The sequence below is a fragment of the Argiope bruennichi genome, chromosome X1 (assembly GCF_947563725.1).
Source record: "Argiope bruennichi chromosome X1, qqArgBrue1.1, whole genome shotgun sequence".
Classification (NCBI taxonomy): Eukaryota; Metazoa; Arthropoda; class Arachnida; order Araneae; family Araneidae; genus Argiope; species Argiope bruennichi.
Genome location: NC_079162.1, coordinates 82,765,209 through 82,897,637, shown reverse-complemented (window position 1 = coordinate 82,897,637; position 132,429 = coordinate 82,765,209). Strand labels below are relative to the sequence as shown.

The 132,429-nt window shown below is 29.5% G+C and overlaps 4 protein-coding genes and 1 long non-coding RNA gene across 14 annotated transcripts in view; 2 read left to right on the top strand and 3 right to left on the bottom strand.

Annotated features, from left to right (window-relative positions):
* Positions 1–17,740: 17,740 nt before the first annotated feature.
* LOC129958664 (uncharacterized) lies at positions 17,741–27,876 on the bottom strand. Of its 2 annotated transcripts, none has more exons than XM_056071290.1 (4): positions 27,792–27,876; positions 24,750–25,560; positions 23,527–23,552; positions 17,741–20,936 (listed from the first exon to the last, which is right to left on the bottom strand). In XM_056071290.1, the coding sequence occupies exons 1-4, from the start codon at positions 27,792–27,794 to the stop codon at positions 20,286–20,288; spliced, it is 1,491 nt and encodes a 496-aa protein (XP_055927265.1). In that variant the 5' UTR covers positions 27,795–27,876; the 3' UTR covers positions 17,741–20,285. The 2 variants fall into 2 exon arrangements, with proteins under 2 accessions (XP_055927265.1, XP_055927266.1); XM_056071291.1 differs by lacking the exon at positions 27,792–27,876 and adding an exon at positions 27,632–27,740.
* Positions 27,877–50,343: 22,467 nt separating this feature from the next.
* Positions 50,344–85,511, bottom strand: LOC129958799 (uncharacterized). 8 transcript variants are annotated; one of them, XM_056071483.1, is made up of 5 exons: positions 56,751–56,792; positions 53,595–53,730; positions 53,161–53,354; positions 52,976–53,049; positions 51,894–52,682 (listed from the first exon to the last, which is right to left on the bottom strand). In XM_056071483.1, the coding sequence occupies exons 1-4, from the start codon at positions 56,759–56,761 to the stop codon at positions 53,004–53,006; spliced, it is 387 nt and encodes a 128-aa protein (XP_055927458.1). In that variant the 5' UTR covers positions 56,762–56,792; the 3' UTR covers positions 51,894–52,682; positions 52,976–53,003. The 8 variants fall into 8 exon arrangements, with proteins under 8 accessions (XP_055927452.1, XP_055927456.1, XP_055927454.1 ...); XM_056071484.1 differs by lacking the exon at positions 56,751–56,792 and adding an exon at positions 85,201–85,511 and having other exon boundaries at positions 51,894–53,049; XM_056071482.1 differs by having other exon boundaries at positions 51,894–53,049.
* LOC129958798 (uncharacterized) lies at positions 63,975–79,529 on the top strand. Its single transcript, XM_056071476.1, has 2 exons — positions 63,975–64,081; positions 77,105–79,529. Exon 2 carries the CDS (start codon positions 77,163–77,165, stop codon positions 79,299–79,301), a length of 2,139 nt encoding a protein of 712 aa, XP_055927451.1. The 5' UTR covers positions 63,975–64,081; positions 77,105–77,162; the 3' UTR covers positions 79,302–79,529.
* A 9,183-nt stretch (positions 85,512–94,694) lies between the features above and the next one.
* LOC129958192 (uncharacterized) lies at positions 94,695–112,426 on the top strand. The gene is made up of 3 exons (XR_008783175.1): positions 94,695–95,215; positions 98,364–98,431; positions 112,330–112,426. It is a non-coding gene; the product is annotated as an uncharacterized LOC129958192 (long non-coding RNA).
* Positions 112,427–123,887: 11,461 nt separating this feature from the next.
* Positions 123,888–132,429, bottom strand: part of LOC129958190 (mitochondrial pyruvate carrier 1-like) — a 13,725-nt gene continuing 5,183 nt past the window's right edge. For both annotated transcript variants that reach the window (XM_056070464.1, XM_056070463.1), the window contains exons 4-6: positions 132,294–132,374; positions 125,838–125,970; positions 123,888–124,748 (exon numbers count right to left, since the gene is read on the bottom strand). In XM_056070464.1, coding sequence (XP_055926439.1) covers positions 124,736–124,748; positions 125,838–125,970; positions 132,294–132,374 — 227 coding nt within the window. In that variant the 3' untranslated portion in view covers positions 123,888–124,735. The remainder of the gene's footprint in view (positions 124,749–125,837; positions 125,971–132,293; positions 132,375–132,429) is intronic.

The window sequence follows — 132,429 nt, the reverse complement described above, 5'->3', positions numbered from 1 at the left end:
AATGTATCCCTGCACTGCAATCATAGTGGAATATGAAAATTAATTGAAAGTTAGTAAATTTCTAAAGGATTGCTGAAATTATGAATTTAGTTCTTTTAAATCCTGGATATTGCAATGTGAACTCCATTTTATTTATATATATATATTATTAGCAAATCTATCTTTTGTAAACAAGGCAAAGATTTATTTATAATATTTTCAGCTCAAACTAAAAGCTGGTTTGTCCCTTGATTTCATTCTCGATGTAAATGCAAATGAAGACATTTTAATATAAAATGCCATGAGGACGGAGTTTTACAATTACAAATTCAAACAATGTAAAATTCACACATAGGAATTTTAACTGTTTGAAATGCAACATGCTAGTTGAATGGCGCCAACGTGCAATTATATATTAAATATATGTTTACAAATTTTTTTACATACATATGCATTAACAGCCCACACACACATATATGTTACGGTTAATGTGAATAATCGTTTATTATTAATACTAATCGGCCATTATTGTTCAAATTTTCTACAAATCTTAAATGTATTTTCAAAAGGCACCACTTAGGTTTTGAGTCAGTGATAAGCAAATAAAAACTGCCCGAAATTTTGATTCTATGTAATTAATGAGAGGGGAAATCTTTCCATTTAGAAAAGCAGAAGCTAAATGAAAATGTCCGTTGGTACATATTATAAAGTATAGATTTCAAGCTTGAAGCTTGTGCGATAAAGTTATAATGGTGTTAAATCTGTCAAGTGAAATAAAATGTTATTATTCATTCTTCTGTCTGAAAGTTTCCAGTTTGAAATATATGGACATTTACTTTAAATATTCTTTTTAGAGTCATTTAATGCGTGTGAAAGATTCAAGGAAACATCAATGGAAATTTTTAGAATGTAATGGTATTATATAATAAACAACATGGTCAATTATATTATCAATATCAGACAGAAAATAGATTGCAGTTTTCTAGCAACTAAAAAAAAATCATATTATCCATTCAAATGCCTCTGCAGCATATTATTTTTTAAAAAGTTTTATTTTCTCTTTTGCATAAAATATTATAATTTCCAGCGATATTGTATTTTTAACTTTATTTTTTTACATTCAATTAATCAATTAATTAAAAAAAATTCTATTTTAAGCACATTTTAAATTTCATTCAACAATAATTTTGTTTAAAATATTGCTTTAAAAAAACAGCATCTCAATAATGTAGCAGAGGACTTATGAATCAAATATTTTCGTAAGTGGTTTTGAAGAGGGTTTTTGTAAAAAATTACAGCTTTAAATTTTCTTGAACAGTAAAAAAGTATTTTATTATTATTTTTTAATTTAAAACAAAAACGTGAAAATATGTAAGCGGTGAATACAAATTAAAACTTCAAAATCTGATAGAGAGTACTATAGAAAAAAACGTATTAAGACCCTCCATATGTGTTTAGTAACTACCTCGTTTAAATGAAAGAGACTCACCCTCCTTTCCAGATAGATATACTACCCAAAAGTCGAATAATGAAAAATGGAAAAGCGAAGATTTTCAGATCAGGTAGAAAATGGTCTTCTCCGCTGATTCTCCAAATTATATTTTCCCTAATCGATGTGCACACGCGACGATTTCTACAAAAACGCATTTGGAGAACGAAGCTTTATTTCAAATTTAAAACCATTCGGAAAATCAAGGAAAGTACCTGGATGAAACTTGATTTAGTAACACTTTTCTAATGCTTTGATACTTTAAATCTTTATTCTTCTAGAAAAGTCAATATGTTTTGAAGAAAATTAATTATAAAAAATTTCTACTTTATGAAAGAAAGATTCAATTCTCTGTATTGAAATTTATTAAAATCAAAAAAAAAAAAATAGTTTCCTCTAAAAGATTTCGTCTCGAAACAATTATTTGGTACTAGAATGTTTAAACTCGTAATAATAAGCTAAGAATTTAACAGGCATATATAGAAAGAAATATTCTTCACCTCTCGAGTCACGTTGAGACATCACGATTCCCATTCCGATATTCCGAAGCATCGGTCTGAAGGATAACTCCCAATTTATAGTCAGAAGCGTACCATAATGGCTTTTCGATCAGTTTGCGCTTTAACTCTTGAAAAGCTCATCACATTCGTTTGTCCAAGTAATTTTTTCTCTTTTAAACTATGCCTTTAAAACATGTGCTAGGGGGGCTGCAATTACAGAAAAATCCTTTAAATAGTGAGTGTAATATCCCGCTAAATCCAGAAAAACTCCAATTTGCTTTTTTGCAATGGGAGTGGAAAAATCTGACTGCAATGATTTTGGCTTCCGCGGGTGTTCGTACTTCCCCTACCTACGATATGACCCAGATATTTAGTGTGGTTTGAGGAAAATTTGCACTTGGACGGCTTTACAGTTAAATTTGTGTCGCCTACACATTTTAAGCTTTCTTCATGTGTTTCAAATGATTCTTTCAATTTTGCGAACAGATCCCAATGTCATCTAAATACTGGGTGGAGAAGCTTTTAGTTTTCTAACACCTGCGACATGAGCTTACTAAAGAAATACGGAGCATTGACCGACCCGAAAGGCATTCTTAATGGAACACAGTCTCCGAAACTTGTTATAAACGCGGTATAAAGTTTTTCCTGTTTACTAAGGGGAATATGCCAGCACCCCTTTGCTAAGAGAATTACCGTAATCAACCGAGGCCGTGCGCGAAAAAGATAAACAGAAGTAGCTATGCAGGAGGCCGAAAGGTTGAATTCGTGACGTCACAGTCGAAAGCCTCTGCTTAGCTCTGTTGGTGATGTACGAAACGCTATTCCTATGCAGAAACTAACTATTTCGTCTTTCGATAGAAATTTTTCTATCTTTTTTTACGGATTCAAACTGACCTCGGAATGAATAGCCAATAAAAACTAAGAATTCATAAAACCTCTTTAATTAAACATTTATTTTCTTGCGGATTAAGAAGACCTTTTGAAATGAATAGAGGATTTGTATCTTTAAATCCATAAGTTTCTTTTCAAATCAAATCGCATTTACAGAAACACAACAGAAGTACAAAGTTTTTGGCATTTACTTATTACTGAATGAATTTTTAACATCGACGATTAATTAAAATAAATATTTGAAAAAAAATAGTACAAGTAAAATAAAAAACTTTTAAAGAGGCTTTGACACAAATTTCATTTGCAAGAAATGAATTTTGATAGAAGATCACCCATTGTTTAGAGAAAAAGTACCAGAAACCAAAAAACGTTTTTTTTCATATTCATAAAATAGCATATGCAAAAAACTGATATTTCATTAAAAAATCAATTTTAAAAAGATTAATTCAAAGCAGGAAATTCTGATGTTGGATAATCCAGTGTTTTGAGAAAAAATATACAAAAACGATAAATTATTTAATTTTATTTACATAAATTTCTAATTAAATTGTTAGAAACAGCTTTCCACATCACCCTGGGGGTACTGTTTCTAGACTACCCCTTTTCAGAAATATTAAGCGAAGGTGGGTTCCCCAGTAGGTCTATTTCCTTCGTTTGCTAAAAGATTAATATCCTAAAGTTTATCCTACTAAGAAAAAGTTGACAGTTTTCTTTTCAAATTTTTAGCTCTAAGCTGGTCATTCTTAATAATGGGGCACAGGTTCTACAAAAAATGTAAGATTAAAGCTAACTAAAATTTAAAAAGCTAAATTAGCATTATGTTCAAGGATCTCGACAAATTTAAATTATTACCTGTAATAAAAATAATATAGGAAATATTTCATTACACTATTTCAAATTAAAATTCGTCATTCTGTATGTTTAAAAAATAACTGCGTTTCTGAATAATTTTCTAGCGATTTCCTCCAAAAACCTATTATTTTCTTTTGTCCACAATTGAATTAAAAAAATTATGTATACTTTACATAAAGAGAAAAAGTCCGTTAATTTTCAGCCGAACAATTTCGTTTTGCTTGGCCCGCACAAGCGAGTTGATTTTTTCCGTACTTTAGGCTTAGCCGATCTCGGAGAGTAACATTAATTTCTAACCATTATGAAATGCTTACATTTAAAAGAAGCTATTGAAATTTCTAAGCTTTAGAAGAACCTAAGAAATGCTTAAATTACATAATTAAATAAACGATAATGTAGAGGTAATATAATCAACAATTAAAGCATCAAATTAGACTTGTCACCACGTGAGTAAATACAAGAACAACTTTATATCTAAAAATATTGCAATCAAAGTTAACTCTAAAATATAACTAGATTATATTTTTGTATGGAACTAACATAAATTTAAAAAACTTACTTTAGAATGAGTTAATCCAAGAATACACCGGAATTTCGATATGTATTTCTTTAAATCACGCGCGCATTCCAATCGCAAGCACTCAAACGAAGGCTTTACGCTGTGACGTCACAGCAGCTAAATTTCTCATGTTAATGGCCTCCTCTAGGTAGTGCTCTTGTCTTTTTCGCGCACGGCCTCGAATCAACTTTGTGGAGGATACTCTTTAGACACGGTCTTCGATATTCGGTAAAGAGAAATATTGCGTTTCCACAACAAAGTTCAAACGTTTGTAATCTATACAGGGACGAGGATCTTTTCCCGGAGCTTCCACTAAGATCATCAATGAAGTGTAACAAATCCCTCTTCAAAATTTGGGGAACCCTTAAATTTCTCGCATATATTTATCACTCTATCAGCAGGGGCAATTTTGATCCCTAATTCCTGAGCTAACAATGTCATATCTACCTTCTTAAATTTCGCTAAGAAAGCCATCTCCCCCTTTTTATTTTAAAATAAAATGGTAATTCAGCAATAGTCTTCGAAACAATATCTATGCTCACAATTTCAAAACAGAAAAATACAACTAAAATATCACTAAATCTTAATTTTTTACATTAATTTTTCATATATATATATTGCATACTTAAATTTACATTCTTATTCAAAAATACACAGCAGAATTTAAAAAAAATTAATTGCTATTAATTTTCCGCTAATTTTCATGAAAATATTCTACTATTTTAATTTCAATTCAGTTAAACGCAATAAATAATTTCTCAATAGATCAATAAATACAATAAATGGTTTCCGTTCGGGAATATTAACATTATTCTGTTTGCGGTTATTCCTGACGGATTTGTATTGATCTATTTTTCCTGCTAAAAGTGAAAAAAGCTGCGACATTCATTCTGTTTCCTCAAGTTCTGCCTTTGAATCTGGGCGGTTAAATAAAGCTAAATATAAAGAAACGTCGCGGACTTGAGATCAAACTTTTGCATAAGATTTTTTAGACCGGCGTATTTTACTATTTCGCTTCAGTTCGAAGCTACACCAACTGTTTCCGCGGCACTGCTTATTTTTAATTTCTCTAATTCGTGCGCCCGTTCTCTCTAAATTTAGCTGTAGTATTTTCTTCATTTTCAGCTTCTCTAGCCCTAGCCCTAGCCCTTTCTTCAGCGGCTTCAGCTTCAGCGGTTTTGAGTTCCTGATCGATAACTTCCAACTGATTTTTAACAAATTCCTCTTCAAAATTTGGGGAACCCTTAATCTTCCCGTAAAAGTTTATCACTCTCTCAACAGGGGTAATTTCAATTCCTAATTCCTAAGCTAACATAGTCAAATCAACATTCCTAAATTTCGCTGAGAAAGGCATCCCCCACCTACCTTTTTTAAAATGAAATAGGAAATTCAACAATTATCTATGGAACTAAAACTATACTCACAATTTCGAAACAAAAACATACAACTAAAATATCATTCAATTCGAATTTTTTACATTAATTTTCCACATATATTGCATACTTAATGTTACTTTCTCATTCAAAAATAATTCCCTAATTTTCAAGAAACTCTTCTACTATTTTAATTTCAATTCAGTTAAACGCAATAAATAATTTCTCAATAAGTTTTGCTTAAGCTCAATACTGCTATCACCGAAACAAAATTACACTTAGCTTCATGAACTTTTGAACCTAGTACTTCAATCCCCACTACAATCAAGCAGTTCGCAAAGCTCAGTAATGACCAATAAATACACAATTAATCCATAAATCCAAATTTAGATATTGAATTTAATTACACATCAGTGTATATAAATTTCTTAAATTTTTAGAAATAATTTTTCACGATATTTTTTTTCTAAAACCTGATAATTGCTTCTCAAAGCAGAAATTTAACAAGTTTGCAATTTTGTAGATTGCTGGGCGTCTTACTGCCTTCCAGAGGCGGCGTAAGCAGGGGGCAAGTGCCCCCCTGTCGGCAACCGCTTGCCCCCCCCCCCCCTGTCGGCGAGAGATTGATAGTTTCGTCGGTAAAATTTTTCACCGCTTCAAAATGGTCGTGGAAACGCACACATTTTCGAATATGAAAATTTTAAAACCACCTTAAAGTTAATACTATGTTGTAAACAATCAAAATATCTAAGTAGCTGTTAAAGCGGTTTGACTATGTTTGGTAAAATAATCAATAGGGTAGCAGTTCAATAAAATGTCGCATTTTGCGAACGATTTTTGATCGTCTGACTATGAACGCAATTTGATAGAAGTTAAATTTACAGATTTTCAGGCTTTTGATTGAAATGTCGTTCATCAATCTTCTAATTAGTATTACTTTTGGCAATATATCCGACAGGGTGAATAAGTTATCTCATTCTGTATACAATTTTTGGATGTCCGACTATGAACTGAATACGATGAAAGTACGCTAATTTTCAGACATCTTATATAAATGTCTTTCATTCGGCTAATAATTCGCATTACTTTTGGTAGAATAACCAACAACGTGTCAAGTGAATAAAGAAGTCACATTTTTGCCGATTTATCTTTGTCTTTCGGCTAAGATGTTATCATAAGTTATGATAAAAAATTATTTTTATCCATTACTTCGATTACATTCAAGTGGAATTATTAGGGAAAAATACTTTTATATTTTACAAGAACAGGGCGATAGATTTGTTTTCTCTAATTCGGAATTCAATGAATCATTTTATGAGATTTTAGATTATAAAATGAATAATTTTATTCATCTAATTGTTACTTCTTCGGTGATGAATTGGTAATTTTATTTTATTTACTTCACTATGAGAATTCTCTGACTAAAATCTAGTTTATGGTTAAACTAAATTTAATAAAACACTCTTTTCTCTCGATACTCTTGGTTTTATGCATGCTAAGAAGAGTTAAGTTGCTGTAGCCAGGTTATGTGAATTCATTATAAATGCCTGGAATAAGTAAATGGTATTATAGTAAATTATTTAACAGTAAAATGTTCTTTTTATGCAATCTAATTTACTGGCTGCAATTATTATACTAAAGCAATATTACCGACTAAAATGACGAATATATATATATATATATATATATATATGTTATGGTAGCTTTTTAGCTACGCTAAAAGCTTATCCAAATATGTACAAAATTTGTTAAATAAATTACTACCTAAATTCTTAAGATTCTGCATTCAATATTATAACTATGTAATCGGGAAAAGTATTTTTAAAAAACTTCTTTTTAATTTTTTTTTTCTTTTAAATACTCTTTACAGTTAAATAAATATAATTTCTGGTGCTTTTAAATTTTTAATAGACTTTAGATAAAGATGTCTTGATAAAATGATAATGTCTTGATTTAAATATTTATTCAGAGAATATTCATATATGATATATTAATACCTTGACAAACGAATTTACTTAACTGTCTAATTAGATGGTACATCTTATTAAGGACAATTATTATTATTTTAATTACTTAAATAATATAAAGTCATTTGAAGCACTGATGAGTTTTCAAGTGATTAGTGATTTTTGCATTTTAAATTACTCAATACTTAAGAATTTAGTAATTCGATGCGCGATCCAGACTCGTCATTGTATACGAAGGGGTTAAGAAAAACCAATGCATGCAACTGAGGGAACAAAAATAATTGGAGGAATTGGAAAAAAAAAATTGGAGGAATATTGGCTTGCAATAACTTCGAGGGAAACAAGTACTTAACCACAAGAACACGTGCTTAAAAATTAAGATAGAGGAGTTCATATTCTAGATCTAAATGTTTTTTTAATAAAACGCTTTGTTTTTTTAAGTCTTATAGCTTTTTAGCATATACATAATACATGGGAAACCTAATGCTTAAGCCGCTCATTTTTCACACGTTCATTTTCAATCTTACATAAAATAGTTAACTTTGTACATATCTTTACAAAATATCTTCCCCAACTTTCTTAAGAAACATCATTGTATCTTTTCAGCATTATACATCCTTCGTGTCCTAACTATAGTCAATTTTTGCTGTACGCGCTCGCTTATTCGCCTCAGTTTCGAAATACATCTGAATTCCTCTCGTTGTTGCAATTCTTATAAAAATTATTTTAGACAGGAGACTATACAAAGGAGAAGAAAAAAAATGGTTTTTTTTTTGGCGAAAACACTGAATATCCCTTTTTATTTATCATGCTGGATTTCTAAAAAAAATTTCTTTTATAAAACTTTTTGAATATAATTTTTACATTCATTTTAAATAGCTTCCATGATGAGAACATGCATTTGTTCAATTAACAATGGCACCGCATTCTGCCGCAGCCTGTGTTTCTATCTATATACTACAATCTAGAATAAAATGTAATTGTATTTTTTCCAAAATTAGATCTTAGTGCAAATAAATCTCAAGAATCTCATTAAAAATAGATTCAAATATTGACAATTTTTTAATGGTCAGTAAAAAAAACAACTGAGAACATTTTTGCAAATATCTGTGTACATTTTTAACAATGAAACAAAAAAGGTCAGTATCTCAATAAAAATAGAAGTTAAAAAAATACTTAATTTCCTTTAATTAAATGTAAAAATTAATTATTATGAGTTATTTTGTAACCAAATTAGGGAAATTGTGATTGTCTCCCCCCGTCCCAAGACTCTACCGCTTCTGCTGCCTTCCTCGGGGCTGGTTTCTTTGAAAAGAGATGGATGACTTCGGCTGGTCGCTTATGCACGTTCCATCCAACGAAGGCACTTTAAAGGTTTTTCGGAATAGAAACTTCCAAGTCGGGAACGTAAGTCCAGTGATCTATTGGCAGATACTGCTCAAATTCCTTATCAAATTTCTTCCAATCTAGATTTTGTAACAGTTTTCTCGGAATAGAAATCTTATGGGTCCGAAACGCAAGTTCAATTATCTAATAACAGACACTGCGCAAAGTTCTATCCGACCGATCGCACCAACTAATATAAGGCTTTATATCTTGGCCAAAACCGACCAAATAAAAGAGTAGCTAACAAAATAATTCTTTTATTCATAGCCCGATCTATTTACAACGAACAACTTGTTCTCATCTAGATTAAAATTATTTACAAAAATCAAGCAACAGTTCACTTACGAAATAGTTTCTCGATCAAATCTGAAAATAAGTCGCCAATAAACCGTTAACACGCTCTTAGCTGCGGAACCGCTCCAGAAATCCACCGATCTTTATCGAGTGGGCCCTAACTCAGAAGACCAAATCACACGGAGTTTCTCAAAAAAGCAGGAAAAACTTCTCCGCACTCCGAATTCTAACCCGAAGTCCTTTCCTCTACAGAAAAACAGCATTTTTTCCCCTTCCGATTACCGCCTCTGGTTTCCCATTGATGAACTTGAGTTTCCTATCACCCAATAGCTGCTCAGCAACGCTTTCTCAATGGTATAAAACCCGATTGAAGAAATGTAGTGTGAGGAGTGTTTATCCAGGATATCTCTCTCAGCCCACTGAATTTATCAGAGAGATAGAGCAGCGCTGTAATACTCTGTGCCAAGCGTATAGTAGCCTGAAAGATTCTGAGAAAAGATTAAAGGAATATGAGTTAGGACAAAACCTTCCCAGGCACATAATGAACGAGAGTGACAGAAAAGAATGGATAGAGGAGTACAAAAGACGAATATCCATATGTGAGGGGAAGCTAAAGAATTCAAAACCCTGCATCAAGAGATATTGCTACGTACATAGTTGGGACAAAAATCTATGTGCACACATCAAACATCTCCAAACCAGAATCCAGCAACAAAAAACCATTGCAATTACCTTCATCGACACCCTAAAGCAAATGAGAGAAAACAACCTTGAAAACACAACTCAATACCTTGATGACTACGCCAAACTTAAAGAGATACAAGCTGACATCGACAACATAGATGGAGAGTTAGGTGAGTTAGGCCCGTGCCCTGTCAGGGATTGTGACAAACACACCCCCGTAATCGAGGATCAGCCTGCACAGATGGATATTGAAATTGAGCAGCCCTTTCAACCTATTGACAAGAGACACGCGGCAAAAAGAAAAACATCCACATCCATTGAAAACCCAGACATAGCCACCTGCAATAAATTTCAAATCCTAGAGGAAACAACGCAACCAAGAAAAGATATTTCCCCCATACATCTTAAGCTAACAGAAGGGTACAACCTGGTATTGCAAGAAATTAACAGAAAATTCCCCAACACAGACAATATTTATAATAACGGATTCATCAAAATCGCCCCCAACACCGACGCTGAAAGAACAGGAATCCTTGAAATCCTTAGTGAAAAGAAGCTTGAGTATGTTTTGACCGAAGACCCTGCTGAAAGACCGCTGAAAATCATCGTCAAGGGACTGCCAATAAACCACGACTTAAACGAGTTAAAACAAGAATTAGAAGCCCTGCAATTTAAAATTGGACGCATCTCCCAGCTAAAAAACTATAGGAACAAGACCTACTACCCCATCTTCCTCGGGGAAATCAAGAAAACTGGGAATTTCAACAACGTCTATAACACCACCCACCTATCCTATATCAGAGTCAAAATTGAAACATACAGGAGACCGGCAAAGGCCACGATGTGCTTCAGATGTGCTGGGTTTCACCACAGCGCTAGGAATTGCAGATGCAATCCACGCTGTATAAAATGCAACGGGGATCACATGACCAACGAATGCCAACTGAAGGAAAAAATCCAAGAGCCTTTATGCATTAACTGCAAAAACACAGGTCACCTGGCCTCCTGGAAAGGTTGCCCTGCCTATCCTACAACAGCCCCATCGACTAGAAATAGAAGATCCTATGCAGACATCCTTGGAAATAAAAATAGTAACCCTGAAAAAGCCTCCGAAACAGCCCAAAACCCACCTGCACCCAGACAGAGACCTCAGCACCAACAACAGCTACCTGATCCTACCCCAACTTTAGAAGTCCACAACCCTCAAATAAACATCCCGGAGATGAAGGAACTATTTGAAGTATTTAAAGAAATAAGAAACCTATTGAAAGAATTTCCCGACTAACAGTTGCAGCCAAATTAAAAGAAACTAAATCCAAAGATGAAAGAAAACTGATCCTTCTCAACGCACTTCTCGACTAAGTCCAGTCTCACCCGCCCACCTCCCATAAGCAAGCACCTGATTCGTCCTCCACTATCCACCACCTAGACTATCCACCACCTGGCTCCGAAAACTGCTAAGAAAATATCAACAACTCCCTCACCCGCACCCCTCCAGCCAGTCGTTCCTGATTGGACACCGCCGCACCTACTCCCCTTGCCTCTTCTGCTTCACCGGGTCCCACCCGGCCAGGCTTCATTTCTTTCTTGCAACAGGAGAGGACGGTCCTTCGGACCGCTCCTCTCGAAGCAAAAAGTCCACGGCATTCATGTGAAGCCAAGTCAACTTGCATCTACTTACTAGCCATCTACAGGAGATAGCTTCTGTTGGAAGCGGGCTCTCCTTTAACTTCAACCACTCGTTGTGTATTAAGGAACCATCTCTGTGGCCTACCGGCTCTTGAGCATATGTCGATTACAATCAATTCAAAGATAACGAAGGTTAAAGTGCTCCTGGGTTTTACACTTAAAGACAATGGTTCCATGTGGTTGATCAGTTCTTTATGAGAAGTCACTTCATAAATGTAGTGACGAGCGCCATCTGCTGGCCAACAGGTGTTGATGCTTGTTAGACGGAGTACAGACGAGACGGGTCTCAACGAAAGTAAAGACGTGTGAGATCAGACGGGTCTCTGAACGAAAGACGCGACGTAACATGTGAATTAATCCTGCGATGTATTCGACGAAATCTGTTTAATGTTCATTTTTTTATGTTAATGCAATCTTCCGTCCTAAATGTAATTAAATGTGCGTTCTAAAATAGTAGTGATTCCTGAGTCCTACAAATACGAGGTAAAAAAGTTAGCATCTGGATGTTTTGACGTTCCTCTCCCTTGAAGACATGATGGATCGATTTGAAAAGACGGGATACCCATTTGTTTCCCCACACCTGGATATGATACCAATTAACCAGATGCAATGACTCTCCTAGTGAAAAGGATCTACATCCGGGCTGGATGCCATAAACCTTGTGAGGGAAAAGGAGAAACGTTACAACCCTGGATGAAATTTGAATTTAATAACACTTTTCTAATGCTTTGACACTTTAAATCTTAATTCTTCTGGGAAATTCGGTATGGTTTGAAGAAAATTAATTATAAAAAATTTCAATGCCAGGAAAGAAAGTGTCGATTCTCCGAAATGAAATTTATTAAAACTAGAACAATGTTTTAGTTTCCTTTAAAAGTTTAATTCTAAATTGTTTAAACACTTAATAGTAAGCTAAGAATGACATACGCCCACAAAATGATTGCCATATTTATATTAGTACTTGTAATTCAGATATCTTTATATATTAATAACAGTATCATCAGATACCGTTTCAGATTAAATAAATTTTTCGATTATAAGGCAATAAATGATAAAAGAGTCCTATAAATATTACCTTTTTTATAATATTTGCGAAAACTACCATGTTGAAACGTTGATACTAATGAATTCAAAATAAAAACGGGCACATTTTTAGGAGGCCAAAATTTTCAAAACCGTGGGTTTTCAATAAGTTTATCCTAATTTTTATAATAATAACTTTAAATTATCTGTTAAAAATTTCTCTAATTATGAATAATCTCCTCGTTATTAAATAAATAATATCTTAAATTATTTTAGAAGTTGAAGAAATATTTAAAAAAACTCCCATCTTAAAAAACAAATCCGATAATTATTAAAAGATATTTTTCAATAAATTATCAATGATATGACTATATTTATAAAAAGAAAAAGTAGTAGTCATTAGAAAAAATATTTATACAAATGGTAGTTGTGCCGCACTAATTGTATTTCTGGTATGCGTTATTTTAAACCCGTAAGAAATAGCTTCACTTTAAATCATTACATTATATGTATATTTTTACGTGTTATTTCTAATCATTTTTATGGAATATAAGTTCACAATATAATGTTTCAAAGAATTCCATTTGTGCCAAATAATTTCATAATATACTATGAATCTCACTTTGCATAAAAGAATATCAACGCTATTATTTTGATTTTAACTTTTCAAAGCTTTCAATAGTTATTAAATAAAACTGAAGTGCGATTTCTTTTTCATGACGTTTTTATATAAGGAATTTTACATTTTTCTCTATTTGAGATTTATTTTGGATTTTTTATGAATAGTATGATTTAATCTGAATAATTCATATGCTTGAAAATTCAAATTTCTTGTGGAAACTTATATAAGTGTAATCCAACTTATTTATTTTTGTTCAAAAATGATAGAAATTGAAATCTTATTAGATAGGAAAAGGAACAGCAAAAATTAATCAGCTATAGCACCTGTAGTCAGATTGCAGATTTGAGGGGATTTTGGAGGCTTAAGAGTTTTCTACAGATGTTCGCGCTGGGACTCCCTCCCTAGACAGTGATTGATATTGCGGTTTTATTAACTAATTCTATCAGAATTTTGATGGATGGACTTCGGGACAGGATTGAGATCAAATCTGGAAAAAAAAAAGAAAAAAAAAAATCATTGGTTTTTTTCCCCTGTACGTATATTCAGGATGCGCGGATAGCACTCATGTACTCGTTATAATGCAATATGATTCAAAGGAGTGAAGAAAGCAAGGAAAGGAAGCAACAATTTAACATTATTCGAAGTAATACCATATTAAAAAAAAAGGTTATAATTATATATAAAATAATTTCTTTATTCACTGTATAGAATTTAGCAGGACAAAAGTTATATATCAAGGGGGGGGGGTTAAATATTACATTTCATGTTCTTTAACTGTAAGTCACAAAATTAAGGATTCAGGTGAAATAAAATGCAAAATTTTTAGTTATGATACAAATCGTTTAATGATTAATCTTTAAAAAAAAGCTAGAAAGCAAGAGCTTATTTATTTATTCATTTTTTTTTTTTCAATTCATGTATTTGGGCATCGATTTCAGCAGAATTAGCAGCCATCAGTTTCATGGATGCTAATTCTTAACAAATAAAGTACTTGTTAAGGATTAAATAAGGACCATTTTTGTATGGCCTAACCTACATTTTTAAAATTTTCAATTACAGTGATCATATGTAAAAATATTTCCTCTATATCTTTGAATACATTAAAGTACGAATGTGACACAACAAGCTTTGATGCCCATAAAAATTCAGCTTTAAATGATGGTTCTTTGACTAAAAATTTCGAAATCAGTTTATTTTCGGGCATGAAATTTGACGTTCTCGGATTTGACATGTTATCTTTCCCTGTATTCCTTTTAGATACTATGCACAACATCAACGATGACTCTTCAGAGCTGGCAGGTATCGCATGGAAAAAAAAAAAGAACTGTCTCGCAAATCGAAACTGGACTAATCTATACTAAGTATTAAAAAAAAAAAAAAAAAAAAAAAAACCCGCGGGGGAAGGAGTAAAAAAGAGCGAATTTCTGCTTTACACAATCGCGAATGGTATTGTTTCGTTTTCAGAAGCTATGGCTACGATAATTTATTCTTGTATATTTTGAGTAGGGAGAAAATAACTAAGACACTTAAATTTCCCGGTTCTCCCGTTGTTACTGTCGGGAGATAAAGTTTAGCACCAGGTAAAACATTTGTCAGAAAAAAAAATTTTTAAATGTAATCAAATAACACAATTTTTTATCCGTTTTATCACGACTGTTACCAAGAAAGTGCTTACTTATTTTATTCAAAAGATATAAACATTTCTACATTTTTTAATATATAAATGAAGAAAAATATTTTTTTTTCTTTTATCATTTAATGACACTGATGAAGTCATATATTTGGGGGACAGAAGACAATCTTTCACCTGACATTCCTTTTAGTTGTTTTAATTTAGTAAATCAGTATACTATGCAATTTTAACAGATCAAATGCATGTGTCCTTCTAAAAAATCTCTAAAGGCAGAGACCGATTCTATTCTTTCTTCATAAAAGCAAAATTACCCTGTGCCCTGAAACAGTAGATAGATCGGTCAGTATAGATTGACAAATGGTCTATCTCCAAATTATTAAGAACAAACGCCAAATTTCATCCGTCTAGCTCAAAGCATTTTGTGTTGTATTCAAAGAGAGACAGATATAATTGGAGGCCATTGGCTCCAAATTTGATAAGACTCTCTACACTTTAGGTAATGAATGTATGCACCGAATTTTATACAACTAGCTCAAAAGGTGTATTTATCGTGCACTCGGGTAGTCAGATTTCCTGAATATATAATTCTTCGAAATAGGTAGAAATCTACAATTTTAGTATTAAGACCACACGCCAAATTTCATCCGTCTAGCTCAAAGCATTTTGAGTTGTATTCAAAGACAGACAGATATAATTTTAAAAATGTGTTTCTCGGTCTCAGGAATGTCTTCATAAAAATATGTTTGCGAGTTTGAATTTATTGACGATGACCATTTCTGTTTGTATATTTCGCATACAAGAAATTAAAAATGTTTAAACCTTCTAGAAATGTATTAAATAATGCTTAAAGTACTAAACGTTCCCCCTTACAAAACTGTTCTTATCATCTTAAAACCATCTTTTTATTCAGAAACTTGCAAAAGAAGATTTAGTGCACTGAATTTGATTTTCAGCCACATTCAAATGAATGTAAGTGATGAATGGTAAGTTAAGGTTGCCCTTTTTTTAGAAGACATAGTGATGGACTAGTCATTCATGATCTAGTAAACAAATGGTCTCAAATAAAGTTTAGTACAGCAAAGTTCTACATCAATTTATTTTAAATAAAATTTCCAAAAGATTGTTATGAAGCACTGTAAGTTGATTCATTAAAGTACAGTAGACTCCCGATTATCCGCGCCTGCCGCACAAAGGTTTTTTTTTTTTTTTTTTTTTTTGCTTCCAAGCAAAGAGAAAATGCTTTCAAAGCAAGAAGCAAACACAAATGACTGATTTCTTCAAAAAGGTGTAGTTTTACAGCTATGCTTTTGTAATTACATAATACATTACTGTATTAAAACAGTACATATGTATTAATTTTTCTGTGTATCCTTGACGCCTCTTGTAAGTACAAACCACTTTTCTGCTTTCATTAACAAAATGCATTTTCGGTTAGTTTTGAGTGATATACTAAAATATTAAGTGTTAGTTAAACATTTCCTGCTGTTTATTTTACGTTTTATTGTACATAAAACGATTTTTCAAAGTTGGAATGACTGTTTTCTCTTTTGCTATACCCGTTTATAGCTTTTTTCGGATTATCCGCGGCGGCCGCGCCACACAATTCAGCGGATAATCGGGAGTGTACTGTAAGTTGTATCTTAAAAAATTTTTTTTTGTTTATAATACTAAATGAAATTTTATTTTTACATTCTTTCTTGAAGTTATTAGAATAATACAACAGGTAGAACAAAAATGAATATTTTTTTTATATAAATATCAAATAAATGCTGAAATTTTAATGAACACAAATAAAATTGATACCAGATTAAAAACAAATTAATAATCAATAATCACAATACAATACTTTTATTAGGATATTTTATATTCAGAAATTGCTACTTATTCAATTATTAGTTGCCAAAAATGTTTTAATACATTAAATTTCAATAAAGTACATTTTGCAGCATTATTCTAATGTAATAAATATATAAAACCAGATAAAGGATCAAACATCAATTTGCTCCCCATTTGTTGAAAAGAAAATTTAATATATTACCTTTATATTACCTTAAAGTAAGGAAATTTTCTTACAAAACAAATAAGGATTGAATTTTTTTTTCATATCAATGGAAAATAGCTGATGAGTCAAATTTGCTAATTTTCAAGAAATTACATTAATTAGTTTTCTTTCTTAATCTGTTTGGGAACACTTTAAAAACATACAACAAGTACTTTCTAAATCAGTAGATCAATATATGCTTCAATAAAATTATTAATTTGAAAGTAATTAAACAAAGTTTAATACATAAGAAGTTTATATTTAAAGAAAATTATTCTTAAATACAAAGGCATAGGGAAAAATAATACATATTTGAAATTTTAAAAAAATTAAAGTTAATATGCTAAACAAAACACTTTTATAAATATATCTACTGGACTATCAAAAAAGAAATCTGGCTGTATAATTTATTTAACATTAATTGAAAATATTACACCATAAACTATAAGATATGTGCAAAGAACCTCCTCTTAAAATAAATTTTCTTTTCAAAGCCAATCATTCATAAAAGGGCTTTTTTCCTTTTACATTCTACATAATTATAATTCATTGGAGGGATTTATTTAAAAATCAATTCTGAAATTATACAAAATGCATTCTGGACTGACCAGAAATTTCAAAAAAGTTTAAACGGAAAATAGATTGCCATTTTCCAAAATTGTACTTTATATTATATTAATATGAGAATATCAAACCTTTCCTTATCTAATATGCATATTATATATATATATATATATATATATATATATATATATATATATATATATATATATATATATATATATATATATAACATCAACATAACTACACACACAAGTTCTGATCCACTAATCTACACATCTGATATTCTACACTATGTTTGTGCACGATTCAATAATGATACATGTAGGGATTGCAATACCGGTATGCCGGGATACCGAATACCGGTATTTTGAGCCATTTGTACAATTTTGTAATACCGGTATTCACAAGTTGAAATATCGGTTTTTCGGTATTTACTAGAAATTTTTAAAATTGTCTTCATTATATATCCAGGGATCGCGTACAAAGCAAAATAGTATACATTTTGTTTTTATGTCTCCTTAACGGGCGAAATTAATTAGCTAATTAATGGCTTAATTAATTGCTTAAATCTAAATTAGCGAAACATGGATTATCCCTGAAAGAAAATATTGCATCCATAACGACTGATGGATCAATAGTTATGAAAAAAGTTGTAAAGTTGATTGGTGCAAATCAGCAGTTTTGTTATGCATATGGAAATCAATTAGGAGTAATAGATGTATTATACCAAAAAATTAAAAACAGAAGAATCCAAATACTGTGGATATAGAAACTTCGGAGTTCCAACTTTGAAGAGAGTAAGAGTGAGAGTGATATTGACAATGAAGATAATGAACAATGTAATTGTTGAAGAAGATATTGCTCATGAGGATGAAATATTAACCTATCAAGAATTGCTTCCTATAATTTATAAAGTTCGAAAAATTGTTAAAATATTTTAACGTGCCCCTATAAAAAAGGATTTATTACTAAAATATATACTAACTGAAAATAAAACAGAATATATGTTAAAATTAGATTCTAAAACACGTTGGAACAGTTTACTCCTAATGATGGAACGATTTTTGAAACTGATAAATCCAATCCAAAAAGCAATAATCAACTTAAACCTGTAAATTAACTTTTCAAATAGTGAATTCGACTTAATATCCAGAACTATATCAGTTCTACTTCCAATAAAACTGACTATTGAGGCTTATGTCGGAGATATTCTTATTTATTAACAGCTAATGCAACAATAAATTTCATGTTGCAGCACTGAAAGAACAGCACACATCACTATATGAAGAATTATATATTACATTCAAAAATCGCACAGAAGAAAGGCATACCAAAATAGAAAATGTCTTACGGTATTTACATAATAATAATGACTTTAAAAATTAAAATGAAAAAGAAGAAAAGAAAATAACCAATTCAAATCTGATTAAGTTTAGAGTAAATTTTCTTAAAATTTTTATACCTGCAAACCTATCCACATTCAAAAGAATTCGGTTCAGTTATCGAAGATTATGATGACACTAATGTCGATAGTAAAAAGGAATTGTCTCTTGAACAAAAATTAGAATTAGCGATAAATAAAAAAAATTCAACGAATCAAAATACAATACAGAAATCAGCTATATCCAAAACCATCCGACGAGAAATCGATTTATTTGAAGACGAGGGATTTACAGGTAAATACTTGGAAATAGTATATCACACATTGCTAACAGTACCACCAGCTAGCGTAGATGCCGAAACAGCGTTTTCAATAGCTGGTAATTTTTACACGAAATTACTCTTCAGAATTCATAACAGTACAATTGACGCATTATGTTTTTTAAGATCATATTTCCTAAATTTGTAATAATACCACAGACTGAATAGTGATATTTACACTTTTTTTGCGATTTAAATAAATAAGACGTTCCTTTACTTTTTTGTGATTATATACTGTTATAATTTATAAATTAGAAATTATTTTTTGTAATATTTACACTCTCTAAAAAAACTGACAAATAAAACAAAGAAACACCTGTGTTTTCTTTCTTTTTCTAAAATTTCTAATACCGGTATTAAAACCGGTATCCCGGTATTAAAGTATAAAAAATACTGAATACCGGTATTGAAATTCTGGTCCGGTATTGCAATCCCTAGATACATGTAATTTATTGTTTGACAACGAATTCTAAAACACTTACCGCTTTTGTGCATGCATTAGGATGGACTTAATACATCAAAATAGGGGTGAGAGGAAAGATGAAAGGAAGAGATATTTGCATGTAATAATAAAATAAAACCAGATTATTCGCAGAATGAATTAAAATAATACTGTAAAAAATGACATGATACTCAAACACACGTGAAAAAAAAAAATGAACAAAAAAGTATCTAATAGGGCAAAAATCAAGGTCAAAGAATGACAAAGTATTCTGTAAATGCTCTCATCATTTCACATATCTCCCCTTAATAAGATCGTAAAAAAATGTGTCGTTTCAGACTACTGAAATGAACAGTGTGATGTAGTCTATTGAGAAATTCCACAATTCCAAAAAAATATACTTCATATAATAAAACAGTAAAAAAAGGGAAAAACTTGCAATTTGATTTTTTTTAGGAAAAATCTTCAGAAAGAAAGCTTTTCAAATAGGAGACAAAAGGAAAAAGATGTGTTGCTGTTCTCTCTAAAAGACATTCATATTCTAAACTAACCATTTTTATATCATCATTAAATACACGAGGATCCCTTTCAACAAGTTACTTAGTTCCATTAGTAGAATTATTTGCACTACCAGATATCTTCGATTCAGCAGGAGCTGTTTCGAACAACTTCATTATGTTTTCCATATCCATCGGGAAAATATGATCTGTTGGAGAATCAATCGAAACACTTTTTTTAAAAGATGGCAATTGACTGGCTTCCAAAAGATTTATTTTTCTATTTTTGGTTAATCTTTTGATCATAGTCTCTGGGCCAGACTTTTGGATGAATGATAGAAGTGAAGGTATTTCTTCCATCTCTTTAGAATCATCAGAACTTCGTTTTGACCCACCTTCTTTGCCAGATGAACAGGATTTGGAACATTCAACTGCTTTTGTTATTTTATCAACATGAAGTTGTTCCTTAACTTTTTCATTGAAAGAAACAGATGATGGAAAGTTAATTGTGCATTTCTTTTCTTTTGTACCATTTGTTGAACTCATTGGTGGGCATGCCACATGTTCTTTTGTAGTCTTCAGTTCCTGACATTGAGCTTCTGATGTTGAATTTGAATTTAAGCATGTATTTTTGCTTCGATCCTCAAATATATCCAATTCTGCGCAGTCTTGACTGTACTGTTTGCTATGATTTTTAAACTCATCTTTATCAGACGTTTGGTGGATGTCCAGGGTTTCAGTTTGGTTGGTCTGGAAAATAAATGAAATTCAAATAATTTTTTTTAAAAGATACAAACTATGCCACTAATCAAGAAAAATTCAAGCAAGGTAGTCTTAAAACTGTGGTTCAAAATTCCAAATAAGGCAATGCAGACTACTGATGGGAGATTCTAACTAATTCATGATTCATTTTTTTAATTAAATATTTTTACTGAAAAATATAAGGTTTCAAATACATATGAACAAATGAAATAAGTATATTTAAAATTAATAGCATACATATTTCATAAATTAAAATATTGTAAAATACATAAAATACAAATGTAAAATGATGTATCTAAAAATTATATTTCACATATGCTAAAGATTCAAAACCAGACTTTAAACGTGATTAGGGGGAAAAGATAAACTTTCATCCTAAAATTACTTCTCATAATTCATTTTAATAACAGTTAATACAGACTCTATACTTTAAGAGGTTATACTTTTAAAGAAAAAACATTAAATTAAGAAAAACATCTTGATTCAAAACATCACAATGAGCTAGAAAACCATGTTAAAGTTTTTCATCAATTATTGATAATTTCCAAGCATATTGATATAATTTATACAAAAATGTGTTTGGGATCATAATAAAAGTTGGTTTTTCCAATCATGACTTCCTCCCCAACTTAAAATCCTAAAGAAATGTTAATTATAGACAAATTTAAAAAGGTAGTTCTGCAGGCAAAGACAGACATGATCAAAATTCTTCCTTATACCCACCTTCTATTTTCCATACATGGCAGTGGCTTGGTGCAAAAAAAGCTGAATTTCATAAAATAATAAACTGTGCCAATAATTAAATGAATAAATTTATATAAAAAATGTTTGAGGTACTAAAATTATTCCAGAATTATTATGGAAAAGAATATCAATTGATTTCAAGAATGATAAAATTCAAATACGAAAATGATAAAATATATGTTTCCACAGGAATGTGCCCTATCTCTTTTCATTCCAAATACATTTCTGAGGAGATTGAGGTACAAATATAGTTAGAATTATAGGTATATATATATAATGAATTTCTTGATTTTTGAAGTATAGATTTATTATCTAGGTTTTTATTTTAGAATAAATATTTAGTTCAGAGATTAGCTCATATAAAGTTAAAACATATGAAGTTTATAAAGTGCAAGTAGGAGGTGAGAAGTAACATATCTTACTTCTTGAACAGCTGAGCTAGGCTCTTTACATTTCAAGAACCATTTTCATCTCATAAGAAATTTCAAATCTACTTTTAGGAGAAATAAAAAAGGGGAAACAAATTGTAGTCAAAAACTACTTTACTAGTTAAATTGAACCTTTACTTGATAATAAAACAATTCCTAAACTTAACAAACAACCTCTCTTAGAAAGAAAACTAATACATACATATGGCTATACTAAGCAAATTTCAGCACTCTGGATTAAAATAATTTGATGTTATATTAGAATTAAAGGTAAGAATTTAAGTATCCTTGGTCCAATGTAAATATTAACCTAACAAAATTAATGAGAAAAAAGTAAGGAACAAAAAAAGTGACCTCATCTAGGGTAACACCTCACAATTTTTCAAATCAGATTGTTTTAAAACAGGATTTTGTAAGACAGCTATAGTAAATTACAATAGTCTCTTCAATATATTTCGTTCTATTTTTTTATTTACCAAAATTTTGCAGAAGGCCTTGATTTTGAATGACATTCATACACTATCTACTTTCTTTATTAAGAGATATATTTTATTTAATACATTTTTTCCAAAAAACTTTCTTTTTGTTTTTCAATTTACAGGGGGGAAAATGCATTTTGATGAAGATCCTATAATTGTTACATAACCTACAAGGATGACATAATGCAAAGTGTCACAAAATAAAATGAAAATATTACAATGATGAAGAAGTGAATAAAAAAGTCTTCAAAAGAAAAAATAAAATGGTAATAGCATTTGATACAATATAAAGAGGATTTCAAATTTAAGTAAAAGTTAAAATCTGTTTTAATCTTTAAAAATACATGAAAAGCTTCAAGAAAAATATAGTCTTTGTAACTAATTTGTACATAACAAGATTATAGACTGTTTTTAAAGTCCATGACATGTACTGAGGCAAATAAATAGGATTGGTAATTTACAGCTTATGGTAAGTCCCCACTTATAATTTAACATACAAATTTATATTTAATGATCTTTCTAATGAGCTTCCTGACTGAAACAATAGGACTATGGTAAAGAGAGACAACTTTATGAATTTTTACTCCCCAGCTGATTAACCAGTATCTGAAACAGAGCTAAAATCTAGTTCTCTGTTAAAGAAGTCACATTTTTTAAAAAAAAGAAAACTACATAGTTATAATCAAAAGCTTATACATTATCAAAGTGAAGAGAAAGATTTAAAACAAGTCACAAATGAAAATCGAAGTAACTAACACCAAACGGAATTTGTTATTTCTTTCTTTAAATTTTATACTGCAACCATAATAGTATTAAATCTTTGCTTGTAAATATGTAAATATAAAATATTAACAAGCAAAATACCTTTTATCAGGATACATAAAATATAATTATACCAATTTTCAGAACAGCTACGTATATACTCACAAAATTCTTCAGTTTCTTCTTAAAAACTAAAAGAGAAAGAAAATTGATGTCAATTTTTTTTCCTTAACAGAATAACATATAAATGTAAAAATACTGCAAAATAATTTTCCAGAAGTCAAATGTAGTTTTTTCACATTGTATGTGCTGCATATTAACAGTTCTCAACCAAATAAATGAAATTACTGTCCCGCAATTTCTATTTCTTATTAAAAATTTTCAATGAAACCATCACAGTAAATAAGTACAAAATATTTTTAGCTTTTCAAAAGCTAGTTGCAATTTAATAAAAATGCAATACCTTATACATTTATATAAAAAAGTACGATTACAATTCAATAAATAGAATATATATATGCACTTGTTATTTTTAAAATTTCGTAGTCTGTATCTCTATATACAACTGATACGAATAGTTTGTGTTCTTTTACATTCTTCTAACCCATAAATTTCTGGAATATTTGTTAATGATAATTACAGTTCTTCCCTCTTAATTTCAATCTAAACATGTTTCGAATTTATTGCATAAAAATTTAGGCTACTAAAAAATTGAAAAAGAAGGAATAAAACACTCAACTTTCCAAGTAATAGCTGATTTAATAAACCATATTTACTATTAAGTAAATATATATATATGAATTAATAAATTTCATGTAAAAATAAAAATGAGATTTTAAACTGAACAAGTTACATGAAACCAAATTTTGAAATCTAAAATACTCAGTCAGCCAAAAAAATTAAGAGAATGCAGAAAGAAGTATAAATGATCTGATCCAAAAGAATAAAACAAATTATTTACATGTAGAATTTTGCTTAATCATATTAACATGTAATTTCAAAGCAATGCTTGAGCTATTTTGAGATTGATATTTTCAATTACAATCAGATGTTAATACTTCAGCCAATACCTACTGAACTAGATCTATGGAAAGACACCAGACCCACAAGGGTACATGCACCAACCTCCCTCCCACACACAAAGTCCATCTTTGGTCAATTCAAATTTCAGGCTTGTCAGCCTCGGGACAAATTTGTCATGGATGATTAAATTGAATCCAATATAGAATAACATTTCAATCTAGTCATTATTAGATAAAAGTAGTTTAATGCTATACTTTCTTTATGCAACTATTTTAAAAATACAAATACAAAGAAGCTAAGTTATTATTTTGCTCAAAACAAATAAGTAGATATAAAAATAATTTTAAAGAAAAATTTTAACTAACCATTTCTTAAAGCTCTGAAAATGACTTCATCTTCCGAGAAAACATCAACATGAAGATTTGAACAAAATATGCTTTCTGCAAATGAAAGTTCTTCATGTTCATCATTGTCAACAAGACCAAATAACACAGATAAATCATCATTAGCATTAAAACTGCTTTTTTCTTTCAAGTTTTCATCTGAATTTTCTACTGAACAGAGCTGATCTTTGTTTCCAGCTGACTTGATTTGATTTGATTCATCAGGCAAGGTGACAAGATCAGATTGCAGACCATTTCCGAGGGAAATTAAATCAGTTGAGGAATCTGATGCACAAGTGTCAAATATCGTAGGATCTTCAGCTGCACATAAGTTTTCTGATTTCTCTAAAAGTGAGGATTCCGCTTTTGAAATCAATTGTTGATCAACAATAAAGCTTCCATCATCCTGTGGGAGCTTTAGGGGTTCAAATTCACTCAGTTTAAGTTTTTTCATAGAAAAACACAGGATATCAGGATTTAGTACACGTTTCTCACTCCCTCTCGGAAAATTTCTTATGGTAGTATCAGATGCAGAAGCAAGAAGATTTTGAAAGCTACTCAAACTTTCTCTAAGTAAAAGCTGAGAATTATTATCAGTGCTCTCCAATGACTGTTGATGCAGTTTATCATTAGTCAAATCATCAGGGAGTTCTTCTTCATTATCCATTATCTCCTCTGGTCTTGTTTTCTTTGCAGCAATTTCTATAATCCAGCTACCCATCCTTTTGTTAGGTTTTCTACTACCAACTTCAGTTACTCCTACCAAGGACTTGAGATCACTCTCTAAAGATTCCTATAAATAAATTCAAGCTGTTACAAATTGTGTAATATTTAAATATTGCAAAGTAGTAATTGATAACAAGCTCCTCTTAAATTAAGATAATGGTTTCAAAGGTAGAGTAATAATGATGCTTGTAAATTTAGAGCAGATCTGCTGATAAGCAAGACACACAAGAAGTAACGAAACCTCACATTTCAAAAAATAGGAAAGAATGTTTTGTAACTCTTTTGAGGTAGAAGAATGCTGAAAATTTGGAAAAAGCAATCTGATCATTTACACAGTAGTTTTGAACTAAATAAAAATAGTTTTGGAATTAGCTTTTACTTTTTACAAAATTTCACATGCAATATATGATAGGAAAAAACAAGCAAGATTGGTTAAAAACAAAACACCTTATTTTAAATTTTAACATACACATTTAAAAATACCCAGTAATTTTCACAAGAAACTATAGTTTTGTTTGAATACATGAATTAAATGAAATTCCAAATGCCATTTCATTCAACTTATTAGAAACTGGGAGTTATACTATAAAAGCTGAATACATCTGTACTAATGTCATCAAGATCTGTTAACATTTCAAGTTAATTTAACATATTTTCATCACAAAACTGAAGTTTGCCCTTTTACAGTTGTATCTCCTTTTGTAACATATTTATTTATTATCATTTTAAAAGTTTTTGTTTATTATAATGTGAAATGCAACATTGGAAACTTGGAAATGACAGCAAAAACTGCACTATCAATTTTTAAATATTTAAATTAAATGTGTTATTTGTGCTTAAATATATTGCATATATTGTAATATTCTTACATACAAAATTTGTGCAAGAATGCTTTAAGAATAAAAGGAAAAATGTAATTTAGAAAGTTGATATATACGAATAACACATATTAACATAAAACAATTTGAAAATTTATCATTTTACCATAAGATTCTGTTTGTGTTTTGTTGAACCAGATTTAAATTGAAAGTAATTCCAATTAAGGAAACAGAATTATGTAATTTAAGGCTCATTATTTCAGTGGTGGGAAAAATTATTTCATCAGAAATGAATATAATCAGAATAATATGTTGAATAAAAAAAAAATCCTCTAGAGATTTTGATAATATTTTTATATTGCATTTTTGCAAAAGGCAACACAAATTCAAGATATAAAAATATCTTAAAAATTTCATGTGGTCATATTTACACCTCTTCTTCCACATAGCAAGTCTGTCCTCCTTCAGATTTGGTAGACAATGACCAATGATCAAACATTAAAGCCTCTGTTATTTTTTAAAAAAATCTAAAAAATATTGCATGAATCTTTTGTCTTGGAGAAATGGAATTATATTGTTCATTATATAAATTAAATGAATTCATATTCATGTACAATTTTCAAATAAAATGTTTTTGTGGCCACATAAAACGAGAAAAATAAATTGAAAAGATAGGAAGAAAAAAAAATATATATATATTAGTGCAAAGGCCATTCTAAAGTCAAATTACTAATATTTCAAATTAACTCTATATGGGCTTCACAGAGAAAAAATTATATTGTGTTAAAATAAAGGTGGGTCTAAGTTAAAATAAACATGATCTCTCACAAAATACACAAAAATGCCTTGGCTTGGTACAAAGACACATTAGATATGGAATAATACAGAAAAGTTATTTTCAGTTATGTTTAGGTGGGTCTATTAATAAACCTGCAGAAAAGTAATTTATAAAAAATTACCACATATTTAATTTTGATATCACATGAGAAATAATTAAGACAAACAAAATTCTGTGTTTTGCATTATTACAAAAATTTTAATTTTATCGAAAAACTTGGCTAAAATTTATATTCAAAACAAAAAGAGCGAACAAAATAATGGGGAGCTTTCGGTTTAGAAAAGATATCAATACAGTAAATTCCAAAGAAAAGGTTGGCGTCTGTTAATAATTGCGATTGATATTCGCAAGAAATCAATAAAATAACAGAACCTTTTTTGCATAAAATCCTTCACTTGTTGAAGAGTCAAAATCATTTTATACTGAAACAGCTCTATTAAGAAACTGAATAAATTAAAAGGAGGCTAAATAATAACTATTACCACAATAAAGCGAAAGCGGGAAAAAGTCAAACTTTGATGTATCGAATATGAAAATATGAGTCAGAAATGACATGTTTCAAAAGTAAAAATTTAGGAAAATTATTTATCGCATGTAGCAAATAATCTTTCAAAAGAGTAAGCAAAAGAAAAATTAACAAACCATAACGAAATGGAAACCAGCAGCTTAAGTCCTGTCAAAAATATTACTGCTGCCAATTTAACAAAGTAAAATTAAATTGAAAATTTGCTGCCAGCTACAATATCCAATGTCGAAACGTTAAATACTTCCGCTGTTTTTCGCAGAGATCCAGAATCCTCGATTTTTGAATGATCAATATTTCTGCTATTGCTATTTTTATGAATATATAATTTATTATTTTCAGCAAAGAGTGATAGAGTTGTTTTATTTATTTAAGCAAATCTTTTGATTTCAATCTTAGTTAAAGCCACTTATTTAATTCATTTATTTGAATAAAGCAATTTCTTTAAAAAAATAGAAATTAAAATTTCCTCTTTAATTCTATATTACGTACATAGTTGCACTTTCAGAATGAATATCGATAGAAGGTCATCTCATAAAGAACGAAACACGATACCAGTAGGAAAATTACCCAGACCGGTGATCAAATGTAACGTGTCAATCATCCTGGAGGAGGCGTGGCTATGCTTGAGCGTTCGTATAATAAGTAAAGGTGGGTTCACACGAGGCTGACATCATTTTTCGACATTTCTCGGTCTCAAGCCATGGAGGGAGACGGATGTTCTGAGAGCAGGTGCTCAAGTAACCTTTCTATGAGCAGCACAGGCGGAAAACGAAGAATGATAATAGAATTTAAAGATAGAGATGAAGTACGCATTTCCCCTAGGAGAAGTAATTACTCATACAAACAAACAGAACCATTGGGAACGGACAACAAGTCAAGCTTTGTTGCAAATCCCAGGGCTAGTAGCTATGCTAACAGCAAAGATGATTCCCAACAGAAAGCTAGTAAATACTTCAAATCCAAATACGCAAAGGAAACAGAAAAATGGCTGGAAAAATACAAATCAAATGAAACCATCAAAGACAATTACCCCAACACTGAAATTGACCCAGCAGTAAACGAAAAAAATCAAATGGAAATTGACAACACATCCCAAGCAAAACACAAGATAGATGACGATAACACCGAAAAATTCCAACAAGTAAACCCAAAAAAGGCAGCAAAAATCAAGAAAACTGAGGAAATCGTTGAAAATATGGACACATCAAACAGATACGAAATACTGAGCCAAACCCAGGAAAACCAAAAAACAACCATCAATAGACCCGCTGCAATAAACCTGAAACTATCAAGCAAATACAATATTACTCTCCAAGAAATCCATAGAAAATTCCCCCAAACTGAAAACAAGCTTATCAGAAACATGATCGCAATATACCCAGCAACTGAAGAAGAAAGATCCAAAATCATAGAAATACTAACAGATAAAAAAGAAGAATTTATTTTATCCAAAAATCAAGATGAAAGACCACTAAAAGTTATCCTGAAAGGACTCCCAATTAATGCAGATAAAGATGAAATCACAAAAGAATTAGAAGCGAGAAATTAAGAAATCACCAGAATCTCCCAACTCAGAAATTATAAGATGCAGCCTCTATATCCAATATTCCTGCTGGAAGTTAAGAAAACTAAAAGTGCTATCAACATATACAATGAAAAATACCTCCTCCACCTAAAGATTAAGATAGAAAGCTACCGACGAAAATCAACTGCAACAATATGTTACATCTGTGCAGGTTTTTACTACTCCGCTAGAAATTGCAGATTAGCACCCAAGTGCATAAAATGCGGTGGCAATCACGCAACCAATAACTGCAACATCACAGAAAAGATTCCTAATCCAGTGTGTGTAAATTGTAACGAAACTGGTCACACAGCTGCCTGGAAAGGATGTCCAAAATTCCCGAAACTGACAACCATTAACGGAAGACCTTCCTACGCAGAAATTACGAAGAAAAATCAAAGAAAACAAGACCCTCAACCCCTTCCCCCATCACGAAAACTGAATACGGAGCCCACTTTGACCGCAGCTGAAGATTTCCCATCTCACCTTGAAACCCTCCAAATACTAAAAGAACTTAGAGAAGTATTGAAAGAATTCCCCAAATTAATAGAAGCAGCGAAGCTTGCAAAGAAAACCGAAAATAAAGAAGAAAAAAAGATGATTATCCTGAACGCTCTGATCGGCTCAAGTCATGTTTTTAACAGTTATGTCATTAAGGGGATAGTCCTATTCCAAGGACGGGTGCCCCGATAAGTCTATCATCGAGATCGAGACACGAGGCTAACACATTTTTTCATTTTCGTCTCCAGCCATGGAAGGGGACGGACGTTCGGAAAATAGCTGCTCTAGAAATGTTCCGGATGTATGCATGTTGAAATGCCCTTGTTGCAATAGAACAGCTAAGATTATAAAAGGAATCTGTTAAGGATGACAAATATTTTACGAGCGGTTATTGCGTAACCAATATTAAAAATACCAGTGATCAATACTTTTCAAAGAGGGGTGTGATTCAAATCCTTGATACGATCTTACTGGTGATATTTCGATTACAGGTTTTGGATCACGATAGAAAGTAACAATCGATACGATATCACTGAAATTTACCGGAGCGGTGACTTCACTGGAAAGTAACAATCGATACGATCTGTCCAATGGAAGCTCTCGAACAAAACAGAAAAGGAGAAATCTGTGAATGGATTGAAAAGTGAACGGACCGGTTATTGGAATTATCGTATCATGGAATTGCATATCACTGAAACTTATCGGAGCGGTGACTTCACTGGAAAGTGTGAAGTCGCCGCTGAACTTCATGAGAATGACCTTGATTTTCCGATATTAACATTTGATGATGCACTATTTAATACAAATAATTTTTAAAGGGGTCAATTCACGGTCACGTGTCAGGTACCAAACAAACCGTTTCTGCTCAATATTCAACCCTTCTACGCACGTCGGGATGTCTGCCGATAACGTTGATGAAACCATAAATTTAGTAAATGTTACGCTAGCCGATCAATTATTAAAAAATTATGATTTTTTTTAAAGATATTATTTTGAATTATTTTCTCCACATTTTCGTAGTTATATAATTTTATTTCTTATATTAAAATTTTAATTAGTATTTTCAATGGAATTATTGTTTTTGCATAATTAATTAACGTCGCTTTTTAATTCGTTCTTTATTTTTTCCTTTCCCATATCCTTCCTCCCCCCCACTTTTTTTATCCAAAGGATACATTTTGACAAATGACTATGGCAGTGTTTTTGAAAAATTACATATGTTGTTTTTTTACATATTATTTAAATATTATTGAATGTTAAATCTTATAAATATAGTTCTGTTTAAAAATAAATTATTACTCTTAGATAAGTTAATATTTTAAAGCTGACTAATAAAATTATTACATTTTTTTCTTATGTAATTATTTTTATTAATATTGAGACTTTGATGTTTTATGTTTGCTCAGAGGAAAGAACATGAAACTCAAATTAGTATATATTGAATAAATTAGGTTTACAATTTCAAATTATGAAATATAAAAGGCATAGATACCTTTTTTTAAATCTATGCAACTTATGAATCAGTTATTTCATTTTAATTTGTAGAAATCATTAAGGGAAAACAAACTAAATCAAATTTTCATAATTTTTATTTACACATTACAAAAAAAAATATATATATAGATAAAATATATATGATAATTATTTCGAAAAATAGGATCAAATGGATGTTTTAATGCACTCACTAATTCAAAAAAACTATTTATCAACATGTATTTTTCTAGACACTTAGAAATAATATAAACACAGTATTACAAAAATGTCAATGTAAATGATGAAATCAGTTTTATTCAACAGAAACATCCTAGATACTAAACTTTTTTTTTTATTACCAATAAAAACATAATGTTGAACAATATACTTTTAAAGCAGAACATTTATGAATTTTTTTTGCTAAAGTTACATTGATAAAAATTAAGTTTAATGAATATCATAAAATAAAACAAAAACATATAATACAGTAAATTTAATAAACAAGAATAAGGTCATGATAAATATATATATATAGAGAGAGAGAATTAAAATAGGATATAAAGAGTAGTTGAAACAAACACTTTTATGCTTTTACAGAATTTTATAATTCAAGATTGATATGTTAAAGAAATAGAAAATAAATAAATAAAAATAAATAATAATAAATTTAAAAAAAGGTCCAATATTTTCTGGAATGAATTTCTTTCTTACAGAATCCTGAAGTTCTTGTAGCTCATTTTGCAAATTGCTGATCTTGTCGATTATTTTAGAAAAAGTAATAGTCTGGGAAGAAGCAGAGTACATTCCACTGAAATCAGAATTCATATAAAATTGCTTAGTAATCAATTCTCTTGCATTTATATACTTAACTAAATGACATGTGTTTACAAAACTTAAACATATATATATATATATATATTTCCTATATATAGCATTCAATTTATCAAATTAAGAGCACTTTTAATAAAATACATCAATTATATATATATATATATATATATATATATTATAACAGTCAATAAGAAAATTGGATTTTTAGTAGTTAGTAAAGAATTCACTTACTAAATAAATCTTTCAGAAATTTATTCACTTCCACCTAAGTTTAGCATTATAGCAGTTGTTATTTTTGCAACAAGAATTTGTTTACTTACATTAATTAAATTTAGATAAAATTTTGTAGAAAAATGCAATGTAATATTCATGTAAACATTTTAAAACCTTCTAAGCATATTCAAAATTATCAGAAATTTCACCAAATGTGAATAAAGTAAATTAGAAATGCACTCATGTTTTTGTTTGATTGTTTTTGATGGCAAATCACTTACCGATTTCTTTTTCTTCGAAGAGTTTTTCTACCAAATTACTGGAACAGCTATATTTAATAAATGGACACACACTGAATGAATTCTTCAAAATGATCGGTGCATATCACCGACTTCGAAGGCTTGAAAAAATCTATACCAAAGTTATCAACCCAAGTCAGGATTGTTGAAAGGAAAATAAGAAAACATTTTATCATGACAGTCACTCTTGTTTTTCGCATTAAATCATGCATCCATCAGCACACCAGTATTTTTTCTTTTAACACATAATAAGAGGAAATAAAATGACTCAAAAATTATAACTTCAAATGTAAACAAAAAAATCCGCTTCATACTCGGCGGAGAACGTTAATGGCAGACTAATCGACGAAAGCGGTGCGGATGAAACTTAAATGCCATGCGCGAATAGCTCATGACATGTGACTTTACGTCACATGAATTGACCCCATTGCTTGTGACATCACTTTGTATATATTCTGTTTACTGCTTTCGCCATCTATTGGTAAAATATAGAACTGAAGTAAACATTTTAAAGAAATGGTATATATATTTAATTCAAATTTTTCAGAAAAGGGTTTACTCTAATAAATAAATTAAATAAATAGTTTTGAAAAAAATCAAAGAAGTAAGCTGAAATAGATAAATTAATTCAATCAGAAATCACACGTTACTTAAATTAGTAAATTAAGTATTAATTACAATTAATAAATTTTATATTTAATACTAAGTAATAATTTTTAATTAGTCATATGATTGAAATAACAGATATTTGGAACAATTATTTAAAAATAACAATAGCAAAATTATTTGTTTTTCAAAAAATCGTAGATTATGCATCTCTAGAATCTGTTCTTTCTGCTACAGTAAAATAATATCTGAGCGTAACGCAAACAGCTTCCTACATCTTACTGAAAAAGTTAATGAGAGCCTTCTCTACCCAAATTTTGAGATTAAATTAGAAGAGCCTGAAATTAAACAAATGGATATTGACAACACATCTCAAACAAACCACAAGAATAATGATACCAGCACTGAAAGCTTCCAACCGGTAAACCCGAGAAAAGCCGCAAAAATTAGGAAAACTGAAGAAAACCCTGTTATCGTGGACACTACAAATAGATTTGAAATCCTAAGCCAAAGCCAAGAAAAACTAAACAATAAACCTGCTACTATCAACCTTAAATTAACAAGCAATTACAACATCACTCTCCAAGAAATCCATAGAAAATTCCCCCAGACAGAAAATAAACTGATTAGAAATATGATTGCCATCCAACCAGCAAAAGAAGAAGAGAGAAACCAGATCATAGAATTTTTAACAGAGAGGAAAGAAGAATTTGTAATATCGGAAAATTACGAGTACAGACCACTTAAAGTAATTTTGAAAGGACTTCCCATAAACACAGAAAAAGAAGAAATCGCTAAAGAACTTGAAGAAAGAAACTACAATATAATAAGAATATCTCAACTTAGAAACTACAGGATGAAAACCCTATACCCAATATTCCTACTCGAGATCAAGAACACTAGAAGTGCACTTAACATCTAAAAATCACAGTAGAAAGCTATAGAAGAAAAGCAACTGCAACAATATGCTACAACAATGCAGGTTTTCATCATTCCGCCAAGAACTGTAGATTAGCACCCAAGTGTATTAAATGCGGTGGTACACACCCAACCAGGAACTGTAGTATTACAGAAAAAATTCAGGACCCGGTATGTGTAAACTGCAAGGAAACAGGTCACACAGCTGCTTGGAAAGGCTGTATCAAATTCCCCAAACTAACAAAAATAAATGGAAGACACTCCTACGCAGAGATAACAAGGAAACATCAAAGAAATCAAGACCCCCAACCCGTCTCCCCACCTCGAAAACAGCATACGGAACCTACTTTGACTACTAATGAAGAATTCCCCTCCCTACTAGAAACCATGGAAACACTAAAAGAACTAAGAGAAGTACTTAAAGAATTCCCTAAGTTAATAGAAGCAGCCAAGCTAGCAAAGAAAACAGATAACAGAGAAGAGAAAAAGATGATTATCCTCAACGCTCAAAGTTCCACCAAAAGTAAAGTCATCCCGCTGCAATAACCCGACATCCTGATTGGTCACCTACGAACAATAGCTTATCCCTCACAGAACTCAGAAAACCTCCCTGCATCACCCTCTCCTACTCCCCTCACAGCTGCTTTCCTATTGGCCAAGACATCACACCCTTCTCCCTGACCTGCCATGTGAATTTTTCTCCAGAAGACTTTGCTCAGTTCTCCTTCTTCCACCCATACCAGCTGACGTTCACAGATCAGGGCAGTTTATGTAAAGCCAAGTTTACTCATTTGCAAAGTTTGGAGGTAGCCCATATCGGGTGGGTACTCCATCAATCGTTGTTATCTTGTACACGAGGCTAACAGTTGTGCGCAATGGGGTCAATTCACGGTCACGTGTCAGGTACCAAACAAACCGCTTCTGTTCAATTTTCAACCGTTCTGCGCATGTCGTGATGTCTGCCGATAACGTTGACACTGTTTACATTGTTGTTGACATTGTTTAGTAAATATTAAGCTAGCCGATCAATTATTAAAAACTTCTGATTTTTTTAAATATTATTTTGAATTATTTTCTCCAAATTTTCTTAGTTATATATTTTTATTTCTTATATAAAAATTTTAATTAATATTTTCAATAGAATTATTGTTTATGCAAAATTAACTAACATCGCTTTTTAATTCGTCTGGTGCCGCTTTATTCTTTCCTTTCCCATATCCCCCACCCCCATTTTTTCATCCGAAGGATACATTTTGACAAATGACTATGGCAGTGTTTTTGAAAAATTACATATGTTCTTTTTTACATATTATTTAAATAGTATTGAATGTTGAATTTTATAAATATAGTTCCCCCAGTTAGTTCTTTTTAAAAATAATTATTACTCTTAGATAAGTTAATATTTTAAAGCTTACTAATGAAATTATTGTATTTTTTTTCTTATGTAATTACTTTTATAAATATTGAGAGTTAGTTATTTGATGTTTTCAGTTTGCTTAAAAGAAAGAACATGAAACTCAAATTAGTATATATTGAATAAATTATGTTTACAATTTCAAATTATGAAATATAAAAGGTATGGATACCTTTTTTTAAATCTATGCAACTTATGAATAAATAATTTCATTTTAATTTGTAGAAATCATTAAAGGAAAACAAACAAAATCAAGCTTTCATAATTTTTATTTACACATTACAAATATATATATATATATATATATAGAAAGAGGGAGAGATATATAAAATATATGTGATAATTATTTGAAAAAATATGATCCAATGTATGTTTCAATGTACTCAATAATACAAAAAACTAAAAAAAAAAAAAAACTATTAACTTTTTATCAACATTTATTTTTCTGGACACTTAGAAATAATATAAACACAGTATGACAAGAATGTCAATGTAAATGATGAAATCAATTTTTTTCAACAGAAACATCCTAGATACTAAAGAACAGTTTTTTTTATCACTAATAAAAACATAAAGTTGAACAGTATACTTTTAAAGCAGAACATTTATGAAATTTTTTTAAATGCTAAAGTTACATTGATAAAAATTAAATTGAATGAATATCATAAAATAAAACAAAAACATATAATAGAGTAAATTTAATAAACAACAATAAGGTCATGATTAGGGATTGCAATACCGGACCAAAATTTCAATACCGGTATTCGGTATTTTTTAGATCTTAATCCCGGGATACCGGTTTTAATACCGGTATTAGAAATTTTAGAAAAAAACGAAAACACAGGCGTTTCTTTGTTTTATTTGCCAGTTTTATAAGAGAGTTTAAATATCACAAAAAATAATTTGTAACTTATAAATTACAACAGTATATAAAAAATCACAAAAAAGTAAAGACACAACTTATTTATTTAAATCACACAAAAAGTGTAAATATCACTATTCAGTCTGTGGTACTATTACAAATTTTTAAAATGTGATCTTAAAAAACATAATGCATCCTTGTACTATCATTAAGCCTGAAAAGTAATTTTGTGTAAAAATTACCAGCTGTCTAAAACGCTCTTTTGGCATCTACGCTAGTTGGTAGTACTGTTAGCAATGCGCGATTCACTTTTTACAAGTATTTACCTCTAAATCTATCATCTTCAAATAAATCAATTTCTCTTCGGAAGTTTTGGATATAACTGATTTCTGTATTGTATTTTGATTCGTTGAATTTTTTTTATTTATCGCTAATTCTAATTTTTGTTCAAGAGACAATTCCTTTTTACTATCGACATTAGTGTCATCATAATCTTCGATAACTGAACCTAATTCTTTTTAATGTGGATAGGTTTGTGGGTAAAAAATTTTATGAAAATTTACTATAAACTTAACCAGATTCGAATTGATTATTTTCTTTTCTTCTTTTTCATTTTCCTTTTTAAAATCATTATAATTATGTAAATACCGTAAGACATTTTCTATTTCGGTATGCCTTTCTTCTGTGCGATTTTTCAATGTAATATGTAATTCTTCAGATAGTAATGTGTGCTGCAACATGAAATTTATTGTTGCATTAGCTGTTAATAAATTAAAATCTCTCCGACATAATGCCTCTGTAATCATTTTTATTGGAAGTAGAGCTGATATAGTTCTGGATATTAAGTCGAATTCACTCCCTGAAAAGTTAATTTATATGCTTAAGTCGATTATTGCTTTTTGGATTGGATTTCTAAATTTCAAAAATCGTTCCATCATTAGGAGTAAATTAATGATGTGTGTAGAATCTATTATTGTCTTAGAATCTATTATTAACATATATTCTGTTTTATTTTCAGTTAGTATATATTTTTGTAATATGGCATTTTTTGTAGGGAAAAGTTTAAATATCTTAACAATTTTTCGAACTTTATAAATTATAGGAATCAATTCTTGATGGGTTAATATTTCATCCTCATGAGCAATATCTTCTTCAACAATTACATTGTCATTATCTTCATTGTCAATATCACTCTCACTCTTATTCTCTTCAATGTCAGAATCCGAAGTTTCTATATCCACAGTATTTGGATTCTTCTGTTCTTTATTTTTTTGGTATAATACATCTATTACTCCTAACTGAATTCCACGTGCATAGCACAACTGCTGATTTGCACCAATCAACTTTCCAACTTTTTTCATAACTGTTGCTCCATTAGTCGTTATGGATACAATATCTTCTTTCAGGGATAATCCATATTTCGCTAATTTAGATTTAAGCCATAAATTAAGTCATTAATTAGCTAATTAATTTCGCCCGTTAGGGAGACATAAAAACAAAAATGTATACTACTTTTCTATTTTGGCGATCCCTGAACAATTTAAAAAATTACAAGACAATTTTAAAAATTTCTAGTAAATACCGAAAAACCGGTATTTAAACTTGTGAATACCGATATTACAAAATTGCACAAATGACTCAAAATACCGGTATTCGGTATCCCGGTATACCGGTATTGCAATCCCTAGTCATGATATATATACATATATATAGAGAGAGAAGTTAAATAGGATATAAAGAGGAGTTGAAAGAAACACTTCTATGCTTTCACAGAATTTTATAATTCAAAATTGATATGTTAAAGAAATAGAAAGAAAAAAAAGTGAAACATGCATGTAGCAATGAAGTTGGGAATAAAAATTATATAATAAATGCTGATATGGAAATTGATTTTCAATGAAAAGACCTTTATTTATTAAAACAGAAATCACTGAGGTGCACAGTGTTATAACAGGATATTATGATAACAGTGAATTTCAGTTTAAATACAATAAACTATTGACATTTCATTTTGAACAATAGAAAAGATGTTTGATATAAATTCACTTTGAATCCATCACAAATCTGCAAATGTAATTAGAAAGCTAGTAATATTCACTTCCACCTAAGTTTAGCATTATAGCAGTTGCTATTTTTGCAATAGGACTTTGTTTACTTACGTTAATTAAATTTAGATAAGATTTTGTAAAAAAATGCAATATAATACTCATGTAAACATTTTAAAACCTTCTAAGCATATTCAAAATTATCAGAAATTTCATCAAATGTGAATGAAGTAAATTAGAAATGCACTCATGATTTTGTTTGATTGTTTTTGGTGGCAAATCGCTTACCGATTTCTTTTTCTTCGAAGAGTTTTTCTAACAAATTACTGGAACAGCTATATTTAATAAATGGACACAAACTGAAGGAATTCTTCAAAATGATCGGAGCATATCATTGACTTCGAAGGCTTGAAAAAATCTATACCAAAGCTATCAACCCAAGTCAGGTTTGTTGAAAATAAAATAAAAAAACATTTTATCATGACAGTCACTCTTGTATTTCGCATTAAAGCATGCATCCATCAGCACACCAGTATTTCCTCTGTTAACACATAATAAGAGGAAACAAAATGACTCAAAAATTATAACTTCAAATGTAAACAAAAAATCCGCTTCATACTTGGTGGAGAACGTTAATGGCAGACTGATCGACGAGAGCGGCGCGGATGAAACTTAAATGCCATGCGCAAGAGGTACATGACATGTGACTTTTACGTCACATGAATTGACCCCATTGTTGTCTCTCTACTCTTGTCCCTGTATTGTCCCCGTGTGAACAGTTGATACAACGTCGATGGGACAATGGCTAATAGTTGTCCCGACGGGACAACCATTTGCCATTGTCCCGTAGCAGTCACGTGATTTTCCTGAAGTAGGCGTGACCTTCTATTGCGCGCAATAGTTGGTTTCGTGTGAACCCACCTTTAAAGTGACGAAGTTGTCCTATTTTCAGCGCATGCGTAAGGATTGAGGGTCTCTATATATCTTTATAAAATGTAAAAAAAGGCCACTTCTTGAGTAGACAAAACTTATTTTAAGAAAAGAAAAGAAGAAAAAAAAAAAAAAAAAAAACCCGGATAGCGAGATGAAGTCAACAGTAGACTTTTTTTTCTTTTAAAAAAGAATAATTGAAAAGTCAGAATAAATTGAAATTTTACACGCCGGGGAGAAGATTTCGATGATTTAATTCGAGATAGAAATTTTGATACTCAGTTTATTTCAAATTAATTTATAATCAAGTGATTAATTCAAACAATAAAATAACTCGCAGTCAGAATTTTAAATGTATAAATGTATAATTAAATGTATAATTAAAAAAAATGATTAAAATATGCACAAAAAAAAGACATAGATCGTCAAAGAAACATTTGAATGTCGACTTTTAATCAAAAATGTCTAATATTTTTAACATCTACTTTGATAAAACTTAATGTATTAAATTATTTACAGACAAGAAACAAAGTTTTTAAAACTAAAAACTTCAATAAACTCCATTAATTTAGAACAATATCTTTCGACGATAATAAATTAATATTTTTGAATATACTAATAATTATATGTATTATTTCAATACTTGTTTTGTAACTGACTCTTTAAAAAGCAACATCAAACATTTTCATTTATTAATTACTGATTGTTACAATATTTATTTAAAATAACGCAGAAAATGAAGGTAAACATATGAAAGTGTAACCTGCAACATATTTTAAAACTCTCCAAATAAATAAATATCTCAAGATATTCTATTTTTCCAATAATTTTTAAAAACCAAGTTTTTGCTTCCGAAATATAACAACTGTATTTCGGAATTACCCCAAAATTAGGACATTTATATTTGTGACTTTTTTGAGGAGGGAGGGGGGCGGTCTTTATTTACTAAGAAAACAATGTCTTTACAATAATCAGGTAACAATGTCTTTCAAATTATCAGGTAAAAAGTAATTTTAAAGTAAAGGTAAAAGTATGGAATGTTTGCAAAATAATCTGAGTATTGGACTTAAGAATACTACTAATAAACTATATAGACAGGGTACTGTCTAATAAAAAATATTCTTTTAAATTAAATCTTATTTTGAAATTAAATAAGCCAACTGGAGTGATCTTCCCAAACTTCATCGTTATGCTTTAATAAGGGCGTTTTCCCTTTCCCTATTCCCAGATAAAATTGCGGATCTTGGATAAAGGCTTGTATCTTTATTATAACGTTCTCAAAGAACGGTTATGAAATATAAATCTTTGGCGTAAATTTAGTGTTTTTACTGTATCCATCGAGTGATTTTCGACGGTTTTTTTAGAAGGATTACTCCATAGCATGTGATTAATAGAAACCGAAAATTAAATTTGTGTTTTAGACGAATCTTTTCACCAATCCATTGAAAACAAAATTTGATACAAAGCTACAATTGTAGTCACAAATTCATAGAGCAAATGAGTTTACATGCTTGTGAAAATTCTATTTCTAATATACGGAACAACAGACGGTCAACCCCTTGACTGATTTGCTTCCGAATGAGATAGATATCTATACATAACATGGTAAATATATGTACCAAATTTTATCCATCTAGCTCTATTCCTTTTATCATGTTAATTTATATTAGCGCAGCTGGATAGATAGACTATATCTGAATGGATTTCGATCAAAATTTGGTAGAAAACAAATTTGGTGTAAATACAATGAACCAAATTTCATTTGTCGAGCTCAAAGTGCTATTGAGTTATCGCGTTCCAGGACAGACAAACAAACAGTAAAACTTTATACCAATTTTTTTTTTTTTTTTTTTTTGTACTCATTCAGGTTTAAAACGAAGAGATTCGTCAAAATCTCAAGTCAAATTTTTTTAAAGATTATAATACTTACTCTATATTTCATATATAAGAAAGTGAAAAAAAAAATTTATTGTGTTTTTTTAATGTTGGCTATTTGTTTATTGCTAGTGTTTAAAACCTGATTTCGTAGGATTTTGTTTATATTTGTGATGTACAAAGAATTATATTTTAGGTGCTTTATATAAAACCTTATTATCTAACTCTTTACATTTTTTTACTTATCGTGTTCACCTGTACTCAAGTAGCCCTACAGACTTCCTAAAAATGGATTTCGTTCAAAATTTTAATGAAATTTTCAAATTTAGTATAAAATCCATGCACCAAATTTCGTACATGTAGCTGAAATCGTTTTCCAGTTATCATGTTCTAAAAACATGTTTTCAAACTCGAGAAGATCTGAAACGTAGACAGTAATCAAAATCATGACTTTCAATTTACTTAAATTTTATTTTTTTATTTATTTATTCGAGAATTATAATTGTATGTACTATCTATTTTGAACGAAATCCCTGCTCAGGAAGTCTGTACGGCTATTTGAGTACAGGTGAACACGATAAGTACAAAACATAGAGAGATAGATTATAAGATTTTATAGAAAGCACCTAAAACATAATTACATAGCATATTTTAAATAATATCTAAATGCGATAACTTAAATCAAAATAAATTAAATTTGATAGGTAATTTGTTACTAAAATTGGAATCTTGTTATATTTGGAATTCGGGGTCCAATCGGTAGAAGAAACCGTTTCTATAATACCTACGCAATTTGTATAGCTATATTAAGAAGCACAATGCTCTCATTTACGGGGCTCTGAAAATAAAAATTTGAATACTCGTGATGTATACTACCTTTATTAAGGTCCATTTTTGTGGTAGGAGGAGGGATGATAACATCATTATTTGAAAGTATACGAGAAAGTTTCAGGTGACTGTTTCTGGTAACCTTAAGTTTAGTTACGATTTTTTTTAAAGTTAAAATAGCGACTTTAAAAAATATTTTGGCTAGTATGAATATTAGAGTGAAGATCGACAAAATTCTCCGAATTACAATAAAATATCTCCATTGATATGATGTGGAAGCTTGAAGAAATCGTAATACTTGAAAACCACTGATAAGACTTTAAATTAATACTTTAAATTGACTTTCATGCAAATATTTGTCTCTTCAGAAAAAAATTTCACATTCCATTTGACAGGTTATGAAGATAAAATTTGCAAAGACGCGAATTTTCTTAATTTTCTCATCTTTGGTTTTTAAAGATTTCAGTCAGTAAACCGGAAGGCGTTGAAAAATTTTATTTATTAAGCAATAAAGTAATAACAAATACAGCTTTTCCGTCATTTTCCCACCAACTTTATAAAAAGAGAGCTACGAAAATGAAAGATGAGAGAGAATGTAACCAGCATGAGTATTCTAAAGAATTGTCAAAAGCAATGCTTAGAAAATTTAAAGAATATTCATACTTCTAATTCAAAAACTGAGTGCATGACAATATATTAAACTGATTAGTTATTATTTTGAAAATTTTCTCCTAATAAAAATAAATAGCAATGAATATGTACGAAAATAAATAAATTTAGTATAGTCATTAAGTACCTGAAAATAAATAAAATGACTGAAGTAATAAAAAGTATTACTATAATATTAAAATCTTGAAAAATTAAAGAATTGACTGGAAATAAAATTGATTTCACTGAAAGGTACAGGCGAACACGATAATTTCAAAACATAAAAAGCTAGATAGATAAATTGTGATAGAAATATTTAGCACCTAAAATATAGATCCGTATCATATTTAGAACCGAGTCCATCAGAAAATTAACTATCTGCCTTTACTTTCTTTCTTGCAATAAGTTAAGTCGCAACAATTTAAATAAATTAAATTTGGTAGGTTATTTTATTACTAAAATTGTAATCCTTTCTTTTTTATGTTATAGTTCGAATTCTCGTTTCAATCGTTAGAAGAAATTATCTCCAAAAATGCATATACGGTTTCTCATTACTTTCATATACTTGACTCTGAAAATAAAAATTTGAGTTTCCGTGATGTTTATAACTTTTCATGTTATGTTTGGTGCTGATGAAAATTATTCAAGAAAACAGGTCTATATAGGTCGAAAAAGTAATTAATTAAGTTGATTAACATAGTGTCAGTATCACGGAATTTTTCCATTACAGAAACAGATTTTTCAAAATTTTTTGGCCCAATATGCCTTTATATATAAGTGAGTGTCAAATTCCATTCCGAAATTTTCAGTAGTTCTTGCATTATAAATTAATTTTGTTTGCTTAAATTGTGTAATAATTAAGTAATAGCTTTAAATATCTCTTTGGAATCAACATTCAAAAATTTTAACTTTACATAATAAAAAACACTTTAAATATGTAATTAGCTGACATCAAATTATCAGTAGCGATTAGATGACAACAAATTATCAGTATTAGTTAGGTGACATCAAATTATAGATATCATCAAACCAACATTTATTTAATTAAAAGGATTCTTGATTCATGGATTCAATAATTTATTTTAAATATTTATACAAAATCTTGTTCCAGTTGCATTGTAAAGTTATTAACTCTTTCATAAATTCCTCTCATTCTTTATAGCAAAGAAATCAAACTCATATTAAACAAGGGTTATATAGAGGACAAAAAAAAAAAAATAATCTTTCTGGAAATGTTGGCCTATTTCAAAAATGTCATATAAAAGAAGAAAGACAAACTGATATCAATGCTTCCTTCTTTGCATGAGGCCTCTTCAACTACCCTCATTCTTATTTCAGGAAATAAGTTGTCAATAGTATTAATTTCAAAATGATACAAGGTGAATATCAGTAATTCTGTATCTGATAGTGAACTTAATTCATGTCAAGTGAAAATAATTGCTCATATCTATAATTACTTCAAAAGAGGGAAATAATTTTATTTTTCAATTTTCAAATCTGTCTGGGAAATATACATTCTATGTCTATGGAAAAAATTTCAAGAAATGAATAAAACTATGATTCCAAGGATTTTAAATCCTGAAACTTATTCCATATACAAATCTCAGCCTTAAAATGTTTTCCCCCTGTATAATTTTGATAGCATGCAGTTTCTACTGAACTTGATCTGTGAAAGAGTTTAATTAAGAATTTTAAAAATTACAGTAAAAATGTATTATTTACAATTTTATTATATACTGTTATGGCTACTGCACCATTAACATATTTACTGTGGCTCTGACTGTTGTTCTGAGGAATAAGATATGTGATAACTTAAAAATGAATAATTTTTTCACATTTTTTTTCCGTCAAATTTCTAAAAGCATTCAATGATAGAATTACAAACTTGTATGATAAATGTATACTTGCATACTTCAAAAAATTCTCATCAAAAATGGTATACAATGCAAATAAGATTACTCTAACTATTATCACTACCACTGCTTTTGCAATACACAAAAATTATTAATAATAATGTTCTATATTATTTAATGGGGTTTCTCATCCTGAGTGTTGAAAGAAATTATAAAGTAATGAGCATATATATATAGAGAGACTATATATATATACTATCACAAAGAGACTATATATATATATATATAGTCTCTTTGTGATTTTATTAAAATTTTATGTTATTAATATAAACATTTTTTACAAGACAATTATTGATAGATGTGTTTATGAGAATATATTTTCTAAAATTAAGTCCCATTTCTGTTATTTGTTACCATGTGTGCAGAAGTTTTTTCTTAATATTTCACCTTTCTTATTTCTTGCCATACCATTTAGATTAGTACAGCACATATAAATTTAATGACATTATACAGAAATAAACAAATATTAAAAATAAAGAATCTTTTTAATAAAGCAATATATAATTTTTAATATTTGCTTATTATTGTATAATGCTTTTGAAATGGTTAACATAATTTGAAGAGGAGTAATGATTTTTTGCCAATCTTCCTTATATACTTCAGGTAGCAAAACATATACTGATATAAATCTTTAAATAAAATATTTTTTAGATTTTAAATTAAAAAGAAATTCCTCGAATAATCACAAAAATACATTTTTTATTTTATATTGGTTCTTTTATAATATATAACTAAGTATAATTTGATGTAAAGAAATTTTTTTTTTCATTTAATATATTATATGTTTACATACTATTAAAATTATTTTACTGTCAGAAAAGGAGGAAGCACAAGATTTATCACTTTTGATCCATTTTTAAAAAAAAATAATCTCCATTATAATAATAATAAAGATGAATGAATTTGTGTTGACTCTCTACAGGCCACATCATTTGATCTACAGTGTCAAATTTGGGATATAATTGAAATTAAGTACAACCAATATCTTGACAAATCATCCATGTAGGTAAAGACATCTATATAAGGCATATTTTATTGGCTATATTTCTATACTAAATTTTGATGAACAAAATCACAGCTTTTGGCATTTATACTTTATTTAGATGTGCTTGATTTTACAATGATCAAATTCTGATTATACATTAATATTTTAGAGTTCTAATATATATATATATATATATATATATATATATATATATATATATATATATATATATATATATATATATATATATATATCAGTAAATGTTTATATTGTAATCATAAACATTAATAGGTCAAAGAAAACTCCAAAGGCAGTGAGCTGACTATAACTATCGAATAAATAAAAGGTATTTTAAGTTACAGAAACACTTTTCTTGTATTTGTACTAAAAAATATCATGTCTCATATTAGTTTATTTCATAGACACATGTTAAGAATTACATTTTCCTAGGTTTAGTTTTTTGTGAGAGTTAACCTATTAATTTGCGCTTTTGTTAACATGATAACAAAACATTGAAAGATAATTGTTTTTCATACATGCATAATGCCTTTTTGCACGTTTGTGTGTGTGTATATATGCAAACATATTATTGAAACACATTTTTTAAATTACTTAAAAACTGATTGAAAATTGAAAACAATTTTTTGTTGTTGTAATATTCAAAGGTTATTGCCAAAAAACAAAGAAACACACACACACACACACAAAAATGGAGAATAAGATTAAGAAAGTGAATAAGGCTTTTAAGTTGGTTGTTAATTAATAAGCTTATAAGTAATAAGAAAATGTAACAATTTTAATAAAAAAATATTACATTTTCTATTCCTATAAGAGAATTTTATCACATACAAACCAAAACCACTTTAACTGAATTTTCATTTCCTATTACTCAAAAAAAAAAAAAAAAAATTACAGTAAATTTTAGCTTACATTAAATAAGCTTTCCATACTTACAAAGGTTCTTGAACATTCATGAAAATTAGTTCTCCATTCCAATTTCAATGCAGAATTGATTACTTCAGCTGAATGTAAAATACTTAAAAGGAACTTTCCTAAAAGTTAAAAGCTTAAGAGAAAGCCAGAAAATATCTAGACAATCACTTAAACCCAACCATTGGGAATGCTATTCCTTTATTAAAAGACAAAATAAATAAAATGGGATTTTTAATAATGCAAGCAACAACATGAATACTTAACAATTTTTTCAACCTTTGAAAGCGCATAAAAAAAGAACACACTTCAATATCTAGAATTCACATCATAATCTTTTAATTTATATTACAGATTTAAATTCCATATACTTAACTAGGAAGTCTGGTTCTCCATTCTCACATCAATGCAACATTGATAATTCGCATTTGATTGTTACTGAAACTGAAATAAACAAGGAATTTCCCTAAAAGTTAAAGTTTAAGTGAAAGCCATAAAATATGCAGACAATCACTTAAACCCAATCATTGGGAATTTTATTAATTTAAAGTTTAAAATATTAATGGTGTACAGTCCAATTCCCATTTTTTTAATTACTTAAAGAAATGTAGTGAGCATACAATGCTGAAAATGTGTATTCAAAACAAAACTAGTATTTTAAAAATTTAAGCCTGCAGTGATTTGTACAAACATTAATGCTCTAAAAGCAACTATATCGAAATTTTCAGTCGTTGATAAATTGTTTAATTTTTGATACACATAGTAATTAATATAGAGACCACAATTAAAATAATCTATTTGTTTTACATGAAGTGGGAAAACAATCTGCCAGTGGCTATTTGAATTGAGCGAATATTTAATACCGTACACAAACGGTTTATTAAAGTTAAGGTGTCTTTATCTGGTTTATAACAAAGTGGATCAAAATATTCAAATATTTTATTTTTCACATCAGCTAGAATTAAAGTCCAATGGGAATTTAAATTTACAGGAATTATAAGAAAATCAAAATTTGGTACATCTCGAATCTAAGGAAATTGAAGAATGTTTTTTTTTTTAATTAAAAATCAAAAGAGAGTGTAAAGATTCAATAGCTTTGAAATTTGTGAATTTTCTAGTTAATACAAAATTAAATGCATCAATGACTGAGTCGTATATCCAACCTTTCTTAAAAGTTGACGATATTGAATCAAGATATTTTTCTTCTTTGACAGTAATATACGGATCTAAAGATTTTAACATATAAAATGAAATATCAATATTATTAATAGTTAATATTGTAGCAGCAGTATTTATGACATTAAACTTATTAAATCTATGAAACACATCAAGATTAACACATTCAGAATTTTTAACATTAAAGGATTTTTAATCTGCCTCTTGCTCAAAAAGATTATTAGGTTCATCAAAAAGTTCATTCAACTTTTGCCTCTTATTGCAATTTTCACGAGCCGAGCAGTTCCTTTTTTTTTTTTTTTTTTCTATGAGAAGTTTTAAAAAACTTAATCTGCGGATTAATTTTTTGATTAGGTGCAACATATAATTTAGGTGTAACAGAAGCCGGGTTACTTTTAAGATTCAAAACCCCATGCATACCAGCTACTAAATTATTCAAACAACTAACTACATTATTTAACATGATTTCTTTAATCTGTGGAATTTCTATTAATTTTAATATTTCCGAATGTTTTCTCACCGCATATTTTTTTACCAGTTGATTTTTTAAAATAAGTATGGGTACCAATAGTTTCAGATTCTAACCAAATTTTAAAACTTGTCCTAGAATTGAAAGAATAAGTTTTGTTGTTTTTAATGTCATGCACAACATTAAGATGCTTATTTAAATTCCATACAATAACATAAGCTTTATTACATTCTGTACAAAAATACGATTGATGCTTCTTGTTACTGGCACATTTTTTTTTGTATTCATTAAAATATTCGTTACTGCTATAAAATCTACCACACTCTAGACACAACTGGGGAGAATTTTCACACTTATCAGTTAAATGCTGATTATCTAAAGCTGTTTTGACTGGCACTAAACATAATGTGGGCTTTTTTACAATTTCTGCTTGAGAACTAACACTAACCTCCAAGAAATTATTATAAGTCCACCTCACTATTGTTGGCGCTCGACGGTAGAGTCGAAAACACCGAATTAGCAGGAAATGGGGAGGGCCATAAAAGCAAGCGGCAAATGAAGGTTTCCATAGTTGGCGCATTAGCGGGGGGATTTGTCTCGAGTATTCAGTTAAATTTTTTTGAGCTTCTATGATACGATATTTGTGAAAATAAAAAGTTGTGGCGAATGAAATAATACTACAGTTATATGGCCGAATCAATCATTTATCTTATGATTTAATTAATTAATTATCATGTGATTAAGTTATTTCAGCATCACTATAATGAATCAAGATAGCTGGTATTTGTATATACCGTTTCAGACTTAATATAGATTCTCAGGAGCTTAGTGAGAGGAGAGGATGAAGGGTGACACCGCTCCCCCTAGATTTGGCTTCAAATCGGTAATATTTGAAAGGAACTCGAACGTGATATTTTATTCTGCAATATCGATGACATTTGGATAAATACGATTACATTGTTAAGAGAAAACAGTAAAATACTCAAGTACTTCCATCCGAAAAGTAATTCAAGGGTTAAAAAAAATATGTGTTGCAACCTTATTGAAATAATTAAATCGAAAGAAAAATTTGTTGCTTCTCTAATTTTTAGTACATAAGTGTCGTTTCTATTGTCTTTAAACTATACAAATTTTCGATTTGTATAAGCTTAAATTGATTGCATCAAAATAAGAAAAATTGGACAAATTTTCGATTATTAAACGTCGGCTATAAAATAATACTAATATTAGCTTCGCTGATTCAATGCAAGTTACGAATGCAATGAAATGTTAATCCTGGAATTAACAGGAAAGATCACATAGTGTTCTTGAAACCTGTCATGGTATGGGAAATGCTTACTTATTATTTATTATCATGCCATTAAAAAAATTTCAGTACTATATCCCTCAGATTGTAAAAATTACTCGGGTATTTTTCAGTTTTCTTAAATTTTCCAGGCATTTAATTTACAGTGACATTTAGCTAATTAAATTAATTTTTCAATTGAATTTTTTTCTCTTTATCCTTTTAAAATCATGTCAATACATCGCCTATAGTTTGAATATATTTTGGTTTTTCGATGTATAAATTAAAACTTGTATTCACTTCTGAATTGTTTTTATTATTTAAATATATCCAATCACTGAATCCTTAATGATTTTAACACAATAACTTAAAAAGTGCTAATTTCATTCAAAAGTTCGAAAAATGCTTTACAAGCAGTTATCGAGTACAAATCTTCAGCAATGCAAAAATCAATTTTTGCAAAATTCCAAAGCTTTTTTTTCTACACTTTCAATCTTTCGATTTCCTTGATTCGTGAATGGGAATTAATTCAGAGTTGTTATAAATCTGCAAATTTGATATTAAGACAACAAACTAAAATTCACACATTCAGATTCATAGATAAAAAGTTATAAGAAAAATCTTTATTGCCTTATACAATAAAATTCAATATTATTTAATCAAGTTTTATATTAGCCAGATGAAATTTCATGTTATTACGCATTGGCTTTCAAACCAAATAATTTTTTCAGAGATATTTTTGCCTTAATTCTATCAAAAACAAAGAATTTTTAATTTGAATATTAACAATCTATAATATTGAAGCATCAAAAATATTTAAGCATCATAAGAACCGCCAACAGAGAAAGTAATATATTCTGAAAAACCAGGATACAAATCATGCAGAAAAAAAAAAAGCCGCAAAGCAGATGAATGTTCAATTGTATAAGAAAAAATGTTAAAAACATGTAAATTTAATGCTAATATGAAAAAACCAACATTAATGCAGGAGTTATGGTTTGAACATAAAAGGAAAAACTCTGAAGAATTTATGGAATTAATGACTAGTCGGATTCCTCACCGACAAGATTACTGAAGTGCTCAAAAAAATTGTGTTTTGAATATTATTTCAGTGCCGCTTTAGGTGGACTCGCTGTCATATTCGAAATCAGATTCGGCAGAGACATTTGCTTCTGAATCGTCTGAATCATCCCCTACAACGAAATTAATCTCATCGATAGTTTGTTCAACTATATTGTCAATCTCCCAATATTTCTTTTCAACCTTTTTAGCATGGTCACAAAAACTCTTCCATTCATTTTTTGTCACGTTTAAAAGTCCATTTATGGTCAGATCTCTTAGCGTTGTTATATTGAGCTCGCCATTCACATTTCTATTCCGCAATATCTTTTTATGGATGCCCATGCCATTTAAATCACAATGATATGGCGGAATTCTTAAGACATAATGACCATTTGCTTTTAAAATTTCATCCACACAAAACATCTTGGATGGAGGGGCGTGGGATACAATTAAATCATATAAGTCAGGCTTACACATATTAACATCAAATGGAATATTACGTTCTTCTAACCATTCTGATAAATTTTTCTTTGTGGAATATTTTGAAGGTACAGAATTTAACACTTTTGTGTGATAAGAAGCGTTGCCCATGCAAATCACACAATGTGGAGGAATATTAGGAAGAAGCTTTTCTTGCAGCCACTTGGAAAAGCTATCATAGTTCATTTGGCCATGATAATCGCCTTTGGCTGTTCCGGACTGAAAAATTAAGCTTGCTCCTTCTATAAAACTATCCTGGTTTCCTGCATGAACAACGATCAAGCGTTTCCCAGCAGTTTGTTTGGTGACAGCTCCAATCTTGTTGAGCTGCCAACACTTCCCAAATGACAAGTTGCTATCTATCCAAGTTTCATCTAAATAGACAATCACTCGTTTGCTATCCCTGTATTTTTTAATATCTCTTAAATACTTGTACTTCCATTGCACGATGTCGGGCCTTTTCATGACAATTTTCCTTTTATCTACAGATCGCTTCCATTTGAATCCAATTTTCTGTAGAACATGTCTTAGTGTTTTCACTTTCCAGGGAAAATTTATCTTCTCCTTAACAGCTGGCAGAAGAGTTCGTAAAGAAGGCACTTCATTTCTGGCATAAAATTCGCTGACAGTTTGTCTAATAACACAAAAGTCAAAATCATCCAAACTGGTAGAAGAACAAATTAATTTTCCGATGCGTCTTCGTTTCAAGGGAGACTTTACATCGCCAGTATTCTTTACTTCCCGCTTTATACGATTTACGGTTCTAGTCGAAACACCGTTCGCTTCGGCTGCCTTTTTGATCGGTTGACAAAGTTGGATATTTAATTGGTTTTGAGAACATTCATTTTCAAAATACCTCAAAACATTCCTAACTATTTTCCTTTCTTTGGAAACAATGCGATTCCCAGGCATTATGGCACTGATATTTCGATGGATTTAGATTAGAAATATAAGAAGTCGGGAAAGCAACAGTAAACGCAAGGCACTCGCAAAGCCAGTCGTAAACAAATAATGACGCTTTACGAAGGAAACTTCTTTCGCCAACGCAAGATTATAGCAACCTTGGCTCCTCTTGTTTCCAACCGGTTTTGAAGTGGACTCGTCTGAAGACGAACGCCAACAATCGTGAGGTGGACTATACATTTGCTTTTTGGCAAAGTTAAAACATCACAAACCTTTGGTTTACAGCGTTTTAAATGATTTGCAAAAGAGGATCTTGAGGAATAACATTTTAAGCATACCTCACATTCTTTAGGATAAGTACTCTTAACGCGTTCTACACATTTATATTTTCTTAAATGCTTTGAAAATGATGACTTGGACAAATAAGTTCTCCCACAATAATCGCAAGTCTTTGAATATAAGAAATTCTGGGCACTTCCTCCAGTGATATATATATTTTTTTAATTTAGAGCCAAAACTATATCTGTCCTATTTTCTTTACAATCATCTAGTAACACTGCAAATTTATTTGTTGTAGGAATACGGCCAATAAAATTTTCATAGATATTTTTGTCACATTTTGAAAAAATATTTTTACTTATCTTGGTGATTCTTGCCTTTCCGAGTTTGTTAGAAACACATGCTGGCCGACACTGGGCTGGGAAATGTGAGGAGGTTCTGGTTCACATTGGACTGGGGATGTACGAGCAGGTTCTGGTTCACAGTGGGTTGGCAGAGTGCATGCAACAACTGACTGACTGCAAGTTGAAAAAGAGGAAACAGCAGCAAGTACAATAGCTGGTAGAAATGGTGTAACAACAGGTACATAAAATGGAGGAGAGGACACAGCAACAGAATGGAATTGCAAGAACTGAACCATAGGCATATAGGAAACAATAGGTACAAGAAATTGAACATGACCAGCAAGAGGCACAGGCGGAGAGGGTGGAAGAGAACGAGAAGCGGTTGAGACTGCACAAGCTGAAACAGATGGCCGTGCTAAAGGCCAAGAAGCAGGATGTTTAGCCCAAGATGGTAAAAATGAAATTACCTTGAGGAAGACAATGCAGGAAACTCAGTTAAATCCAAAATGAATTGAGGAGCAATTGACTGACGTTTTTGACCCTGTAGAAATTATATAAGAAAAATGAATAACAAATCTTTTAAAACACTGTGGACATTAAAAATATCAATATAAATTGTATATAATCAGATAACAGATGCATTTATATATACCTTTTGAGAAGCTGATGGAAAAGAAGAAACATAGGAACTGGGTCAACAGAAGTTGGTAACTCGCTACAAGGCAAAGCAGAACCAGAATGCTGTGGCCATGATGACAAAAATGAAGGCTGATTACAGAAAGGCAATGGAGGAAACTCCAAAGGATCCAAAATATATTCCGGGGTGATCGACTGGCAATTTTTCCTCTACAAAAGTTAAACAAAAACCAAAATAAATACAAATACTTTTCTAACTTTCATCAGTACTTAAAATATATATATATTATCATAAATTGCATATAAACAATAATATTTGTGCAGGTTGAGGTTCGAACTCGCAACGTTAGGGTTCATAGCCGAGTAACAAAGCCACTAGACAAAAGTGTACACTCTTCTCCGGAAGTTGTTAACTGGCTTATAATGTCACCACCACATATTCATACATACCTTTCGAGATGCATTATCTGAAGAAACACATTTCTTTAAAAACCTACAGAAATAATTGGCCAAGCGAAGATCACCACTTTTATAAGGATGTAAACCATCCTTTCCCAGGAAACCAGACCAGGATGGCTTGTTAGAACTGCAAAAGATAAAAGCATCTTCAGTATGACAACTTTTCTAATGCTTTATTTACAGCTTCAGTCTTATGGTTTAAGATTTTTATATGTTGAACAGTTTTCCAGTAATCGTTTTTCAAAGTAGTTAAAATCTCTAGGAATGATACTGGAGAAAATAATTCTTGCCTTTGGATTGATTCGTAAAATCTCATTAGCCAGTGACCTATACTTTTAAATTATCATTTCTACACTATCAACTGATATGTTATTGGTGCCAACATAAATTAAAATCCAATAATAGTTTTTCTTTATTGTAGAAATTCTACTGGTTAACCTCTCAATAGTTGTTCCTCGGTAAAAAATAACATCCAAATCCTCAGATAAATGGGCTTTCAAGCGTTTAATCATCAAATCTCCAATCAAAAGAAGATTCATTGTGACAGTTAAGTATTCTAAACTGATTTCCTTATAACAAACGATTAAGAGCAATAAATATCTGAATAATATGCACAAAGATAAGCTAATCCAAGATCGAATAGAGCAAAGTCAATACAATACTGAGATATTTCCAAATTCTACTAGCTACCACATGAATGATGCACTTTCAATTACTGTAAGACAATAACTAACTAGTCACTAAAAAACATTTCTATACATATGTAATAAAGAAATTCATTTCTTAATTATATTTTACACAACTGAAAGTAAAATTTACTGCAAATAAATAAAATGACAAAAGCACTAGTAAAATTCCTCTCACTATTTAAACAATCAATGATAAATAAATATTTAAGGCTATGCAATTAAATTTAGATACATTTATTGTATGAAAAAACATGTCAAAAAACACTAATCAAACTCTTCATTTGCTCTTAACCCTAATTAGTACGTTTACTATTAACCCTAATTAGTACTATCTTAAAAACAATAGTTTTAAGTAAACGAAAAAAATTATAACAAATCTTCTTAAAGAGATTAAATAAGAAAATAATTAAATATAAGGCCTGTAAGAGTTTTCTTCAAAGTGAATCACTCGGTGACAATCGGTAATCCTTCTTTCCTCTTGAAACAAAGAATGAATACTAATGAAATGGCGCGCTCAGTAACAGAATGATTAACACGTTATGTTTACAATAACAAAATGCGAGTTCCTTTTAGTTCCTCGGTAGGTTGTCCTATTCCTGTTGACTTTACCTCAAAATTTTCGTCCCATCTCGCTACTTAGTAGCCTGAGCAAAGCGTATGAATCTGTTCTTCTGAAACGTCTGAATCAATTCCTCAGCGACAATAATATTATAATTTCCGAACAATTCGGTTTTCGAAAAAATCCGTCGACGAATCACCAGCTAATTCGTGTTACAGAATTGATTCACAGAGGCTTTGTGAAGTCCCAAACCACAGGTGCACTTTTTCTGGAAGTAGCCAAAGCCTTTGATAAAATTTGGCACGAAGGGCTTTTATTCAAGTGCATGCGACTTGGATTTTCGGCGCAATTTGTCAAAATTTTACGCTTGTACCTACTTTCTCGTAATTTTCGGGTACGAGTAAACGATGTAATTTCATCTCCCAGAACAATCCTGAGCGGATGTGCGCAAGGGAGTTTACTTTCTCCAACTCTTTTTAACATTTATGTTAACGATCTACTCAGAGCTAGTAATTGTCATTTAGCAATTTTTGCAGACGATACCGCCATTCTCACACAGCATAGGGATCCACACACAATCATAGCAAACATACAACAGTACATGACCGTTTTACAGTGCTGGCTCATCGGCTGGAAAATAAAGGTCAACCAAAATAAATGCGCGTGCCTCCTATTTTCTAAAAAATTGGTAATGCCTGATTTAGCCCAAATCCAAATTTTCAGCCAACCCGTCCCCTTCGTAAAAGAATATAAATACCTAGGGTTAGTTTTAGACGCAAAATTAAGCTTTAATAGTCATATTAAAGCAGCCCTTTCCAAAGCTACTAAAATGAGTATTAAACCCAACAACTTAATTTCTCCATGGAGCAAGCTATCGATTAGGCTCAAGCTTCTGCTCTACAAAGCTATTTTAAGACCAATTCTAGTGTACGGCTCCCAAATTTGGGGGCGACATCAGCCACCAACATCAAGAGGTTGCAAGTTTTTCAAAACAGACAACTGAGGAAAATCGTTAACGCACCCTGGTATGTCAGACGAAAAATAATACATAACAACCTCAAAATTGAACCTGTTTCGGAATTTATTAAAAGAACGTTAATCAAGTTCTTCGAAAAATTATCCCAGATTCGCAATGAGTTACTCAAAATACCAGCATATGATCCAACGTTACCCAGCTCTAGGAAAAGACTTAGAGCTGCAATTGATAATATTTATATAAATTTCCCAGCCGTAAAAAAGCTGAGAACTTCATAACTCTGGTGCCGATCTGGTGGCATAACTGTTTAGGTCTTAGATAGCTACGATGAGCTACACGCGAGAATAATTTTCTGGAAATTTTTTTAATTCAAGCAAATTAAATTCAGTCCCCATTGAGAAAGGTACGTGCAACGTAAATCCATTAAAATTTCTTTTTACCCCATAAATAATCCTTATATTATTTTCATTAATTAATTCTATCATTAATAATAAATTTAATACCAAATCTCATGACGTTAGAGCTTTACTGTGCTCATCTAAACTAGTTTCAATTAATTTTAACTTTTCCCTAAACTAAAAAATTAAAGTATCTATTCCAAATTATGATGTGCAGGAGCTCGTGACCACTTCGTCACATCGCGGAACTCCGAAACATCACGACGTTGCCGTTGTGCTGGCTACATCAGCGCCACCTGTTTTCTTGACCGTAAAACTAACGTTTGTGCATACCAACGATCATTGGTTGATGATCTGTCATTGATTGAACGATCCATTGTTTAGAAACCGGTTTGGTGAATACAGCCGTTAGATTGATATTGTCTAGTCAATTTCTAGGAAGTGATGGGTTACTAGAAATTGACACTTTCTAGAAATCGGCCAGACCATGTCAACCTAAATGAGTACAATCACAGCACAGCTTACAAAAATTTCATGATGGTTGATGTGAGCTTCCTTGTGATTGGACTCCGGAAGGTTGACATGAGAATGGTGATTCCTCCACTTGCTTCGTGTTTACACTTCCGAGATTCAATATGATAAACGTAGTTTTTGGCGCAAGTTTCAACTCTGTAAATAAATAAATCCTCTATCAGTATATTCTGTTTATTTTTTTAAAATCCCACTCTAAACTTTTGACTGAGTTTATAATGACCCTAGATATACTTTCTGAACAAGTGCTTATACATTCAGGATAATGGATGGGCATGAAAAGAATGTCTATCATTTTTATATTTATTGCATACATTTTATTTTCTTGTTTATTCATGATAGCAGATTCCTTATATTAAATGTGTATAAAATTATTGCTTTTTTATTCTAAAAATTAAACTTATTGCGCATGTATTATCTTTTTGTTAACTAATGATAGTTAACTAATGACCCCGCAATAGATTCTCTAGATATCTCTATAGTCGGAACTGAATTTACTTTCAGAGGCCGCAAAGAACGTTCTCTTACAAGATTCTATCTTCAGAAATGTTTGCCACTTTCATCAATCACTACATTTTCTTTAATAATCACTTTAATCGTGCAAACTTTATAGTTTCATTTACTCTCTTTCATACAGTCACACTGTGCAGCTAATATTAAACTACTACTACTAGTATCCAGATTTCCTTCTTTTGCTTTAAATTCTTTATTTTTTAAATTCACTTTTATGCTTATCTTTTTATTAAATTAACAAAACAAGTTGCATAATCAGCATAAAATATGTAGACTGAATTTTAAAAAAAGGGGTGGATGGGTGGGAAGAACTTTGAAAATATCAAAGTCTTATACATACTTCAGTGTAATAATGATGTAAGAAGCAATGAGAAACAAGATCAACTATCATTGCAATTCTTTGTTATGAAATATATGCAAAAAGATATACAAAAAAATTTATATACAAATTGTGTTTTTTTATTATGTATTTATTTTACATTTTAAAAACAACTCAATAACCTGAGCATGTATTTCCTCCCATGTTTCGATAGTTTTAAACTTTTGGACCAAGTGTCATTATAAAACTGTAATTGCAATGAACATTTTTTTTTTTTTATTCAATTCTAAATGGATATTCTCTCAATGCTTAGCAATGATAATCAAATGAGTGTATCTGTCATCTTCTTTGATTTATTTAATAAGTAATAATTTTTATTAATAATAATCATGTTTCAAGAAAAAGTTTGTAATTAGATATTTGTGTATCAACTGCATGCTAAAAATTAACCACCAAAGATCACCTTCTAATAAGTTATTTCATAAATAAAACTTGACTATATTTGCCAACTGCATGCAGGTACTATGCAAATACCGTATATTATATGTACAGTTTACTCAATAACTGGTAAGTAAATCAATATTATTATATAATATGCAGTTTTATGCTATAGTTATAATTTATTTCATCATAAAATTGTTTGGGACTTATTTAAAAAGACAGCGCATCTTATATTTTAATGAATAATTATGTCAATCAGAAAGATTGTTTATGAGACTTTCTAGAGATCGACCAGACCATGACTATAGACTATAACACATAATATAGGCCTATGTGTTATAATAAAAATGTGAATGCAAAACTTGAAAGATTTCATTTTGAAATTACTATTTTGTTAAACTTCAGTTCATGTTAACGTCTTTTGCTGCACAGGAAATTGCCCCTAAGAAGAAGTATGATGGAAGCGAACACATATATAATGTAAATTGCGAGTACCCATTTTTTAAAAGTGTATAAAGTAATACTCTGCGAATTGGATAAAAGCAAAGTAAGGTATATGATAATTTGCAACAGTTCCAAGAAGAAAGATTTATGGCAAATGTACAGTAAATATGACTATTTAACATATTTATCACATGTGTATAATAAATAAGATTATGGGGGTACTGGATCAGGGGTGGTCGTTCTCTGATTCATTTCTAAATTACGATCTGTGGTTGAGTGAATGAAGTCCGCCCCGTAAAAAGGGTTGTGACGTATGTGTAGCTAAGTCGTTCTCTTGGCCCTATATGGCGCTACTATGGAAACAAGAGGCGCTCCCACTCAGGCTTAAATCGGCTGTCTTCGAACAGCGGGCTTGTCCATGGCAAGTGCCATAAGAAACAACAACAACAAGATTGATCAATTTTTAACACTATTTTTCTTGCTGTATAATGTACACTGCATGATTTTTTATAAAAATATGTTGCAAAATTTTCTAAAATGAATAAAGTTCAAAGTAAGTTATTAGAAACTCAAAGTAAGCACAAGAGGAAACATCTAGTTTAGTGTTGCTTATTTTACATAAGTACATTTTAGAATCAGTATTATCAATCAACTATATTTGCTGAGTTATCTAAGAATCTTTAAAATAGCTCTGACTCAAACTTTTGATAAATCTATTCTGCTTTTACATTCATTTAAATAGTAATTATGTCTTAATTTTTAATAAATCCTAATTTTACTTTTCCATAACATTGCAAGACATAAAAAAACAGTATTTATCATTTTTCTTTTTATTTTAGCCCCCCCCCCTTTTTTTTAAAAAAAGATTTTGTGTGTATTATTTGCTCTTGCTTTATCAAGCATAATGCATGTAATCAGCTTATTTTCTAATGATTTTAATGAAAAATATTCTATTGTTAAGTTTTGATGTTCCATTCGCATTTACTTCAGCAGTATTTATGCACTTTCCCCCCTATAACTATTTATACGTATTGTGCAATATTTATAAAGAACAATATGTGTTTTTTCTTCAATCTTTCATAGTAAATTTACTATGCAAAACTTTTTTGAATTCAACAAAATATAATATGTAATCGTTACTTGATTTATAATAATTATATTAAAAAGTTGTGTACTGTCTTTAGATTTTGAGCCACATAATTAGCTTTCATGTTTTCTTTTATTATATCATTTTATTTGTGTTTTTCCAGGGATTGTACCTACATTTTCTAAATATATCATGTTCACTACAAAAATGAATACATGTATTTATGTTTAATACTTGTAAAATATCTTCAATAACTACTATGGATGTGATATGAGAGAACACTGTAATTGCGAATATTTACATAGAAAATTTCGAAAGCATATTTACATTGAGAAAACAAAATCTGAATTAATTACATTGGAGCGGAGTTGAGTTGCAATTGGTACGACGCTTACAATATTGTTCAACTTGGGAACACTGGATAAGAAATTGGAAGATTTGTTACAGAGACAAAAGAAAATCCAGCCAGATCTGTGGCAGACTAGATGATCTGTTCATCTGTGATAGCAGTTATTTACTTGCATCACAGTTGTGATAGATCTTCTTGAATGGATATGCCAGTAAATTATTCACATGCATCTTAGTGCTCTTGCTTATCTATACTGCTCTTGATTTTGAATTTAGACTGTTAATACTCCTCCCCCACAAATACCTTTTTTTTTTTAAATTTCAATTACTGACATTTTTATCTATATATTCTATTTTATTAACAAGAGAAGACTGAAATGCAATTATTTTATTTATTAGAAATTAATTCCAGAAATTTTAATTATGCACAATATTTTGGCAAAACTTGAAAATTTATTAGGTTCTGAGATTTGAAAATTTGTCTAATTTCCAACAATAGATTACATTGATGTCCTGAAGTTCAAACTGTTTTCATTGTTTTATAAATTCCCTGACACAGAAGAAAGGGGGGGGGGGATACTTTATAGGAGGGATTTTATTTATAAAGCTGTATTATTAATATATATGTTTCAAAGTTATTTTATTACTATGTGAAGAAAGTATTTCCTATAAGAAGAAAAGAAAAGTTTCAACATTTAAATACATAAATATTTTTTATCAAGTTTTTTAAATTTATAAAACAATTATATATCTTATATCTACATAACCTTTTGCTTTCTACAATTCTCCTTAAAAGAATAAAGTAAATTGTTGAAATATCAACAACTTTTTAAAGTTAGGAAGCTAGAAATTTCAGTTGAAAGTTTTTCCCTCAGCTAAGTGTTTCTTATTCATGTAGTTTCTCATCTTTTTGAATGACAATGATATAGATAAGTCTAAAATTTACTATAGACTGCCATACACAACTTCTTATATAATCCTTGGAGAAAAAAAAAAGGGTGAATGGAAAAAAATCCATTTGTATAAAATATTTTTGTTTCAGCAATTTTTAAAAAGCATTGACAATCATCGTTTTAACAAAAACAGAATTCCAAATATTCTGAATGTTATATTCTGAAAAAAGTTATTGTTTTCTTTGTCATAATAAAATTATTTCTAGAGTACTAATGTGAAAATACTATAACATCTGATTTAAGGAATACCACTGATACTTTTGAGAAATGGCTTTGATGTGATTTATTGAAATTATAGTATCTTTTATACAAGAAAAAAATTATACATTTATAATTTTATTAAAAATGATTTTAATACATAAGCTGTAACCTCAAAGAAGAGTTTTATTTCAATTAATTGGACCAATGATTCTGTTTAAAACTATACCAATATAGAATGGTTAAGGTTTTCTACAAGAAATTCACTTGAAAATATTATTTGTTTAAAATTTGCCCAGATCATTATCTGGATATTTGAAAAGGCCAGGTTAGTTTATTAGAGAAATTTATAATACAAATCTTTTTGCACATATACATATTGATTATTTATAAACTGAACATAAATATAGAAAATTTATATCAATATAGAATGTTTGTTTCAAGACAACTTAGATCATCAGCCAATTTAACTACAAACAAGAAATGACTTAAAATGAATTCCACAGTATTTTAAAAATTAGTCACTAAAAGAAAGAATTCTACAGAAAATTAATCACTAGAAGAAAGAACAGGATATCTATATAGAATACTATGAATTATTATAGTACAAATCCTTCATTTGAGCTGATAAAAAAATTAATTTTATTAATTTACAAATAGGAAATAATAATAAAAAAAAAAGTGCAAAGTTTATTTCTATTCTGATTTAATACTACAAGCAGTATTCTACACAAATCATAATTACTGTGATGTTATTTTCAAATATATATATATATATATGTAGTAATTTTCTTTTTTGATAATTGTTCAAATAATTATTTAGCAAGATAACTTATAAAAGAATTATTTTTAATACAACTGACATATTTCAGTAACTTTCATAATAATAAAATATTATTATATAAAAAAATAAAAATAAATATAATATTCAGAAATAATTTCTTCTATCAGAAAATCATTGTTAAGAAAATTTTCAAAATACTGAGGAAAAAAAAATAAACACTCAATATATGAATACACTATCAACTGAATTTTATGAAAAAAGATCCTTTAAAAAAAAATCAGTCTAATTATAATTATGTCCTATAGTGCACATATTAACTTCATTATGAAGCAAAATTGAAGAGTAATAAATCTGTTAAACAGTGCAGGATGTTTATGTAAATTTTAGTTAATTCTTTTAATGATTGGTATGAAACAGGAACTACTATTTCTATTTTCTACTGGCCAATGTTTATTTCATGAGAATTTTGAATATTTAGAAGATACAGCGATTATTTTCTCCTTTTGTTCACTGAATTTTTTTCTGTTTTAATAATTTTAAAATTAAAAATCATTTAAAAATTATTGAAAACAAATATTTAATATTTCTTTTTGTTAGCATTAATTAAAATTATTTATTGATTGTAAATTCAACTATTATTAATGAATATCTAAATTCAACACTAAAATTAGATGAACATTAATTGCAATAAAATATAAAATACATAAATGCATGAATGTTGGTCAAAAGGAAGTTAAGATAATTAGAGTGAATTATTCCTTAAAAAAAATCCATAAATTAAATAACTTTTTAAAACAGGCATAAATTTAATGGGAAATTTTTTAATTACTACACAGTATTAATTATTACTTAATAAATAATTGCAATTGTTTTCTTAAAACCTTTTTGTAAAGCTAGGAATACAGTAGCATTCATAACTTATTCTGAACTCGTTGTTTATATTCACTAAAATATTTTCTAAAATTGTCATAGACAATATGAAAATAATTTTAAAAAATGCCTGTTACGGCATTAAAGGTTCGAAAGTATGAAGGAAAAAAACATTTTCATTGCCCATCTCAAACTTATATAGGTAAACAGTAATTTAATAATACAAATTCCCTTTTTATTTTCCATTTATAATGTAAATAAACACGTAATTCTCAAACCAATCACAATCCACGAAACAGACGGAGAAAGAAAGCCTATGATTGGACTCAAAAAGATTGGCATACAAAGAGTCGATTTCTAGATTGTGTTTCGTTCGGGTGTGATTCAAATCATTGATACGATCTTTCTGGTGATATTTCGATTATAAGCTTTGGATCACGATAGAAAATAACAATCGATACGATCTGTCGAATGGAAGCTCTCGAATAAAACAGAAAAGGAGAAATCTGTGAATGGGTTGAAAAGTGAACGGACCGGTTCTTCTTGGAATTATCGTATCATTAAATTGCATATCACTGAAATTTATCGGAGCGGTGATTTCACTGGAAAGTGTGAAGTCGACGCTCCACTTCATGAGAGTGACCCTGACTCTACGATATTCGCATTTAATGATGCAGTATTCCATTCAAATCATTTTTAATTGCTTGAACACGACTTTGCATATATTCTGTTTGCTGCTGGCGCCATCTATTGGTAGATTATAGAACTAAAGTAAACATTTTAAAGAAATGACATATATACTTAATTCAAATTTTTCAGAAAATGGTTTACTCCAATAAAAAAATTAAAAAAATAGTTTTGAAAAAAAAATTAAGAAGTAAGCTGAAATGGATAAATTAATTCAATCACACGTTACTTAAATTAGTAAATTAAGTATTAATTACAATGAATAAATTTTATATTTAATACTAAGTAATAATTTTTAATTAATAATATGATTGAAATAACAGATATTTGTAACAAATATTTAAAAATAACAATAGCAAAATTATTTGTTATTCAAAAAATCGTGGATTATGCATCTCTATGGTCAACCACAAGTGAATTTTTTATCACATAATAAAAATTCCATAGCCCCAGGCTTTCTATTCTTTTTCATTTCAACAAAACAGATCAATTTTTGTACAGTCAAAATTGAGATATAAATATTGAAATTCTCGATTCTACTTTTTAATTATAACCGTAACCATCCGGCATTCAAAAACAGAAGCCGTTGATCGTATTTACTATTCAATAAAAGTAAAACTTACAACGAATTATTTTAAATTTTATCCAAGAATATATTATTTAAACAGCACTTTCTGCGAAGTAAGTTAGCTTATATAATAATTATAATGAATTTGATCGGTATGAGCTTTATTTTATTAACTTCAGAATTGTTCCATTACAATGACGAATTTTGTGTGTCCAAACATTTTTGTTTGGAAGCATATTTTATTTTTATTTAGTGTTACTTCCTCATTTTAAGAATGAATTCATCATGCATTTCGTAAAAATTAGTCTAAATGTTACTTATTTTATTATTTTTTTTTTTCATCTCGTATTTAGAAACAATTTAATTAATTTTATAGAAGTCATGTTTGCTGCAGAGGAAAAAATTTTTTCCCATGAAATCGCATATATATGATTCTCATCTTGTGTTTTATGAATAATATATTTCTACTTCATTAGTGATAGCCATGTGTTTCAGAGTAAAGAAAAGTATTGATGTTTTATTTATTTTCATTGGATCGTTGAGATGATACAGAATTTAACTCATGATAATTTTATCCATCTTCAGGAAGTAAATGCTTGTTAAAATAAGTCTGTCCTGTATGTGTCTTTTAGAATTTTGAAAAGAAAATTTTCTTATTCCATCTTTTAAATGTGGGATGTTCGTTGGTTAATTTAGGTAGGTTCAGTTTTTCTTGACAGCCATGAAAGAGTACATACACATTCTTTATTTTGCATTCTCTAGAGACCAAATTTTTGTATTTTAATTATTTATTTGCAGTAATGTTCAGTTAGTTTAATTTGGTTTCTTAATTCTTGTAAATTTTTTTATAATATGACCATATATTTTTTTTATTTACAAGCAGAGATTTAAAAAGTAACTATTTCATCACATTTTACTTACTTCAGAAACTTAGATCATGAATTTCTATTCATATCCAGTAAGGGCATACTTAACACAGTTGAATTTATTTATATTCTTAGATACTTATTATTCTAGTACAGTAATTTCTAGAATATATGCCATTGTTATTTCAGAAAATACAGGGACACTTAAGAGATTCTATCAATTGTTCTATTTTTTAAAGTTAATCAGATCATAAGCAATTTTTATAGTAGTGTTTTGCTCCCTCTTTTTTTCATATTATGGTTGTCTCACTGTATAGATGTGGAGATCATATAATCATAGTCAGTGGAAACAAGGTAGTCTGTGTATCATGACCATCTAAAGGATGGCTATGGTACAAAGCACAATTTTTTCTTTATGTTATTTACTTAACATTCCCATTTAAAATGTTTAGTCGTGCAGCAATACTTGCTTTCTTTTTTAATACTAGTTAGGAAACTTTTGCTAACCTTTTTACTTATTTGATTTTAAGACACTTTGACAGTTATATTAAAACTAAGTTATTATTTATCATTATTGATGAATTCTAAGGAAGGATTACTATGAGATTTACTCTTGTTAAAAGATATTTTGGTTCTGCACCATAGATCTTACATTGAAAGTGCTAATCTTAGCAGATCTGAGTGATTTGATTTGTTTGTCATATTTGATTAGTTATCATCAAACTTCATTCAGAAAATTTTCCCGTAAAGATATACAGTATATGCAGCTTATTATAATATCTGGTTTATATGGCAGCTAATAGCTACATTTTTTTTAGCTGTTTTAAACGTATAATTTCTTTTAACTTTTTCTGAATATCTTTCTAAATAAATGTTTTTTGATTATATTATTTTATATATATATATATATATATATATATATACTGTGTCAGCTATGAGAAGCACTTGAAATTTTTAAAGGAGGTTATGAAGTTTTGAATATTACTATTTTCGAAATTTCAACAATCAGCCAATTTAGACTAATTAGCCTTAAGAAGATTCTGGGAACTGATTGACATATCATTTTTGAGATAGTGGATCAAGTGGTCTAAAATCACATGTTTTTATAAGACAGCATTATTCAAATTTATACAACTTTCTCAGCTTTAGTTGCAATAGAACAAATCTATCTTTTTATTCAAAACATTACATATTTTATTAAATATGACTCATAGAACCGACGATTTATATAAAGATATAAAATTCGCTGTTCATCAAAACATTTATTGACTTAAACTGCATAAAATAATATTCTTAATATAATTTTTTCCTATATTATGTATATGCCTAATACTGATTATTTAGAAATTAAATATTGGGACCCAATTAGAGTGGATATTCTATATACATAAGCCATGTTTTCCTTAAATATTACAGAATTTTTGAATTAATAACACAAGCAATTTAGAAGTTTACAGAAACCTTTTTCTTGCATTTATCTCTCTAAAAAATATCATGTTTATTTCATTTCTTGGAGACATGTACTGAAAATTATACATTTCTAGGCTTAGTTGACAGTAAGAGTTTAATTAATGTTTTAATTTGAGCTTTTGTTTACGTGATACCAAAACGTTGATAAAGCTAATTTTTCCCATGTATGCCTAACAAGCTCACGCAGTTTCAATTTAATTTTATTTTGCAAGAAATAAATTGTTAGAAAATATGCTTAAAACATTTTTTAACAATTGATTAAAAATAGAAACTGATTTATATGTTAAAATATTTCTATCATTGAAAAGATAAGTTTTTGAACTTTAATACGATGTAAAAGTCATTTTTATACTGAAATATTTTTGAAAACACTGCCGAAAAATGCCAAAATTTCATTTAATTTTTAATTAAAATTCTAATTATAATTTCAGTAAAATTGCTCCGAGATGTACATTCTGACCTTTTGAAGTAAAATTTGGTACATATATCAGAATAGTAAAAATATAATCTGTATAATATTTGCTTTAGCTGATCAACTGGAGATATTTGATTTCAAATAAATCATTTAGATATAGCTAGTTATATTTGATTTTAGATAAATCATTTTGACATAACTTAATATCCATGATTTCGTCCAATTGTAAGAAATTATTAACTTTCGTCCAATTGTAAAGAAATTATTTGAACTTCAGGGCAATAAGATAATCTATTGAAAATTAGGTATGAAAAATACTTTTAAAAAATTGCCAAAATTCCGTAAAAGATTTCCACAATTATTAAATTGGTATTATTAAAAAGATAATTTTTAAAATTGTAAACCATTAAAAAATTTATTTCTGTGTGATATTTTTAGAAGTTATCACAGAAAAATTTCAAAATTCAGCTTAAGTTTTAATTAAAATTTTAAAAAAATCAGTGTAAGGTACAAATTCCCACCTTTCAATGTATATGTTTCAAATTCGGTAGCTCTTTTAAATAGTTTAGCCTGTAGAGTGCTAATACACACATTCATCTTTAATATTAAGTAAATGTGCCCCCCCCCCCTTAACTTTGTCTGCAGAATCATTCAAACTTTCACTTTATTTGTTTTACAGTTCACATATTGTTTTCAAATTTTTAATCTTCCTACTGAAAAAGGCATTTACGATATACAGGTAGCTATGAGAATAATGGAAATACCTGTGAACAAAAGCAACATTTTAGAATGTGCTTCGTAAACATTAAAATACAATCCTGGCTACCTTTGATTTAATATATATATAAAGTGAACATCATAGTAGTATGAAGTAGCTTTAATAAAGTTGCATATGACTCGGATTTTTTTCAAAAATATTTAATGTCAGACCTCACAAACTTTCAAAGAAGGCAAATTCTAAGAGACAGACTAGCTGGTTTTACTGTGACCAAAACACACCAGCTTTTAGACATTTCTAGAAGTAAATTGTCTAAAGTTGACGGTGTATACACAAAGCAGTATAATAAGTTTGGCAAATCAAAATAGAAGATGGAAGGAAAAGCTGAGTGAAAAAAGTAACAGATACTGAAGTGAATGATAATGTTTAAAAAGAAAGTAACAGCAGCGAAAGTGACCACAGAACTCAATCAGCATCTGCATTTTCAAGTGTCAATGATTACAGTTAGAAAGCTCCTTCATAAAATTTTTATGTCAGAGCACCAATTCCCAGACCGCTTTTCACAAATGTTAATACCACATGTTGTATACAGTGGTACCATAACTACAAAACCTGGTCAATTGATGAGTGGAAGACAATTATATAATCAGACAAATCATCTTTCATATTAAAAGAATGAATACTGTGTATCCATCACGAGAACACATCTCGCCATATGTCTTTGTTTACGGTGGTCACTAAAGAAACAGGTTACTGCAAGAAGAGTTCATTTCGTATAGGCAGAAGCTCATTCAAATTTCTTGCATTAGCAAGTTTAGCTTCAACCTGGAAATATATGGTATTATTGCGTTTCATTTTTGAAAATAAATTTAAAATAAAATCACCAAGTCAAAATTATTTGAATACTAAGAAACATGAAAATATGGAATCCTTGTCATATATATACAAAGAAGAACAGATCAAATAGATAAACTGAATAATTATTTGTATGACTAAGGATTGCACAGTCAGGAAGGAGGGGATCAATTAAGAGATCTTAAGTAGGATTAACTCGTAACAACAACAAAAAAACAACAACAACCACACCTTCATTTTATTTAAAAAAAAATTATGTAAATAATTAACATTAAATTCTCTAGTGCAAACATGAGGTAATCTGCTTAATTTAACATTAAAACAATAGTGTAACTAATCATAATTATTTCATAATTTTTATAAAATTTTCTTTATCTATACTTATAATAAAGATCAATATGTGTGGGTATTGATGCTCTATTGCCTGACCTGCAGGTACCAAATTTGGCACATGTTTACCTTGAAATTAAAAATTTGCACCTCAGAGTGGTTTTTTTAAAAAAGAAAATTAAGTAATTAAAAATTAAATAAAATTCTGGTATTTTTCTGCATTAATTTCTGAAAGTATTACAGCACAAAATCGATTTTTACATCACTTTTTAGCTCAAAAAACATTTTCAATGATACCAATGTTTTAACCTATAAATTTATATTTTTAATGAAATTTCAAAAAAAATATATTAATTATATTTTCCAAAAATTAGATGACACAAAATGAAAACAAAATTTAACCTGTATGAGCATGTTATGAGTATCTTAACTCTTAGTGCAAACTAAACTTAGGAAAGTGCAATGTTCAGCACATGTTTGTATGAAATGAAAGAAACATGAAATGTTATATTTCCTATTAAAAAAAATGAAGAAAAGAAAATGTTTTCTGTTGTGTTTTAAATTAGCTGTATTATTAATTCAATAATTCAGTTTTATTTAAGCCATATATAGTTTAACATATACAGGATATCTGCTCTAATCTGGGATCAAGAGCTAATTTCTAAAACTTTATTAATTGGTGTATATATTTAATAAAAAATGGTCTAAATAAACCATATATATTAAAAACCATATTTTATGCAATTTCAATCAATAAATGTTCTGGTGAATTATGAATTTTAATATAGGTCATTTGTTCTGTGAGTCATGTTAAATAAAATATTCTTGAGACATTAATATTTTAAATTTAAAAAAAAAGTTCTACTCATTTGCAATTAAACTAATTCAGTTGTGAAAATTTGAATGCCTCTATTCTTTTTCTATAAAAATGCCTGATATTATACCTCTTCATAAACCATCTTGAAGAAAGCAGCCAATCAGCCCTTGGACTTTCCCCCAAACTGATTATCTAAAATAATTAAATTATTAATTTTCTTAATATAATGATATTCAAAGCTTTATAACTTGGTCAAGCTTGATTGCAGAAGATTGAAATGTTGGATTGTCAAGATAATTATACTGAATATGATTTATTGGAAGAATTGCATAAAATTTAGACTTAATAAATTCACTTCTGAAAACAATTAATATTTTATTTCAATCAATATTTACCTTATTCAAATCTTTTTGAAGGTAAAATTGAATTTTATGATAAAACAGAGAAATATATAACATTTTGTGGTACACATAAGATTACAGTGCTAAAGGATTCAATTTTCTGCAACCATTTTTTAAAAATATGCTTGGTTTTCAACAAGAAAACTTTCATTCTTAGTGATTTTCTCTCTTCCATTTCAAATTTAAATCTTATGGTAGCTGACAGAAAATTAGAGATATATATAGTATAATGAACAAAATAACGTAAGGCTTTTATAATAATATGAGTTACATGACTATTGAAATATGTAGTTTAAAAGTATTTTGCTGAAGAAGCTGTTAAGAGACTTAGGTACATAAATATTTTATTGAAAATTTTAGACAGCATTACTCTTGCTGAACCAACTGGTTACCATAGGTGACTAGTATTCTGATATAAAGTAAAATGTTAATTTTTAAATATTCTTGAAATCTTTTCAAAATTTTAAAATTATTATCTCTATAACAGTATATATATTTCTAAACACAAAATTAATAATAATCATACATCAAATTTAGATTTCTTAAAAATCTAAATTTTATTTATAACTTAATGTAAAATAATTCAGGCAAAATGCCAGTGAAACTGGTCTTAAAAGGAAACTCAAATAAGGTTTTTTTTAAAAAAAATTATTTGAATATCGCTTTACATTATCTGTATGAAAAAAGATGCAAAAGTTTGTTTTAAGTTAGTATTCCAGATGGCCCTATATTCATTTTCTCAGTCTTGGGGAGGAAGGGAAAAAAAAAAAAAAAAAAAAAATCCTGAACTGTCATTTCCAATAGTAGGTAAAAAATGAGCTTTTCTTCTCAATAAATATCAGCAGTCATTAGTAATTTAGCAGTAAAGGATCCCTATACTCGTGCATACGTTTTAATATTTGAAGGTTAAAAATTCTTTACTCCCAATGTCCTTCATATTTTTCTTCAAAGCCCATTCAATGTCAATTAAGATAACCCATCAGCTTTGTAAACTACCCTTATATTATCACAATCAGGGTACCTGAGTAGAAGAAATGTTAAATGTTTCAATTTTTCTAGCTCACATTAATGTGGGTAAACACTTAGCTTCCTGGAATAACACATGAGAAGTAAAGTTTCTCAAACAATAGGAAGACAAGAAAACGAGTCATAGCAGATTTCTTTATTTCATTTAAAAAAAAGCATAATGTGCTTATTATAATGTAATGCAATCTTTTTTATATCATTATAGTATTTGATAATATTTGGCAATAAATATTTAATGGAATTACTTATCTACAATTGCATAAGTTCATTGAATTAAAAAAAAAAAGGAAAAAAAAAAAGAAATTCATACTAACCTTTCAATATTTTTATATAGCATAATATTATTGCTATTTTTAATTTCAAAGTCTTTTCTTTTAAATGGTTAAGTTCAATTTCTTATAATTATTATTTAACATTAAGAGCAAAAGCTTAAATCAGTGGGGGGGGGGGGTTCTGTCATTTTTTTTCTATCTTTTTTATCTTATTGTAACAAGAGATAACTGAATTATACCTGTAGGTTTAATGCAAATAATTCAATAATTTCGATGAAAATAAAGTATAAAGTACTAAATTCATAAAATATATTTCCTTTAAAAATAATGAAATTCAAAGTTTTATGTAGGAACTTACTTTAACTAAAATATTCAATACAATTAAAAAATGAAAGAAAGAAAAGAATTCAAAATCAGTAATCAGTTTAATTTTTTCAATGCAAATAGCCGAGTATAATTTGATTAAAATCTTTCAAAAGTTTGTTTTAAAAATATGTTCTTGAAATGGATATTTTCTCATTCCAAATATCAATCAGTTCAAAGAGTGATTTTATATAATCTGTTAGGTATTTTTTTAACTTATGATTTATGATAAATATTTCATTAAATTTCAGTTTATAACATTAAATAAAAGAAGTTTACTTTTCAGAAAAAAGTTGTAAAAAATATATTGTGATATAACAGGATGCGTAGCATAATAAAAAGTGCTCAGTTTTCTTGAAAACTTTATGAGGGATGCCAACACATATTAAGATTTATTGAACAATGCTATTATTTATCATACTTCAAATATTTTAACATCTTTCTTAAACTGAAGGAGCATTTTTAAAAATGTGAAAATTAATATATAATGAAATTAAATTTACTAGAGAAAATATTAATAAAATATAAATGTAAGTTAACTAAATATAAAGACGGGGAATTACAGCTAATGCGAGAAGATGAATGATTAGCAGCTTTTTCATCGCTTAAAACCAAGAAAGAAAAAAAAAAATCTCCAGAGATCGGTCCAATTCCTTCTATTCAAAATGAATCTTCCCTACTAAAACCTGTTTCGATAATGACTGCCATAAACAAAGACAATTAGTGGGGAGTATTCTCCTAACAGAAACTCGGTACACATTTCGAGAACACCTACACAAACATATGATCATGATTTTCCACTGGCTTGTAATTGTAAGTGACAGGAAGGCTCACTTAGAAGGAGTGTAGAGAATTTTTAGCTGACCAGGCCCATCCTATAATGCAAATTTTTATTCCAGCAGGAGATAGAACTTTCCAGGGAAATAATGCTCCTATTCTTGTAGTGGTACTTATCCAATCGTGGTTTGACAGACACTAGGATGAAGCAATTCATCTACTTCGTTCTGCGCAATCACTCAACCTCAATATAATGGCAAAAATATGATCCATTTTGGAGCATTCAGTCCAGAATCAATATCCTCGACTGGCATTTCTCTCAGAACTGTCGCAACATATTCATGAAGAATGGTACAATATTCCTCTAAATACTATTCAACATTTTTATGATTCGATTCCAGGGAAAATCCAAGCTGCATTATATGCCACAAGTAGCCCTACACCTTATTAATAAAGCTTTTTTGTATTGTGGTGTCTTCATTATTCTAACATACAGCTGTATTTCCCAAATATGAAGCATTCTATGTATAAGCTGATAATGCATTATCTCTCCAAAAAATTGCCAAATTTTCAAAACTTGTACATATGTTGAAATAGAATTTAAAAAAAAAAAGTCTAGCATTTTTCAAACAAGTCACCATCAGGGCAGAAATATTGCCAGACTGATACTGCAAATGAAATATTTTTTAATCAGGGCACTGTAAGTAAAATATTGCATGTCAGTACTACTAGTTTTAACTCTGGTAACTATCTGAAGCTAAGACATTGTTTGCCATTCATTTACTGTCTTTTATACAATTTGTTGCATGTGTGCTTCTCTTATTTCTTTTCCATATTATTTTTTGTTTGAAAGATGAGCAACAAGAAGAATTTTTATGCAGGAAATGTCAATTTACAAGATTTAGGCTTAAAAAAATTTCAAATGTCAACATTTCTGCTTGACATTTCTTCATAAATTCACCATTCAACACAATAAACCAATAATAATAAACAATCGCAAAAATAAAATGACTCATTTTTACAAAAAGTATAACTTATTGCATATATATTTTTTTCTTTCTGGAACATAAGAAATATTAACTTTAGAAATAAAAACTGCTATATTTAGCAATTTATTGCTTGCACCCAGTTAAAGAAATATACTTACATTTTTTTTGTCAGATTAGCAGAACTATATATAAACCAATTTCCATAGCTTAGCTTTAAAAAAAGTTTCAAAAATTCTTGGCTTTTATATAGAAATATATGCTATTTTAAATTAATTACATGAATAGTTGATATTTTTTGTAAATCCCTAGGGAAATTATAAATTTTTGATGGAATTGGGTTAATTATTAAAATAATTTAAAATTGTGGCTTGTTTTTCATTAATTTCCTATTTTATATTGAATAATGGAAAAAAAAACCCTAATATTTACACTTCCATGAAAATAAATATAATTGCTAACCTGATAAAAAAATACAGCTATGAGTCTAAAAAAAATTAAATCACCTTTGCAATCTGCTGAAATATTTATCAGCTAATATTTCAGAAATGTTAAGTTAAATTGCTCATATTTTCAACTTTACTTTTATAAATGTTAATGAAATAATATTAATAAAGTTTTAACAACTAAAAATTTTATTAAATATGAATGTGGCCAATAATATATATATAATATCTCAAAAAAGAAGTACAAGCATTTATTTCCTTATCCATTACAAATAGACATATACTTCCAATTGCACAGTTTCATCAAATAAGGCATTTAAATGTATGAAAATACTTTGACACCATCTGTAGAGGGAGATAACAAAGTTAAAAAAATTAAATTTTTATATGGTCTCCATAGTATAAATTATCAATTAGTAAAATATGTTTCTTACATTCACCTAAAAGGTCACAAAGTTTCATTCTTCTACCTAAAAGTTTACAAGATTATTAAAAGGCAAATTTATTGACTAGGGTCATTTTTCCATAGCTTAACTGGTCTTTGAGTCATCCATTGTAATTTTCTGGGATAAAATACGTAATAGAAAAGATTATCAAAAGGTTGAACTTAGAAAATAATAACATATTCTTCGACATCTATAGAAAGTTGCAGGCTTTTAACATTACTAGTCTATATATACCATCCATTTCATTCCATGAAATATAGGCTTGAACTTATCATCAAAGATCTGGCAGTGCACTCTCAGCACTGCCAGTAGCAATTCATCCTTTAGTTTTGATATAAGACCAATCAAAACTGAATATATTGGTAACTATCCAGTATATTGTTGTTCAAAATGAGAATAATCATTGAGTTTCTAAAGATCTTGCACTACACAGTAACAGAAAATTACAACTAATGATGAATCCCCTTGTGGAAAGAATTTATATTTTACCATTCCAAAAGTGATGGTTGTGAAAATTAGCACAAATTACCCAACAACACTGTTATGACATCTTCCAGCATTCACCATTATTTAGAGTATTGAACAATATCATTGAGATATCATATAATATCTTGTGCTAATAGATCCTTTCTCAATTACATCAACATTTTTCAGTCCAAATTACATTTCTCAGAAAAGAAGGATTCGATTTTACCTGCAGTAGTAGTCCATAGATTTTTTAGTAGTGCCCAATTAAAAAATTCTGACACCAATTGTGTATTTGTGCATATAACTGTTACACTGGTCAATAGACTGCCTGAGTGCAGGATGACTGCCAGTTATTATATTGACTCTCTGCAGAAACCACACTGTTTAGAGCAAGGAATTTTATTCTTTGTTCAGCACTCCAGTAATTCTGTAGAATATCTTAAATGTTTAGTTTTTCTTCCCTTTACTTCAATTTGAAGTTGTAACTGTCGACTAATCAAACTTAATCTCATTATGAATGATTAGCAAATTTCTTTCAAATAATAATGATTGGATAATGTACTTCTAGACATATATTTGCATACGATAGCTTTTCTGCATTAAATAAATTTGCATTTCTAATGTATAAAGATTTAATTTTAACTTTTCACTGTCAATCTCACAAAAAGCCAAAGTGTTATTATACAGTTTTCCTCCTTATTTAAGGAAATTTTATAAGAGGGAGTATATGCTTAAGTACACCATTTAAGGTAACAATAGTTTGTTATTTGGGACACCTATATTATATATATATATATATATACACACAGTTCTGGTACAATTTTATTACTGATATCCAAATTTCAAAAGCTTCCAAATAAATTTTTTAGTCACCTAGTATATAAATATTCTTATATATATATTAGTCTCAGCTTTCACGGGGAAGATTTTAAAGTGGGGGGGAAAAGTAGTGCTCTTTTGTCTCAGTATATCGAAAAGGGTTTTGCTATAGGACATGGAGATTGGCAACTCGTGCTCATTTGTGAAGGTCATATGATTCAAAATCTACTACAACATTTTGAATGGCAGTTAAAAATATTACTAAGGTGGACTTTTCCTGGTGAACCCAAGAGAAATATGCTGGATCAGATTTTTTTTTTTGAAAAATAGCTTTGATTTCTGCATTGACTATATAAGGAAAATATTAATTTCATGCATTCATTTCCAAAACTACATCAGAATTATTGATGAAATACTTTTCAAATGATATGGAATGTTAGAAAAAAAAATGAACTGATATCTGAAAAGGATCATGACAAAACAAGGAAGGCAAAAAGAAAATAGAGTTGTACTGAAAATAATATCATTAACCTGCAAAATTAATATTTTGTATGGATCCTTTCTTGGACAAAAGTGATAGTTACATTTGTCACAAGATTATATATTCATTTATGTTGTTGTTGGTTCCGAATCTTCTTTCTTATTTGGAAGAAATATTTTATTATAAGTAACTGTTATCATCTAAAATTCGACATATAGAACTCAGAACAATGTAGTTTAAATTTATTTTGTACAAAATACGAAAAATTGTGTAGTTCCTAAACATTGTAACACAAATAAGGATTTGCTAATTACAATATCTATTTAGTACTGAATTTTTTGAGATTCCCTTAAAATTTTGGATATTTTAGCTGTTATTTAGTTTTCTTCTTAGTATATATTATCCCCCCCCTTTAGTTTTATATTGTATGTCTCGACTTCTTTCAATCAATTTTAGCCTCAGATTCATTTTTTTTAAAAATTGACAAAATTTTTAGTAATACACAAATAAAACCTAGTTTTGTCAAATTTTAGGGAAAACTTTTAATCCTTCAGACGCCTTGCAGTTTTTATATAAGCCATCAAAGAAAATGGAAGGATTTCATCGGTTAAGTGTCCGAATATGCATTTGGAGACTGAAGGTTTTTGGTTTTATTGTAAATAGGTTTTATGACCAGGTAAGGTAGTTAAAGAATCAAATAAATAATTTCAATTCTGGGCAAATTTACCAAAGTAGATGCATCTAAAAATTGGTGAAGTGAGTTTCAATTTATACTATATTAAGTCTATCTTTAATTCATTTTGTTCAGCAATTCTGGGTAAGTTTCTTTTTCTATTTCTTTAGTTCTTTATCCCCCTCTTTTCTAACACTTGTACAAAGAAAGTGCTTTAAACTATCATAATAACAGTCACTGCCTTCCTAACTAAAAAAAAAAAAAAAATGATAACTATGACATGGAACAAATCAAGTAAGGTTAATAGTTTTATGATACATACTATTCTACTCAATATCTGATTCAAACCATTGGATTGAGTAAGTATGCACAATACTGTGAATTACAGAAATTTATACAATATTCTTTTCCTTTTCTTATTTTTGTGACATTTTTTATTCTTACAGTAAGTCTTATTTGTTTATTATTGTATATTTCAAATTAATTTAATATACATTTCTTATGCAGGGTACTGTATGGACCTGATCTGAAACAGAACATAAATCGTTTTCTTTGCATCCGAAATATGAATTCAGATACTGGGACAACGACTGAAATGCTTTCAAAAGAAGGAGTATCAGACAAACTATCTGATGCACAACTTTTGAAAAAATTTGCCATAAAAGACTGTTATATAAGACTTGATGATATAAGATATGATGCAGCTGTCATCAAATCATCTCAGAAAATAACAGGATCTAATACACCTTTTGGTTTGAATAGAGAATTTCAAGGCTCAAATTTTTCAGGAAAGCAAAATGAGCATGAAGTTAGAATCAATCCATCTTGCGACACCAAAAGATTACCATGCAATGGAACAAGTCCAAATATTATAATAGATAGGAAAATACCATCAGTTACCAGAAGTTGCGAGTCAGAAGAAGAAAAAATTTGGAAAGAAGGATGTCTTATGGAAAAAAGTGATCCTTGGAAGCATTTAAATAGTGGTCACCTTCTCAAACCTTCTCAAACTAACACTTCACCACTCCATTTGAATAACAGAAATGGATCAAAGTCTAAAGTTTTAAAGAGAAAAACATGCGACGTGTATATGGAGACAGAAAGTGGCATTTTGGAAAAGCCGGAGAAGCGCTGTAAAAGAAATGAGGAAATCGCAGCTGAAAAAGCTGTAAATCATGAAATTGAGAAAGAAAAAAATATTGATTGCATTTTAAAAGAAAAATATGGAATCAAAAATTGTTCTGTTGTTATACCAAGACTTCCTCTTGAAATCCCCCAATTGCCTGAAATCCCCCAATTGCCTGAAATCCCCCAATTGCCTGAAATACCCAAATTGCCTGAAATCCCCAAATTGCCACAACCTCAATCCTTTAAAGTACATTACAGTCAACAATTTTTGGAAGAAATTGTTCAAAGAGCTTGCCCACCAGCTAGAAAAAACGTTATAGACTTAGACAGGCTATATAAGGACACAGAACTCAGTCAGTTCTCAAGTGTAAGCCGTGAACATTTGGATGAAGAGATAATAGAATTCGTGAAGCACAGATCTGAACGTGATGTATCCATTAAAAAGGGAGGTAGAATTATTTTTAGAAATAGAGGAAAATTGAAAGGACAAGGGACAAAAAGAAAGATGTGGTATGATATAAATAATTTTGTTATCGTCGATGATACATATGCAGTCCGGAAACTTATGAGAAATATAGAATACCCCTTAGTTCTAGTAGAAAGAAATGAAGAAGCCGCTTTGTTAGCCCGAAAACTTGTTAAACAGAATAAAATTGAATTCGTTAACATGTTTAGATCTCCATTAAGGATCAATGAAATATCACAACCTCCATTATTTCAAATTCATTACGGTGAACAAGTTTTGAAAGAATCTTCTCAACGAGCTTACTTTTTAGCTAAAAATAACGTTATAGACTTAGACATGGTATATATGGAGTCAAAACCCAGTCAATTCTCAAGTCGAGAAAAATTTGATAAAGAAATAATGAAATTCGTAAATCAAATGTGTGGATATGATAAGGAACCCGATCAAATGCCTAAATCTCCATTAAAGATGGGTGAAAAAGCTCAACCTCAATCCTTCCAAATACATTATGGTGAACATTTTTTGAAAACACTTGCAGAAAGTCTTTGCTTGTCTTCTGAAAATAACATAGACTTGGACAGTATATATATGGAGGCAAAACTTAGTCAGTACTCAAGTCGAGAAAAAGTTTATCATGTGATAAAGAAATTCATAAAGCACACTGAAGAGAATAAAACTCAACAACCCGACTCCAATAAATATCCATTAAAGATAGATGAAAAACTTCAGGATTTAAATGATGATGGTAAAAGTCTGCAATATGAAAATCATCTCGAATTAAATCCAACTGTTGAATTAGATGAAAAACTTCACGAGATATTGCTCTCTGACAAAGGTGAAGAAGGAATACCTGACAGTCAATGGCCTGATGTCCTTCTGAATTTCTTTATGAACCCGATTGAAAATTATAATGTAAAATGTCCAGTGACTTCAGTAACAGAAATGGATTGTACTCCATTCCAGCTAATTAAAAATAATGATGAAAATACAAATAAAACAAATGCACTGAAGGAAGTTACGCATGGTGAGACTCCAGACTGTAATCCACCGTCCCCAGTTAAAAAATCTCCTCCGAGTATGGAGCGTTCTGATGATGCCAATGAAAATTAAAACTAATGCAGCAAATGAAGATGATTATGATGAAGAGTCTGAAAAAAAAGAACTGTTTTTCATATTCAGAGGAATGCTCTGTAGCAGATCAGCAGTTATGATGACGCATTATGACAGCATTTTGGAAACATATAAAATCTGATTTTCATCTCAATTCATCAAATCTCATGTTCAACATATTTGTGTCGTTCTCTTGCTAAAGTAAATTGACTTCCGAAATAAATAAAAAAAAAATTCGATTGACAGTAAAAGTTTTGCATTAAGTAGTCTTGATCCTCAGTGAAATTCTCAAAATTATTGCCAATTGGAAAACATTTCTACACACATACTACTAAGTCAATTAGACTGTAACCAACGAGAGATAATGCTTCAGCACTCCTTTGTGACGTCATCAGCTTAATAGTGAATGAATTTGGAATGTCCTGTTGTATAAATCACTTCTTTCTATTCATTTCCTATGAAGGTCTAATTCATGTTCCTTCCAAAATTGGATGGTAATTTCACTTTAATTCACATTCTAAAATGATAAAATTTGTTTTCCATTGGTTTTAAAATATTGAGCTGAAATATGAATGAAAGATTAAATTTTACCAAAATTTCTCTTTTAAAATATAATAGTATCCATTTAAAATTTTAATTGCAGTTTTTTCAATAAAGTTAAGTAATTTCATTTAATTTACTAAAAAAAAAGTATTTTAACAAAATCACCTAAAATGTAATATTAAAAATTTGTATTTTTGATTTTATATACATAGATGTTGACAAGATATACAAATATAGGGTATTTATTAAAACAATTGCTGATTAAAAAGTTAAAATGAAATAAATACTAAGATATATTTTTCAGGTAAGACACTCAAGACAAATTATAGACCCCCCCCCCAGATACAAAACAAAGCAGGAAATCATTAAATTTTAACATAAAGATATCTATGCTTACACCAAATATTTTTTGTGTTATGAAACTAGATTTTTCAAAGATTTATTAGTTCACTTATCATAAGAATAACTAACAAAAAATAATGCACAGGTGAAAATATTATACAGTCTGATTTTACTTAATAAAGCTAAGCAAGCTTCCAATATAATTTTTCCATAAACAATAATCATATATATTATTTCTGTTGTCAATATCCCCTTTTCTCAATAAACATTTGTAAGCTTTGTATTAGTTAAGTATCAGTTGGGTTATTTACTAATTAATGGCATAACATATTAAGTTTATATTATAGAATGCTTAAAATTTAAATTCAAAGAAAAAAATCAAATAAGAAAATATAAAAAGTAATGGAAATACATTCAGATTAATAAACTGTTTTAGTTGCTTTCTGCATACATTTAGATGAGAAGTTCTAACATTTGCAACAAAGAGCACTTCATTTTTTTATTTAGTGATTGGGAAAGTTCGGTAATTATTAAAAAAAATGTTATTTTATGCTTGTAAGAAACTAAATTACACAACAACCCCCTATCTTAGTTGATTTATATCCCTCTCATCAAGATACAATAGTGAAAATTTCAAATGACATTACAAAGAATGTATCATAAATGTCTACAACTCACACAAAAGCCAGAATTATAGAACAATCACTTAAGCTAAACCATTAGGACTTCATTGCTTTTCATTTAGCAGAATAATTGTACCTTGATGCTTTATAAAATAAAATTTTACATATAAGCTGTACTTTAATGACTTATATTGCCTATTTTCTACTTAAATGGTGGTATATGAATGCATAGTTCAAACATTGCATACAGCTATGATTTTTGTAATTTAATCATAAAATTCTTAAAAGATAAGCATTGAAAAAATGAACTATCATTTAAACCAAACCATTGAGAATTTTAATTCCCTTATTGCAATTTTAAAGTTAATTTAATAAGATGTAAAAACAGAAAATGAATAATATTAAGTGAAATGAATTCTTTTTATCTTTTAATTTTTTTTACAAACAAGAATTAATTTTTAAAGAAATTCTTGTAATATTAATTATTTAAAGAGACATTTGTAGATGAGCAAAGCAACTTTTTTAATAGTTTAGAGCAACAGATTTATTAACACAGTAATGGTCAAATAAATATTGAGGATTTAAATAATTTGAAAATAGTTTTGCAGTAATATGTTGCAATTTTTTAAATATAATGAAATAATTTTCAAAATAAAAACTTAATGTAACTGTGCACAATAGTTTTAACTGCTTTTAGGGTTGGAGAAAGGAGCTATGATTTATGTAATAATAAAAGGCACTGTTGTCCTATTATTTTAACTTAAGGCACTATTAAATAATAAATTTAACAGTAATTTAAAGGCACTTAACTGCCTTGCTTACTGTTAAATTACTTCTGAAGGTGTGGCATTTAAATTTTTCCTTAATAAGAAACATGATATCCAGCAACTACATAGTTAATAGGTCTAAAACATTTGTTATTTCTATATTCTTTTCACCAATTTGAATGCCTGACCAAAAGGAGGTAATTGCATTTTGATTATCTACAGCACCCAAATCTCACATCATTATTTGTAATTAAGAATTGACAAACGTTTTGGTACAAATACCTAGTTTTAATAAAAAGCGTATCATAATCACCCCCCCCCTTAAACTACTACTTAACAGATATAATTTTTTCTAAATATTTGTTAATATGGAGCAAATTTATTTCTAAATTATCTATTTGAAACTTTCCTGATAAAATAAAATCTAAATTGATCTTTAATGGCTATTTCTGGAAAAAACAAACGGAGACTAATTATATTCAAGGCTTCTATTTGTTTCTTTTGATAACCCACCAATTTTACACAGGGTGCATAGCGCCATAAAAAGTAAAAACCATTTTTAAACACCTTAAAAGTGCTTAATTTTCTCATGAAGACAAAGAAAGCTTTTCTTTTTGTTTTGTTCTCCACAAGTTGAATATGATAATTTGAAATCATGTTCATAAAGGCTTGTTTACCGGATGTATCGCAAAAGAAAATCAACAAAAGGGAAGAATTTGAAGGAGTATTCCAGCATATGTTAAGACAGTGCTTAATGATTCTCCCCCCCCCTTCTTCAATTGCATTGCCATTTATTAAAATACTGAAATAGTTATCCTGAATGGACAGTATAAAATACGCACTTTGCCATATTTATTGTGAATTGAAAAACGTTCTAACTTCAATTTTTAATGTTTTAGATATTGAAGAATTTATTTAAGTTATGCTTAGTAAGTATATATTTAAGCCTTTATGTGTTGTTAAAGAATATACGATATGGTCCGATCAACGGAAAATATAAAAATTGCAAAATGAATTTGATATACCAAAATGATATATCAAACATGTGAAAAGCTGCTTTAAAAATTCTAACATATTGGATCATCATTCTCATTAATATGTTGTTTCGGAGCAAACACTTGAATGACTTACTACAGGTATTCAACTGTACTATAATGAATTGTAATTAATTGTGGTATGTTATTACATTAGTCAATCGCGTAAAATCTAGTATAGTGAAATTAACTAGAAGCCTTAAATTTTCATTGATTGTGATATCTTTCGTGGTATTTTTTAAATTTCCCCATCCATTTGAACATTCTTATTTGTTGGACTAATATCACCAACTTTGTTTTAACTAAAAAAAAGAGAAATTGCTGGATCTGGTACTTAAACATTTTTAAAGAATTTTTTTTAAAAAAAAGGTCTTTTACAGTCTTTTTTTCAGGGTTTAGATTCTATCATTTTATAATGATTTTTCTTTTCTTTTTATAACCCTTATGGAGAATTTTTCCCCAATAAAATCTTGCTTAATATATAGACTTATCCTGAGTAATGCCCAGCATAAAGCCATTGAAGTTAGGAACATGAAATTTGGAAAGTTATTTTTTGGGCATTAGAGGCTCACTAAGAATGGATTTCTCAAACTTTTAATCTGAAGTTAAATTAAAAAAATAGAGTTTTAAAGTGTTTTCATCATAACATCTAAGCCTATTATCGCACAAAATTTATTTTAACCCCATTTTAAAGGTTAAAAAAGAAAAGCCTTTTCAATGATAAAAATTTTGTTTGTCTGAATGTTTTATTTATTTATTATTTTTTAAAGTTTGAATAATTTTTGAGGAATCAGTTTTGGACACAATTTTATTATCATGAAATTCAAAATAACATTGTTTCTTCAAATCACTGAATCATATTATTTTGCAGCTGTTAAAATTATAGTAAATAATTTTTTTTAAATGCTTTCTTTGCTTTTGTTTAAAATTAAAATTTTTTAAAGCAGTTCATTGAATAAAAAACTTCATTTGATAAAAATTTTGAAGCAATGCGATTTATTGTCACGCGCTGACTTCAAGAAAGACTTTTAAAAAGAAAAAAAAATTCTACAATTGAATTTTTACTTTCTCGTAAAAAAATTTAGAGAAAATATTGTTATCTTCAAAAAATTCGAACTCGAGTTTTTAATGAATTTCCTTGTTTCAAACCTCCTAGAATTCAAAAAACACAATTTCGGAAAATGTTCGTCTGTGATAAAGACAAAGATAACACAGAACCACTTTGAGCTAGATGGATGAAATTTGGTATAAGGTCTTCACATCAAATTTGTAGATTTCGATCAAATTTTCAGCAATGTCCGTTTAGAGGAAGTTTGTTTGTCTGTTCGAATAAAAATTAACATGATAATTACAAAATGAAGACAGCTAAATAGGTAAAATTTGGTACACAGATTTAATACCTATAGTATATATATCTGTCAAATTTTGATCCAAATAGGAGTTCACCCTATGTCTCTATTCTTTCAGAAACATGTAAATACAATAACTTAAATATATCAAATTTAGTATGCAATTTTGTAACTAAGTGTAACTTTTTGTTTTAATCAATTGGGAAGAAAGCATCTATAACCTAAATTCGCTTTTTGGATAATTTCAACTGCATGCCAGAGATTAATCAGAAAATACTTGCCAACGATCGCACAATAGAATTAGTAAAAATGCTTATTCACTCCTAAGGTTAATATTTTGTAACTATTCTAAGGCAATGCCATGCTAGGTATTTAATGGCATGATGCGAGAAAGTATTGGGAAAAATACCTCCATCGACTTATTTTCATTTTGATTCTAACTACAAAACTTACTTTTTTTTTTTACTTGTTTTAGTAATTTTTGAAAACTAGGACTTGTTAAAGCATTTTCACTCCTTCATTATGTATGTGTATATATATATATATATATATATATATAACGTATCTTCTGAGCAATTTTTTTTAAGAACAAATTTTTGTTTATAGGTTAAAAAGCATGTTTTCATTAAATTTTAAGAATGTTAAATGTTCAAAAAAGTCATTTACTACACTTTAGAAATTCAAGGTGATAAGACAATTTCCTTTTAGTCTGATCATTTGTGAACGCTGCTATTATTTTCTATTAAAAATGATTTTACAACCACATTTAGAACATGGCATTGTTCTATCATTAATATCATGGCAGTTTCGCCAGTCATATGATAATAGCCATAGGAATGCTACAGTTCTTAGCTGATAAGACTGTAAAATTAAGTAATAAATTATTAAGCAAGTAAAATTACTTAATACAATGAGTCAGTGCTGGAAGAAATTTTCTCTTTCCATCCTAGCCATGTTGAAATGGATTACAGTAAATAAAACAAACTGTAATAATTAAGAAATAAATTTCTTATTAAGCTGACTAAAGGTAAAATTAAAAATACGGGGCAAATTTTTCGTCATCTCGTCTAAACAATAGGAAACTCGCCAAAAATTAAACATTATTTTAACATATTTGGCAATTTATCGCCTTAAAAAATTACGATGTGGCGTTAATGCGGTATTATTTAGTTTAGCTCCACTTTATTATTAAGCAAATATTTAAAAATAAGTGAAAATATAAATAAAAATTATATGCATACCTTTCCATTTTTGCTGATTTCAGAATCTTTTCTTTGTATTCCAACGCTTTCAATTAATTTCTTCTTTAGTAAATTAAAAACCGAAATCTCTGACCTTCTCTCATAATTATAATTAGTTTCCTATGAATATAGGGCAAATAAATATCACAAAAAAATTGCACACAGATAAGAAATAAAAGCAAAAATTAAAATTCCAGGGAATTTACAATCACAGAACTTCGGTTGCGCGTTGTAACGTAATTACGAAATATAGGTGCAAACGCACAAGGGAGTGACTTCTTTTCACAAGGTTACCGAAAAACTCGAGTCTCAATCGCAACGTTTATCCCTGTAGGATGGACGAATCCATCACAAACCGTACTTTTCATAGGCAGGATCGTTTTAGTGAGAGGGGCACCAGAGATAAGCGTTGTCATTTATATGTTGCGTTGTATCAGAAAGTCACAACGCTTTTCCCTGTGGTTTGGGAAGGAATGGTATTTTTTTTCCAAACGATGCGTCGATGTGTTAGCTTAAAACATATTTTTCAGTAATCTTTCTATTTATCTAATGGGTATTTAATACAAATTCCTTTTCATCTTTTATAAGTGTTCCTCTGTACATTATTTCACAACAGCGAATGCTAGAGAAAAATGACAGTGTTAATCGTTCAGTACAAACGAAAAATTTTAGACTATTTAATTTCTTCAAGTGACTTTTACTTGTCTTCCACTTTTTTTTTCTTACCTCTATCGCTGTTTTTAGATAATTCTGAATTTCCTGATATTAATGAATCTTGAAATTTTTTAAAAGTACTTTTTGCCTAACGAATGTTTTCGTTGATATATCTTCAAAGCAGGTGATTCACTGATTAAAAAAAAATAATAATAACATTAATGTACTAACTTATATTCCTTTATTTTTCATTAACATCTGATGTGCACTGTTACTGCAAAAAAAAAAAAAATACATGCCTTTTAAGATTTATGAATACAGTACCTTTGTTGTCAGAGAGAAATATTCTCCTAATGATTATATTTCTCCCGACGCTCCCAGAAAAGCTTATGTCTATTTATTTTTTTTTTAATTTCTAAGCTCAACATGTCTATTTGTCTTTATATGTTACCATGAACTGAAAAAATAAATAAAATTAGCAATAGCAGTATATAATTTTAAGTTATGATGTGAGAACATAAAATAAAATTTGGTTTTACTGAAAGTTGTATTTTTAAAACGTAGCTAGTTACAAAATGCATTCACGAATTGAAGCATCCAGAATAAATAAATATTTTTAATAGAATAAGCTTCTTGATATAAACTTTCTGTAGAAGTATTTTCTATAATATGATTAGAGTTAAGAGCAGATTCTGTTGAATCGGAATTTAGACTCAAACATTTTACACTGATATTTTGAATTTTCTGCAGTTCCAATTTAAAGATACTTATAGCTAGCTAACTTTTATGGCATAAAAATCCCTTCTCAAAACTATTATGTCCTCATATCATAAATACATACACATTCAAGACACTGTCAGGGAACTTCATATGTTTTGCATTTATTTTCCTTTAGACAATTTCAGTTATAAAATTTCTAAAAATAACTATGCAATGGGAAATTCTTTTTAAAAATATATAAAAAAAAATATGTAAAATACTGTAATATTTCATACATGGTTTCATGGGATCTATTTTAGAATGTACCAAGTGTTCAAAAATTGATCATTCCAAAACAGTTTCAGTATTGCCAATTTCAGTCTTAAACATTTTTTTAATTATAAAAAGTAACAGACTATGATTTGTGAAAAAATATAATAGTGTTGAAACTACTTAGATAAATAATTCCTTCATGCATCTTTCGGTATTTTATTGATTTTTGATTCGTAGATTGTTATTATGGTAGTCATATTTTTCAATTGAAATATTTTTTTATATTATCTATTGTCTTATTCTTCATAAAGTATACAATCTTGCATAGCATTTTTGTATGTAGTTTGCTCATTTAATATGCAACTTTATTCATTGCTCTTGATAGTATTAATGCCATTCATTAACATTTTGCACCCAAAATTATAAAAATTCAATAGACATATAAAAATTTCATATTAGTATTTCAAAAAAGTAACATGCTGAGCAATTTGCTTTGTTATTAGATTTTCGAAAGTTATTTAGTAAAATCTACACCCAAAACATCTCATATTATGCAATGTCAATGTTTGTTGGACTAACTCAGTGAAATATTCATATATAAATGTTTTACACTGTTATTTTTATAAATTATGAGACATATATAATTCAGTAAATAAACAGCAGATTGTAGATGCTATTTTTGTTTTTATTGCTAACCATTTATCAAAAGAACTGTTTAGTAGGCATTCAGCTAAGCAAAGTCCTAAGGATACCAATCTGTAAATATTCTTATTATTGTCTTTGTAACATCCCTATATTTTATGTGAATAAATATTTATCTGATATCTATAGGTAAGCATGCTCAATCGTTCCTTTGTTAACTGAGAGTACATTACAAGTTCAATGCTTAGCAGCCATTCATACCTTGGTTTCGGTAATGATTTCCAAGCAAACCGAATGAAAACAAATGTATAATTTTCTTAACCATCTCATAAAAATCCTCTGGTATATAAATATTTAAAACACATTTTAATCAAAATACTTTCATTCGTATTTACTTTGTTTCCTTGAGTTTTCAGATCTGCTACAACTTTGTGTTCATCCAAACTTATTATGTGTTCATCTTTTTTATCAAGTAGTAATATAAAATTAAAGAAGTATATTTCTGTTCATAGAAAAAAACATATTTTTGTACATATACTAATAAAAAAAATGGAAATAACTATTTTCATTATAGTCTTTTAATATATTATTATATAAGTTTATATTATTACATAATGTTATTCATTCATACTTATATTATTACATAAGTTTATTCAGTCACAAAAAGTCAAATACCACAAATGAATTTTATGAAATGCTGAAATATATTATATGCTTTTGCAAAATGCTTTGTTTCTAATATAGCAGCAACGCTAAATTTTTTAATAATTAGATACAATAAACCAATAAAAAAATTAAATTGCTATTGAATAAAAAAAAATCCCTGAAAAATTAAGATCTGTGTGTAAATTAAGTTAAAAAAGAATTTTATTATGCTATATTCCATAATGATAATAATAAAAGTTGATTGCAATAGATACTTTATAGAACATTATTATTATTAAAGTTTTTTCTTAAAAATATCTATTAACTATCATTGAGCTAATACCAAGTTCTCAATTCTTGAGAGATGTAGTTCTACAGATTCTCTAGATTAATTTGTATAATTTTAATACACGAGCCAAAATGTGGTATGCAGTATTTAACCAAATAATGCATAGAGTTGTAAGTCATCGAAAGTATTTATGTAAATATCTTTGTATTATCTAATCCATAAAACAGAACTATAAAAAAACTCATTTATTATATTACTTGTATAAATTTTTTATAGTTATTTCTATATTTAACTGGAGTCTAAATTAAAAGAAATATTCATTAATCTGGAAAGAAAATTTTTTCTCTGTTAAATGATCAATTCAATAATTGTAATTAAATTATGCTTAATTTTATATATGATTGCTAATACACAGATACCTTTAAACATTTTTCTCTGATGACATATTTCTCTGACAAATTTCAGTAAGAAATAAATTCATTATATTACAATTAGTTTGGGTTTTTTTTTTCTTTCTTTTTTATTGTGAATTTTCTTTGTTCAGTGATATTTTTGTTTGCTAGCAATTTGGATGTTTCAGGTTATGCATTTCGTAAGTATGCAGCACTATGACAAATTATGTAACACATTAAGTTCTCTTGATAAGGAATATATGTATACATATTCTCCCTATTTATTTTTATGACACAATGAAATCAACCAAGATTTTTCAAACAAATTAATAAATAATGCAATTATTCATAAGAGGAAGAAGACGGCATTACTTTATTTTCAAACACTGCAAATATGATTCTGTGAAACTAAACCGCGATCTGAAAGAAATTACTACGAACACATTTATTTACATTTTATAGTTATATAGTTTTACAGTTTATAGTTCATCACTCTAAACTACCTAGTTATGATGTAAACTTATTAAAGTTTAATCTAAAAGTTGTGACGTAATATAGTGCTATGTATTATTTATTTTCTATATTGACTATTTTATATGTTCCTCATTTAATTATATTACATTGTCAAACCAATAAGAATTTGGCACTTGATATTTGGTTACATTTTTATTTTCCCAAGTGTTATTCAAAATCTAGTGTTAGTTTGTTACATAACTATAGACTTATCAGGATATTATATTCATTCACCTTAACATGAAAATGGGAAAAAAAAAAAAAAAAAAAAAAAAAACCTGCTGCATGAGTTAGCAAGTAAAATTAATTCTTCCCAAACTATAATTTATTTGCTCTAATTTTTATATGAATTCTTAAAACTTCATTTCAAAAAATTTATATAATGAAACTATAGGGTGACCATAAAATAACTTTGCCTATTTAGAGGTATTTGCAATTAAAACTAATAAATAGAATGAAACCAAATTCCAATAAAGAGAAAAAAATCATATAGAGACGAGACATATTAGCTCTACTGGAACCAAAACATTAGGATCCCAAGGCTCATGTGGAACATTTTCAATACAGTGCTCTTCTATTTATACAATATATTGTACTGTCAACTTTTGTGTGTGAAATTTTGTTCCCTGTGTCTTCCACAGTCTATATATGTAATTTGGTTCCATTCTGTTCATTAGTTCACAGTTGCTATAAACAAGGTAATTTACTTTATTGCCATTCTTGTTTAGGATCGATTGATTTAGCAGCCATATTTGGCTATGTTGCAAAAAGTACGTTATTCAATTGAAAAATGGCAGTTTATTTATGAGCCATTTATTTTGAAAGTGGAGCAAGTCAGTTTTTGAAAAAAATGGAGATAATGGTAATTATAGATAAAACCTGTTATAATCTTTTTATGCGTAAAATATTTAGATTCTTCTTAGTTCCAATTCAGTTTCTAAAAAATACTAGAGAAGTCAACAATTTGTTTCTATGTGCTAGGCGTACAAAAACCCTTAACAGTTCCATTCTTAGTTGAAAAATAAATAATGGATTGTAAATTTTTTTTTTTTGATAAAAGGGGGGGGGGGAATGGCTCAAAATGACTACAATGGAAATTATAACTCTGATGCATCTGAAAGTGAATTTGGTAAGTATCAAAAGAAAATAAAAATTTTCTAGGTAATAATGCCACATCAATAAAATCCTCATTTGCAAGTAGTTTTATTCTTTTTATTTTGTTTGTAAAAATAAGACCCATGGCAATCGGTAATAAAAGAAGACTCTTGGAATCAGGATCTAAATGCAAAGGCAATTTGAACCAAAATTATTCAAAAAAAGAAGAGTTGAACTATTGACTTCGTCATCAGATGAGGATGATTCTACAGAGGAACGTTACGAAGAAAACAAGGTTACTTATATCCAAAAAATAAGAAAAGTCAATCAAAATAGTGGGGGAAAAAAATACCACTCAGAAATAGGTAAAATTATTCCTGAGAAAAAAATCGTGAATAAAGACTACCAATGCTCAAGGGCATGTACAAAACTAATTAGCGAGGAAGAACAGAACAAATTTTTTTAATGAATTTTGGAAACTTGCAGATTTTAATACGCAAAATTTATTTCTACATGGATTTACTCTCAAACTGGGTACAAAAAGAAAGCACTCAAGGAATTTCAAAGGAGCAGCAAAGAATTTTAGTTTTAAATATAATTTGAACACAAATCATTAAGATATTTTAGTATGTAAAACATATTTTTTAAACACTATTTAATATCTCTAAAGGACGATTGGACCATGTTCTGAAAGCAGAAGTTGTGGGAAAAGATTTACGTGGTCAGGTAGAAGGATCTTCCCAGAAAACCAGTGAAAATTTTGTAAATGATGTAAAGCAACATATTGAACGTTTTCCTCAGTTTGAAAGCCATTATACAAGGAGTCACAATACCAGGAGAAAATATTTAAACCCAGAATTAAATCTAAGAAAAATGTATAATTTTTATGTGGATCAATGTACATTGAATCAGAGACCTTATCTAAATTAGTGGATTTATATAAACATTTTTAAAACACAATTCAACTTGCATTTCCTTTATCCACGCAAAGACACCTGCAAAAAATGCGATGTGCTTAATAGGAAAATTAAAATTTCTTGTAATATTCAAGAGCAACAGAATCTGAGAGAACAACATAAAATGCACTTGATAAATGCTGAAATGGCAAGGAAATCTTTGCACGAAGACAAAATATGGCTGTAAATAATCCGGAAAATTATTTTGCATTCACCTTTGATTTACAAAATGCACTATCTTATCCTAAACTAACAGTATCAATTGCATATTATAAGTGGAATATGTATGTACTGAATCAAGGCGTCCACAATTTTCATAGTGATGAAGTTAATATGTATGTTTGGGATGAAACTATAGCATCCCGAGGAGCTCATCTTGTTGTTTGAAACACTTACAGACTGTGACAACCCAAAAACACACTATAGCTTATAGTGACATGTGCACTGGCCAAAATAGAAACATAAAGTTGGCCTTAATGTGGATGAAAATTGTTCAGTCCAGTGACAATGAAATAAATATCATTGATCACAAATTTTTATTGTTGGGGCATTCATTTTGCTAGATGATCATGATTTTGGAGTGGTAGAAATAGCAATACAGAAAACCAATTCCTTGTATATTCCCCATGATTCTATAAAATAATTCGAAATTGTTGAAAACATAATAAATTTTTAGTACACAAATTGAAATGCGAAATTTTTTTTTCAACCCAACCTCTGGAGAAAGCTATTTTAAAAAGAAAGAAAAATATCGATGGAGAAACCGTGAATTGGTTGAATATATGCTGGATCAGATTTACAAGGGATGCAACATACAAAATGTTCTACAAAACTTCGATAAAATGAGATGCTGAATTTAAAACTATTGATTTGTCACCAAAACGTGGAAGACCAAATAATTTTGGAAATACAGAATTATCTTTTATGTATGAAAAAAGAAGATCTATTACATCTGAAAAATACAAGGACACGATGGATTTATTACCATATATACCTCCCGTTCATCATGAATACTTTAAAATGTTAAATCTTGAATAATATTCAATTTGATTATACCTACGTATAAACTGAAATGTATAATTTCATAAAAAATTCTTCATAAAACTAAATTGTTTGTTGTTATGTTATATTTTCTATTAGAATATTCTTGGTTTTGTTTCCTATTTTATCAAATGAATAAACGTTTATAAAAATTTGAATAGTACTTTGTTTTTATTATTAAAAAAAGGCTGGTGCAACTGAAATATTATTTCCAATTAAATGAATGATTGCAATAATGCTTCAATTTTGAAAGTGAGGCAAGTTCATTTAGTTATAATGGAACTCTTATTTTTTAGTCAGCACTGTAAACACTATTGGATTATAAACTTACATTATCTGGTTCCACAAAATACACAAAAATGTATCTATTATTACTTACCAATATTTTTAAATTTATTGAAACGCAAACCTTTAAATATCTCGCAATAAAAAAAATGGACTTGCCCCATTTTCAAAATGAGCGGCTCATATATATATATATATATATTGAAATTACAAACATGCTGAACAGTCAAGCTTTCTATATTTGTATAATCTATATTAGTTCAATGTCTAACATTTTATTTTAATTAGTGTCATTTCTGTTTAAATTATTAATTGGAAAATGAAGTAATTTTATTTTTATAAAGCAGAGATTTATTCCTTTCCTATATTCAGAGTGTCAATAACAGGTTGTAATGTTATGAATATTCTTAACCATTATTATTAATCTTTCATTATTTTTTTTTAATATTTTGAAATATACTGAGAAAGCTTCAAGTATGGACAATAGCAGGAAATTATGTCAGTAGAAAATTGGATTTAAATAGTTATACGTTTAAAAAAATGACTATAAAATACAATTCCTTGCAACTTTAAATCATTAACAGCTGCAGCTTATTTCCAAATAACACTAATTAAGCTGATAAATTTCATCCAATGGAAACATTTTAAGTATATTTACAATTATGTTATAATTTATAAATGATTAATTTGTCACAAAAAACTTAAATTATCAATAAAACATGAATTGAAATATAGTTTTATATCATGCATTAAAAAGATTCCTCATGTTTTCGTACCTTATTTATTGAGATTTATATGTTAAGTAAAAAAGTAGTTTGTTTTATTTGTACAGATGAAGGGAATAACTTGCAGTCACAAAAATTTTATTCAAAAACTTTTGAAGTTTATAATATATTACACTATACTGGAATATAGTAAAGTAAATCTCAATCAAACATTAATTTTGAATTAATTAACATAATAAATCTCAAAATACTTTCAATAAAATCAGAAAACTGATTCTTGAATAAAAGCTTGCCTTAATATACAACGAAAATTACAATATATACTTACTTACTCAACATGCTATGGTTATTATACTGCTATGATATGAATGTTATTGCTTAGTTTTGTGTTTTGTTTAGTCAGCTTCATGAAAGTTAGATATAAACTGAATAATTGAAAATAAAGAGAGAGAAGATCTAAATATTTTCCCTGAGTAGTTAATTGTGATATCAAGTTGTTTTTACAGTGAGCACTTACAAAAATTTCTAAATTATTTTTCTAAATATATGTTAATGTTGTTTTACTCATTTTTTAAAAATAAAGATAACTTAGATCATTAAGTTTTGGTTGTATGTCTTCTACTCATAAAATATGTTATTTAATTATGACTACAAATGTGAATTCCTGTTAGTTTATCACCTTAAATTATTTACAAATTATAAGTTAGAAGAATTTAACATGCATTTGCTTAAAACTACAAGAGTAATATAATGACCAAATAAAATGGCAGCATATATGGAACGGATAATGATTTGTTTTATTTTCATATTAGATACATGGATATAAACAGATCATATACTGTGTTATCAATATCACATTACCTCTCCACTTACAATGTAATTTATACATTTCTAAAAAATTTATATGATCTTTTAACGAAATGCATCACAAGAATAAATTTGTAAACAGCAAAAACATCAATTACAAAGATAAGGAATGGCGATTTAAAAATAGACATTAATTAAGGGAAATTTATGATTAATTATTCATACTCACTAGATAAAAAAAAAAAAAAAACTGGTTTTTTTTTTTTTAAAGAAGGAAAAACCGATATCCACATTCACGTACAAAAGCAATGACAACGTTTCCCCTCATGCTCATCGAAAAACGATTCAACTGAACCGGGATAAGTGTTGAGCTACAACTCAACATTTAAAAGACAACGCTTATCCCTGGTGCCCCTCTCACTCAAACGTACCTACCTGTGAAAAGTACGGTTTGTGATGGATTCGTCCCTCCCATAGGGATAAATGTTGCGATTCAGACGCTAGTTACCGAAAATAAGCCCAAGCATTTATAGATGATATCACATATTGACGATCCCAGTTTGGGACATAGAGGTCGCTTCTCTTTGGCTCACGTGGATTGGCAATATTCCTTCCTAATGAAGATTGTAAGCGGCCGTATTCATCTAACGGAATTTACTCCCGGTAAAAAACCGAACTTTTGGCACGTTACCAAAAGTGATGGAGTTGACCTACCGAGGTTATAAAAGGAACTCACTATAAACGACTACCCGACCAGCTCCCTCCTACAGCTCACAATCTACTATCAAGGGCATTCCATACCGCCAGGCCTTCATTACCAGGATCATGGAGATAGCCTTGCTGCGCAAGGCGGGTGCTCCGGACAACTTACCATCATCAACGTAACGTGCCAATCATTCTGTTATGGAACGCGCCATTTCATAAGTATTCATTCTTTGTTTCGAGAGGAAGGATTGCCGATTGTCAGTAACTGATTCACGTTAGAGAAAACTCATAAAGGTCTTATTTTTATTTATTATTCCTGACTTGAAATGTAAATACTGTATTGATCGATGATGATGATTATTCCTTTAAAGCATTTAATTCTGTATTTGGTCCAAATATAAAGCATCTACTTTGGAAATAACACCTTTTTCACGCTTCGAAGAGGCAGTTAACTTCAAAAGTATGTGACAAGTTTTGCCGTCAAAAAATGTTACACGAGTTATTAAAAATAATGAAGGAAGAGTCTGTAATAAATTTTGAAAATAAACTTTCAATGTTTATCGACTGCAATTCAAATGAATGGCAAAATTTTATTGATTATTTTGTTAGAAATTATTCTGGGAGAAATGAATCATGGGCAACCTGTTTTAGACGATTTCGACATAGTAATACCAATACTAACAATTATTGCAAATCTTTACACAATCAGTTAAAAACAATATACAGTGTCTCACAAAAGTGATGGGACACTTGTGCTTTACAAAAGGAAACTGTAATAAAATAAATTAAAAAAACCTGTACAAATTTTTTGTGGGTCTGTTTCATACTTAAATTCAGTAGCAATTATTACATAACATACATTTTGTCAAAATATTAATTTAATAAAAATACAATTGTTTAGAGCGGAGCAAAAAATAGCTCACATAAGTGATGGGACACCATTAGATATGCAACAAAAATCGTCTGAAATAAGCAATAAAAATATTTTGTGGTGGTTTTATTTTTACTCAAAAGCAATTGGCAATAATTTATAAAATCGTCTGCAGTATTTCTCTCCAGTTTGTTTTGGAATTTTTGTGTTTTTTTTAGCTCTGTGCAGCCATGAATGCTAAACGAAAAGAAACTTCGCCTGAAATTCGAAAATTAGTTATTAATTTGCATATTAAACGTGGAAAATCTATTACAAAAACTGCTGAAACAGTTAACTTGAGTCATTCAACAGTTTTCAATATCATTAAACGATATAAAAAGAATCATATTATTCAGAATAAAAGAAGACCTGGCCGACCATCAAAGCTATCCAATGGAATAAAGCGAATTATCGTTCGAAATATTAAAAAAAAAAAAAAAATCCAATAAAGATTGCTCCTAAAGTTGCTGCTGATTTACAAGCATTATATGGAATAATTGTTAATCCTGAGACTATTAGAAGGGTAATTCGATCTGCTGAATATCACGGTAGAGTAGCCAGGAAAAAATTATTCGTAAGTGAAAAGAATAGAAAACTCAGACTAGCTTTCGCAAAATCCAACATAAATAAGAATTCTGATTACTGGAATAAAGTTATATTTGCTGAGAGTAAATTGATATATTAATATATTTGGTGAGCGTAAATTTAAGAGAGTAAATTTAATATATTTGGTTCTGACGGTAGAATCTTGGTGTGGAGAAAACCCAGGGAAGAATTTCGCAAACAGAACTTGGTGCCAACAGTAAAACATGGTGGAGGAGGAGTTATGGTATGGGGTTGTATGTCGTCCGCTGGAGTTGGTAATCTTGTTTTTGTTGACAATATAATGGATCAGTACAAGTATATTGCATTTTAAAGCAAAATTTGAAATCTTCAGCACGAAAATTGAACCTTCATAACGATTTTAAATTCTACCAGGACAATGACCCCAAGCACACTGCTTTGAACGTTAGACTCTGGCTGCTGTATAACTGTACTGAAATAATAAAAACACCATCTCCAGACTCAAATCCCATAAAGAATATTTGGCAAGAATTGGAATCAAGAATTCACAAACACACCATTTCTTCAAAACAACAACTAAAATCGGTGCTTCAAGAAGAATGGGGTAAAATCATTCCAGAAATCACAAAAAAATTAGTCGAATCCATCCCAAGAAGATTAAATCATGTCTTAAAAGTAAAAGGAAATCCAACAAAATATTAAAACCTTTTAAAAAGTAAAATTTTTGGATAAATATTTGATTGAAAAGTAAGTGTCCCATCACTTATGTGAGCCATTTTTTACTCCGTTCTAAACAATTGTATTTTTATTGAATTAATATTTTGACAAAATGTATGTTATGTAATAATTGTTACTAACTTTAAATATGAAACACAACCAAAAAATTTTTGTACATGTTTATTTATTTATTTTATTACAGTTTCCTTTTGTAAAGCACAAGTGTCCCATCACTTTTGTGAGACACTGTATCTTGAGCGCAAGTATAATAGGCGAATAGATAATCTTGTTTCAACTCTTTTGAGAATGGAAAGGGGTCGATTTTTAAAATATTTTTGTAATGTTAATAATATTCCTACTCATTCTAAGTTCACAAAAACTGTTAAAGAGACACATGATAGGGCAGTAAAGATTCAGAATATAAATGTCATTGAATATGACAATTTTTGGGAGGTTAAATCTCAATCTGTAAAAGGGAAGATATATGTGATAAGAAAAGTTGTAGATACTTGTGTTTTATTGGATCATTGCAGCTTTAAATGTACAAATATGAATTGTCCGGCCTTGTGCAGCCATTTGTATCATTGCTATTATGAAGACTGCAGCAAGTTGTGTAAACACATACATAAAATTCATTTAATGTTTTGGACTTTAATTATAGTTGCTGTGAAAAATAAAATATTTGAATATTTTGACCCACTTTGTTATAAGCCAGATAAAGACACCTTAACTTTAATAAATCGTTGGTGTACAGTATTAAATAATTCGCTCAATTCAAATAGCCATTGGCAGATTGTTTTCCCACTTCTTGTAAAACAAATAGATGATTTTAATTGTGGTTTTTATATTAGTACTATGTGTATCAAAATTTAAAAAAAATTATCATTGACTGAGAATTTTGATATAGTTGCTTTAAGAGCATTAATGTTTTTACAAATCACTGCAGGCTTAAATTTTTAAAAAGCTAGTTTTGTTTTGAATACACATTTTCAGCACTTTTTGCTCACTACATTTCTTTAAGAAATTATATATATATATATATATATATATATATATATATATATATATATATATATATATATATATATATATATATATATATATATATATATGAGAACTGGACTGTACTCCATTAATATTTTAAACTTTAAATTAATAAAATTCCCAATGATTGGGCTTAAGTGATTGTCAATATATTTTATGGCTTTCACTTAAGCTTTAACTTTTAGGAAAATTCTTTCTTTATTTCAGCTTCAATAACAATCAAATGTGACTTGTCGGTGCTGCGTTGATGTGAGGATGGTGAACCCGACTTCCTAGTAAGTATATGGAATTTAAATCTGTAATATAAATTAAATGGAGATGTGAATTCTAGATATTGAAGTGCATGCTTTTTTATGTGCTTAAAGGATTGAAAAAATTAGTAAATATTCATGTTGCTGCATGTGTTATTAAAAACACCGTTTTATTAATTTTGTCCTCTAATAAAGGAATAATATTCCCAATGGTTGGGTTTGAGCGATTGTCTAGATATTTACTGGCTTTCACTTAAGATTTGAACTTTTAGGAAACTTCCTTTAAGTATTTTAGATTCAGCTGAAATAATCAGTTCTGCATTGAAATTGGAAAGGAGAACTAATTTTCATGAATGTTCAAGGACCTTTTTAAGTGTGGGAAGCTTATTTAATGTAAGCTAAAATGTACTGTAAATTTTTTTTTGAGTAATAGGAAATGAAAATTCAGTTAAAGTGGTTTTTGTTTGTATGTGATAAAATGCTCTTATAGGAATAGAAAATGTAATAATTTTTTTATTAAAATTGTTACATTTTCTTATTACTTATTAATTAACAGCAAACTTAAAAAAGCCTTATTCACTTTCTTAATCTTATTCTAGATTTTTTTTTTGCTTGCATGTTTCTTTGTTTTTTGGCAATAACCTTTGATAACTTTTTAACCTTGAATATTACAACAAAAAAATGATTGTTTTCAATTTTCAATCAGTTTTTACGTAATTTAAAAACGTGTTTCAACAATATTTTTGTATACACATACACACACACACAAAAGACATGTAATGTGCATTATGCATGTATGAAAATAAATTATCTTTCAATGTTTTGTTATCATGTTAACAAAAGTACGAATTAATAAGTTAACTCTCACAAAAAAACTAAACCTAGAAAAATGTAATTCTTAACATGTGTCTATGAAATAAACTAATATGAAACATGATAGTTTTTAGAACAAATGCAAGAGAAGGGTTTCTGTAACTTAAAATACCTTTTATTTATTCAATAGTTATAGTCAGCTCAATGCCTTTAAAGTTTTCTTTGACCTATTAATGTTTATGATTACAATATAAAAATTTACTGATATATATATATATATATAAACTGAAGTTTTATGATTTGAAATGTAAACGTTAGTTTTTACTAACAAAAATACTTTTTAATATTTTTATTTGCTGAAAAAAAATTGTAAATCATAGAATCTTAGGATGAAGTTTTAGAACTCTAAAATATTAATTTATAATAAGAATTTGATCATTGTAAAATCAAGCACTGTGATTTTGTTCATCCAAAAGCTGCGATTTTGTTCATCAAAATTTAGTATAGAAATATAGCAAATAAAATATCATGTTAGAATTTAAAATTATCAGTTTTATTATTTATTAGATGTCTTTGCCGACATGGCTGATTGTGAGGATCTTGGTTATATTTAATTTCAATTATGTCCCAAATTTGACTCTGTAGGTCAAATGATGTGGCCTGTAGCGAGTTAACACACATACATTCATTTTAATTATTATTATAATAGAGATTATCCCTTAAAAATGGATCAAAAGTGATAAATTTTATGCTTCTTCCTTTTCTGACATTAAAATAATTTTTTTTATAATTTTAATAGTATGTAAATATATAATATATTAAACGAAAAACAAAATTTACTTTAAATCAAACGACACTTAATTATATATTATAAAAGAAATGTATTTTTATGATTATTCGAGGTGTGTTTTTTTAAATTTAATATCTAAGAAATACCTTATCTAAAAATTTATATCAATATATGTTTTGCTACCTGAAGTATACAAGGAAGATTAGCAAAAAGTCATTACTCTTCAAATTATGTTATCCATTTCAAAAGCATTATAGAAAAATAAGCAAATATTAAAAATAACATTGTTTTATTAAAAAGATTCTTTACTTTTAATATTTGCTTATTTCTGTATAATTTAAAAATGGTATGGAATGAAATTAGAAAGGTGAAATATTAAGAGAAAACTTCTGCATGTATGCTAACAAATAACAGAAATGTGACTTAATTTTAGAAAATATATTCTCATAAACACAGCTATAGATAATTGTCTTGTAAAAAGGTTTATATTAATAATGTAAAATTTTAATAAAATTGCTAAGAGAAGAGACTAAATGTATTTACTCATTACTCTATAATTTCTTTCAACACTCAGGATGAGAAACCCCAATAAATAATATAGAACATTATTATTTATTATTACAATTTTTGTGTATGGCAAAAGGAGTAGTAGTGATAATGATGAGAATAATCTTATATGCATTGTACACATACATTTCAAATAAGATTTGATGAGAATTTTTAGAAGTATGCAAGTATACATTTATCATACAAGTTTGTGAATTCTGTTATTGAATGATTTTAGAAATGTCAGGGGAAAAATATGAACAAATTATTCATTTTTAGGCTATCACATGTCTTATTCCTCAAAACAACAGTCTGAGCCACAGTAAACATGTTAATGGTCCAGTAGCCATAACAGTATATAATAAAATTGTAAATAAAAATTTTTACTGTAATTTTTAAAATTTTTAATTAAACTCTTTGACAGATCAAGTTCAGTAGAAACGGCATGCTATCAAAAATATACAGGGGGAAAAATATTTTAAGGCTGAGACTTGAATATGTAACAAGTTTCAGGATTTTAAAATCCTTGGAATTATAATTTCTCGAAATTTCTTCCATAGATGTAGAATGTATATTTCCCAGACAGGTTGGAAAATTGAGATATAAAATTATTTCCCTGTTTTGGAAGTACTTATAGATATGAGCAATTATTTTTACTTGATATGAAATAAGTTCTCTGTCAGATTCAGAATTACTGCTATTCACCTTGTATCATTCTGAAATTAGTACTATTGACAACTTATTTCCTGAAATAGGAATGAGGGTAGATGAAGATGCCTCGTGCAAAGAAGGATTCATTGAGTCTTTTTTCTTCTTTTATATGACATTTTTGAAATAGGCCAACATTAAAAAAAAAAAAAATATGTCTCCTATATAAATCTTGTTTAATTTGGCCAGGCTAGCATATGAGTTTGATATCTTTGCTATAAAGAATGAGAGGAATTTATGAAATGTTAATCACTTTAAAATGCAATTGGAGCAAGATTTTGTATAAATATTTAAAATAAATAATTGAATACACGAGGCAAGAATCCTTTTAAATAAATAAATGTTTGTTTGATGATACCTATAATTTGATGTCACCTAACTGATACTGATAATTTATTATTATTTAATTGATGCTTATAATTTGATATCAGCTAATTACGTATTTCATTGTTTTTTATTATGTACAAGTTAAAATTTTTGAATGTTGATTCCAAAGAGATATTTAAAGCAGTAAGTAAAACTGGTAATGCAAAATATCATATGTGCATATATATTCTAAATAAAGTATAAGCATGTAATTTAAACACATCGAATATTTTAATAAATTTAACCCTGAAATTATGACTAAGATTAAACTACAGAATTGTGTTAAAATGCTTTATTATGCAAAATGAAATTTTCTATGTGTGAAGTCTACAATGGATTAAGAATTTCAGGAAAGTAATTTTAAAATTATCTTTATATAAGATTTTAAAGCAGGGAACACATAGTAATATTAACTATTACTGAAAAACTATTACTTAATTATTACATAATTTAAGCAAACTGTTGGGATGAAGCGAGCGGATTATTTTTCTCGCGTAGGAATATCTGTGTGACTACGCTTCCGGCGCTTCGTTCCGGCACCATTCCTCCCGCGAACATGATTCTGTGTGCGTACTTTTCAATACTTGTGTTTTGTTTTTTTTCTTTTCGTTTTCTGTGTCTAATAAATGTGCTGTCTTCAAGAACCATGCTGAGATTATTGAAAAGTAACAACAAATTGGTAGCAGTCCGTTGTTCTGTTTCGTGGTAAATGTTTCGTTAAAATTTCTAAGTGAACTGTGTGACTGAAACGAAACTGCCAAAAACGAAATTGCCAGCATGGATAAATTAAATATCCGTGAGCTGAATGGAACTAATTATTTTATTTGGGCATTGAAAATACAGGCAGCACTGAGTTTGAAATGATTGGACTCTGTGATATCCGCGGTGAAACCAGATAATCTAAGTGAAAAAGATGCGGCAGAATGGAACCAGAAAAATTCTGATGCCGTTGCTTATATTATCATTGTCAGACGAACAGTCACTACAGTTCGCAGCAGAGGAAAATGCAAAAATTCTTTGGGATAAAATAAAGTCAACATTTACGGGTCAAGCAGAAGACCGCAAAATAGATGCCGGCAATGAATTGAAAAATCTTCAAATGAAAAATAATGAATCGGCAAATGATTATGTTGCCAGAGAAGAGGGATTGCTACGAAGTGTCATTCTTTAGGACTGAATGTCACACCTAGGGAGCTCGTTTACTATACAGTGCGCGGATTGAAAGGAAAATTCTCTAAAGTGCGAGAAATTCTCAAAACCCAACGTGACAAGTCAATGGACGAAATATTAGAAATTTTACGTGAGAAAGAAATACCTGTTATTCGCCGACGAGTACTTGCGCTGAAGGAATCAATGCGGAAGTGTTTTATTCTATAAAAAACAAAAGTTCTGGTGTAAGGCTCTGTTACATCTGCAGACGTCCAAATCATATCGCCAAGGACTGTTTTTACAGGAATAAAAATGATAGTCGAAGTGCTCCATGTAATGAAAATAATCAAAGGCGAAATACACAACACCGTGCCAACCTATCAACGAAACGACGAAGTATTAGTGATGTGTTTACTACTTCTGATCAAGAAGAAAGCATAAGTGATAAAATATGGTTGCTGGACAATGCAGCTTTTTGTCATATGGCCAAAGACAGTATGTGGTTTGAAGAAATAATCCCTGAAACAAGGGATATTTATTTAGCAGGTAAAGACTCTAAAATTTTGTGTGAGGGAGTCGGAACAGTTAAAAGAAAAACTGTAAGTAATAATCCTACAAATTTAACAATTACTAATGTTAGCTATGTTCCTGAACTAAGATATAATTTATTGTCAGTAACTTGTTTGATAGATAAGGGTTGTAAAATTAAATGGAATAATAATTGTATGTTGATTTTTGATAAAGATAATAATTTTGTTACTAAAGCATTTAAAAATAACACTAGATTAGAATTATATTTGGAACCATTGTATAATTCAGAGTGTTATTTTTCTAAGCAATCCGCTAGAAATTGGGAAATTTGGCATTACAAATTATGTCATTTAAATCCTAAATATATGCTTAAAATGAAAGATTATATTGATATTAATGATTTAAATGATTTTAGATGTGAAACTTGTAATATAAGTAAGATAACCAGAAAAACTCATCCTAATATTGACGTAAATAAATCAAAGTTCTGAAATTCTTGAGTTGATTCATGCTGATCTGTGTGGTCCTATTCAACCTGAATCATTTGGTGGCGCAAAATATTTCATGATATTGGTGGATGATTCTTCTGGCATGTATTTTACTTATTTCTTAAAAAATAAAAATGAAGTGTTTAATATATTTTCGCCATTTAAAGCAAAATATGAAAATTAAAAAATTAAGAACTGACAATGGTTCAGAATTTGTAAATGAACAACTTGATACTTATTTTGCTAATTCTGGAATATTTCATGAAAAAACTATTCCATACAATAGTGAAAGTAACGGTAAAGCTGGAAGAGCGAACCGCATTCTTTTAGAAAAGGTTAGATCTTTGTTATATGAAAGTGAGCTTCCATTAAAATTTTGGGCCGAAGACATTAATTGTAGCACCCAAGTGTCTAATGTAACCCCACGTAAAGGAAAAGAAAAAATACCCCTTGAAATTTGGGCAGGTAGAAAACCGAATTTAAATTATCTTAAAAAATTCGGCTGTGTGGTTTATTTTCACGTTCCGAAAGTAATGAGAAATAAATTTGATATTCCAGGAAAACGTGGGATAATCCTAGGATACGCTAGAGAAAGAAAGGGTTATCGAATTTATGACATTAAAAGCCGAAAAATAATTGAAGAGAGATCAGTTAAATTCAATGAATCTTTAAAAGGTAGTACTTATTTCGGGAAAACGAAAGCAGAAACTTGGGATATTAATCTACTGCTTGAAACTTCTCCAACTGCATGTAAGATAAATCAAAAAATAGTAAGTGAAATATCTAGTTTAGAAATTCTTGACGAATCGGCAAAGGATGAGAATAGTGATTCATCAATTCTATACCATAGTAGAACTTCGCGTCAGACAGACGCCGCTTTGGAGAATGAAAACGAAACACCAGATATTGAATCAAGTAGTAATAATCTCGTAAATCGGATTCCAGTCAGACATTCGGAAAGTCTCAAATCTAAACAAATGTCAGTTAATGTAGTTTATAACATTCCGAATACATACTTAGAGGCAAAAAATAGTGCTGATTGGAAGAACGGGAAAGAGCAATGGAAAATGAATTGGATTCGTTAAATAAACACGAAATGTGAGAAATAGTAAATAAGCCTGCAAAAACAAAATTAAATCCTGTTTGCGTTCCAATACACTATGTGGAGGGAGTTGAACATTACACAGCTGAACATTACCGCATTTTTTTTTCGCATGCTTAAATTATAGTCTTGAATATAATTTGAATTTTTTTCCTGTAATTTCTCCGCTTTTTTAATTTCCTGCGTCATTTTAAAATTCTCAGGAACTTGCGAGAAAATTTGTTTAATTCGTATGTGAACATTTAACATAGCATCTGCTTTTTCCCTATCCTTTTACATTTGGATAAGCTGGTAAAGGTGAGGCCTGTGGCGCCATCTTTTGGCTTTCATTACTATTGAAGAGTTGAGAGAAACTTACTTTAGGGCGAATATAGGAATGATTTTGCTTGGGTTGAGAGTTATTATTAGGGTTTACATTTTGTTTATTACTTAATTTGGGGAAAGGCGCTTATTTGTTTGAAAGATCAACACTATACTTTTATAATGGCCCGTTGAAATCGAAGTAAATTTTCACTGGTCCATAAACCTCAAATGATTTGCTGATGGTTAGCGCCAAATCATGCTAATGTTGGTTGTTTTCATTGAATATCGGTTTTAATGTTTTTGTTTGTTTCTTTGCTCAGGGTACTTGAAATTAAATTTTTATAATGATGGATATGCAGAATTTTTCACTGTTGATTTACAGTTGTAATTTATTGGTTGTATTGTTTTGTGGCTAAAAATAACAGCAATAGTATGGGTTTCATCACATTGCTTATTGAATACTTTTTAGCTGATGCATGTATTTTAAATAATTTTCCAAATAATGTCAATTTATCACAAAGTTAATATGGCAATCTATTTCTGAAATAGACTCTTGTAGCAAATTTAGCTTATTATCTTAAAATATATTAAGCCCAATAATTATCAGAATAGTTAATTTGATAATATGTAATTACTGGGATATATGCGTTTAAAACAACTCAAATAATAAGTCTTTTGGCGTCTACAGACGGCAACAAGAGCTTACCTGAAACTAACTAGAAGCGGGTTTATTTCGTCATTGGTTACAGGGTGTGAAAACGCTACCTCGGTCAAAAACACTGCTGCTGCCAATTTAACAATATAAATTTAAATTAAAAATGGCTATCAGATACTATAACCAATGTGCAAACATTAAATGGTTACTGCTGTGGTGAATAAGTATGATAAGTTCTCACGAAGGTCTTGTATTTTGGTTCAAAAAAGTCTCCAGATCATACTATTAGAAATTAATGTTACGGCAAAATCAATCTTGCTGAATAATGACAAAATAAAATTCTTCACGGGATATCTGTTTTCTACATAAATGTTAAAAAGTAACGCAATGAAATACAAATTGTTATTAGATATAGATAACAGATATAAAATTCTGATTCAAGTCTAGTAAATTTCAAATGGGTCAGAATACATTTTGAAAACTTAGGGAATGAGCTGACAGATAATTTGATGAGATTGCTCCATGTGGTAAAATATTAAAAATTCCAACCCTTTATTGTGATATCTAAACGTCGTATTTATCAGATATGTAAAATATTTTGAATGCATTCTTCCTCTTTTTGTGAGGGACTATAGGCTCAGTGATTATGATAATCACTTAATGACTAATAAATACAGGGTGTTCCATAAATACCGCCCAAACTCTGTATAGCCAGATTCTTCATTGGGAGTTCATAAAAATGTACAATGAACTGTACTTGAAGACACATAGTTTTTTTAGAAAAATACGGAAACAAAGTATAACGTCACATCCGGTGCAAGGAAAAAACACTTTATTTGACACATCAACCATAATGCCGAGTTCACACTCGGCAGTAGGCAGCGCATGCGTAGTAAGGTTAAAAAATACTGCTCGGTCCATGGCAAGTACTTGTCCCGATGGGACAACAACATACCGCTGTGTTGTATTTTTTTTCTTACTGCGCATGCGTTTGTAGAATTTAGAGTTTCTTTTTGGCGTGAAAAAATTGATCACTTATCATGGATTAATTTCGGCATTTTTTGCTCTTTGTTCGTTCTGATGCGAGGTTGCGTTTTTTTTTAATTGCCATTTTTTTTTCTATATTTTTCAAATTTAGGTATTTTGACCTTTTTTTTTTTAATTTGCTGTTTTTTGTAAATATCTGTCATTTTAATATGATACACAATGAAAAAGAAAAATTCAAGTACGCTAAAATGGCAATTTATAGCCAAGCAAGGAAAGCCTGAATCTGTCTTAAGAAATTGTGGCAAACGTAAATCAGTCTCTTTCAACGCATGCGCTGCCTACTGCCCGTCTTGTAGGGATGACAAATATTTTATGAATATCAATATCAAAAAGGCACAAATACCAGTGATTAATACTTTTCAAAGAGGGGTGTGATTCAAATGCTTGATACGATCTTACTGGTTGATATTTCGATTACAGGTCTTGGATCACAATGGAAAGTAACAATCGATACGATCTGTCAATGGAAACTCTCAAACAAGAATCCAATCATGTACAGGGAAAGTCCCTTACACATTGATGCACGTTCCCGGAACAGACCTCTCACAAATAGTTGTGGCGGGCGGCAGAACCTATTGATCACACGCAGAGACTTTCTCATTTCTCAAAGAGTCAGGTCCGAACTCTCTCTATCCTATCACAAGATAATGACCATCGCTGGAAGCAATGCGTGGCTATTTGTTTTTTTAAACAATTTTCTGCAGATATTCAATGCCTCAAATAAATTTCATATGTGATATCCTTAAATGGATATAAACACCATACAGTAGACTCCCGATTATCCGTGGGCGTGTTATCCGCGCTTGCTGCACTAAGTTTTTTTTTTTTTTTTTTTTTTTTTTGCTTCCAAGCAAAGGGAAAATGCTTCCAAAGCAAGAAACAAACACAAATGACTGATTTCTTCAAAAAGGTGTAGTTTTACAGCTATGCTTTTGTAATTACATAATACATTACAGTATTAAAACAGTGCATATGTATTAATTTTTCTGTGCCTCCTTGACATTTCTCGCAAGTACAAAGCACTTTTCTGTTGTCATTAACAAAATGCATTTTAGGTTAGTTTTGAGTGATATACTAAAATATTAAGCGTTAGTTAAACATTTCCTGCTGTTTATTTTACGTTTTATTGTACATGAAACGATTTTTCAAAGTAGGAATGACTGTTTTCTCTTTTGCTATACCCGTTTTTAGCTTTTTTCGGATTATCCGCGATTTCTGTTATCCGCGACGGCCGCGTCACCCAATTCCGCGGATAATCGGGAGTGTACTGTAATTCCTATTTTTCCATGATTGAAACGATTTGATATTCGCATAATTAAATTTTCTGTGCCTGATTAACATGAGAATTCCGCTGCTCTGAATGAATGCTCAATTTTTTAAAAGCAGATTTATGGCTTATCTTCAATTTTTTTTAAAAATAAAAAAAGATATTTTAAATATACTACCAATGATAAATTTATCTTCATGGATTTTTTAAAACCTCTTGGGTGATGCACAGAAATTCATCCAAACGTAAATATTTTTTTTAAATGTATAACAGAAAATCTAAATACTGGCATCACGCATATATCAATACTTATGTTTACATATCATCAATATTATGGTTGGCAATGAGGTAAAGAAAAAATGCTTCGTTTATTAAAATTTCATTTATTTCAGAATTTAATGGGAAAAATTATAATGTTCGCATTAAAAATATTTATTTATTCTTTTTGCAATAAACTGATTTTCTTTAGAATATTTTTAATTTAAATGAAGTTAAATAAATTACCAATATAACATAAAATTTCTACTGCTTTTTTTCTCTCCTTCTGCAAAGTGTTCTAGAAGTATAAAAAAAAGAACTGAAATCATTAGACTCGAAAATATAATCTCATAAATTTTCAAAAAATTCATTTCAAGAAAATGCCAGTAATGTTTACTGAATCACGATCAATTTAAACTAAAAATTAAAAAAAAAAATGAATCGAGATTCTGAAAGTAAAGAAAGATAAATTGCTTAAAAAGAGTTGCAATCAGCCTTTTGATTGTCAGTCATGTAAATTCTAGATTGTATTGTCATTATTTTTAATGAAATTCCATTTTATTTTTTCAGAGAAAGTTTTAATATAAGAAACGCACGTAAACTTTATTAAAAAATCATAAAACTCCAGTAATTATAAAATATTTATTATCAAAACTAAAATTCAAATTAGCATTCGTATATATTAAAATAAATTCTGTATTTTTTAAAAATGTATATTTTTTTAAAATGCAAATTTTTTAAAAATATTAAAAGATGGGGCACATTTTACTCACTGAGAATTTTTTGTACGGGGTCCATATAAAATTTTAAATTTTGTATCTTTTAAAGTTTAATCCCCTGAAAATTTTAATCGATTTCATAACATTTTGCACCTTTTTTTACTCAACTTTGTGATTTACAGTATATGTTTGTGATCAATATTTAAGTAATAAAAGCCTCGGTCAAGATTTTTGAAATACCCTGTATATAGATATATGAATCAAAAATACTAATTTAAATATGAAAACCCTTTTGTTCCCGCAAGCATGCACGTGTGTGTAAATCTTAGCTTCCTTATATGTACAAACATTTCCGCACTAAATTATTATTTACACATAAGATTGTTTAGGAAAAAAACTTAAATTTCTTTTTAAATTAAATTAATTTCATTTTTGGAGAATTGATGTCTTCTTAAATGATATAGAAAAAAAAATTTTTTTAAATCAATTACCTTCAAAACGTTTTTCTATAAGAATTAATATTTAAAATGTGAAGCAGTAAGAAAGTATTATTTCAAATAAAATTTCATCCGGATACTTTCCCATCTTTTTTTTCGAAGTGTGTTAAATATGAAACAATGCAACATTTAAAATGCCTACTGATTGAAATCGGTACATAGATAAAAGGTTTACAGAAAATCAACAGATGTTTTGAACTTGGGAGGTCCGTCCTTTCCCTGAGTTCACTCGGCCCTTCACCTTTTATAACACGACTTCCGGGAAAAAACACTATCTGGAAAAGAGGATCAATATCTTTCATTTAAACGGACAATTACTAAACACATGTGGAAACTTGAATATGTTTTTTTCCACTCCAACCTTTCTGATATTTACATTTTTATTTTGTTTTTGGCTTTTTACATCTTTTTAAGTTTTTGTTTTAAATAAAAAATTGTAACCAGAATAATTTTATTTTATTGTTTCCCAAATCTTAAATTGATAATTTAAGAATCTCTTTAATACATACAAGATCCCTGGAGACTATAATAATAAAATACAAGATCCCTAGAGACTATATGATTTTATGCAAAAAAGAAAGTTAATAAAGCATTCTTTATTCTTAAAAAAATGTGAAAAAATGCGACTAAAACTGAGATAATCATAAAAATTTACCACTGTCTTATAAAATGCGCGATTTTAGCCCCCTCCATTGACCATCTCAAAGAAGATACGCCAATCAGTGTTTGAAGTTTCCCCAAAGTTGATTAGTTTAAAAATTTGAAATTATTGATTGCCATGAATTAATGATATTCAAAGCTTCATGACGCTTCCAGATTTGACCATAGAAGGTTGAAACTTTTTCGATTTAAAAATTAAGAGTGTCAAGAACATTTTACTAAATATGATTTATACGATAATGTGACTACTAAATTAAGACTTCATAATTTTTTGGAAATACTTTTATTAATCGAAACAAAATAAAATATTATTTATATTATTTAAATCCATTTGAAAGTAAAACTGAATTTTATGATGAATCAGAGAAATTTTTATTGAATGATTCTTTGAGAAATTGCATAAATTATATATATATATAAAAAAAAAACAGTTTGTAATGCAAAGAAGACTTCATTGCTGAACGATTCTGGTTCCTATACTCTTATTTTTTAAAAAAAACACACACATTTGATTTCATTAAAAAAAGTTCTGCTTTCATTGAAGTTTAATTGCTTCCACTTTAATTATAACTTCAGATTTAAAGGAACTGACAGAAGAGTAGGGAGACACACAATGCAGTAAACAAAACAACACACGGATCTTGTGATGGCATCAGTAGTATAACATTAAATTTTGGGGGTTAAAAATATTTTGCTGCAGAAGCTATTAAGAAACCAAATTACACAAAATATTTAACAGAAAATATTAGCGAATATTTATTCCGCCGAATAAGCTGGTTGCCAAAGACGGCTAGTCTAGTAATTTATATTAAACAACATCTTTTTAAATTATTGCATATTTTTTAACTGTTTGGCAAACTTTTGTTTCATATTTTAGCATTTTTAAAATTTTAATGTAACCAGTTGACTCTCATATAACTTCTTTTCCTTGTTCTTTTACATTTGCGTTCGTTGAATAACATTTTATTTCATAAGTTTGACATTATTATATAATTTATCACATAACATCAAAATCGTGGTTTTTAATATGTACCAATGCACATTTTTGAAAAGTAAAAATGTGCATTGGTACATATTAAAAATCATTAATACTATATTATTACTATTAAAAATCATTATTAACCTAGAAAGTAAATATTTCATTAACGGCCAATTGTATGTTTTCAATCATTTTACGTTTGCTCCAAACTTGTGGTTACCTGAAATATTTCCATCAGTAATTAATTGTGGTTGGGGGCTCTTAAAACCTCATAAAGAATTAAATATAAAAACTTTACGATGTAAATGTGTTTTACTTTTTCTTGTATGTAGAAAAAGTAAGTGCGAGGGAAACAAATAAATATGGAAATAACGGCAAGTTTGTTATAATCTGAATTTTAATACAGTTGCCCATCATAAAAGATTCTTACTTAGTTATTTTTTTATTGCAAAATCTAATTAATCTCTTCTTTATCTTTATGAACCCTAAAGAACATATACATTCATTTAATGGCAATGCACTAGTAATTTTAACACTTAGAAAAAATGTGAAAAAAGTTCAAATGCTAAGTCTTTCTATGGTAAACTTACAGAATAGTGCAGTAGAATAAGACTATTAATTAAAAAAAAATTAATACAGTAAAAATCTTATTTTTCTGGAGGTTACAAGAAGCAAACATAGTATTCGCAAAATTTTAATGAATACAATGAAGAAATGTGATATAATAAACATTAATAAAAATGCAGAGTAATTTATCAAGATTTTAATTCATTAATGGTTATAAAATATTCTAATAATACTATTTTTTGCGGTACTACGAAATAAAATCAGTTCTACTTATTCTTAAAAATGCACACACACACACACACACACAAAAAAAAAAAGATACAAATATTTTAATAGCAGAACAATGAAATAAATTCACCCGATTTAAAAATTATACAAATATATATATGTGAGCATTATTTTGTTTGAAGCAGAATGCAGTTTCGAAGACAGAAAGACTCACTGAAGTTTTAAAGTTCGCTTTATTTTCTCTTCCAGGAGGTAGGCAGGCATGTTTATGAATAAACGGCGCGGACAAGCACGTCCGCTCACAGCAACAGATTAGTCAAGAAGTGGCGTAAAAAGAGACAGAAACAAATTATAATATTATGAATAACTTTTAAAAAATAGATATTAAAAAAATTTAAAACATCATAATATTTTAAATAATAATATTAAAATATCATTTGCAATTGTATTGTAATTGGAAAATCCAATTTAAAATAAAATCAAAAGTACAGAATATAAATCTTGACTTTCACTGGTTGAGTCAGTTGATGGATGCTTTTTTTAAACACTGATCACTTTTTTAATTAATCACAAAATTCAATTTTGAGCCCTGGACTGTCACTGTAGACTACTGGAGAGTAAACGGAAGGTGATCAGTATATTTTGGTGATAATGTAAAACACAAGTGTTATTTTGGAAATCTGGTTGATTCAATTTGGCACTGGAAACCACTGGTGAGAAATGTAGGAGATTATTATATTGTAGTAATAATATAAAAACAAGTAATATTTTGAGAAACTAGATGAATCATGGCACACTAGGAACTTCTTGAAGATAAGCAGCACAAACACAAGGGTATTGAATAGCAGAACATGAATGTCAGATGAGGTCACAGGTTACAGAAGGTACCATCGGCGATGCAGTAATAGGAATGGAATGCATCGGTTGGCGTGGAACGGCGTAGCCGAACGACGCAGCGAAGCTATGTAAGGGAGACTGTAGACGGCCAGCCACGACGAATCACGGCCATGGAGACGGCTGGCCGTGAAGAAAGGCATCGGCGAAGAGCTATTGCATCATTCATTTTACTTGCCTCTACCGCAGATTTAATTTTAATTAATTTGACAATTTTGCACAGGAAACTATCCTGTCGACTATTTAATTGTAAACATATAACTTTTTAATCAAAAGGAGTTTCAAAGACAGTGAGGAGACATTCGATTTCTTGACGTCTTTTTATTTCATCTCGGAGGAGCACGCATTATGTACAAGCAGGAGCGACGAGCACACACACAACACAGAAAGAAATGAGCGAAAAGCTGATAAACCTTTTTGTCCCTGGTCATATATACTGTGATGTTTTAATAGGGATTTCCATCGTCAATCAAAAAGCAAGGGAAATACAGGGATCTTTTAGAAGAATTTGTCAAGTAAGTGGTATTTTGTCCCTTCACTCGGAGTGTTGGAACGTTTAGGCTTTTAGCCGATTCAGCAATTTTACAAAGCTTCTGTTGAATTAATTATATAGGAAAAGTGGAATGGGATCAGGAAATAAGAGAATGCTCTAGAATGAAGTCAATATGAGCTAAAAATTAAGAAATTAATTAAGTTTAAGTTAAATTTTAAAATATCATTACACGCACACACAAATAACCAAAAATACTAAGTTAATATTAGCAAAAAGAATAAATATAGAATCAAAAAAGGAAGAAATTAAGAATCCGGCCTGAAGACTTTCTCAAGGGTCACCCTCTGGCAGGGATTCAAACAAGGGATTTTTTCTGTGAGGGGTCTGACTTTTGTCCAACAATATTGACAATGCTTCGTTATCAAAAACTGCAGAAATGAGATAGAATTATCAAAATCTGCAACTACAAATTCAAGTAAAATGAATCTCAAATTTTCTCATTATTGATATTTTTACCTTGAAATACTGAAAAATGTATTGAAAAATAATTTTAAAAAATCATAATGCTTAAAAATTAATAAACGATCGATAATTCTTTGGTGAATGTACCAAAAAGATATCGAAGGAATCAATCGATTTCAATTTTATGTACGATATTAATGTAAAATCTTAAAGTCTGTAATAGGTAAATATGTTGTAATTGGAAAAAGAATAAAAAGAGTCGTGGATTTCCTTCAACCTAAAACCGCAAAGGAACAATTCCTCGTATTAACATTACGCGGCCCGAGGCGACATCTCTGAAAGAAAAGAAGGGATATCGGCTGATCCCCGACCCTCTCGGGGACATTTTTCTCTTGCCTCCTCAGGGAATGCCTCATCCTCTTAACTGAAGTCATAAAGAGAAAAGCAGAAACCTGTGAATGGGTTGAAAAGTGAACGGACTGGTTATTCTTCGAATTACCTTATCATTGAATCGCATATCATTGAAATTGAAGTGTTCACAAGAAAGTGCCAGTAAGTGTGAAATCACCGCTCCGGTTAATGGAGCGGTGACCTGATAATGTTGTATCCCATTAAGATTATTTCTACTTGCCTATGACATGACCTAATGGTATTTCTTCCGTTCATTCTGCAGGAGCCTCTATTGGCAGAATATAGAACTTAAGTGAAAATTTTAAAAAAATGACATTTTTTTAAAATTTAGTTTTTTTCGAAAATGCTTTACTTCAATAAATAAATTAAATAAATAGATTTGAAAAAAAAATCAAAATTAAAAAGTAAGCTGAAATATTTAAATTAAGTTAATTACTTAAAAATTAGCAAATTATGAATTAATTACAATTAATAAATTATATATTTAATACTAATTAATAATTTTTAATTAACAGTATGATTGAAATAACAGATATTTGGAACAAATATTTAAAAATGATAATAGAAAAATTATTTGTGATTGAAAAAATCGTGGATTATGCATCTCTAATGATGATAAGACTTGACCTTCTGTGGCATTCATTCTGTAGACGCCATTTTATTTCAGTTTTTTCAGAAAATACTTTAGTCCAATGAATAAACAAAATAAATAGTTTTGAAAAAAAATCAAAATTAAAACTTTAGCTTAAACATATAAATTAAATCAATCTCACGGTACTTAAGTTAATAAATTAAATATTAATTATAATTAATCAATTTTATTATTAATACTAATTTATAATTAAAAGTGTGATTAAAATAACAATTATTTTTTACAAATATGTCTTACTTTTTAACAGAATCTAGTACTAATGACATTATTTTCTTTATGAATAATTTTTGTTCTGTTTGATTATTGATTCTTCAATATGTCATATATGTATTTTATACAATATATATATTTTTTTACCATTATCAAGTTTGAAATGTTAATAATTCGGAATCAGGGTAATGCATGTTTACAAGTAATTTGTTTGAGTGCACTATTGATCGAAATTAAATCCTCTTTTCTATTAGATCAATAATATTCAGATTCCCTTGTAAGGATTTCCCCTTGTAAGGATAGTAAGAAATATATAAAATATTACAATTTTATTTACTACAATTCATTTTACCTAATTCCTGTAAATTTTTTTTGCACTGTAAAACGAAAGTGAACATTATTTTGAATATGAGCATTATGACTATTGTTATGGCGTAAATACTAAATTTAAATTGGTAAATAAGGAAATCAATTCTGAATTTATTAATTTCTAAAGTTTTCTAAATTATATTAAACGAATCACTTTTGTCTTTGCATTTCTCTTAATTTAATTAATGTAATTTGCGTATAATAAAGCTATGACAGATTGAAGATAATAAAAAATTTATTTCTTAGCTATTGCACTAAATTTTATTTATTTTAATCCATCTTGCTAGTTTATTAATATTAGGTTATAAAAACTTGCTATTAAAATTAGGCATATCTTCCAAAACTTTTGGTTCAGTTTTAATTTCAAATAATGATTTACAAGATTTTGGTGATGTAGATGAAGAAAGTGTAGTTCTTTTATTTTGGCCAAATATTCAAGTCAATTATGAGAATATAGAAGCAGTTAGAGAGGTTTTGGGTCCATTAACTACATAGCAGGATATTACGCATTTATTGCTATTAAGAAATTAAAATGTGATACCTACAAAAATAATTTAACAGCAGATAAGAAATTGAAGTTGATGAAAGTTTTGGGTTTATTTTTAAACTAGGTAGGGGCCAGCTACTTTGTCCTACTCCAAATGTAATTAATTCTATTGCACACAATTATATTAAAAAACTTTTAAATTTGAAAATGATTTTATTGCCTCTGAAAATCCAAGAAAAATTGCTTTTAAATTCTGAATACTTATGTGAACATTATTGTGATAATAAACATAGTGATGAAAAAATTCTCAAAATATTACTATAGTCATCTACAAATATATTTTTAAATAATCACTGTAAAGAAAAAAATCAGTGTAGGAAACAAACTGCAAAACAACAAAAATCATAAACTTCAAACTCTAAAGTAATTTTTTTTTTTTACTATTACAAATAGTATGTAAAAAAGTTTAGCTTTGTTTACTTAGCTTTAGATCTTAGACACAATAATGGAATTAAAATTCCCCATGGTTTAAAAGAATGTCCATGGTTTCAATAGTTTTCTATCAAGCAAAACTTTTAGGATTCCTGTCATAATAATCTGATTATTATAAATTCTTCATACATATATACTTTAATACGCAAATGACATGTCTATTTGGTAAGAAATTACAATACAGCTTTTATGTAAATTTTTCTTTTATACAGGAGATACTTGTAGTTACTTATTCTATTTTGCATATGTTATATCCCGCGGAAAAAATTTTGTCCCAATGGTCTAGCTTAAGTGATAGACCAGGCATATTTGGCTTTCACTTGATCTCTATCCTTTCTATTTTTCTCTTCAAATACTGAGCAGAAGTTTCTGGCTTTCTGCAAGGTCAGCGAATCTCATGTTTCAAAGTTAGCATTCTCTTATTATATTACATAGATGTTTGTGAAATGTAAAGACAGTTTATTAAAGATTATGTTTACAATAAATCTTTGTATATGTTACGACCAAAGCCCGAAATCGGCCAGTTCGCGAACTGGCCGACGTTACCGTAAACTTACTGGCCAATGTCCGATCTTTTCTTGATTTCGGGCTTTTGCCGGCCAGTTCGCGAAGTGGCTTGGGTCGATCGGCCAAAGTAGAAAGAAAGAAAGCAAGAGCAGATTGTTTTACACACTGTTAAAAATGAAGTATTTAAAAATGAATACTTCTGTGTACTGTTTTTTTTAAGTACAATTGTTTAAGAAACGAGTTCAAATATAAGTGACACCTGAGTTAAAAATAAACTTTTAATTTATAAAAATATGATCTCGTGTTATTCTGTTCTCATACTAAAGCCATAATAGAAATTATTCAGTGAATGTATATGCTGTAACAACGTGAAGAAGATTAGATTTGCGCCCTTCAAAATGACGAATTATATCTTCAGCAAATGCGTTGCGTATTCTGTATGAATACAAAGGCAAACTGAGTACTCAATTTGTCAACTACCTTTAAGGGTGATCCTTAGTCTTTTTCTTCTCCATAGACCTAATGTTAAAAATACCAGATCACATTGCCTGCCGAAATATCGCTTCAAAAAATATTAATTTTTTTGCAAAATACAAATATAAGGGCAAATTAAAACAAACATGAAAGAAAAATAGTTTTGTTGTTAATATTATTTAAAAACATTTGTTTTTAATAATGTAATTTTTTAAAATTAATTTTCTTAATTTAATTTTGGAGTCATCTGTCGAATTTCACATGTCCTTATTCATATTTTACGCATAAATGTCATTATATTTATTTTAATTTACTCTTAATATTGCTTTTTTCCCTTGTAAAAAAGTTCGTATTTAATGAATCGATATTTTGGAAGAGAATGTAATCTGGAAAATTTAGCATAAGGTCTATGGAGCCAAAAAAGATTGACGATCACCCTTAAAATATTTCTTAGAATACACCGCTCTGGTGCGAGTTAGCCTAGTTGGCAGCTCATTGGGCTACAGATCGAGCGATCTGTGTTCGCATTCCTCCGGGACCAACCATGTCAATCGAGATTTCTTTTTGAAAATTTAGGTTTGCATAATTTCAGCAGATCTGAAATAAACACATACTCATGTTCGAATCCCTGTACGTATTAAAAAAGTGAGTACATGCACCTCTCAAATTTGTGTCTATTTTACTCGGAGCTATTGTAACAACATGAAGTACTCAAGAATGAGTACATTTTACTTGTTTTTAAGTATTCTGTTTTAATAGGGAATTTTACTCATTTCAAATGATGAAAACAATTACGATAGTGTTAAGCATCATTTATTACAACAAGTTGAACTTCCATGGCATTTCGAATTACATAACCGTTGATTCCTCCTACATTTACAGATACTTCTTCCGCACTTGGTATTGCAATTACTTCTACCATTATCACATCGGGCTTTGGCCAAGGATTCCCAGCCACTTCGCGAAATGGCAAGCTAAAGTAGAACATACAGTATTAATTGTAAGTACTTCGGACTTTGGCCAAAACGCGAATTGGCCAGCCAATTCCCGAACTGGCTGAACTTCGGCCGTAACATATATAACATTTGAATTTTCTTTTCTTTTTTTGGAAAAATTGAAGTAAATGTGTTTATTTAATTTAAAGAGGTTATTAAAAAGTTATATCGACTAATTGTCTCTTGAACCTTACGTTCGTGAGGAAAAAAAGAATGTTGGTATTAGAAATATTGTCTATTGCAAAATCAGTGAGAAAATCTAAAATCTTACACTGATGTTTTGAAGTTAGTAAAATAAAGCCGTAACATTTTTCATTTAAGGCATAACATTTGAGATGGAGAGGGAATGAGTTTGTATGGATGTCATGATCTTGTAAATTGTGTGATTTATTTTGTTAAGCATCTTAGAAGTGTATTAGCCCCCTGTTATTTTTCTTAATGATATTGGTCTTTTATTTGATTTCGACTCTTAATCACCAATAGTTTAAATATGTCAATTATATTTGTGAATATATTCTCAGGAAAAATACACTTGAAATGAAATGAAACTTTAATAATAAGATACGAACGTACTTTAGGAAATACGAACAACTATTTATATAAATTTTTAGTTGTTAAATAAAGTAATTGATATAGAAAAATTTATTACCTTTCCCCCTTAAGAAAAGCGGCAAAATTACTTAAATGCATTGAAAGATTTGCAATTTATATTTTATAGAGTACTTTTACTATAAATTTTTACTTCAAAAGAATAAAAATACCTCCTCTCCCTTAAACAATCGGAACATTTAAGATGGATAATAATAATAAAAAACAAACGCCCATGTTTAGTAAACTTCAAAGTAAGTTAATATTTCAATTTAGTAAGCATTTTTAATATCAATGAAAAGGAAAGTTATGATTTTAGTAAATCTCGTTTGAACTTAAAAAGAAATCCCCAACAAACATTGAAAATAAAAGGAAACGAATTTCCTTCGGAAATGGAGACAAAACAATTTATACAAGAGTTTGCCATTCCCGAATCGATGGAGACACGATCTATCGACGACGACGTCATGAAGCAGCACTGAGGCCTATCTCTCGACGGCCATGCATCAACAGCACTATTTGCAAACTACAAAGGTAAATGTTCAAAGTTTCCATCGTTGCAAACGATGGCTTCACGTCATTGCTCGGCGAGCACATGCGTGACGCGATATGCACCCAACATTTTGAACATCATCGTCTGGAAAGATATGCAAATAGTGCTGTTGATGTGTCTACTGCAGTGTTCCCCCCACTTTCACTGGATATGACGTCATGCTTTGTTTTTCGCGAAAACTATGTATCGCACAGGTACAGTTTTTATGTACTCCCATCTAGTTATCTGGTTGTGCAAAGTTTGGGCTGTATTTATCGGATACCCTGTATTTAAGTATCACGATAAGTCACAATTATTCTTCATATTAATTTAGATTTAATTTAGTTAATAGTCCTAATTATGTCCGAGATAGTATCTATGTGATGTCAACGACTATGCTTGCTCTTGTTCTTCCATTCAGAATTTTCAGTATTCTGTTCCCATGGATCTTAATAAAACAGGAATGAAATCAGAATTTAAAATAAAATGTACTATGCTCTGTTTTCCTGATTTGCATAAACCGTCTCGGTATGACCGTGTGAGCGCCATCTATCGGTCATTTTTAAATACATTTTTTTAATGGAAATAACGAAATCCAAAGGATCTCTGAACACATTCCCGCAAACCATAATTTTTTTCGAGCATTACTTTTTTTTTATTATAATCTTTTGAAGTTTGCACGAATTTATGCTGCACCCGGTATTTATTTGTCTATCTTTTCTATTATGATACGATAACGCACGGTTGATTTTTGGTTGAAAACCTGTGAACATGAAATACATTTGATACTTTTGAATTGTCAATATTTGGCAAAGAAATATTCTTTCAAAACATTAGAGAAATTCGTTGGGAGTTTGATTAAAAACACTCAAAATAAAAGTATACTATACCAAAAATTTGCTACAGCTTCAGTCATAAAAATTATGACTACTTTTTTTGTCGCTTCTAAAAATATATAGAGAACTCGTATACTATAATGAATAAAAATATATCAGATTAGGATAATTTAGGTTACCTTCAAATTATTGATGCTTTTTCTTTTTTTACTTTCTCGTAAATGCAGTATAAAATAAAATATTGAAATGGTAAAAACATTCGAACTCAAGATTTAGACGGATCGCCACGTTTCAGACTTCTCTTAGATGGAAAAACACTTTTTTACTTTCTTGTATACAAAGTACAGAGGAAGTATTGTAATCGTCAAAAAATTCGAACTCGATACTGTATCGAATCTCCAGGTTTCAGAACTCTCCGAGTCCCTAAAACGTTTTTAGCTTTATGTCTGTCTGTGAACACGATGTCCAAAAATGCTTTGAGCTACAATTTGAAATATGAACTTAAGACCAAATTTCATCTACCCAAATAAAATAATAAACATTATTGGCGGAACAGGATGTTACCGTGTTCCTCTAGACTTAATACGATATCCTTAATCATATAAATAAATTTTAGGTAGGTGCACTCTGGTCTCCGGCACATAAATTCGGTCGGAAGTTAGTTTATTAGAAATCATTAGATGACTCCGAGCATATAAATTCCGGCCAGCACTAAAGTAGATGCCGAGGCTGGATACGACCAGACCTGGTGGTCGCTTTCCTTTGCTGGGCTCCGTGGTGAGCGGCCACATCAGAGAATTTTTAACAATATCATATGGGCAAACATAAAACTTATCCCTTCAGTGCGCGTCACACTGCATCGATTACTAATCTAAATAACTGCCTTGATACTTTTACTCTGTTAGAAGAAAATCTTTCAACAACTAAACATTTTCTACTGTATCACTTTTCTTGGTGGAAAAAGGCATATTTACATAGCTAGGTGACCTCAGTTCAGAAACTTCGTTCTAGTGACCGGCTCTGGTTTATCGCAATTAATTCTTGAAAGCAAACCTTGCAAATTGTCAACTTAAATTATCTTGAATCTATTCCCGTAATTGACATGGCATATACCATGTTAAACTTTTCACAGGGAGTTTCATTTGGACAATTGTCGCACACTTTTATTAAAGAGTGATAAAAGGTTTGGAAAGTCAGGGAGTGTCTAATGTGCAGGATGTCAGGGAGTGTCTATCGTAATAAGGCAAGATGGTAAACTCCTAGAGACAAAATATCTGATTTTCACGTTTCATTCCACAGAACTATCTCAGTATATCAAAGCAGAGTAATTAATCACAGAGTATACGAATAGACGAGCTTATATTCCTACTCTAATGAAATGCTTCAAGTGCAAATGTTCTGGTCGTTCGAAAGCTTAATGCCGCATGACTCATTTGCACCTATAGTGGGAAACAGTTCTGAATGTATTGCGCAAGAAAAATGCGTACATTGTAAGTCTTCATACTTCCTTTTCAAGATCTTCTCCTACCTGGCTGCTGTTCGGAAATGAAGTTGCAGTTGAAACACTGAAAGAAGGTATATCATATGCTCAATAAAAATAAATTGTCAAAGCCCGTATACTATTTCCTGGATTAACTTATGCCGCAGCAGTTAAAAATATTTTATAAACCAAAAGACTCAAATCATTCTAATCTTACCATCCGATTCTGTGCCATTTCAGAAATCTTATGCACTTTCTGAAATGTGTCCTAAATCTGGTGAAACCTTTTTAAATGCCTTTCTACAGATTACCCATACGAATAAAATTTCGTCTCAATTCCAAGCAGTATGAAATAGCTTTTGCTTCTCAAGATCTATCTGATTTCAAACCTGCGATTTCTTACGGGGTTCTTCTTCAGTGCACTGTTGAATCAGATTCAATATTTTTTTGCTGACAATCTCCATGCACCGATTATGTTGCCATCAATTATTTTTCTCTTTGTACACAAGTTGGTCCAGCTACTTCAAGTAAAATGTTTTGCTGGAGAAGTCTCCCTGTAACACTTGATGAAACATTGCCTATTTTCCAAACATAACCATTATTTGCAGTTCATTTCTCTTCCACAATTTGGATACGCATTCTTCGTCCTCGAGTCCCCCCCCCACACACACATCTGGTCGCCCAGGGTTATTTTCTCTAATTTGAATATAACTACAAATTTCATTTCTAGAAACTGTACTAGCAGCTGACAATGAAATATTTTTTGATTTAATTTTTTCATTTGTTGTTTCTTGAATACACTCCATATCAGATGACATGGATTTACTTGTTGCAGTAATAGGAACGATCCAGTCATTTTCGCTATGAAAGTCATCACGTTCAATTTTTGAACCGGAATTATCAACGCAAAGACTTTCAAAAAAGCTTTCAATAACTCTTCTTTCGTTAGATATTTTCTATCAACATTTCTATGTGACATGATATACAGGTCACAAAATACTCGAGTCAGAACACTGAAATAATTCAAAATGAATTGAATTTAGGAATATCTGCATCCGTTGAAAGGCAAAATAAATAATATAAAGGAAATACACAGTCAGATGGCGAGCGATATCTATGAATAGCGTTTTATTCTCCTTCCTTCACCACCTTACTATCCCCGTTTCTGTGAAACGTACAAACCCCATCTTGGCACCTGTTTTTCTATCAGCATATGAAAATAGATAAGAAAATCATAAAAATAATGTGAAAAATAATTATTTTTAGATATTATTAAAATGATCGGTAGCCATAATTATAGGTATACGCAGTAATACTGGCAAAAATATCGATTTAAAATGAACAAAAATAAATTAACATACAATTTGGAAGTTTTTTAAAAAAGTAAACATATATCAAAATTATTAATACGAGAATAAAAATGTTCAATTCAATTAAAGTGAGTTTTCAGTCAAAATGACCGCTGCCGCAATGCTAGTGAAAACCAATTCAGATCATCCTAATTCAGATAAAAGAATACGAACTCCAATTCATGGGGGAAATGATTTCCAGATATTTCCTTACAAGTGAAGCAAGAAATTCCACGAGCATCAACCGTTAATGCCGATCGAAAATGAAGATTTGGTCAATTCTCTACTTCAAAAATGATAACATTAACCGATCTAGCGATTACACTACATAGGTTATGTGTATATTTGAATACGTCGGTTAGGAACCACATAATTTTGATAACAATAAGAGTCTGATAATATTAACCATGATCGCATTAAACGCCGACCTCCGCACTTTTACTCCATTTGCAACAATAGGAAGTAGTAAACTGTCAATTTAGATACTCTACATAATATTAGAATGTCTATTAAGGTTAAAAGTGCTTCATACTTCCTTACCTTTAAAAAAATCGAACTTAAAATAATTGCAGAAAATAAAATCGACATATTTATTTTTATTTAATCAAGACTATTATTTACAGATACTCTCAATATAATCTATTTATTTACAAGAAATTCCCTTTCTTTACAAAATTTATTATTTAATTTTGATAGATAAAACGTGCTATTTACATAGATAAACAATATTGCAAGCAAGAAAATAAATAATTTTATAAGACTAGCAACCAAATTAGTACTCTTCTTTTTGTACTATGGATTTGTCTTTTCAAAAAGAATATGACATCTGTGCTATAAATTCTCATAATAAAGTAATAGAAGAAAATAATTTGGATAAAGTCAAGCATTAGTAAATATATTAAATTAATAATAGCTTACATGATCCTTACAAAAATAAAATGATCTAATACTACTATCACTATAAATGATAGTTCTATGCATAAATGATTATTTCATTTCTTACCAAGTGAGAAAATGTATTGCTCCTTTAAAATTTAATTAATGTTTAGAAGTACATTAAATAATTTCCCCATAAGAAAAAAAAAGCAAATAATATTTGTAAAATAAATACATATAACATTAACATTTAACAAAAATTCAACTTGAGCAAAGATTCTGAATTCAACACAAATGTGCAGTTACAGAGATATAATTTAAAAATTAAGAAAAAATAAATTATAAATAACCATTAATCATAACAAGAATAATTAATAAAAATGAATTTCAGAAACAAAAACCCTTTTAGATATTAAAGGCATATTTCTACCACATCATTACTAAATGCATTATAAGAAAAAATCTAAAATCTGCTAAGCTTTGTAACACAGCTAAGTGCTGATGAATCAGTTTTTCATAAGAAGGCAGTGGACATGATTTTCCTTGAATTAATTCAAATACCTGAAAAATAAAATAAGACTAATTTTATTTTGACATTTAATAACCACAAAGTGCACAATTTTTTTAAATCTAACAGATAGCATAAGATCAGCTCAAAAGCACATACATATTTTCATCAATGATTACACAGAAGTTCAACAGATAATTATTAAACAAATCAAGCATATTATATGCTTTGAATTAATTTCAATATTGTCGAACAGGCAAATGAAATATACCTAAAACACACTAAATAAATGTGACTTATTCAAAAAATAAATTCCCAGATAAGTCTGATAAAAAATAAAATTATTTACAATTTTAAAAATCCTCTGAAATGCTGAAGTATAAAACTTAATGAATTATAGACAGATTGTGAGTTTGGTATATGTTTCAAGCTAACTTTTAAGGATAGACCATGAGATGTTTTTTGCATGAAGTCAATAGATATCAAATGCTGCAATCTATTGTAATCACTTCATCTATTTAGGTGTTGATATCAGAAAATAATGCACCAACTTGAATTATTTCACAAAGTCTTACTCATTAACCATTTTTTATAGTTTCTCATGCTTTTAATGTGTCCCCACACATAAATGGAATGTTTTAAAATAAATATCATAAAAAATTGATGAGATACAAACTCATTACTAGATGACAAAAACAACAACAACAACAACAAACACCAAGAAAAAATAATTGTCTATTGAATTAAGCTAGGGGAAAAAAACTTTCTGATCCTTAATGTGTTGAAAATACACTCCCCAACTACACATGCTCAATCAAATACATATAGTTACATAAAACAAACATAAAAGATAAGCTGATTAATTAACTTCTTATGAACTGATAAGCATTCTCATACTTTTTCTCTCTTGAATTTTCTTAGAAAAGATGACAACCATGAGCTACATAGACCACTAAACAGTTTAAAAACTATACAAGAAAAATAGGAGTAAAACGTTACTGAAAATTTTTTAACCTTTAGCTAGTTTTGATATTTAAAGTGCAAAATCTAACATTGCTTTTCAATAATTATGAAGACACTCAATTCAAAATAATTTAGGAATGCTTTGGAAACAAGAACACCAGAAAAAATGAATTACATACTCATGTTTTAGAAGTCTACATCCTTGAGTTATTTGAGCACATTCATTAGTAAAATGGCAGGCAAACAGCAAAAGATTCCGAGGTTGAACTTTCCATGCAAATCTCATGAAGAGTAAAGAATACACACATAATGCTGAAATAGATAAACAAGAGCATCTGTATAAATTGAATGCTTCCAATACAAAACATATTTCTTTGTACACATATATACAGGTAGTTATCAAAATAATTGAAACACCTGTGAATAAAAGTGACATTTTTTAATGTGTTTCGTAAGCATTAAAATATAATAATAGCCACCAGTTTTTTTTATAAATAGCAGTGTATATATTCTGGTAGTATGAATTAGCTTTATTGAAGTTCTGTAATTCTTGGATTTTTTTCAAAAGAGTAAAATGTCGGATCTCTCAGATTTTCAAAGAGGCCAAATTGTAGGAGCCCATCTAGCTTGAGCAAGTGTGACCGAAACGTCCCAACTTTTAGGCATTTATAGAGATACGGTGTCTAAAGTCATGACATCATACACAAGACAAGCTCAAGCAAAGAAAAATAGTGGGCAGAAAGAGAAGCTCAGTGAAAAAGACTGACGGGTACTGAAGCGTATTGTAATGTCTAAAAAGTGAACAACTGCAGCAAAAGTAACTGCAGAGCTCAATACCCATCTGGATTCTCCAGTGTCAATGATTGGAGTTTGAATGTAACTTCATAAACAGAACATTTATGGCAGAGCAGCAATTACCAAGCAACTTGTCACAGATGTTAATGGTAAGCGTCGTCTACAGTGGTGCCACATTTGCAAAACTTGGTCGATTGATTAGTGCAAGAAAGTAATATGGTCTGACAAATCGTGTTTCACGCATTTCCCTACAACAGGACGGGTGAACGTTTCGAGGGCACCTGCGCAAGAGTATAATCGTGATTGTCTCCTTTCAACTGTAATGCATAAGGATGGATAAAAAAATGATATGGGCAGTCATTTCTGCTGGACCAATCATAACCCGGAAAGGAAGGATCACTGGGGAGAAGTATAGAGAAATTTTAGCTGACCAGGGCCATTCTATGAGGCAAATTTTGTTTCCAGCAATAGATGGAATTTTCCAGAATGATAATGCACATATCCATGCAGTGCGACTTGTCCAAGCATGTTTTGATGAACAAAAGGATGAAGTTAAACATCTGTCTTGGCCCGCACAGTCACCTGACCTCTATAATTGAACCATTATGGTCTATTTTAAAGCCTTCAATATGGAATCGATATCCTCCACCGGCATATCTCCCAGAACTTTCACAATATCTCCAGGAAAATGGTATATATTCCTATGGTATTATGGTAAAATATTCCTCTAAACACTATTCAACACATGTATGAATCGATTCCTACGTGAATCCAAGCTGTTATCGGCGTATGACTCTGCGTTTTAATGTGCAGATTGTAAACGCTCGATACATAAAATAAACATTTCTTATTTTAGGATATTACGACCAACGATTTAAAGTATTTTAAAGAAATTAAAATAAAAACACAAACTACGTCAAATCCAAGCAACGGCGAGCATCTCACTCGTTCTATTTATTTTTTACAATATGAATCTCGTTGCCAGATGCAACAGCAGAAAAATAGTTTTATTTAACACAAAAATAATATATAAAATATTTTTGATGCAATTACTTCAAAAACAAACATGAACAATTATAACAATTAAACAAATACAAAACATTAATAATTATTTATAATATTTAGTTACGCGTGAACCACAATAACTTGCGATGATGAGTTGCGTTACTCACAACCTGTTCCTACATCACTCCCTTGCCAGTAACGAAGTTACGCTAATTAGAAAAAAAAAAAAAAAAAAAAAAAAAAAATTGAAAATGACATTTAAATTTAATATGAATATAATGCACTAGAACAACATTTTATGCATTGTCTGTAAAACGCACAGGTCGTTTTATTTTCCTTCCACAACGTGTTTGTGTGGTTAAAGCAGGCAGTTTCTCGTCCTTTATTGAATCACTTAATGCATTCTTATGTTGTATCCTTTCAGTTGAGTCACTTCTTTTAGGTTCACAAGATGCAGGACTGTTAACAGTTGATGGCAATGGAGCATCAGAAGTGTCAAAATGTGTTAACTTATAGGCTGGTTTAATTCGATCAATAGAAATATTTACATGTTCACCTTTGATTAATAACGTGAAAAATTTTTGCGTTCGTTGTAATACTAAAAATGGTCCTTCATACGGCGGTTCTAAGGTTTTTTTTACCCGATCAATCCTAAGAAATACGTGAGTAGCTGTATTTAAATCTTGTGGAACAAAAATGTGTTGTTTACATTTTTGCTTGGGTATTCTTGGTTTTACTAACTGTATCTGTTTTCGCAGATTATCAACAAAAGAATCTGTAATGGACACAGTTTTCAAATCTTCAAAAAATTCACCAGGTAATTTGATAGATTTACCAAATACCATTTCTGCTATTGTAAAACTACAATCGTCTCGAAGAGAAGCTCGTAAACCCATGAGAACCGTAGGCAACCTCTCAGTCCATCGAATACAGTTGTGGCATCTAATGGCTGCTTTTAGCGTGCGATGTAGGCGTTCTATCTTTCCATTGCTTTGGGGATGATAAGACGTCGTATGCCGTAATTTTACACCACAAATGATTGCTAATTTTCTGAATAATTCTGAAGTAAACTGAGTTCCTCGATCCGTAACCACGAGAGAAGGTACTCCAAATCGTGTTATCCAGCATTCGTAAAAAGCTTGTGCAACAACTTCAGCAGTGATCTGCCGTAAAGGAACCACTTCCATCCAAGATGTGTGTCTATCGATGCATGTCAAACAATAGATGTATCCATCCGATGGAGAATACGGCCCAATCAAATCAATATGAATTACACTAAAACGATCATCTGGCGGTTTAAAAGTTCCAAATTCGGATTTTGTATGCCGCGAAATTTTATTTTTTTGGCAATGGAGACATGCTCGTGTCCAGTTACGAACTTCCTGTTTCAGTGAAGACCAAATGAATCGTGATGACATTTCTTTAACTGTTGTACGAATTCCGGGGTGAGCTAAACAATGGATTTGTTGAAACATCCGCATACGGAAAGGCTTTGGAATAAAAGGTCTAACCTTTGATGTAGATGTGTCACACCATAAAGATTTTCCAGATGGAAGTTGACACTGCTTAAATTTCAAGGATTTACTGTAAAGTCGCAGTTGTTTCAGTTCGTCATCATCAATTTGGGCGTCAGCAATTTGATCATAGTCTATAGTTGGCAGGTTAACATTAGCAATTCTCGATAATGTATCTGCGACAATATTTTCCTGACCATTTACATGACATATATTTGTGGTAAATTGAGAAATATACTGTAAATGTCTCAACTGTCTTGGCGATGCTTTGTCGTTCTTTTGCTTAAAAGCAAAAACCAAAGGTTTATGATCAGTGAAGATTTGGAAATCTCTACCTTCCAAATAATGCTTAAAATGTTTTACGGACAAATAAATAGCCAAAAGTTCACGATCGTACGTCGAATAATTGGTTTGTGCCTCATTTAACTTTTTTGAAAAAAATGCGATAGGTTTCAACCCATCAGGTTAGTTTTGTTGTAAAACTGCTCCTATAGCCAAATCCGATGCGTCTGTGTGAAGCGACAGAGGATAATCGGAATTAGGATATGTCAACATTGCAACTTCTGCTATATCCATTTTGCATTTTTCAAATAGTTTTACAGTCGCCTCACTCCAAGGGACTTTTCTTTGATCTTTCTTTTTGGCACCTTTTAAAAATTCATGAAGAGGGGCTTGAGTTTCCGCAGCATTTTTTATGTATGGACGATAGAAGTTTAGCATACCCAAAAATGTACGCAATTTTTGGAGGGTATTTGGCAATGGATAGTCTAATATGGCCTTTACTTTTTCAGGCAGGGGCCTTGATCCTTTAGCCGAAATTTTATAGCCCAAAAATTCTAGTGAATCAACTCTGAAAACTGATTTGCTGACATTTATGCGAAGACCGTAATCATTTAAGCGTTGAAAAACAATTTTGAGATGTGAGCGATGTTCTTCTGCACTAGAAGAGGCAATCAATACATCATCTAAATAAGGGAACACAAAGTCTAGATTTCGAAATACTTCGTGAATAAATCTTTGGAATGTTGCCGGAGCATTCCGCAAACCAAAACTCATTCTGTTAAATTCGTAAAGTCCAAACGGAGTAATAATAGCCGTTTTTTTCTTGTCCTCCTCTGCAACAGGAATATGAAAATAGGCCTTAAAAAGGTCAATTTTAGAAAATATGACTTTGTTTGGCAAAATGTGCTGAAAATCTTCGAGTCTAGGAATTGGATATCTATCTGGGAGTGTTTGGTCATTCAACCTTCTGTAGTCCCCGCATGGTCGGAAAGACCCATCTTTCTTCGAGACCATATGCAGTGGACTGGCCCACTCTGATTTAGATGGACGAATAATATTATTGTCCAGCATAAACTTAAATTCCTGTTTGGCAGTTTCTAATTTCTTCGGATCTAATCCCCTTGCTTTAGAGTACACTGGAGGTCCCCTAGTTTCTATGTGGTGTTTTACAGTATGCTTTACATCAGAAATAAAAAAATTAGGTTTTGTAATAGATGGGTACAAATACAATAAATCTGAATATTTACAGGCACTGTACATTGTATTTACACTGACGTTTACGGCAGGTGCAACTTTACCTTGAGTAGAGAGGTTAGTTATTCCATCAATTAATGTTTTATTCTTAACGTCAACTAACAAATGGAAACGATTTAGGAAATCTGCTCCTAAAATTGACTGTTTTATATTTGCTATGATAAAAGGCCATTGGAATTCACGACGTAATCCCAAATCAAGGGTTAATACTTTCGTTCCATATGTTTCAATTTCAGTTCCATTTGCAGCATATAATTTATAGTCACTAGTTGAAATTTGTTTTGCGGTATTGGGAATAATGCTAACATCAGCTCTACTGTCCACAAGAAAACGCAAACCCGTTGTTTTGTCAAAGACAAATAGACGGTATTTACGGCAATCTTGATTTACTTCCGCAGCAGAACTCGCCGTTAAGTCTGCTGCTGATGCTAGTTTTCCGAATTTGCATTTTTCCACTCGCAAGGTTGTTTACATTTATCAGGGTAACATTTTGCTCCAAATTTATAATGATAAAAACAGTACTTACCAGCAGGATTAAATCGTTTACGAGACGCGCTGCGCCCCCGATTGTTTTGATTAGCAGCTCTGCTTCTTGAACGAGTGCGTTCAAGTTGTAAGCGGTTGATTTTACGCTCTAAAGAAACAATCTGCGAACGTAAACTATTTATTTCACTATCCTGCTGTATATCATCTCTAGATGTAGCATATATTTCCCGAATCGGATGCATTTCTACAATACGGTCAGCCATTTCGGCAAGTTTCCGGATATCTTCATTGCTGACGATTAGTATATTTCGGATGGAATCTGGCATTTTTTGAAGAAATAGGGTTTTCAACACATTATCGGAAATCCCATCTGTCGCCAAACTACGCATTTTTTGAAGTAGTTGAGTTGGCCGTATATCGCCTAACTCCATTTCTGACACGAGACGCTGAATACGTCTATTTTCGCTTTCTTTAAAGGTATTCAGCAATCTCTCCTTCGCAGCGGTATATTTATTTTCATTAGCATCAGTGACTATATCCCATAAATTTTCAACAAATCTTGGTTCCATCTGCGCAATTAAATAATGAAATTTTGTTTCCTCCGATTTAATACCACTAATGGAAAATTGCGCCTCCACTTGGTAAAACCAAATTTCTGGCTTTTCTGTCCAAAATGGAGGTATTTTTATACTAACCTTGGCCCATTAGCTGCAGTTTCCGTTGCACTTAGTTTCGGTTCGTGTTTTTCGCTGGTCGCCATTGCAGTTCTGTTTCCGGGTCACCACTTTATCTGCGTATGACTCTGCGTTTTAATGTGCAGATTGTAAACGCTCGATACATAAAATAAACATTTCTTATTTTAGGATATTACGACCAACGATTTAAAGTATTTTAAAGAAATTAAAATAAAAACAGAAACTACGTCAAATCCAAGCAACGGCGAGCATCTCACTCGTTCTATTTATTTTTTACAATATGAATCTCGTTGCCAGATGCAACAGCAGAAAAATAGTTTTATTTAACACAAAAATAATATATAAAATATTTTTGATGCAATTACTTCAAAAACAAACATGAACAATTATAACAATTAAACAAATACAAAACATTAATAATTATTTATAATATTTAGTTACGCGTGAACCACAATAACTTGCGATGATGAGTTGCGTTACTCACAACCTGTTCCTACACTGTATTACATGCCAAAGGCGGACCTACACCATACTAATAAAGGATTATTAATAAATTTAGTGTTTCCATTATTTTGATAACCACCTGTAACATTTATGAACTCACCTGAAGTCATTTTACCACTGATAATACTGGGGTCTTTCTTAATATCTGCTATTGCTGCAATTGGTATTCCCCAATTAGCCACTGTAAATCATGATATTATTATTATTTTAATTGATACAAATTTAAAGACTTACAG

Coding starts and splice junctions, on each gene's coding strand:
- LOC129958664 (XM_056071290.1), bottom strand. Junction 23,553..24,749: donor TTTCAGAGCTTTAAGAAATG/GTTAGTTAAAAT, acceptor TTTCTCTTTTAG/TTTTTAAGAAGAAACTGAAG. Junction 20,937..23,526: donor AGAAGAAACTGAAGAATTTT/GTGAGTATATAC, acceptor TTTATTTTCCAG/ACCAACCAAACTGAAACCCT.
- LOC129958799 (XM_056071477.1), bottom strand. CDS start 51,894: ATGCCTGGGAATCGCATTGTTTCCAAAGAAAGGAAAATAGTTAGGAAT.
- LOC129958798 (XM_056071476.1), top strand. CDS start 77,163: ATGAATTCAGATACTGGGACAACGACTGAAATGCTTTCAAAAGAAGGA.